The sequence below is a fragment of the Cavia porcellus genome, unplaced genomic scaffold (genome assembly GCF_034190915.1).
Source record: "Cavia porcellus strain 051 isolate PalLab524CR breed Dunkin Hartley unplaced genomic scaffold, mCavPor4.1 scaffold_30, whole genome shotgun sequence".
Taxonomy (NCBI): Eukaryota; Metazoa; Chordata; class Mammalia; order Rodentia; family Caviidae; genus Cavia; species Cavia porcellus.
Genome location: NW_026947513.1, coordinates 9092053 through 9236231, shown reverse-complemented (window position 1 = coordinate 9236231; position 144179 = coordinate 9092053). Strand labels below are relative to the sequence as shown.

Sequence of the window (144179 nt, the reverse complement as noted above, 5' to 3'; positions counted from 1 at the left end):
CCTCTCTCCCTGTCTCTCTCTCTCTCTCTCTCTCTCTCTCTCTCTCTCTGTCTCTCTGTTTCTCTCTCTCTCTCCCCCACTTTTTCTATCTTCTTGGCCACGTGTTGACATGTTTGTTCTACATGTACTTCTGCCATGACATGTTGTCATAGGACCAAAACACTAGGGTCACAAGATCATGACCAGAAATTTCCAAAGCTGTGAGCCTCACATAACCTTTCTCCTTGTATGTTAATGACCTCAGGAATTTGTTATAATAACTGAAAAACAACACACAATAAAACATGGCAAAATTGGGCCTCCAATCAGATTTGTATTCGATATAGAGGCCTCTTCTCTGAGTTCGCTACCTAACAAAAGAATGGGATGGTGTTCTCAGATCTCATCAGCAGTATTTTTGGAGGAGCACATAAAAATAGTGAGGGAAGAATCCTGAGGGCCAAGGAAGGAGAAAGATGAACCCTAGAGAATAAAGAGAAACAAAATGTTTCTACTGAAAAAAGTTAGTGTCTGTAGGTTTTAAATTTCAGGACAACAGGAATAAGAAAATAGTATCACCTTTCACACATGGTTGAAGAAGAGGGACTTGAGATCCAGACAATACCTATTACAACTTTGAGCTTCTTTGAAAGAGGTAATGTCCTAATGTATAAGGAATTACCATAATTCTTTTCCTGCAGACTCTAGGATCAGTGGTTTATCTAAAAAAGAAATCACATTTTCCTCCCTCATGTGGGGTTTCCTGTATGGAGAAAGCTACTCTGATCCTTGCTCACTCATTCTGTAGTGCCCTCCATTTCCAATCATTTTGCTGTGAGACATCATGAAGCCCAGCTGTGCTCGGCAGTGGTAACAGGAGCAAATGGTGAGAGACTTGATGGCTACAACAGCGGAGCAGTACTCTGCACCCTGAACTTTGTGCTGAAGACTCAGAAAAGAAAAGACTTTCTGAGTGAGACAAGAGGATTTCAAGAGTCACTTTGCCCTCTGGGAGGGCTTTGGAGTCAGCCTCACCACCCCCTGCTGTGGTTTTGTCTGCCAGAGATGAAAAAAGAAATGGGGCCACCACGCACTGTCCCTAACAGAGGGTTATCCCTTGTATGACTGACTCACAGAGCATCTCCTGAAACACGTTCTGAAACCTGCTAGGTGAACACTATTGAAACTTAAGGCAAAAGAATAAATTGCACTTGGTAGAAAACTGCAAGTGCAATGGCTTGATTGCTTAGTGTGGCAGATGGCTGTTACTCTATTTAAACTGACCAGTACAGCCTCGCAAATGATTTCGAACTACTACACAACACAGTGAGTCACCTACAAATTTTCAACCTGACAGAGATCTGTCAGCACTTCTCAAGGAGAAAACGGCATCCTTGGATTTGGAAAAGAAGATTGTAATAAAATCAATGAAATGAATAAAATCAATAGAATCAATTACAATAGAATCCACTGACCTGTGTGACACAGGATAAGCCCCTCTGACACTTCTAGCCTGGGAGCTCTTTATGGAGTAACAGTTACAAAAATCAGAGCAACATGACACAGTTGAGACGTTCAAGTGTAGTAGTCAGCTTTCCAACACTGTGACAAAATAATTACAATAAGCAGCATAAAGTACAAATAGAAAAGATTTATTTTGGCTCCTGGTCTCATTTCATGATTGATAGATCTTACCACTTTGGGCATTTGGCAGCACAATACATATTGGCAAGAGCGGGTGGAAAGGAAGCTGCTCATCACAGCATGTGGCCTTGAAGCAGGAAGAAAGAGTTCAGCATCTCAATATCCTCTCCAAAGGCTCCCCCATGATCTATCTTCCTCCCATTAAACACTGCCTGCCAAAGGTTCCTAAGCGCTACATGCTGATGCCCAAGACTTTAAAACATGGGGATTTGTAGTTTACTTTCAAATTACAGCAAAAGTATTTAGAACAGATCTAGCAAGTAATGAAATCACATTTATCATTCGAATGTTTCTGTGTATGTATGTGCTTGAATAAAAAGAAACACAAATATTTATTATTATTTATGTAGTTAAGAAATATCATCAAATAAGTATCTTCCATGTGGCTACCATTATAACTGTCACCCACCGTGTAGGTACAGGAAGAGCCAATGAATGCCAGAAACTCACAATATAGTCTGTTGCTACTAATTAATAATGCTTGGTACAACAGATGAATGTTTATCCCTGCTTCGCTTAATCATATTATTACACTGTGGGCAATAACTGTAAACTTTTTTTCAATAGAAAAGACATTACAAATTTTAAAGTAACCTATAACAGCATAAAAAGCAGTGAATTAGAAGTTCAACAGCCCTAATTCTGCCTATATGTTCTTGGACAAATTAATTGTCTCTGTAGCATTATCTGTGAAACTGAGAACTTAAAATTCTTGCTCTACATTTTTCATAGAACCTACTAAGGAAATATTGGAAGCAAATGCCAGGGAGATTGCATGGTGTCATGATTTATGTTGGTGGCCCCCAGGCCTTGTGCTTTTGCATTGTGAATTTCTGATTGGTTAATTGTCTAGCACTTGCATTTGTCTAGCACTTGCATTGATGGTGTCAGTGCTACACATAGCTACATAGGGGTGGTGCCAGCATACAATGTAATGGCAGGAAGAAGGTGTGTCTCTCTTGCCAGTTTCCACCTTGCTGTTCACAGCTGCCAGGAACTGTGGCCCCATCATGACATCCTGCCTTGGCACCAATTGAGTATGAACTGAAACTTCCAAAAACTGTAAGAAATAAACCTTTCCTTTCCCAACTTTGGGCATCAGGTATTTTGTCTCAGTAATGAGTAAAAAGTAACTAAGACAGAATTTGGTACCAGGAATGTGGCCATGTGCTATGACTGTATCTGACCATGTTTTTTTGAGAGGCTTTGGAAATGGCTTGTGGGCAGAATTTGGAAAGGTTCAAACATGTTGCCTAGATGCATAGAGCTGGAGCAGCTTAGATTGTTTTGTAGAGGAGATTCTGGTCAGAGTTCAGGAGACCAGAAGGCTGATAGAAAGCCTCATGGTAAAGACCAGGCTTGAGAGGTTTTTGCTTGGTTGTTGGACTGCCCAAAATGTATGTTATGGATTGGCAGAAAGTTTTTCTGCATTTTGCTTATGCCCAAAGACTTTGCCTGAGACTGAGAATAAGGGCAATGGACTGATTAATCAGGCAAAGGAAATTTCAAGGCAGTCCAATGTTGAGGCTGTGCCATGGCTATTGTTGGGGGCTTTTAGCCAGCTTTATGTTTCAAATCATGAGCAAAGAGCCCAGCAGGCTAATTTACAATGCTGTAATGCTGTGAATGTGGCCAGAAGGAAAACTCAGTAAAGCTGTGGATTGTAAAGATAGAACTGAGACTTTGATTGCTGAGAAAAAACAGAGAGATAAGGAAGATGGCCACAGGGCATCCCAGGAAGCAGCAGGTCTCCACCCTTTGCTACCTCAAAAGTGCAAAAGTGAAAGAATTTGCTCAGAGGAAAAAGCTGCAGAGCACCATGCTCCAGAATGACAACGGAGGCCACATGAGGTTCCAAAATGGCAGCAACATAGAAAAGCTTTTCTTCATAATCAGATTCACAGAGCTCAGCAATCCAGGCAATCGACCCCGACAGCCAAGAGAGAGAAAAGCCTGGCTACTGCTCCAGCTGGCAGCAAACCTTGGTGGCATCCACATGGTACTGATTTTGGGTGCAAGGAAAATGCATAAATTCTGTGAGTAAGATGGCTTCCTCCTCAATTGCAAAGAGCCTGGGAGGCCAAATAGTGTGCCTCTGAGAGGGAAATTTGTAAAGACGTAAGGGTGAAGCCTAAGGTGCAATGGAGACCTAGAAATTTGGAAAAGCCAGGAACTTGGATCATCCAAGGAAAGCTGCAAAAAGTGAGCAGACAAGGTTTAAGAGAAAAGCTGCAGGAGCTAAAATTCATGGAAATGCTGTGGGGTTGGAATCACCCAAGCCTTTTGGAGCTTGCAACCAGATTGCTTCAAATGCTGATTATGGAACTCTAGGACTTAATGTTCACCCTGCTGGATGTTGAATTTGCTTTGTTCCCAATGCTTTATATTCCCCTATTTGTAACTTTTGGAATAGTAATATTTATCTTGTGCCTTTGAATTTCAGAAATGTTTAACCTTGTTTCATTTGTACAGGGGCTTACAGTTAAGAGTTTGCGATAGATATTGGAGGAGACTTGGGACTTGGACTTTTCAGCAATGCTGAAACTATTAGGACTTTGGCAACTCTTGGAGATGGACTAAATGTCTTTTGTATAAAGGATGTACATGAATCCAGGGGTGAAATGTCATGATTTATGTCTATGGCCCCAGCTCTCATGCATTTGCATTATGCATTTGTGATTAGTTCATTGTCTGGTGCTTGGATTGGGGGTGTGAGTGCTACACCAGCCTAGGGGTGGGGCCAGCATACAATGTAATGGCAGGAAGAAGGTGTGTCTCTCTCTTGCCAGTTTCTGCTTGCTGTTTGCAGTTGCCATGAACTGAGGCTCCACCATGCCACCCTGTCTTGGAGCCAACTGAGTATGAACTGAAACCTCCAAAAACTATAAGAAATAAACCTTTCCTTTCCCAACTTTGGGCATCAGGTGTTTTCTCTCAGTGACTAGTAAAAAGTAACTGAGACACATGGGAAGCAAGGAGTTTTATTAGGATACTTTAGCTCTGATACAGCACACAATAAGAAGTACCAGAGTCAGAGCCAGTAAAATGTTAATAGAAAGCCTTATAGTTAAGAGATATTTTTAAAATTTCTAACAACTATGAAATAAGCAAAACATATAAAACCAGAGCAAAGAATACACAAGACCATGTCCACCAATGAAAAAGGATTAATGTAATTCCACACTTACATAAGAACTTATTTTAAAATGGAGCAAGGAAGAAAAAGAAAGGAAGAAAGTGGGAGGAAAAATGACAAATTTTACACATTCATCAAAAGGGCCTCCTTATTCTTCCTCATTTCCTCAGCAAGCTTACTGCTCTTTGTGTTGGTATGTACTATGTCTCTGTATTTTTACCTAACCTTTATTAAACACATATTTGGATAAATATAACTTATCAGATAAGAAAATCTTCTGAAATGGCATGAATAAAATTGCATTCTGCATATCTTTTGCAGATTCCTTTTCCACACAATGCTATGTTTCAAGTATAGATTTCCATGAAATAAAGATTTCTATAGGAAGTATATGTCTCTAGTTCTTTCTCTGAGAATTTCATGTTTATACTCTTTGTCCATTAGACTGTTTTATTTTTACAGTTTGTGAATTTTTGTATATTCCAGGTATTAATCCTTAGTTGAATTTTTCAACTCCTAATATTTTTATTGATTTCTAATTTTATTACATTGTGATTCTAACAAGTATCTGATTGACTCTGGGTCTTCAAATTTTACTTAATTTTGTTTTTTGTTCTCTTACACAGTTAATCGCTTCAAAAATTCCATTTGTTCTTAAAAATATTATGTTCACTTCGATAAAAAGGAAAAAGACAAAAAAATATTATGTTCACTAAGACTGAGTTCAGGCTTTTGAAGCACTATTAAAATCATACCCATAATAATTTGATGACTCAGTTTCTTACTGATTGGAGAATTAAATTTTGAAAAACAACTTTCAGTCAATTTTTGTCGGAATTTTGTGGCAATGAGCCTGAAGTATTATAGTTATGTTATTATATCCTTCCTAACCAAGATTTAGGTTATTTCAATTTTTTTCTATTACAAATCACGTTATAATGAATATTCTTGTAACTAAATTCTCATACTCATATGTAAAAATCACTGGGATAAATTCCAAAGGAAATCAGGTCATAGTATTTGCACATCTTTAACAATCAGAAATATTTTATTAAAGCAATCTGTCCTACAATATGAGCTCAGGAAAGTGATTGGGGAAAATGTACCTAGTTAGAGCTGAATACATGTTGAAAACTAAAGACTACCTTTGAAAAATAAGGACCCTAATCAAACTTGAACTCTACTCTTCCAATTGCAACTCTTTGTATCCTGATAAAGTGGGTGCCTTTACAGTAGAATCCTAAGATAGATTCATTTCCACTTTCAGGAAACTTGGATTTTGTTCTAATATTTTTTCACCTGTTCCTTTGACATTAGTAGCTGTCAGTATAATATACTTGGATAAAAAGACTGAAAAGTCCTATGTGCTATCTCACAAATCAGAGTGTGCTTCTTGAAATGAGAGCATTAGAGATAAACTGCCCTCTTTTGCCAGACTCTATGAAAAACACATAACAAAAAGGATCCTAGAGTCTTTGAAGAATGTCCTCAATAAATTCCTGCAAGTTCCAACTTTCATCTTCTTAAGAAATATTACCACGTTCTCTCTGAAACACCAGTATAAGTTGTTACCACTAAGTGTGGGCAGCCATTTTATGTATGTGAGACCAAAGGCTAAAATGAAGACATCTGAACCATACAAAATGACTGTGCTTTTCTTCTTTGGGCTGGCAGCTGTATTCTCCTTTCTAAAATGGATGCAGAAATGTAGTGAAAACATAAATACATTAGTCAATGGTTCTCATCTTGAAGAAAAACAATGTCCTCTCGGATTAAATTTCCTTGGGCTGAGAAGAGGTCAGCAATACATTTGACAGCATTGGAATTCTTTCCCAGCACTTATAATCTCTGTTGCTTTTAGGCAATTTGTTTATTTTCTCTCTGTTTGGTTTCCTCACCTATAAAATTGGGCCACTAGTTTCACCTGGGAGGTCAGAGTGTGATATAAGCATGTTGAAAGAAGCCTGGTTCTTAGTCTCTGCCCCTTGTGTTTGCCGATGTCTGTTGTGGAGGTCCACAGCCACTGTACAGGTAGAACACGATTTGGATCTTCTGCCTCACTCACTTAGTAGCAGAGAGGGCAGTATTGTTCCCCCTGGATGAAAGTGGACCATAAGATCCAGAAACATAAGCAATCTTAAAACCACAGCCGAAAACTACAATCCCATCTGAAAATTTAACTCAGGCATCCTAACACCTAAGAAATAATTTAAAAAGAGTTGAATTACACAAATTTCTCTGCATTTGGCGCTTGGGTTTCATAAAGTTCATGTCTTACTGGAAGAGGTATAATTCTAATGTTGAGAGAAATGGGAAATTCCAGTAATTTGTAAAGAAAGTGGAAAGAAAAATAAATACCCACGAATATATCTACAGACACATCCATTAATCACCCTAAGCCTCAAAGCTCATACTTGTAAAATCAGACAATATCCTTTTCACTGATTCTTGTAAAGATCTACGTGAGCACCTCGAACTCCTCGCACATGACTGACCATGGAAGGCAACCAGCAGCAGCCCTGGCAGAAGCGGTGGCTGCAACAGCCACAGTAGCTTAATGACAGCAGCCAGGAGTTCAAGTTCTCCTCCGCAGGAGCCTTCAGAGAGGCCTGGAGTCCAGGCTTTGTACCAGCCATGGACATGGAGCCACAGCCCAGCAGCACCTGAACTGCCACCCAAGCTTCTCTGCTATCCTGAATTCTTTTCTTTAAAGCCTAGCTTGAAGCCATCACTGCAGCCTCCAGGATGCATGACCACTTTTGTAATTTCATCTAATCTTCCACAAGAAAATGACAACTTGGCTCATACTACAAGCTGTCAGTCCAGCAGAGATGAATGATACAGCTGCAGGCTGTGTTTCTATCATGGAGTTTACATTCTTGTCACTTTGAGAGTGTGTCTTCCTTTGCCAGTGTGAAACCCCTAAACTCCACTTTAACTGCAATTAAGTTTTGTCCATCTTTGAAGATTCATTTTATGAACAAATTCTTTCAACCTCTTTTCTTGATAACTTATTCCCTCTTTCTTGTTCTCAGTTAAGTACTAAAGGTCAGATTTATGGGTCAGTTTGGTTTGGCTACAGCCCCCAGTTATTCAAGCCAACATTATTTTAGGTATTGCTGTGCAGAAATTTTGCAGATGCGATAAAAGTCTGTAACACTCATTATCCTACCTGATCTGGTAGACCTAACCCAATAAATTGAAAGATTACAAGGTTTTAAGGGAAGAATTGGAAAGTCCCAAATGAAAAAGAAGTTCCACCTGTGGACAAAAACTCTCATTCATGTGTGACAGCTCACTCAGCCCTTCCACTTTGTAGATTGTAGATTTTCCACTGCGATCCTCGAAATCAGGTAAGTACATTCCTTAAAATTAATATATGAATACATCAATGTCTACATGAAGTGATCAAAGAGTATATCAAGGAAATTGTCCTTAAGACAATCACTCAGTAAACGTTCCAATTCTCTGGTTGAACTGTGACATATGCAAATGATTTTGGTTTATTTCCTGTTAAGCTTTGTATCAGTACTTCTAGTATTTATTACTATCTAATTATAGTTGTCTCTATTACAATTACATTTTAGACATCTAATAGATAAACTCTGCTTTAACAATACCTGGCACATAGCAAACACTCAGCATAGGCTTGCCTATTTTAATTAGTTTTTACAAGTAAATGACCTTTAGTGATTAATTCTATTGGAATTAAAATGAGAGACACCTGATTCAGAGTTCTGTCACTAGCAGAAAGGCTCTGAGCGATTCCTCTCCTGCTTTAAATCTTAGGTTCCTTTTCAGAGAGCCAGAGACTAGACCAGTAATGATAATAATAGTACCTACCATGGGAAATTGTTTCAGAGCATAGGGAAGTAAGTGCACAGAGGTCCTTTAGCATACTAACTGGCACATATGGAGAATTTAATAAATATTTCATATCCTTGTTCTTTTTATCATTTGGAATTTAGAGCAACTCTTTGTAGTCTTCCCTTGAGAACTATCCAATTAAATATCCAAAAAACAATTAGTCTTCATACAGTTGCTGCACTCCAGATGCAAGGAGGCCTCAGGGAGTAGCAGCTCAGTTTGACTGTGGTGCCTGCTGGCCTGGACTTCAACAATGGACAGCTGAGGACTAACAAGGTTAGGCTCCCCCTCCAGAACGCTGTCACACACTCCTAGGAAATCAGTGCTTCCTCCTCTTCATAAAAATGCCAAATCCATCCAAACATATCCAATACCATGCTCACTCAGCTCCTTCATGCAAAGGCTAAAAATGACAGAACAACAGCACCAACAGCATCCATATCTATGTGTGGTGACTTAACTGATATTCAACTTGTAGCACTCAGCTGAACTGAGTCAGCGTGGTGCTGGGTGCTGAAGGCCCACCTGAGGATTGTTGTCAAAAGCATATAAGGAGAACTGGAGGGGAAGATGGCGCGTTGTTGATTCTCCTGGAGAAGCTGGTCATGTTGTTGTTGCTGATAGGAGCTCAACTGTTCTCATTGTCAACTCGGGTCCTCACTGTCACAAATGGCTGTGGTTTATTTCAGGGGACCTCTGGTCCTTACCTTGGGCATCACTTCCTGACGCTGGTGCAGAACCCTCAGCCAGGTAACACAGATCCTTCACCCCACTGGTGCAAACTTTATATCTTCCACCAGTGACCTTTGGACCGTCCCAGTGCAGGTCCTTGATACAGACATGCATGAGACTTGTCGTGGGTTTTAGGCCTCCAGTTGAATTCATGGAGGACACTGCCATGGAATCTGGGTGCTCAGTTAGATTCTTTGGCTCTCTAGTGTATAGACAGATTGCTTGCACTCTTCTGTATTTGGCATTTTGGGGGAATATTATAAATAATACCATAAATTATGTGTCCTATTATGTATTCTTTTGTAAACCCTAACTGTAACATTTTGTGGCCTTGTTTTAAAATATTTTTATGAAAAACAAATTTATAATCACATAATAATAGAAGATGATCTTTAACATTCACAGATAAATGGATCTAATTTTAGAATATAATATTAAGTGAAATAAGTCAGTCATAGAATCTCAAACATGGCATCATTTCTTTTACATGAGAATCGCAAATAAAGAACAAAACAGATGTGACCCTATTCTTTACAAAACACTTTAGTCTGTATTATTTTCCTTCAATCTTATAGTAACCTACAGAAGAGGGAATTTGCATTTCCCTTTGGGCCTCTGATGAAACAAATTATTTATATAAAGTATTGATTTTGTAAAAGGATTAGAATCTATACCCCTTGAAGGAGAAGCCAAGGGGCAGCTCCCACTTGCAGCCTGTACTGATGCTTCTGTTTTTAGAATTTAGATTTTAAATATACTCCCTCTTCCCCGGAATGCCAAAGAAATGGGGAATAAAAATCTCCTTTTCAATTCCCGACTCCAAAATTAGGAGCTGCATGCTCATGTGAAATTCATTTCTTCACTTAACATTTCTGTGCCTCATTCATTCATTCCCTTAACATTTCTGTGCCTCAACTGAGGCTGGTGGTGGTAACACTTCCCTCAGAGGATTGTGAGGCTCACAAGTAATTGTACAGGAAATGACTCACAGAAACATTCCAAAAACCATCAGCCAGAGCTAGCACTTTGTGCCAATTTTTTAGGCTCTGATACCCTGGAGATTGACATACAAAAAACTGGGCATGTTTATTGTATACAAAAGAAAGATTTGGAAATGAGAACACATCAATGAAACCAACAATATAATTTATGAATGAACCTGTCCACTTCCTCCAAAAATTTTCTTTCACCTCCTTCACCTAGTATTTATGTATGTGAATGTGTACTATGATAATATTTCACATAAGAGCGATCCACTTGACAAACTTTAAGTATACAATACAATATTGGCGAGATTTTTATTTGCTTTGTTTTTTGTATTTGTCTTTTTTCCTGCATAAGATTGGACCCTAGAATCCTAAATATCTTAAGCAGGTACTCTACACTGAACTACGTCATTAGCCTATTCTTTAACCTAATTTTTTACCCAATTTTTAAAATCTAATTTATTTTCTAATTGTCTTGCCTCAGCCTCTTAAATAGAATAATGTAAAAGTGTAGGTATTGTCCTGTAGCAGAATTTTGGGACCTCCACAATTGAAGTACAAACATTTTGCCCTTTAATTCACTATTTCTCATGCTCTTGGCCACCACTCGTCTACCTTGCTTCTATGAGTATGACTATTTTGGCATCTTTCTACATGAGGGGTCATATATATGCATAAAATAAGTAGATACTTTTTTATGCAATCAAATGTTGATAAACATTTAGGTTAATTCAATATTTTGGCTATTGTGAATAAAGCTGTAATAAATATGAAGTATATCTATTTTATCACTATTGTCTCAGTTTGAAAATAACAGAGCAGGCAAAGGCTCTAGACAGAAGTTGTTACTTTTCTCAGCTTCAAAAAGAGAAATTACCTTCAAAATAGTTGATCAGATTTATAGACATAAAAATGATCAAATGATCAAACAGTGAAAGCACAAGCTATTATTTTTGATGAATTAACAGAGATTAGTAGTGTCCTTGTCTACCTTGTACATGTATTTTATATATATATATATATATATATATATATATATATATATGTGTGTGTGTGTGTGTGTGTGTGTGTGTGTATGTGGGTGTTTGTGTATATATGAAGATAACAATACACAGTATATTAACCAGTGTTAATCTCCTATTTTGCTTTGAAATTCTGTATCATTGTTTTGTTTGTTTAAATTAAAAAAATGTACGAGGTGTAATTTGAATGCTTGTAGAACAAGTCAATATTCCTTTAATTTTTTAAAACAAATTTGGCACTGAAATATACATATATATATTACATAAATATTATATGTACATGTATTTATTATTTAGTAATTTTCACTTGATCTTGAAATTTTATCTCAGGAATGGAAGATTTATTATGTAAAAATTTATTTCATCCTACATATTGGTGAAAGAATGGAAAAGCACAAAAGATTATATCAAGATGCAAAGAAAGTACATGTTGAAAATCCATATTACACATAACAAACACTCAGAATTTTGAGAACCTGGAAAAAACTTTTCAAATAAATAAAGAGTGTATTTGGAAAGCGTATAATGACTGTAATTTTCATTAGTGAAAAACTAAAACATTTCTCCCAAAGAGTTGGAATAATAGCTAGTTTCCTTTCCTCACCATTTTTGCCAATATTGTATGAAGATTTAGTTGAGCAGGCAAGATAAACAAAAGGCATACAAATTGTAAAGAAAGAATTAAATTATTTTTATTCTCAAATAGCATGACACTATACATAGCCTTAAATAATAAAGAAATTCCCAGAACTAGAGGAAAATTGCACACTGGTTTCAGTCTGTGAGGTCAATACATGAGAACCAACTTTATTTCTGTACAACAGGAACAGATGATTAGAAAATAAACGTTTAAAAATATTGCTTACAATAACATCTAAATTGAAGAATACTTATATATGAGATTAAATAAGACGTTTATGCAGTGAATATTACAAAGAATCATTAAGAGGAATTAAACAAAATACAAATAAATAAAAATATATTCCATGTTCATGTATCAAAAACTCCAGTATTTATGACAATTCTAAGTTGATCTGTGCAACATAAAATTCAAGTGTGCTATTTAATAAAATATAATATTGCCCACATAAAAATTAATGAATAAAAATAAAGAAGCAAAAGAAGTCTTGAAAATCATGAACAAAGTTGAAACATACATTCTCTAATTTAAATACTTATAATAAGACAATAGTAATTTTAAAATGTAATGTAAAATTCCACAGGAATCAGTGCAATGAATACTAAAATAAATACCCATGATTGATTTTCATCAAATGGCAAGATAATAATATAACACCATGGTTAAAAATTGGAGACCCCTGCAGTGGGCTTTAATCTCTTGCCAAGTGAGAGAAAGCAAGGGTCAAAATGGCAGAGTAGCAGAGATCTGGGATGACCAGTTTTCATGGGGGACAAAAGGCCACAAGACAGCCAGAACCTTGTTATGTATTGACTACATCTATGTCAGGGACAATAGGTAGAGGGCAGTGGGTGTTTCCAGACCACTAATGGTGACTATGATGGGCTAATAAAAAGAACAAAGCATTCTTGCAAGGGCACAACAGAGGGCAATAAAGAAACGGTAGCTTCCCCAGGTGCCATGTCAGCCTCAGCAGGTCTTACCCTGCCCCGAGAGCACCACTATGTCACCAACCCTAGGGATTTCACCTGTGACAGAAAAGCAAACAAACAAAAAACAGGGAGTTTCTGTGTTACAATCTGGTCAAGGTCAGGATAAGGATGGCCTTAGATGGCCTCTAGACTCAATTTATAATTTGTGGTCCCCCACAGTGAATGATAACATTTTCAACAAATAACTTATACAAGGGTAAAGTCTTCTGAAACCAGAAAAATTGATTACAAACCTAAAGGGAGAGCTAAATCTTTCTAACTCATATAAGGAAATACAGTATGGGATACTTTTGACATTGCTAGATGAAGATTTCTTAATAGGAAACAAAAAAATGAAAAATAATAGCAAAAAATAGTAAATTAGACTCCATCCAAATTAAATACTTCTAAAAACCTTGAAAGATGCTATTAAGAAAAATGAAAATATGGAAAGTCATGAATGTCGGGGTCGCTCCCGGCCGGCAGGAAAGACACACGACAAAGTCTGGCGGTGTGCAACCTTGCCTTTATTTGTCTCCGCGTGGGCCCCGCGAGGCCTCCTCTCTGCCACCAGCCCTCTCTCGCCGGTGGACTTTCTCTATCTCTCTCTGTGCTTCTCTTGCTCTTGGCGGGAGAGGCATTTACTTTTATAGGGTAACAGTGGCCAATCAGTTCAAAGCGCGCGATGCGGGCTGATTGGCTAACATCAGTTGTTGCTAGGCAGACTATCTTACAGAGCGGGTTGTTTAAGTCGCCAGGGCAATCAGGGGGCAGGAAGCAGGCGCCAACTTGGCTCACTCGATGGGAGGGGCAATCTAGCTCAGGCTCCGCTCCCACCCACAGGCCCTACGTCCGCCAAGTAAGGCGACCGGTGTCGGCCGCGGCTCCCAACATCTCCCCCTATTTTATTTACTTTGAATGAATGTATGCATCGCAGCCCGCCCTGGATCGAGTGCAGAGGCTTATGCCCTGTGTTGAGGCCCACCATAGGCCCTTGGCTTGGACCCTGGTCGGCCGTCCCCGGGTCCACCAAGGCCTTGAGACCCTCGTCCTTTTTCCAGGGCCAGGAGTGAACTGGACGGAACCTGGATGCACATAGGCATGCACTCATGCCCCTCCGTGTGATCCCCTCGGAGAGGCATCTAGATCTGGGCAGATTCTAGTAATCCAGCGGCTTTCGTGCAGTATGGGGTAGGGCCTGGCTTAGGTCGAGTCGTGCTGGGGAGGCACGCTCTTACCCGTCATTGACTCACCTACCCTGCTGTGTGGTGTCAATAGGGAAGGAGTGCGGAAGACCCGCCACATCTAGACCCGGTCGTAGGCCAGTCGAGCGAGCCATGCGTAAGCCTGGGGGTCATTGTGCCCATCACGGGCTGCTGCCAGGGCCGCATGGGCAACCAGGTGTACTTGACGCCGGGCCGCCGCAAGGCGCCCATTAATAAATGATGTGACCCATCGGAGCAAGCATGGTCCTATAAGCAGGAGCAAGAACAAGGAGCATAGAGGGCCTAACAAGGGTAGCACATAGGGGAGCAAGCCGTTCCAGGCCCCCAAAAAGGGATTGTCCTGCAGTTCTTTTAGGGCTCATCTTGTTGTTGGGTCTGCAGTTGGCCTCTGGTGGAACAGGCCTGATCTTCAGTCGAGGGACTTGTCGCATCAACCTCTCTGGGACCCACAGTGGTTCTCGTCCCGGTTCCTGCGGAAAAACACAAACCGCGCCTCGGTTCCAGCTAACCACCGGATCCGGGCCCATCCATTGTCATGCCATAGATAACCGCGCCTTTGGAGGCAGGCCTTGGCTTACTCCCCCTTTTTGTTTTTTATTTTTTTTATTTTTTAATTTTTTTTTTTTTTGGTCTTTTTCGTTTTTTTTTTTTTTTTTTTTATCGGTACCAGGGATCGAACTCGCGATTGCCTGCTTACAAGGCAGGCGCTTATGCCGCTGAGCTAAATCCCCAGCCCCGTTTCCTCGACTGGCGTTTTTCTCAGCCTGCTCGGCAGAGTAGCCGCCCATGAAAATACCGTCCGCCCCGCGGCGCAATGTCATAGGACGGTGGTCGCGACAGAGTGGAACGGGGCGTCACTTCCTGTGCCGGCTGAGAGAAGGGAGGGTTCCCTGTAGCGGCCTCTCGGCGGGGAGCCGCTTCTGGAAAAGAGCTCCAGGGCGGAGCGGATGGCTCTCTATCTCCTCCCCGCCAGAGAGTGCCCGGGGGCCCTTTCTCTTCTCTCTGCTTTTCTCGGGCGGCGCACACACACAATTCGCGGCGCAACTCGGCATAGGAGTCAAGGCACGCATGTATCATTTCCCACAGGGGGCGAATAGCCGGCGAAATATCGCCTCCCAATTCCGCCGAGGCGAGGTCCCCGCCTAACTTCTCCCATGACGGCAGGTTTAAATGCCCCGTGGGTAAAAACCAGGGAGCCACCCTATCTATCTCTGCTATGAATAGTTCCAGTGTTTTTTGACCTACCCTGAGGTCTCTAGCTTTTAAAAGCTTCCTAAGGGCCTTTACCAAGGGCCGCGCCTCCGCGCTCGGTAAATTACCCATCCTCAACCTCTAAGGGCTGTAACTCACCGCGTGTGACTTAAAGAACCCGTCACCTATGCGTGAGCCTGAGGGGAGTCTAAAAGCCCTGTAGGTGCGCGCCACCCAGAGCCCAGGTTTATCCCCCACTCACCTGACCGGCAGCACCACGCTGGAGCGTTGCACACCACCGCCGTGTCTCGGGGTTGATCAGTCCCCGTGCGGGTCACCAAATGTCGGTGTCGCTCCCGGCCTGCAGGAAGAACACGCGACAGATTCTGACGGTGTGCAATCTTGCCTTTATTTATCTCCGCGTGGGCCCCGCGAGGCCTCCGCTCTGCCACCAGTCCTTTCTCGCCGGTGGACTTTCCTGCTATCTCTCTCTGTGCTTCTCTTGCTCTTGGCGGGAGAGGCATTTACTTTTATAGGGTAACAGTGGCCAATCAGTTCAAAGCGCGCGATGCGGGCTGATTGGCTAGCATCAGTTGTTGCTAGGCAGACTATCTTACAGAGCGGGTTGTTTAAGTCGCCAGGGCAATCAGGGGGCAGGAAGCAGGCGCCAACTTGGCTCACTCGATGGGAGGGGCAATCTAGCTCAGGCTCCGCTCCCACCCACAGGCCCTACGTCCGCCAAGTAAGGCGACCGGTGTCGGCCGCGGCTCCCAACACATGAATATGGCAAAATATTTGCAAAAAACTATATCAAAAAGAAGTTTAGTATAAACAAAGAATTCTTATTACTCAAGAAGAACTGTACCCACACATATGCACAAATGGTTCAACACATTGAAACAGGTACTTCATAGTAGAAGGCAGAAAATAACTGGTAAATGCATAAATCAATGCTCATTGTCATTAGTAATAAAAGAAATACAAACTTTAAAAATATCACTAGATACCCACACGAATAGCTAAAAGTAAAAAAATACAGGCCCACATCAAGTACTGGTGTGTACCTTAAACAATCAGAACTTTCATATCCTGTAGGAGAAACTATACAGTGATACAAATATTTATAATACCATCAGTTCCTTTTAAATTTGAGCATCCATTTTGTAACACAATAAATACTCTCTTAGGTATCTACTAAACAGAAATGAGAACCTATATATACATAAAGGCTTAAATGAAAGTGCCCATAAAAATGTTATATGCAAATACAAGCCATAACACAAATAAACATTTTTAAAAACTGCACTGAAAGAAACTAGATAAAATAAAGAACATACTATAAGACTACTTGACGTTTTAAAACAAGGCATAGAAAGCCATAGCAACAAAATAGTTATCAATGATTTCTCAGGGCTGAAGGTACTATGGACATAAAGGGTTGTTTGGGGAAGATGGGTGTTAACTTCATGATATTTACAAAGCTATTTATATTTATGAAACATGAGATTATCTAGTATATCATTTGCAAAATATATCTTAATACTTTATTTTTTAAGAGTAGTGTACTTCCCATTTATGGCCAATAAAAAGGTACTATTTACTCCATATTGATTCCATGGTGATTGCAAATTTAAATGGCATATGGAAAATAAGGTTACTCTTTGTAAATTTCTATATGAGACACTACATATCAATATAATTTGTTACCCAGTGATTTTTATTTTCAATTATGAAAAGTTAGGATATTTGTGATCATGACTGTACAATGCATGTGTACAATAATGAATCAGAACTCTGAATAGTATTTAATGAAATGTGCATGAAGGTTATTTGTCAGGGTAAAAAATTACAGAAGTAAAATTTTACTTTCTAGAAAAAGAGTATTATGATTGCAAAACAAAAAGTAAGCATTTTTCAGTAAAAGAAGATAAAAGTCAAAGTTAAGATTCTACATAGGGCAAAAATATAAAACAGCATAATAATGATACAAAGTTAACATAACATTAACTGTATAATATACTTATTATACTAACTATATCATTATTATACTACTTTATACTTTTGTCCTATATAAAATTTTAAGTAGTATATAGCTATCATACTTACCCTTTCAGATGAAAATTTTCTGAGAGAAAAATGAAAGATTGAAAGACTCAGTCTGTAAGTATCTCAGCATACATTATTAAAAATTTTTAAAAACATACATTAGTTATAGAGCTGGTCTGAGGATTTGTTGTCCTGATTCCTAGAAATACTATCAAACGAATTGTTATTTTAATTCCACAACACAGATTTCCAGAAAACTGCATGGCCCCACAGATGCTCAGATTAACCTTACAGGCTAGTCTAACACCTTATTAACATGACTCACAGAGAAATTTGGGAAATTGCTTCACATCCTTGCTCTTATCATTGGATTCTACAATGCATTTACACTGTTCTGCAGTGGCCCAAGAGGACTGAGGGTGATGGGTGAAAAAAATTCATTTATGACTAAGTTTACTTTAGTATAAGTAGAAATTGCAATGGGAGTTGCATGGCTCTGAGATTTGTAAAAATTAATCTGCACAAATGAGCAAATTCTTGATATAAATCCAGCTATAGATGTAGAAATACACCCAGGACATTGAGCAGAAAGTGGATAACTCAACATTATTTTTGCAGGAAAAAAAGGATGACACACTATTTCCTCAGCCAGTATCATCAAATAACTGTGTCTTCCAATGGGAGTTGTTACCGAGGCGTTTGTGCCTGGATCGGTCATGGAAAAAACTATATGAACTTTTCTCACTATTCTGTTGTATTTAGCCTATGTGTTTTAATGCCTGATTCTCTGTCAATCTCCTTCTATTTCCAGTTGGAAATATTTCCTAGAATTAACCAAAGAATCGGAAAGTGAAGTATTTCCCTGGTTTAACTGCACCATATTTTTCTGCTGCCTTTTATTTTCCATTGTGCTCACTGAGAAGTGACTGGATCATGGGCATGTGACGCTGGGATTAAAACGTGTGGTGCTAGATTAGCCGGCTGATTTGTTTAGCATAGTTCTGGACATGGCTAATGGAAGCCCCATTCTGGGTGTGAGTGATACCGATTTGTAGTGTTATCGCCAGAAAGGAATATAAAGGGAGATAAAGAAGGCGAACTTGGGTTTGCACCTCCTGTCTGCTGGGCCATAGACTGTTTCTCTCCTGCAGTACCTCCTGCTGTCCCACCTGCCTCGCAGCTAGCAAACGATGGACTGAACCCTCTGCAGACTCTGAGCTGAGAAAGACCTTCCTCCTTTAACTTTGGGTGTCAGGCATTGTAGATCAGCAATGAGAAAAGTAACCAAGACACTCACTGCTATGTCCAGTTTTTCATATATGATTTTCTTTCTGGGAACTTCTACCTTCAGTACTGAGATTCTTAAATTTCAATGCCTTGCCAGGATATGGATTTTTAAATTCACTTTGCTAGTGGTTATAAGACCTTCTAATATCAAGGTACACGTCCTTCATTCTAGGAACTTTTGCATTATTTCTAGGATCTATAGTCTCTTCTTTTAATCTGTTCTATATTTAAAAAAAACAATTATTCCAAAGGTGCCTTTCCTGAATTACTCTTTGATTTCCAAACACTCTTCCACAATCCATACAACTATGTTACTTTTGGCAAATATTCTTGAATTTTATCTTCCAACATCTTTACTGAATTTGTGGGCACAACAGGAATAAAGGTGAAAACTCCCGAAGGCTGAGACTGCTTATCAATCAGTTGAATAAGGAGTTCAGGTTCCCTCACTGAAGCAGAATCCCAAAGTCTGAGATTATCTTCTCACAAGAATCACCCTTCTCCAGAAGGTGGGGGGTAATAATTTAAAGAAGCTCTAACATAAGTGAAACTGAATACTCACAAGAAAGCAAGAGAAAGAGATGTGCTAGAAACATTATTTCATGGTTAATGCCTGAGAATTCTCCAAAAGTAATGAAAGACACCATGTCAAAGTTACAAAACATCCAGAAAATCTGAGCATGATAAATGCAGAAAATGATAACATTTAATTTTAAAAACAACATTTTATAAAAAATGAAAATAGTTCTTAAAAATCTTAAATGAGCAAAAATTATACATAGAGACCTAACATCCTCAACAGGAAGAATGAAGTCAACATTTCTTAACTGACACTATGAAAATGTTTTAAGAGAAAAATAATACACATAGTAGAATTTTCTATTATATAAAGTAGCCACTGAGAATTTATGGTGCCATAAAATATTTTCAGGCAAATAGCAGCCTGTAGAAGTGATTGCCTAAATTTGTGAGCTAAAAGTAATGATTAAGAAAATTCCTTAGGCTCAAAGGAAATAACAGTGGGTGAATATACAGAACTGCTCAAAAGAAAAATTTCACTGGCAAAGAGGAACATTAATACACTGTCATCTTCAACCAATGAATCATATTTGATGTTTGCAAAGCCATCATGATTACATATATATATATATATATATATATATATATATATATATATATAGTTAATATATATCTTTTTAATCTTGGGCTGCCCCTTCAAAAATCATTTGGCATAAGTTAAGTTGACTGTCACATACCTTACTATTACAGAAGTGTCCCTGATTGCATGGGAATGTCTCTAGTTTACAAAAAATCTGAGCTGCTGGCCTCTTCCCTCGTCCCTGCCATGTGGCAGTCTCCTCCCCTGCAGTGTCACCCTATCCACAGAAGATAGGAGGGTCTTTAGAAAGCCTGCATAGATGTGTTCTTAATCCAGCCACTACTTGAAGATACTGACCCACCTTATCACTCCCAGCACAGGAGACTGAGCTTTCATCCAGATTCTAATATATTTCCTCTGCTATATGACATCTGAAAAATTGACTTTACTCTCAGCACATCAAAATTCTACTTCTGCAAAATGTGGGCAATAAAAACAGGTTCAGCACAAAGCACCAAAGTAAAGGATCTGGTCTTTGAGCACTCGAAAGCTCTGGGTTCTGTGTTTGGGATATTCACAGTTCATGGATGTGCAAAGATGAAAAAGGCATCCTTGGACTGTCCTCTGTGAGGCTCACACACACACATACACACACCAAAGTGGCTGACCATAGGAGTGAAAAGAAAGTCTCACCATGGAGCACTTTGAAAGCATCCCAAAGAACTTAGAGCTCTCAATTGGCTACAAGGCAAAATGAGAATAAATCCTAGCACTGCATCTGAAAGAATAAACGGGTGGAAGTCAAACATTACCTGGTGACAAGTAGACCTAAATTCACATCAGATCTCTCCACAAAGTTTACAGAGGATTTGCAGAATAGGAAACTGAAAGCTATTTACATTCCTAAGAAACAGGACAATACTATTACAAGGAAAAGACTTTATGTGCCTTCTGTAAGAAAATCAGCTTCTAAGTAACTTGGCATCTACACATTAGTTCCTTTATAGTTTTTCCTCTTCATTTCTGAGAAGTGTGAGATTTGACCCGTTTGTAAGTTTTACAGTTTTAACTTTGAGCTTCAGTACTTGTCCTTCACAGTCTAGCCCCACCAATGATTTTTAGTGAAACAACCCTACTATGAACACTTCTTAATGTCTGGTTCTTCATATAAAGAAAGTGGTGAATTTTAATTTTCTTAATACTAGTGTTATCAATGTATCTCTAAAAATTATTTCACTGCAACACAACACTGTAGAAGAACATGAATTACTCTTCTATACTCTTCTCATAAAGGACAGTTTCTTGGGTTATCTTTGAGATGATAACTAGAAGAAAGACAAAATAGTATAAAACTACTATGTATATGCTCCTCCTGTTAAGAGAGAAGAAAGTATCTTTTCTTTAATATAAGAAAATGAAGCAGGTGTTATTATTTATGCTTGTAATCAAAGCAATCTAGAAAACAGAGGCAAAAGAATCAAAAACTTGAGCCCAGATTAGGCAATTAAACCACTTAACAAGACCCTACCTCAAAAAAGGGACATAGGGGATGGTGATGTACCTCAGCACAAAGACCTGAGAGGCAATTTCCAGTACCATAAGATAACAAACAAACAAATAAATAACATACACACCAACTTCGTGGTAATGACTGTTTCTTTAAAAAAATTGGTCATTAGAATCATTTTTTTTTAATTTCAAAGACCTGAGTCCAACCCCCAAAAGCTAGAATTAATGAGGTTGAGCCATCTCTAGCCTTAAGGTGTGAGTGTGATTTTTTTTTATTTAAAGAGAAAAAAACAGAAAAATGGTAGAAATAATACAGAATTTCAGAAAAATAAACAGTAAGAAATCACTAGTTGATAAGTTACATATTGTCATCTTAGAAATAGTTGTTCAAGTTACAAAACTAAAACATACAAAGTGATATACAAATAATGACACTGCAAACAGTTCTGCTCAACGATCCAACAAAAACTTAGTAATATGGTTATCAGTCCTACACATTTTTTATCTTAAAGAGAGTAAGGTTAAACATGTCAAAATACAACAAAACAGTTCATAAGGAAAAAATTTAAAGAAGCACAGATTTCAAAGCAAGTCCACTGGAGATCTTCACTGTCTATCTTATTGTCTCTAGTTTTCTTCCAAATAGTTGTCCCCATCTTCACACACATTGAAAAATACTGAACATTATAACTAATCAAATTATTACAGGATGATGAAGACTTTTTAGGTCTTCAAGATCTCATTTTGGGGAAGTCAATAATGACTACCATAATGTCTCTCATTCTCTTCGAAGTAGCTGTCTTTACGTATGCTAAAATTAAACATCAGAGACTAGACTAATATCACTCTGAACAGTGAATAATAGTATTGCTAGATTTTATATCATAAAGCTATAAAATTAGCACTGGGTTTCTTAGTGTCTCTGTTTCTTCAGAGTACCTGTTCATTACATCTTGTATTATATAATCTGTTCCCGTAAATAGTTTAGAAATTCTTCCCATGTGTGAATCTGTACATGTATATCTATCCTTTCGGTATTTTAGGGAAAAACAGATCAAAACAAGACAACAAAACAAATTCCTAGAAAAACACGAAATGGAAAAGACATATAAGACCACAATATTAGGTGATCTACAATAGTTACTATGCTTTCTCTTGTTATTTTCAATAGAATTGTCCACAGCATCAGGCATTATATAACTATCATAGCATTACATAGACATTTTTATAAAAATACATCTTTGGAGACATTGTAGGACTTGAAAGCTGTTAATAATCAAAACTGGAATGGATATCTTTTACATCTTGTCATCTTCAGAGTAGTTGTCTCTACTCTTAGACTTGAAACTATCAAGCATACCAAATTTGAATAAAATCAGTCAGGCAAAATAGTGGTCTAACAAACCAGCTTCGAATAAGATCAGTCATAGTAAGACAATGTAAGTAATACAGGGCTTCAGTTTAAGTTAATAGGAAATTAAAGATAGTTACCATGGTATAACCTGTTATTTTTGGGTGCCCTCAAATCTCATATGAGTAGACAGACCAGAACAAAATATAATCAAACTAAACAGAGCAATAAGACTACTGTGGCTTTTAAATTCTGATACACTTATAACAATGTTCTCTGCCTCCTTTTTTTTAGGCAGTTCCTCACTTTTCCCCTTCTCAGGATGCTTTGTATATTTTGGGTCCCACAAGCGCCTATAGGTTTTAGAGTAGGGGGTCAACCTGTTATCTATCTGAGTGTTGCTGAACCTTTTTACCTCTGAGCTTAATCTTGAGCGGTATTCCTTTACTTATTAAAGCCACAAAGGTTTCCCTTCCTTCCAACTGTGTAGTTCTACACTGCACATAAGTGTCATAACTTTCCAACCTACTGTGGCTGCTGGATGAGTTGTCCCTATTTCTCTCATTTCCTGTCACATATAGCATTGTTTTCTCATTTTTGACTTTCAGTTTATTAACCCTCTTTCAGGTTGAGTGTATTTCTGATTCAAAGCCTCTCAGTGGGTCCTGCCTCCTAATCTACTCTGCCTGTGTTTCTTTTTTGTTAGTGTATCGAGGCTATCTATGTTAAAAATTATAGCTTACCGTCTCTGCCTCATCTCTGCTATTCTATTCTTCTGCTATTATTTGTCCACTTTACTCCTTCATTCTGCTGTCTGCCCCATTCATTAAGGCCTCTCTGCCACTATTGCTGGAATCTTGGTATTTTTTCCTCTCTCTCTCTGGAATGTCCTTCAGTATTTTTTGTAGGGTTGGTCTTGAACTCCCACAGTTCCTCCTTGTCTTGGAAATATCTTGTTTCTCTATTAATTTTGAGAGAGAGTTTTTCCAGGTACATCAGCCTTGGTTGGATGTTATTTTCTTTCAGAGGTTGGACTATTTCCCCTCAGGCTCTTCTTGATTTGAGAGTCTGTGTTGATAAGTCTGTAGTTATTTTGATGATTTGTCCTTTGTAGGTGATCTGCTTCTTTTCTCTGTAATATTCTGTTCTTATGGTAGATTTCTGGTATCTTGATTATTATATGTCTGGGTGTAGATCTGTTTTGGTTGTAGGTGGCTGGAGTTCTGTATGCCTCATTTATCTGCATATCATTTCTTTTTCCTATGCTTGGGAAGTTTTCCTTAATTATGTCTGTGAATATTCTTTGTAGCTCATTTGTGGTTACTTCTGCTTCTTCATTTACATTTTTTATTCTTATAAATCCTCTTGTTTCTTCCTGGTTCCTTGTTATTTTTAAAGAGATCTTTTCTTTCATGATCACACATCATAAATCTTCAAGTTTTGAAAGGCTAACTTTAGTTTTTTCATGGCATTTTGCCAGCTTTCAATGGAGTTTTTAGTTTCCTGATAATCTCTTTGAATCTGTTTCTGATTTCTATCTCTTGTCATGTTTCTGGTTTCTTTTAGACAGGTGTGTCCCGGGGTCTCTGGCTCTCTCCATAGTGCTTAGAGTCTTTCTGAAGCATGCTCACTGGGGTTTTGCTGCTCTCCCCAGTTTGCTGTTATCTGGTACAGGCAAGGATGCAGGCATGGTGCAGGCTAGTCTCTAGCCTCTGAACCAGTCAACCCACAATTGCCTTCAGGGACTTATGTTGTACTTTGTGGGCGTCACTGAGTCATGACCTTTTTGTCCTTGGCTATTGGGTCCCAACCAGAGGTGTAGCTCAGTCCCAGAAGAGCCCACCTATCCTCTGTGCACCAGGGGCGGCCAACTGGCACTGCTGTGGCAACAGGCTCTGCCCAACTCCAAGATATCCTCCAGCCAGCAACAGCAGTTGTGGGCCCCAATCCCCAGTCTCACTGGGAACAATGAAGCTTCTCCTCTTGACTCCATGCCACGCCATGCCACATCCTCCTGCTAAGGGCTCAGGACTCAACAATTTCCTTTATCAATGGCCTTGGCTTCAACTCAACCTTGAATCGCCTGACTCCATGATGCTCCCAGTTCAGTGCAGACCAGACTCAGCGCACAGGACTCCAGCCCTCCACTCCCATTTTTCCTTCCTCCACAGAGGTAGATTTTAGCTTGATGTGGTTTTTCCACGTCTAGATCATCATCCTGCCTCTTCAGAAAACTGTGCAGCATGGCATCCGGCTTTGGCACCCAGATGCATGGTCCTCTCAGTGGCCTCTTCCGGTGCGGGACCCCAGGACCCAAATTCCAGTACTCACCGAGAGCTAATAAAGCTCTCCCTCTTGGCTCCACTTTAGACTGGGCTGTGTCTTCCCATCAAGGGCCTGGGATTCATTGACACCCATTATCAGCAGCTACGGCTTCAGCGTGACTTTGGATCTTCTGACTCCAGGACGCACCCAGCACAGCATGGAACGAGTCTCAGTGAGCGCTTCAGGCTACAGCCCTCCACCCGTGCTTTCCCTTCCTCTTCCTACTTTTATTTTTCCCTTCAGTTTCCTCCTGGCTTAATAAAAATCATCCTCCAATCGTCTGGCCCTCTCCATGCTGTCAAATTCTAGCATCTGAGCTGCCTTCCTCACAGAGGCTCTCCACCCAGCCCCCTTGTTCAAGCTGCCATTTTTTGAGTGTGATATTTTTAATATAACTTTAATACATTACTCATGCACAGTGTAAATTTAGACTTCAGAGTACTCTGTTCAGAGAGTTCTCTCTCTTTTATTGTTTGCTTCCATGAGATGCCTTATCCTTACGAATTTCTCAATTCTTCTGAACACACATGCATACTGCTATGTTCCTTGATTTCTCACTTAATACAATTTGAGAATGTTTTAAATCTTTAAGGAAAAAGAGCATCTGAACAATGTGTGTCAATATTAAAACCATGCATCTCAAACCCAAATTTTGAGGAAATCATTATCATAACCATGCAGATTTCCAGAAACACCAAAGAATATCTGTTTGAAATTGTGATTGTAAACTACTTGTATAACTTTGCAGAGTAGCTTCAACAACAAAAGTCTCATTGGCAGTGGATATGACTATCCTGTCATAGATGTGGACTACAGAAAATATCGAGGGACTTCTAAAATTTAAAGTTATTTTTAATTATATATTTCTTACTATAATTCTATAAATAACTATCTTGGTTACTTTTCTTTCATTTCTGGGACAAAATACCCAGCACCCCGAATAAAGGAAGGAAATGCTTATTTACTTACAGTTTGTGGATGTTTCAGTTCATCATCAGTTGGTTCCAAATGCAGAGTGGCATGGCAGGGTGGCCATAGTGAAAGTGCAGAATAGCAAGCCTCTTTTCCTTCCTTATATTGTACACAGGGCACCCTCCCTCCAGGACAAGGGTAGCACTCACAAAGTCTTCTGGCCTTCCTCTTGCACAAGATGAAAATATTTACAAAATAGTAACCCTGGATCCCTGCTGAATCTCTTAGTTAAACTTCTAAACTTTCCAAGTTAACATTGTGTATCAACCATAACAATAATCTTTTTAAAATATTAGCACTGTGGTTTACAGCCAAAAGCAGAAAGCTGCAAATTATCAAAAGAGAAAAAAACCCTGAAAACATGTAATATGTGAAAGAGAATATAAAATGAAACAATATTTAGCTTGAAAGAGCTATAATATAGTGGACTTTCATAGCTTAAAGACTATGGTCAATGAGAATCACATTTTATTCATTTCTAGTTGCACAATCTGAATTTTTTTTTATCTTGTCTTAGTTACTTTTTACTTGTTGCTGAGACAAAATACCTAAAGCCCAAGTTGGAAAAGGAAAGGTTTATTTCTTACAGTTTTTGGAGGTTTCAGTCCACACTCAGTTGGCTCCAAGGCAGGTGGGCATGGCTGGGCCACAGTTCATGGTGGCTGCAAACAGCAAGCAGGAACTAGCAAAGAGCAAGACACACCTTCTTCCTGCCATTACATCACATCCTGGTTCCACCCCTTTGAGGGTGGAGCACTGATACCATCAATCCAAGCACTAGACAATAAACCAATCACAATGCAATACACAATGCAAACTCATGAGGCCTGGGGGACACAGACATAAACCATGACTTTCCACCCCTGGCCCCCAGGACTCATGTACATCTTTTATACAAAAGACATTTAGTCCACCTCCAAGAGTTGCCAAAGTCTTAACAGTTTCATCATTGCTGAATAGTCCAAGTCCCAAGTCTCCTCCAAGATTTATGGTAAACTCTTAACTGTAACCCCCTGTACTAATGAAACAAGGTTAAACATTTCTGAAATGCAAAGGCACAAGATAAACATTACCATTCCAAAAGTTACAAACAGGGGAATAGAAAGCATTGGAAACAATGCAAGTCCAACATCCAGCAGGATGAACATTAAGTCCTAGAGTTCTACACTCAGCATCTGAAGCAATCTGGTTGCAAGCTCCAAAAGTCTTGGGTGATTCCACCCCCAGGGCACTTCAGGTGATTTTAACTCCTGCAGCTTTTCTCTTAAATCTTCTCTGCTCACTTTTTGCTGCTTCCCTTGGATCACCTACATTCCTGGCTTTTCCAAACTTCTGGGGTCTCCACTGCACCTGTGGCTTCACCTTTACATCTTCACAAATTGCCCTCTCAGGGGCACACTGCTTGGCCAGCCAGGCCCTTTGCAATCCAGGTGGAAGCTGTCCTACCTCATAATTTGTGCATTTTCCTTGCACCTAAAATGAGCACCTTGTGGATGCCACCAAGGTCTGCTGCCAGTTGAAGCAGTAGCCAGGCTTTTCTCTCTCTTGGCTGTAGGGTCAGTTGCCTGGATCGCAGGGCTCTGTTTGCCTGATTGTGAGAAAATGCTTCTCTGTGTTGCCACCATTCTGGAAACTCATGCAGCCTCTGTCACCATTCTGAAACCTCACTTGGCCTCTGTCACCATTCTGGAGCATGGCACTCTGCAGCTTTTCCCTCTGAGCAAATTCTTTCACCTTTGCCGTGAGGCTGCAAAGGGTGGGGACCTGCTTCCTGGGATGCCCCAGGGCCATCTTTCTTATCTCTCTGTTTTTCTTCAGTAATCAAAATCACAACTCTGTCTTTACCATCTATAGCCTTCCTAGCATTTTTCTTCTGGCCAAACTGACAGTATTGGAAATTATCCTGCTGGGCTCTTTGCTCTTGATTCAAAACATAAAGCTGGCTGAAAGCCCCCAATAATAACCATGCCACAGCCTCAATATTCGATTGCTTTTTAATTTCTTTTTCAAGATTAATCAGTCCATTGCTCTTTGTCTCAGTCTCAGGCAAAGTCTCTGGGCAGGAGCAAAATGCAGACAAACTTTCTGCCAAACCATAACACACATCATGTGGAATCCAACAACCAATGCAGTCCTTCTTCCCAGCAGAAACCTCCCAAGCCTGGTCTTTATCATGAGGCTTCCTATCAGCCTTCTGGTCTCTGGAGCTCTGACCAAAATCTCCTCTACAGAACAGCCTAAGCTGCTCCAGCTCTATGCATCCAGGTGACATGCCTGAACCTTTCCAAAGTCTGTTCACAAGCCATTTCCAAAGCCTCTCAAAAAACATGGTCAGATATAGTCAGAGCAAACGACCCCACTCCTCGGTACCAAATTCTGTCTTAGTTACTTTTTACTTGTTCCTGAGACAAAATACCTGAAGCCTAAGTTGGGAAAAGAAAGTTTATTTCTTACAGTTTTTGGAGGTTTCAGTCCACACTCAGTTGGCTCCAAAGCAGGCAGGCATGGCTGGGCCGCAGTTCATGGTGGCTGCAAACAGCAAGCCGGAACCAGCAAAGAGCAAGATACACCTTCTTCCTTTCATTACATCACTTCCTGGCTCCACTCCTATGTGGGTCAAGCACTGACACCATCAGTCCAGGCACTAGATAATAAACCAATCACAAGTACACAATGCAAACTCATGAGGCCTGGGGGACACAGATATAAACCATGACACATCTTTTGAGTTTTAAAGTAAAAGTCCATTTCATGTGAGAGACAAATATGATTCACTGATGTTACTATTGACATTAAATTCAACTTTTTATATCAATGTATTTTATTGCAAAATGTTTATTTTGATTTAATCATTAACCATATATAATGATCACACTCTGTACAGTGTATACATGGATGGACTGAAATATTACATGCTACTCTGTTACTATGTACAACATTTAAGTTGACATGTTGCACTTAAACATTTTAAAAAGTAGTTGAAATCTAGTTGCTTTTTTTTTAAGCATGATGTTTAATTTCAAATTGGCTTTGAGGCCTCATTTACTTTTGAGAGTCCTAGACAGATGGCTTCCCATTTATTCTGGCCTGAGTGTTTAATTTTTTCAGTGAAAGAGATAAGGCAGTCTGCTTATTTAATTTTGGTGGGAGCCCAAACTCTGGTTCTTTTTGTTAATCATGATTTAGTATATTATATGTGTTCTCTTTTCTTTTTATGAGGATGATACAGAATCATGAGAAGTACTTCAAACATGATAAAAAGATGATTTTTGCTTTCTTGGATCTCATAAGAAGAAATTACATGAGAACCTAAGCTATTTTCTTCCTCCTCTTGATGCATTTAACTTGGGTTTTGAAAGTAAAGAAAAGGGTATGAAGTTAAATTTCAGAGATGAGTGGACACAATCAACAATGAATGAAAACCCAAGTTTGATGAACAATAAGGCACCTAAAGAGGTCATACAATGGAATCAGAAGATGAATCTTCTGAAAGACCTAAAATGCCAAGTTATGGAGTACATCACCCCTACCAGATGCAAGAGGTTTTCTGTGATAGAATCAACAAGTTTTGTAATCAATGGAAAACAAAAAAGAAATGAAAAGAGAGATGCAAGAAGGACAAGACTCTACTTAAAGAAGGCTAATCTAGTGGTCATGTTAAAAATTCTATTTTAAATTATTTAAACTTGGAATTAAGACCAAGAAAAGGGTAGAGTTAGGAAATTTAATTTTTCTCCTTTGGAAAATGAAGGCAATAGCCATGGTAACATTGAAAGACTATATAATGGAAATATTCTGTCCCCAAATATAATATGAATAAATAATATTTTCCTGGAAAGCATGACTTAGACATTATGTTCTGATTCCTGAATGTTATCTCTCTAAGATATAGCAGAGGACAGTTCATGTCCTTAGGGAAACTGTTATCTGAGCTTTTATGGTTGTCTTAGTTATTTCTCTGTCATTGGTGGGAAAAAATACCCAATACTCACATGCCAAAGAATGAGAGGTTTATTCTGGCTAACATTTGTATCGGTTTCAGTCCATAGTAGGCTGGCATCAAGGCTAAGAAGCACTGTCAATATATATGGCAGAGGAGAAACCTCATGACATGTTAGCAAGAAACAGAGAGATCAGAGAAAGATAGATATTCCCAGACCATGCCCCCACTGGTCCACCTCCTCCAAACAGTCTGCCTCTCCCAAGAGCACATGTCCTATAAACCAAACAGTGAGCTAATCCACCGATTGTTCATCTATGAGTAAGACCCATGATCTAAATTTCTCCCCCAAAAGAAGCCCCTTTTATTAGCATATTAGGCCCTGGGGACATGTCTAGGTATAAACAGTGACAATTGTCTTTTTAGGTCATTACCTTTTCCCACTTTGTTGTCCATCTGTCTGGTTACTAAGACCCAGTTCTTTGAATACTTGCATATGCATTTATTTTTATATCGAAGAGTACAGTGATTAACAGTGGGCTCTGAAGTCAGGATGAACTTGACATCTAGCTCGACTTCTTTCTAGTTACAGCGAACAGATTTTGGTGAGGATTAAATGAATTATATGTAGAACACAGGTGCATAGCAAGTATTAGTTTTTAAAATTCTCTAACTTAAGGATTATGTCCAATTATTGAGCATTCTACACATTTAGGGTATAGCAATAGGAGATTAGATAGCACAGTAGTCAAAAGATTAGGATTTAGAATCAGAAAACCCCCTATTATTGATGTGGCATTAAGAATCCTAGTTAATTTCTAAACCTGTCTCTTCATCTGTAAAATGGATATAACTGACTACTTGACAAGTGATGTCTTTATGAAGATTAAATAAGATGATGCATCTTTAAATGAGATGATGTATCTTTCTCTTTCTTCCCTTGATCTCTCTTCTGGCACATACTGTATACTCAAGAAATGTTAGTTCTCTCATTACAGTAGTGTACTATGGCTCTAGAAAGATAAAAATATAGGGGCAACATTTAGCCTACCCCTAGACAAGATATTATCTGCTGTGGAGATAAGATTTTTATTCCAAAAACTAAATTAATTTGGAAATATTGGGGAAAAAATGGTAAGGAAGAACAAATAAAGTGGAGCTCATATCTCAGGAAGAAGAGACTAATTTCATTTTGAGATCCTGATAAACTCAACTCTTACAAAAAGAAAGAATTGGAAAATTCAAGCCTACTATATACAAATTCATTTTTAGTACCTCATTTGACAGGAAAGATGGTGCACATGCATGGATTTGAACAAGACAAATGTGAATATGGCATGCAAGATAATTTACTTTTCCTACAGTTTTTTTCTTATAAATTTCAAAAATTGGGCTAGACTATCTATAGGAAAACCATAGTCCTAGCCCCAATTCCAGCCATCCACCTGTTAATTATCATATGCAAAATTTTGTTGGAACAAAGACACATGGGTTTGTTCACATGTTGTCTATGGCTACTCATGTGCTACAACGTCAAAAGTGACCAGTTACTGCTGAAATTAGATAACATGAAAAGCCAGAAATATCTATAGAAGTTTACCAACTTCTAGATAATAATGATGAATAAGATCTCATTTTGTGAAGTAGTTACTATATGACACATACTATGCTAGTAATTTTATATGATTAATTTTATTTATACTTATAAATGAACTAGACAAACGTAATGGCACATGCCTGTAATTCCAGTGCTCACGAGGCTGAGACAGGAGGATCACTGTGAGTTTAAAGTTGGCATAGGCTGTATAGTAATTTCAAGCCCAGCCTGGGATACATACTGAGACCTTGTCTTAAAAACATAAAAAGAGAATTAATGCTGAACTTTAGACTGGCACAAAAACTACCTGAGGATAACTGACTTAAATTCAGGTGTGGTGTCCTTAATGTACTCATCCTTAAACAATGAGGCTTCATCTACCTTTAAAAAGTATATAAAATTGTGCAATAGAAAAAGATGGGATGTAAAATGCTTTAGAGATAGAACTATGAGTGAGAGGCCAATGTTTTAGACTATTTGAGAATTATATTATGTCTTCTGTTTTGCTTCACAAGTAACTATCACAGAACTGTCATTTATTTGGCACTTACTAAAAATTGCATGAAAGCATCAAATCTATGGACATAAAGGACCTTAATACTATATGAGCTAGAAAATGACAAAATATATCCACAATAACAGTCAGGTATGTTATGAACTATTTCTATAACTGACATAAGAAATGTAAAGTTTGCCATCCAAAGAAGCACTCAAACTTGAAGCTTTCATAATGCTTTCAGTTGAGGGAGTTAATAGATGAGAAATATATTAGTCAGCATTCTCACTGCAGGACAAAGTACCCAACATATGTGACTCAAAGTAGAAGATGTTTGATTTGGCTTATGGTTCAAATAATTGAGTTCATGGCTTGCTGCATCTAAGCAAGGCACATAATGGCAGAGGGAATAGTAGCATAGTGCTGCTTAGCTCATGGGAGCCAGGAGGAAGAGCACAGGAATGGTGCCAGAGAGTAAATAGTCAGGGTCTAGCTCCAAGTGCAGCATCTGGGGAACACTGTAGAGAAATATAAATTCTACAGAGATTGATAGCACCACCCCTTTGACCTTTGTAGCTTCAGCCAATAGGACCTCTCACTTGGGCTTGTTCTTCTTGCTACCTACAGCTTTCCTTTGTTGATACTCTAGTTCTTCACAGCTCCTATTTTCTGGGGTGGCCCCTGGACTTTTGGCTTTGCTCTCACAGCTTTACACACTTTCCTGCTACAGTTACACAGTCTGGCCTTCTCTAGAAATCTGGGTGGAAGCCTCCCTGATCCTACAACTCTTGCATTCTACATGCCTGAATAACCAGTGCCATGTATATAATGCCAAGATACATCACCAACTTAAGCAATAGCCAGGCCCTTGAACCATGGCTGGATCAGCCTTACTGTCTGAATGTTAAACCCAGAATAATGAATCCCGGTAATCAATTCCCATGGGGGACATTCCTGAGGAGGAAAGCCCAAAAAAACCGTTAAGAGAGTCCAGTGTATATACTTTTGTATATTTATACTAAAATGGGTGAGGTCTTGAAGATTTCTGAGAGGTTGTCAAAGCATCTTCTTTCCATATGCAAACTGTTTGCCTGTTTTTTTTAATGGTGTAATCTCTTAAGCAATCATACCTTCTATGACCCAACTTTATACATAGTTCCCTTTGGACCAAAATTTAAAATTTAAATAAATTTCCCCTCTGTTTTTTGTCCCTGACTCTCACTACAAATACTATATAGTTAAAAGCACCCAGCAATACATAAACCACAGCCTGAATGCTGGGCTGCCTTGAAATTTCCTCCACCAGATCTATAGTCCATGGCCATTAAACTCAGGCTCCTACAAAGTCTTATGACATTGACAAAAGATAGACAATTTTTTTCTGAGCATAACATTCAAGATCTCTTATCTGATATCCACAATCCTTGTTTCTAGCTGAAACCTCTTGAGCCTGATCTTTACTATGTACATTTTTATCAGAATCTGGTCTTCTGAACTCTGCCAGAATCATTCTTCAAGTTCAGCTTATCACATTCTAAGGTTACTACAAACCTGTCCAAACATTTTCCATAGGTCAGTTCTAAGACTTCTAAACTGCATGGTTAGGCACATTATCAGCAACAGCCCCACTCTCAGTAGCAACTTTCTGTCTTAAGCAACTTTCCTGTTGCTGAACAAAATACCCAACAATTTGAATTTAAAGGAAGAGTGGTTTATCTTGGCTCATGCTTTCAAAGAACTCAATTGATATCTGGATGGCTCCAAGGTAGGACATCTTGGGGGGGAAATGTGGCATAACAAACCTTGTTCATGGCAGTGGGAAGCAGAGGACGGTTACAACACCAGACAGGAAGGGCCAGGCTACAGAAATAGTACACAAAGTCGCATCTCCATAATTCACCTAGACCTGCTCAGAAGTGTGCTTTAGTGGTTTCTTAGATGTCTGAAAAATCTGGGAAGTTAATAATTAACTTACTCATAGCACAGAATAAAGTGTGGTCCTTTTATCAGAAGCCCTCTGCTCCCCTGCAACTTGAAATTCCAGTTTATTCTTCAAGGCATATAATATTTATTGAGATAAATCTAGAAAACGTTGTAACAGGAGTTCTAAGCAATCTCCTATACACTTCCTCCTGTGAGGAGGGACATCTCCTAGACCAGAAACTTACTTTGTGACTGAGTAATACCATGATGTATCCTTCTGATCTCACTCATTCAAAACAATTGACTAAATAATTCCTACCTTATTATGGTGTCTAAATCATCTCAGAAAGAGGGGTTCTAAATCCTACTCAACAAGCATATTAGGTTATTCATAATGATATCAATGTATAAGCAAAAGAAAGCCCAAAATAACTAACACAATTCAGTGATTCCTAAGGATGTTTAAATATTTTTGGATATATTTATTGGTTTTATATCTCTGTCACTATGAAACTATTCATAAATAGAAGGCATTTGTTGTCCTCACTTACAATAATCTCCCTTAAATAAGCAAAACTTTTTCCTTTAATTCTGATTTGGTATCCATAACCTAACTTGATCCAAATCTTTTATGCTCAGAACCCTACGTTGTGAACATGATGATGTAAGAGCCACTTTCTCTGTCCAGAATTTATTTTTCATATCAACTTGTCCATGTAGAAAACAAAGCTAATGCTTATTAAAATGCCTTCAGTTAAGGAAGGAGGAAACTAATGGGAATCCCAGCTGCTCAGAGACTATATGCTAGGATCATCAGGGTATATTCTGTCTTGAAGGCAAGATTGTCTGTACTTCCAAGCCCCTATGTATATGCGCTGACAGCAGGAAAAACAAAAAGAGAACCATAAATGATTAGCCCCAGAATCCAAATGACAGATGAAAAGCCATGACTTCTCACATGGCTATACATGTGAATGAAAATATAGAATCTCCTAGTACAATAAAGCTCTTAGAATTCATGAAATCTAACAACCTGTTACAATATTTTTATGCACTTAGTTGACAGTTTGGTTGACTTGGGAGACCCTACGATATTAGTAAAGCACACTTCTAGATGTGTCTGGTGGATCGTGTGCGTGTGACCTTGGGGTCTCTATCCACTCCCTGGTTCTCTCCTTTCTGGCTCTTTCCTTATCTCTCTGCTACTACATGCCATGACCTCAGCAGCTTTCTTCCATCGTGCCCTTCTGTCATGATGTGTCTACGTAACAACCTGTCAGCCAAGAACTAAAGCTTGAGCCAAAATAAGCTTTTTCTCCTTTAAACTGTGTATGTTTGGTATTTTTATCAACAACAATTATGTAATATATATAATACATAATAGAAATATATATATACTTTGGCAAAACATTTCTCTTATTCAAAGATGTACTCATGAAATTTTAATTCTTAGAATGTACTTCCACTGTTAATAAAACTGACTGCCTTTCTCTGACACTTCCCTGACCCATATTCCATCCCAATGGTATTAGAACCCTGATAATAATATGGCCTTCCCCATGCCCTATATTTCACTTCAGGAACTGAAACAACTGCATTAAGACAATCTGTCAGGATCAATGTCTAAAGTCACTTGTATCAACTTGGTTTTGTTTTCAAGTCTTGTCCAGAGTGGATAAGGCTTTAAACCATAAAAATAATTTAATTGTTGGGTCTGGAAATTTCCTAAAATGCTGACATTTTTAAGCACATAATTTGCTTTTGTGAATAAACAGCTCTGCTCTAAGAGTAGCCAAACAGCTCATATATTAAGCAGTTGTTTATTAATCGAAAGTTTCTTCAAAAGAAAAAAATTTCTTCAAGATTTATGTTCACTGAACCAAAATTGCTACACATGAACCTTACATTTCTGCGATCAAATTTGTACTTTGAAAGACTTTCTGAAACACTGCTAAGGCTCTGTCAAAGTACTACTTTCTCTTCTTGCAATAGTTCTAGTGAACTTACTTATCTGAATAGTAGAACACCCTACTGGTCACTTCAGGAAATGACAGCCCTTTATGTCTGTATCACAATGGCAGATGCAATCTATTCTCTCTCAATATCTATCTAAAGGAAGTAATTTCAGTAATCGTGGTAAAAATGAAGATGACAAGTTAGTCAGAAAATATGTATAGAAAATTTTATCCACTTTGGAGTATTCCAAACTAGTGTACAAAACCAAGTAAAACTATAATTTTATCTATAATACAAAGAAATTTTTGTTATATGTATGTATTTTGTGAATTATTGAATATCAAAGGCTATCAAAAATTTTGGTCAAATTATCTGATTAATATACGATTTTATTATAACAGTTAATAATATATAAGGATATAGAGAGTGGAGTTATTGCAAGCACAACTTTTTAATGTACACACTATTGTTCCAAACAGCTCCTCTGCCATCACTCCCATCCCCCTCCCTTCCCTTTATTCTTCTCTTTGTTAATGGTTTGACATTCGCATGTCCAGTGATCTTGTCCATGTTATTCTGTGATGTTCAGTTTTCCAAGCTGACACCATTTTATTAGCTAGAAAATGTTCTTTCTCTTCTCCCTTCCTTTCCTTTCCCTTCCCTTGCTTTTCCTTCTCTTCTTTTACCTTTTATCCATGTTTCCTTTGCTTCTTCCTTCCTTCCTTTCCTCTTTCTTTCTTAATCTGTTTGATTGCTTCTTCCACTGCTTGCAACTATAAATAGTTCTAATCATTTTATATCGTTCCATATTAATACATACTTGTTCTTGTGTAAAATATGAAGAATTATAAATATTGTTTCAAATAGTAATTGAACTGCTCCTGCATATTTCTGTTTATGCCACTTGGGCTTATAAGCTACCATCTTGTTGGTGACATATTCTGTCTTTTTATTTATTTTTTACTGAATAATTAGTCTTGTAATATTTCCTACCCATCTTAAACTATGCAATTAACTGTGCTTTAATTGTAGTTGTTTACAAAGACTTATAAAACATGCTAGCATTGCAATTTTGATTGTCTTACTGTGTTTTAAATTTTTTGGTTTCCTTATTATTTAGGTACCAAGCAAAGCCAAAAGATAAGGAGATAAGGGCCATAAAATATAATTTTTATAGTCCTCATAAGAAAGAACATGCTAAGCTACTCAGAACCACACAGAGAAGCCTCAGAACCAGTCAAGTGGCAGAAGGAATGAAGGGAAAACATGATGAGAATCTTTACTTAGGTTTCCATGAGAAAAACAAAGCTAAATCTGCCTGGGGCTGGCTAACATGAGCATTTCACCATATTCTGTACAGGGGTTACCTCTAATTTTCTGATACATGGCCTTGATTAGAGCAGAGAAATATTGCCACATAAAGTGTAAGAGCCCCCAGAGAGGGGAAATCCCTTTCATTTAGAGAGGACTCAAGTACAAAATCATGAATAACAGATAAAATAATAAAATATAAGTAATACATAGTATATATTTTATATTGAATTATAGCTTAAATTCACTAAAATAAATTTTAAATGTATAGTAAAATAAGATATTTATATTTGTGTCTACCAACGTCATCATCACCCAGATCAATCTTAAAACACTACCATGCCACCATCCCAGAATCACTTATGGAATCATTTTTCAGTTCCTCCCCAGGGAGGTAAGCATTACTGGGGCTTCCTTCACTGTGATCTAGATTTAGCTGATCTTGAACTTCATATAAATGGAACTGAACATTTGGAATGCTTCTATGACTACCTTTTTTATTCTGCATTACCTTTTAAGGGATTTATCCATGTGGTTGCACTTATCAGAATTTGTTATTTTTAATTTCTGAAGAATATTCCTTAATGTATTTATGGAAACACATTATCCACTCTCTAAAGGCTGGATTGCATTGAATATTCTTACGTATGCTTTTCATATTTTCTTATTCGTTTCTCTTGAATTTATACCTGGGATTGGAATTGCTGAAATCATATGACTAGTGAATCCCTAATATTAGTGAATATTGCCAAATTTTTCAAAGTAATTAAAACAATCACTCCAACAACAATATATGGAAATTTCTCTTACTCTATATTCTTGCCAATATTGGTAATTTACATTCTATTTCATTTAACTGTACTAATCATTTGGTAGTGGTTTTCAGTCAGGTTTGGATTTCCTTTCTCTGTTGAGCAAGAGTTTTAAGCAGATAAAATCGAAAGATGGTGAAACAGTAAGCAGCAAACTAAAAAGCCTCTCTGAGAGAAACAGCCCAGATGCTAGAAAATAGCATTCTGATGCAGGAAAGAAATAGAAACCCTTTACCAAGGAAGAAACTAAAGTGAGAACTGAAGCCCACAGACAGAATTTGAAAAAAGAAAAACTTGAACAGAAGAAGGCAAGTAGCTGGCTGTGCTCTCACCAGAGCTGGTCCCACTGTGCCACAAGCACCGGTGGAAGCTGGAGATGCACCGGCACAGTGAGCTGGAGGCTGGTAGCCTGAAGGCCTTGGTGGGGAGATGTAAGAGCAGAAGGGAGCTGCACTGGCTGGCGTGGCCGAACTCGCATGGCTGCAACTCAGCAAGCTGCCTGGGTTCCCACTGCTTGGACTCTCCAGAGCCATGGTCGCGCTGGGGTGTGGATGTACTGAAGTCGGGATCTGCGAAACCAACAGAAAGCAGAGCCAGCAGGCGACCTGCATTGACCTGTGGTGAGAGGTGCCTGGCTTGGGTCATGCCCCTGGCTGGGAACCAGTAGGATGTCCCAGGACAATTCCTTACATGCTGTGCACACTAAGGCGCAGTGAAGGCCTGGGGGGGGGGGGTTTTGGCTGACCCGGAGGTGAGGGGCCAGCATATGCTGTCCCTATTTGCACTTCAATAGCACACTGGAGTAGGCAGGGTCACCTAGCCAGCGCTTCAGAAGAACCAGAATCAACCAAAAAAAGGGGACTGGAGCCTTCTTTATATACCTGTATGGAAGAAACAAAAAATATGAGAAGAGGAAACAATAAGAAAAAGCCCCCAGCCTCCAAGCCTGTGAACACTAATTCAAGAAAGGTAAATAAAAAGAGATTGAGGACAGCAAACATGCAATATTAGACACAGCATCAGTGGACATAAAGAAATTACCTTCGTGACCTCATACACAAGCTCAAAGTGAAATATTAAACCAGGTAAAGCAAGATATAAATAGATTAATAAAAGAAATGCTAAACACCTCTCAAGAAGACACAGATGAAAGAATGGAGGAACACAAACAAAGGAGAGAACCATTTGATGAAGAATATAAAGAAAATATAGAATACATGAAGCAAATTCAAAGAGATTACCAGGAAATTAAAAACTCCATTGAAAGCTGGCAAAATTGCTTGAAAAAAGTTCAAGGTTAGATTATCCAAACTGGAGGACAGGTTTGCAGTGTGGGATTATGAAAGGAAAACCTTTTTTGAAAATAACAAGGAAACAAGCAGTAACAATAACTGAATAATAAAGAATGTGAATGAAGAAGCAGGGGTACAAACAAAGAAATTACAAAGGCTATTCACAGAAATAATTAAGGAAAACTTCCCAAACATAGGAAAAGGAAATGATATTCAGATATATGAGGCATACAGAACTCCAGCCACCTACAACCAAAACAGAGCCACACCCAGGCATATAATAATCAAGATCTCAGAAATCCAATATAAGAACATAATATTAAAAGCTGTTAGAGATAAGAAACAAGTCACCTATAAAGGAAGGCCCATCAGAATTATGGCAGACTTCTTGAGACAAGCCATCAAGTCAAGAAGAGCTTGAAGCAAAATATTCCAAGCCCTGAAAAAAAAATAACCTCCAGCCCAGATTGATATATCCTGAAAAACTGTCTCTATGAATTAAGGGAGAAACATGATGCTTCCAAGATAAAGAGGAACTGGGGGAGTTGGCGAACACCAATCCAACTCTACAGAGAATACTACAGGGTATTCTAGAGAGAGAGAAAACTACTAGGATTCCAGGAACAGTGGCAGAGAGGCCTCAATGAATGTTACAGAAAACAGAGTAAAGAAGACAAGCAGACAACTGATAGCAAACAAAGAGCATGACAGAAATTAGGCAGAGAAGGTTGGTTATAAACTCTAACACAGATGGCCTTGTATATAAATTTTAAAAAAAGAGAGAGAATCACAGGTAGAGTAGATCAGGAGGTAGGGTCCACTGAGATGCTCTCTATAGGTGATACAATTAACCTGAAAAGAGGTATATGGACTGAAAATCAAATATGGGAAAACAATGCTGTATGGGACAGGGAGCCAGAGAGTAATAGGGGCAACTAGACCAGTATTTGTGGATAGGTTGGAAATACAGGCTTTAATAGGTAAAGGAATATAATTAGAGATCAAGTCCAGGAGGGAGAAGGTTTGGAACCACTTAGGTAGCAGACCCTCCTCCCCAGTTTAAGACTGAGGGTCTAGGTGAGCCTCAAAAATACACAGTGCACCCTGGGGAAGTGAAAGGGGAGGAATGGTCTTTAAAAAGACAGCAGAACATATTGTTAATAGTGTATCAAGAATTAAAGCCTATATTACATCACTCTGCTTAGACAGATTTTATTCTGTCCCAGTTTGTCTGCTTGCATTAGATTTGAGGGTACAGACAGCTACCCCAAAAACACCACGATATAGCACGTAATTATCTTTAATTTCCTATCAACTTAATTTAGAGCCCTGTATGACTTATACTGGTTTATCATGACTGATCTTAGTTAAATCTGATTTGTTTGATTGCTGTTTGATATTGACAGATTTTATTCAAAACTATTATGATTGATAGTATCAAGTCTGATTTAGGCTGATGATGACAAGACTCACTATGATACCCATTCTGGCTTGATTACTACCCGTTTTTGAAGTTTTATACTACATACAAAATTGTGTTTTTATTAATACTGTTATGTACTGATGTATTTAATTATACTATGTCTGATGATATAGCCAATTCTATTGAAAATAACAAGGAACAACACAGTAACCATGGTAGAACCCCTTGTACAGTGGTCTTATATGTCTTTTTCATTTCATGTATTTATACGAATATGTTTTGTTTTGTCTTGCTTTGTTTTGTTCCTCCCTCTAATATAGAAAGGATAGAAATATATGTTAAGACTCATGCATGTGGAGAACCAATAAACAGTTTATGAGAACTTTGCCCTTGTATCACCATGCTTACTTTTGATCTCATCCCCATTGTTAATCCCTGGCAACCCCTGACTGTCCTCCATGTCTGTAGTTCTCTCATTTTAAGAGTGTTATATGAATAGAATCATACAATATAGTACTTTCATGACTGACATATTTCACTCAACATAATTCCCTGGATATGTGGCAAAGTCATGGTATGAATCTATAGTTTGTTCATTGTATTGATGAGCATTGCATTGCATGGAGTACCACAGTTGATTCCCCATGTGCTTAGTAAAGAGCATCTCTTATTTCTATTCTTTAGCTGTTATAAATAAAGCTGCCATATTTGTGTTTAAAAAGTTTTAAGCAGATTTGCAAATGGCTACTGTAAATACACTCATTTTTACATAGACCTCAAGGCTTTTGCTGTTTGTAGAACAGAATTTTCCATCTCTTAAAATTTGACTAGTAGAATTTTGTATTCTATTATGCATATTAGTCTTTTATAAGATAAATATTTTGAAAATGTTTCCTCCAACAATGTGGTTTGCCTTGCACCTTTCTAATGAGATCATTTGGTAAACAGGAGACCAAATTGTCATTTTTGTACTTTTGCTATTAGTGTTTTTTGAAACTTGTTCTGAAATGCTCACCAATTCCAAAGTTATAAAGATAATCTCCTCTTTTTCTTTCAAAAGCTTGTTTGTTTTACTATTCCTATAGAGGTTTGTAGTTCTCACTGAATTAATTTTTATGAGTAATCTGAGATAAAAATCTTTCTTGTCACCAAAGCTTTCTATTTATTTTTGTGATTGGAGTAATCAAGAACTTCCAGAAATAATGGATATTATGACAGCTAGACTGTAAACCTCTATCACGAGAGCTTCAATAGCTTCTTTGCTTGATGGAAGCTACATTTTCAAACTTCATAATCATAATATATGCATATAATTCAGAATAAACATCAAATATACTCATGAAAAGTATGCCAAAATGACCTAAACTAGAGATTGACATGAACATGAACAGAAACATCTAAACTGCCACTTAAATCAGTTTTTTCTGGAAATTTCATTTTGTAATTCCTTAATACAGTTGCCTACATTAGATCAAAGTTATGTTTTGTTTTGTTTTATAATTCCTGTTTATAGACAAGTGCTTTGTAAAACTTTAAATCTATATTTTTCTTGATAACTACAACAATGATATATCTCATTCATTTTATGCTATTCATGACAAAATAGTTACTCAAAGATTCCCACTTAGCTGTAATGAGAAAAACTTTGAAAACTCTGCCTAAATTGCTTTTTAAGATCGAAGCAAATGCCAAATATAAGAACATGCAAATGGAAGAGAATGAAAATTTTTTTTTCATCAGGGAATGTGAGATTTACCCTTTCATCTAAAATCAAAAGTAATTCTCATGATAAATTCTTCCTGAAATCCAAAAGTGAGTTTTATGACTTTTAAATCTGTTACAAGCCAGAGTCTTTGAAGATTAAAAATGATTAATGAGAACAATCTAACAGCCTCAAAAGAAACTTTGTAGCTGTCTTCTCGTAATCCTTACTTCTGTAATATAGATAGATAGATAGATAGATAGATAGATAGATAGATAGACAGGTAGACAGGTAGACAGACATATAGATAGATAGATAGACAGATAGTAGACAGATAGACATATAGATAGAGATAGATAGATAGATAGATAGATAGATAGATAGATAGATAGAAGACAGATAGACAAACATATAGATAGATAGATATATAGATAGATAGATAGATAGATAGATACACAGATAGATAGATAGATAGATAGATAGATAGATAGATAGATAGACAGATAGACATAGGTAGATAGAAAGATAGATATCCTTTTTCCTCTAGATCAAGAAAGGCATTGTCCTATCTTTCTTAGAATTTTAATTACAATATGGTAAATATACTCAAAACATAAACAAGAAAGAAAAACATGCCAGTTATAAGGAATGGAGAAGAGGAATTGATATCACAACAAGAAAGGAGCATTTTGGTTTAAGCCTTGAATGACCCCAAAGATCTACAGGCTAAACACTTGGTTGCCACCTTGGGGTGCTCTTGAGAAGAGATTGAGCATTTAAGAGTGGGACCTAGTGATAACAAGAGAGGGAATTAGGGACATGCCCTTCAAAGGAATATTAGAATATTAGGAGCTCGGTCTCTCTGTCTGTCTCTCTCTCTCTGTCTGTCTGTCTATCTGTCTGTCTCTCTGCCTCTCTCTCTGTCTCTCTCTCTTTGTGTCTCTCTCTCTCTGTCTCTCTCTCTCTGTCTGTCTCTCTGTCTGTCTCTCTGTCTGTCTCTGTCTCTCTCTCTCTGTCTCTCTGTCTCTCTCTCTGTCTCTCTCTGTCTCTGTCTCTCTCTCTCTCTCTCTCTCTCTCTCTCTCTCTCTCTCTCTCTCCCCTCCCCTTTCCCCCTTTCCAGCCACCAGAAAGCAAACAACTTTGTCTCACTATGAGCTCCTCATCATAATGTGCAGCCCAGACCCAGGCCCAAGAAACAATGGACCCCATCACCATGGTTGAAGCCTCTGAAACCATGAACCAAAATAAATCTTTTCTCCTTTTTAATTGATTATTTCAGGTATTTGTCACAGTGCCAGAAAGATGAATAACACAAGGGACTAAGTAAATTTTCACATAGACACCCTAGAAGGGCCTCTGTAGAAAAGTAGTGTGTCCAAGGTATAAATCACTCAAGCCATCTTACATGCAAATCATTCGCTAAGACAAGCGTGAGGAGGCAAACTGGCACAAGCAAGGTGTGCTACTTCATTTGGTTGTTTATTAGATTAACAACAGAAGAGAGAAGAAAATAAGATACCAGTAGCTTCCTAAAACCCCAAGAGTAAAGAATCAAGGTGACCTCAGTAGTTCTCTGCAGGAAACCCATGAGAGTCAGTAGCACTGAGAGTCCTGTGAGCGTGCTTGTGCTAACATTAATGAATAAATACAAGTCGTTCCTAGTGGGCAACAGAGACTCCGAGCACAGTCTGGAGGAAAATATCCAGGGACCCACCGAGAATGTCTGCCTTTGATGTGGCTGACCTGGAGCCACGGGACATAAAGAATGCCAAGTTCACTCAGTCCTCTCCGGGTGAGGTTTATTTAGCCTTTGTCACTGATGTAGTTTATTATTTTTAATGGCACTCCATGCAAGAGTACAACACATTCCTCAAAGAAAGCCACAAAACAATTTTACCACAACACTTCCTCCACTAATATAAAAGGAGTTTTAATCCCTGGCACTCTGCATTATCATATAAACAGTTCATCTTTACAGTGTGTACGCATTTTCCTCTAGCATAGAAAGCACCATTATTTTCTTCTTTTTCATTACACCTAAGGTAGAAAGAGAAGTACTTTTAAGAAGAGGCTTTTCTGTTGTTGTTGTTCTTCAATTCTTTTTCTGTGAATATTCTGTGCCGCTTCTTCACAATTAAATACAAAACACAGCAGAAGTATTTTTTATGACGGCTCTGGATTCTTTTCTCTGAGCACACTTGAAATTTCAAAAATTTCAGAGTGTGGAGATATACATTAGAACTTCTGGCAGCCAGATCTGTGACTGGATGATCAAAACAAAACTTTTTACAAAGCCGATTTGGTAAGATGGCATATTGGTGTCCAATATTCAGTTATAATAGAAGGAAGACAGAACTTTTTCTCATTTCCTTCTTGAGGGGCTCAAACTAGCAATATCGTTAAACAGAAGGTATTCTTTCAGAAATGATATCCTCAGCAAAGGCTAGAAATTATTCCTAGGAAATAAAAAAGAAGTGTTCCAGAGAATATGAGAAAAAATATTGTGAAATGTATTTAGAAATATTAAACCAGCATGAAAAATTGCTTGTACTCTCCTGGCTAGAAGATACATAGATAAATAAGATAGTTACAGAGATGGAAAGATGATAGATAGATAGATAGATAGATAGATAGATAGATAGATAGATAGATCTCTGTGTCTATAGACACAAGTTTTCTCTATCTATCTGTATCTATGTTAGTAGATACATACAGCTACGGGCTGAACTATTCCTCCCTCAAAATTCCTATGCTGCAATCCTGAGCCCCAGACCTCAGAATATGGCTGCATTTAAAGGAACAGTCTTTAAATAGTAATAAAAGCTAAACGAGGTTTACTGGGTAGCTCTAATTCCATATAACTGGCTTCCTTGTAAGAAGGGATTAGCATGCATGAAAACAGAAAATACCACTTGAAGAAAAAGGGATAGACAGCCATATCCAAGTGACAGAGAGAAGTCTCGGGAAAGACAACCTCGCTGACACTTTGCTCTCAGACTTTCATCCTCCAGAGCTGTGAGAAAAGCATTTTCAGCTTCTGAGCCACCAGTCTGAGGCTACCTACAGCAGCCTCAGCACATAGTAGTTCGTGTGTGTGTGTCTGTGGTGTGTCTTTCTATCGGTGTACATGTGTGTACCTTTAATTTAATGCACGCTATCTACTCAGTATCTACCAATACTATCTCTTTTTGATGTTAGTGTTAAACATGCAAGATTTGTAGGAGGTATAAGTTATGACTATTATGATCACTGTTTGCTACAGCATATTTCATAGTTGCTATAGAACTATGGAGAAATACATTTTAAATGACCCTTATATGGTTTTCTAATTACTCTTATAATGAACTATGCTGAAACTTAATTTTATTAATGACATTTTATTCATGAATGTAGTCAGTCAAGAATTTGGGCAAGGTATGGTAGGAATAGTTTGCCTGTTTTACAGTGGTGGAAGTTCAGGTATACAGCATAATTTAGCACTTTTATACCCAAAACATGAGAACTAGGACAGTCAAGACTGAAAGGTCCACTTCCAAGGTAACTTCTTCACCCATATACCTGGCATGTGACTGAGACTACATGAAGGTTGGTCACAGCTGAGTGTGTTGATAGGTACTACTACACAGGATGAGTTTCCACAAAACAGATCCCTAGAGGAATGCTTCAAGACAAGCTGACAGCTGCCAATCTCTTCCCTCAGAACTCACAGAATTCCAAGATTCAATAGAACAGTATACAATCATCACTTACTAAGTGAAAAGTACTCATTAATTGTAGAAAATATCTGAAAATCTCTAAATTCTGACCACAGATTATTTACATTTCTTCCAAATGAAAAAAAAAAACTTCACTTTTTCTCAATTGTGTTCAAAAGAATCTCTTCTGCATAGCATCAGTCTCAAATTCAAAGTCACAATGTTGTCACCTAAATCAAAATTTGGATAATGTTCATCAGGCATGTTCTTCTTAAGTGAAAATGATTAAACTAAAGAGGCTGTCTGCTACCCAGCCATACAATATCCACGTAGGGAGCACAAGATAAATATTATAGGTTTCCCTGTATACAGAGGTAATGGCAGGCACATAACCAACCTTGGGATTTTAATAATCCTGAACCCCGGATGGCACATGTTACTGATTTTTAGAGTTTTATTCTCCTTACTTTTTGAAACTTATTCTCTATGGATCTTAAATCCAACCTCTAGCCTGAGAATACTTCCTTTTAGTAACCTTTCCTTTTGGATAAAAATACCTTTGTTAGCTCAGCTCTTTGCTTAGCCTGTACCCTGCCCACTGAAATATAGGAGTCCAGGAGTCTCTTTATGCTTTTTCCTGTCTCTCTCCCTTGGAGTTCATAACTGATGATATTTTGTCAATATAGTTATCTTAAAACCTTTGTCAGTTTCTTATGCACCAATTTATGATCCATTCCACCACACAGCAGAAGTTATACCCATAAATCTATTCATAGGTTATTCTCTACTTGGGGTCTGATATAAAGCTGACACTAGACACCACCTTTAAATTTTAGAAGGCGTGTAGCTGGACAAACAGGATTTTTGGGTGAGCCTAGGAAGAATTATGAGCACCATTTTAAATAGTTCTGAGGTCCTAACAAAATATTTTATAGTCCCATTCTGACTTCTTTTTTTACTCTACAGAAACATTTTCTTACTCATTCCCTGGTCTTATTTTATCTGCTCTGGGGTACGCTGAGGGTGATAAATAGTTTTATTTTCAAAAAAAAAAAAAGTTGTATTTTCAAACATAAAGTTTTGGAACTTTTATAGTTGCTTTAAGTATTCCATGAAAAGTAATTCCTTTTTCTTTTTATATTTTAATTCTCTCTATTTTAACCTATGACATGGAGGTAAAGAAATACTCTTAATATTATTCCTGGAAATATGTGTAGCCAGATTCATCATTTTACTACATATTTCCTACTTTGATTCGTATGGTTGACAAGATTTCAAAAATCTTCCTCTGCTACATAATAAGGTTCTCCTTTGTCCTGAATTCTGATAAATTTTTCTCTGCTGCCTGAAACCCATTGCGAATAGCTTCTTTTAGTCTGCCAGTCTCCCACTAGGTCTCCTCAGGGTCTTCCAATGCTAAAGCACCACCTAATCTCAAAGCCACATGTTTTAGATTTTTGTTGCATATCCTACTTCTTCTCATACAAAAATTTTGTCTCGGTTTCTATTTTTGCATCAAAGACCATCTCAAATTTAGTGAAATGAATTACTAACTTTGTGATTCTCACAGATTCTGTGGGTTAATCATGCAGACAGCACTGAAGAAGATGTTTATGTCTTCCCCAAAGAGTCTTGGGGCCCGTGCTGGAAAGGTTTGGGTGGCCAGGGGTGGCTTAAAGAGCAAGAAGCTCTAATGACTGGTACCGAACCATCCACTTTTAGGGTGGCTTTTCAGTCACATCAGGCTCCTGGAGAGGAATGATTTGAACACTTAGTTCAGTTCAGTCCATCAACTAGAGAAACCCAGGTAACATCGGCCCTGTGGCCTGAGCTTCTCCCAGTATAGAGGCCAAATCCAAAAGAGAGCATCCCAGCCTGAACCTCCAAAGATGCAGCATTGCAGGAGAGAAAGAAATTTCATGGCCTTTTAGAACCTCACCTCAGAAATTGTATGTCATTATTACCACCATGCATATTTGACCAGAGCATTCTCAAGACTACTCACATTCACAAAGAGAACATAGGCTACTTCTCAATGGAGAATGGCAAGAAAGAAGAAGAGTGATCCTAGTTTAAAACTTCTACACAGATTCTAAACTTCCTGACTCCACAAGTCATTTCCGTTATTAATATTTCCCTAATTAGACTTTTTTTTAATAGGGAGACTATACTATAATGAATTCCTAAACCTTCTTAGAGCAGTTTGCAAAAGCATCCAGGTAATCTGCAATAATCTCTAGAAAGTTACACAATAGATTCATAACTCTTTTGTAGGTGAAAGGAATGAAATAAAAGGAAGTGGACTGAAGTGGTCTGTTCCTTATAAGGTTGCAGATAGTAAGAGAAGACAGTGGGATTCTGACTTTACCTTAAACCAAAGACCATCAGTTAGGACCTCAGCAAGGCTGCAACCTGAAAGTGATCGTGTCCTGTAGAGTCTAGAAACGTCACCTGGATGACTACAATATCTAAAATGATGCTGACATCTCTTAATGAAATATTTGTTTGTTGTTTAGTTGGTTGGATTATGTGGTAGAGATCAAATCCAGAGCCTCATGCAGACCAAGGAAGCACTCTACCACTAATCCATATCACCAGCCTGACATCTTCCTCTCCAAAAGATGCCTTACTCCTTTGACAAAATCATTTCCTAAAAATAGATACAGTGTAGACTGACTGTTTTCTTCCACAGTGTAGAGTTGTGCTGGGAAAGTGCCTTGCAGGCAGTAATTCATTGCTCAGACCTCTTGTACTTAATAAACCCTGTAAGCAATTCTGGCTTAGACCCTGTGAAGGGAGGGTGTCACTCAAGGATACTGTCGGTATTTTCCTGCAACTTTCCTTCAGCAAGTCAGATCCTCTGGAGCTAAACCAAGAGTCATTGAAGGCTTCAACAGTAAGTTTTCAACACACATAAAATCACATGATTTAAATTTTCTAAGAGGTCCAGACCATCATTCTGCCTGATACCTCCTAGTGCATAAACTTCTGTTTTATCCTTTTCCAAAGAATCCATTTTCAGATTTTTTTAGTTTCTTTTTTAGTAGGATACGTTTGTGATACAAGTACATTCGCCTTGGGATTCATCTTCCCAATCATTTGACTTGCCCTTCTCTTCTCCAGCCTCCCATTACCCACCCCATCTCCTTGGCATCTCCGCAGCCCCACCTCCCTGTTTCCTGCTATCTTTTATATCACTCTTGGAATTGTTTATATTTTGGATTTCTCACATAGAACAAATTACATGATATTTAATCTTCTGTATCTTATTTATTTCACTTAGCATTATGCTGAGATGATGAAGGCCAGTTTCCTAGGTGCTTGGATGGAAAGAGAGGGGGCGCAAGGAATGCATTTGCTTCTCAGTTTCAGCCACATTTCTTCTTTTAAGCCCCCCACCCAATCTCAGAGGTATTCTCCCTACTCCTACACTTCACTGCCAAGCTGCAGCCTCTTCGCCTGAACTTTTAGCATTGTTCTTGCATCTTCCCTCAGGCCAAATATTCCTTCCAGCTCCCTGAAATTTGGGACTTCAACCTAGGCCAGTTCAGCTTGTTGGAGAAGGGGTTAAGAACATTCACAGTGCTATTTCCGCCCTCTCAAGGACTCAGCAATGTATTAAAAAGTGTGCCATTTCCAAAACCCAGATGTTTGCAGTGAAAGACTGCCTTAGTTACTTGCTCAACGGTGAGACACAATCCCCAGCACCCACAACTTAAAGGAGTAAAGGTTTATTTTGGCTCACAGTTTGCAGAGGTTTCAGACAGCATGTTCTGAGATAGGGTGACAGGGCAGAGAGGCGGGGCCGAGGAGAAACAGCTCATGGAAGGTAAGTTGGAAGTAAAGCAAGAGACCAAAGAGAGGAGGGATGGAGACAGACCGTCCCAGGTCATGCCTTCAGTGACCCACCTCTCCCCCAGGCATCCCCTCCCAAATCACATTTAACTATAAACCCACCAATGAGTGATATCATACCCCCCCACACCCAGTCCAATCACCAAATAAAACCCCAACTACAAGCCTTTGGAGGGCCTTTTAGTTAGAAACCATGGAACATAATACCATATGTCCCATGATTTTGAAAGTGTTATTCAGAGATATCCCCCACAAAAGTTTTAAATAATAATTTCAAGTACATGCATGTACTTGAAATATTAATCTTTCCTCCAACACAGCAGTAACTATGCCAGATATTTTCACTTGTTTCTTATTAAGTGAATTTGTTTAAAAAAAATCTGTAACTTGTGTTTTATCTTTTCTCAATAATTTTAGACATCAACAAATCTAAAAGAATGATCTTTAATAGTAAATAGAATTGCATTTAAAATGTGTTTGAACTACTTACAAGCTACTCCTTAGCATATTTTACATGCTTATTATTTACTTTATCTCTAAAATGGAAATAAAGATAATAATATTACTTCCCCTATAGTAATAGTATGGAAATTCAAAATAATATGTAAAACACCAAGAAAATGTAAATTGGTGGGAAATAGTGATTTCTGTTTTTTTTTTTTCAAGTGTTTTGAAGTCAAAATTGCTTTATTTTTTCCTCTGGCAAACATCACAGTTAAACACAGTTTAGCCATTCCTTCACCCTTTATTCCTCTCCTATAGCTAAGTGTGGCTTTGGAATCAGACTAACTAGGGATGACTCTTGGTTCCAATAGTCATTGACTGTGTGACAAGTTACTTAATATTACTGACTCAAATTCTCCATGAAAGGAATTTTTATGCCCATAAGTAAAATCATCTCTTTGGGGCATTGTGATCTTTTAATAATTTGTACCATTAGTGACAGTTGAGCAAAATACAGTGTTCTTGCTGAAGATAGATATACTCGACCTTTGAAAGGAACTTGCCCTCTTTATAAACACAATACTTGGGCACCTATTGAACTGGGTGACTATTTTCATTAACAGTGAAATGCACGTAGGGAGGAATGGGCAGCACATTTCAAAAAAGGATGCATTAGAAAGAGCATTAAGTAATAAGTCAGGAAATCTGGGTGGTTTGCCTTGCTTCTGCTATTTACAGGCTCTGTCCTGAGTAGGCCATTTTCCTGCTCTGGGCTTTAGACTCTTTCTCTGTAAAAAGGGCATCATAATATAGCCACATCTAATTCACCCAAAAGCATGAAGATCAAAATAGATTATGGGTAAAAGATTAAAAAATAAATAAATAAATAAAAACCTGTTTGTAAGACTATAAGCCACCATAGAAATACAAATTAGCTTTTGAAATTTAGGTTTCTATCCAAATACAGAAAACCAAGCTTACAAAGCAAATGAATTGATTTTAACTAATAACTACAAATTTTCTACAGAATAGGCTCTTGGTTTATTAGCAAGAGCCTTTTTATACTGAAAGAGGGTACTAATTAACTATCTGTAACAGTGAAAGCATAGGATTTTTATTTCATTATAGAAAGTGCAATTTACACCTACACAAGTAAATTTGTGTTAAATTTTTGCCAATATTGTACTCTGCTTTTGTGCTGATTACGGCCTGTAGCTATTATGTTAAGATAAATGCATAAAAGCATATCATTCAGAAACATTTTATATTCATTTAAGGCATAGTGAGGAATGATTTTTATTTTCTTTTGGTTACAGCTATTAAACTTGATTTATGGAGTGCTCCAGAGAATACTACAATTTTTTCCTAAATATATATGCATGAGTATATTAAACTATAGGAAAATACAATATGCCCATGTAGCAGCATTTCCCAAATTCTTATTACCCATCAGTGTGGGAATGAATATAAAATATTTTCTCCCATACAATTTATCAGTCATGTGCTTTTTAAGCATGTGGGAAGTGTCTCCACAAATACTAAGTTCTCCAAATCTGGACAAATACCACGATTCATAAAAACACAGGATAAAGAGAATCAAAGAAAATATTTTTGATGAGCTACTATACCATATGCTAGGCACTGGATTGAGTTGTCTATATGATACAATTCACTGAATCTTTTAAATGAAACACATACCATTAGGATCCTACTTTTGCAGAGCAAGAAACCAGATTGAAAATATGTCTCTATTTAGGTTCATCAGAGGAAATAAAATCAATTCTAAGAGTTTCAAAAGAAAATTTGAAAAAGCATCCTACTAAATCATTCACAGGTTAAAGGAGAAATCATAATGTACTTTTTAAAAGATAATGGCAATATTGCATCAAAGCCATGTACTATGCAGCAAAGACACTGGTTTGAAGGACTTTATGATCTTCAATATTTAGACAACATAAATTTTTAAATCTTCAAATTCAATAAGCTATATAATCACAATTAAAAGTTAGGTTGTGTAGTCAAAAGTAAAAATAATCATGAATAGAATTGATGGAAAGCAATAATAATGGAACTCTATTTTAAAAGATTAAAAAATGCTTATTTTAATGAGGTTATAGCAAAATATTCTTTTACTTTATTGAGATATATCAATATAAATTGACCTGCTAACTGCTTGAGAACCAATATTGTCAATTAAAAGTAGCCATGCCCAGATAACTAAATAATAATGTGGTGATAAACATGCTTCTTGACTGATCCTCACTCTTGAGACATGCCTATTCAGGTTATCTGCCCTTTTTAAAATGTTATTGGTTTCTTAATAATGTTATTGGTTATTTCTACTCAATTGAGTTTTTATGCATTTAGATATTACCCCTTTATTTTATATAAAGTTTAAAATAATTTCTCCTTTACATAGGTTCTCTTCACTATTTATTATTTGTGATAGAAAGGTTTTTCAGTTTTATGTAATCCCAGATGTCTATTTTGCTTCTGTTGCCTGGGCGTTAGAGGTGTAAACACACAGATAGAAAGTAGATAAGTGATTGTCTGTACCTGGGGTTGAGGGGAGAGAATGACGGACGATGATACAGGAAATGATGATGAATGATCATGAAGTTCCTTTCTGAGATGACGGAAATGTTCTAAAATTGATTGTGATGATGGGTGCACAACTCTGTGAACAAAATAAAAGCCAAACCATTGGATGGCATACTTTAAAAGGATGATCTGTATGATATACAAATTATATCCCAATGAATTCATTTCCTAAAAAAATAGCTAAAATGGCTATAAATTTTAAACAATTATACAGGTAATAAGAAAAAAAGGGAATGAATGCAGGAATCAGAGAGATGGTGTTTGGTGGTAGGACTGGATGAAAGAAAGAATTGAACTATATAGTTTGATCTAGATTAGATTTCATATCCTAGCTCATTTTGCACTACCTGTTCCCCTCCTCTCCTTAAATTATTAAAGCTAACTAAATATATAAATAAATGTGGTTGCTGCATGTATTGACCAAATAAAAAAGAAAACAAATACACCTGGTCCCAAACACTCTCTAGAAACCCTCCATAAAAACTATATGCCCAGCTGGGGTTGGTACAATGCAACAAGTAACACTCACAAATCGTTGATCTTCATCTAGATCTGTTCAGTGTTTTCCATGTCTTAAGCGAGCTTTGCCAAACATTTCCTCTGTCACCGTGACAGCCCCTTACTTGCCATATGCATTTCAAAGGGTCCAGTTTATGACCATTTAAATAACGTGTGCACTGAAAGTAAATATGAAAATTCTAAGACTTGAAAATTCTAAGAGACTCCTTTGAACACAATCCATCTTAGAATTATTGAGAATTATTAGAATTATTAAGGCTATATAAACATGTAATTTAAATAATTATGGGACACTGTGGAGATGAATGAAACCCACCTAATGACTCCTAATGCTCATAACTTTCTCCGTTCTCTGTCACTGATGTTGCATTTTAGAAAGTTAAATAAAAGAGAGTTTAAGCTAAGACCTCAGTAAAACCCTCTTCGTTAGCAGAGGGAATGGCTTCTGAACAGATATCCAGCAAGAAACAAAAGTAAAATTGCTTTTCTCAAGACTCAACTTTTTTGTCAGTTGGAGAAAATATCTGTTTATTTTATCTAGTTCATCAGCATCTAAGAATGTGTTATATAATGAGAACGAGGCTGTCACTGAGAATATAATCTTACTCAATTTACATCAGATGATTCCGCCTACTCTGTCATCTTCTCCAAAGGGAGCGAGATGGCAGCACCACGGGAGAGCAAGCAGCAGCTGTAGATGGACAGCGACTATTTCAATGGAGAAATAAACCCACCTGCAAGGGTCAGCAAGCAATTTAGAGGCTCCTTTTAACAGTGTCGTGATGAGAGATACATTTAAACTGTCCTTCAAATTAGCAAGTAGCACATAATATTTACCTGTGCACCTGGCAGAAAGAGAAATGGGGGTTCCTTTTCAATAATCAGATTCATTCTTTGCTTGAGATTCAACCCGATGATTCAAGCCACAATCTCTGTGTATATAAAATTTAATTTCCTATCTTTCTCTGAGGAGAAATGAAAGAATCGCAGTGGTGTTATAGACAGTGAAGAATCAGAAGAATAAGCAGGATGACTTAAGTCAGCACCAGCCATCCAGATACATTCCTGAAGTTACTGTATCAGCTTCTCAAGGCTACCACAGCAAATGTTCACCCCCATGGCTACTGGAAACAACAGAAACATATGCAGTCATAGAGGCCAGAAATCCAATGCCAAGATGTCAGCAAGATTGGTTCCTACCTGAGCATCTGAGGGTGAATGTGTTTTAGGCTTGTCATCTAGTTTCTAAGGTTACTAACAAAACTGGGTTCTCTTGGCTTGCAGGTTCATGAGTATTTTCTGCCTCCATCTTCAAATGGAGTTCTGCGCTGTGTCTGGCCAGTATGCTGTCTGCTTTCTCTCCTCTTTACATGAGGACACCAATCATAGTGGATCGAGGTTGATCCTAAGTATGACTTTGTCTTAACTTGATTATATCTACAAAGACCCTATTTGCAAGTTAAGGTCACATTGACTGATAATGGTGGATAAGACTGAATTTTTGGAGGGTAAGCACAGTTCAACCTGTTTAGAGATAGGTTGAAGACTGAAAAGAAAGAGTATTGTGAAACAGTAAACTTCTTTCCCTATCCTTCTATGGGAAAATAGCAATACAGTAAAAACATTGTTGGAATTAAAAAGTCTCCGGCTCCCTGACAGGAAACCGGATTTTGTGCAGTTTGATGGCTTTTAGTATTAACACTTGTGTTTATTGGATTTTCTGCCGCATATACAATGTGGCCACACTTTTGACGAACACACAGATCTTGGTAGACACGTGCTGGTCTTTTTAGCTCTCCAATAATAATGTCTTTTTTCCTTAGTCTCATGAAATCCTTGTTTCACAAGATAGAGGGCAAAGTTTCTCTTACTGAGAATCGAAAATAATAATAAACATGTACTGATGGAATTTGAAAACGCTAAATTCTCCCTTCCTCAATCTCATTGAAGCCAGGATATAAGCATACAATTCAACTTCACCTATCAGATGCACCAACTCAGACTTTCTTAATATTACACAACAAAAAAGCAAGGTGTCTGTAGAAGCCTTACAGTTGAACCTTCCAGAAGTGGCCCTCCTGTAGAGCTTCATCTTGCAGATGCACTGGGATGACACCAGTTCTAGTTTGATGCTTTTTGTGCAATATCTGAGAATTGACAGTGTCAGGTAGCATGTCTATCTCCATGAGCTGTCCTCTGAGCAGAAATTCTGTAACATAATTCAAGCCACGATTTCAGCTGCAGAGCCTTCAGGTTTAATTCTATGAGCCAGCCAGAAGATTCTATGAGTTATTCCCTATGTTAATATATTCCTTTCCTATTTCAAAGAACAAAACTGGTTATCTTTCACAAAACCAAGTTTATAACATATAAATAAGTAACAGGTTAATAGTTATAGTATTTTTCATGATATACCCAAAAGTTTCAACAGATAAACAAAGAACCACTGCTCCCAGAGATGAAAATAAAACACAGAAGTTATTACTATGGACTTTGGTTGAAATGTTGATTTCATAATACATGATTTTAAGCAACTTCTTTAATATAAATGTTCTGTACCTCACTTCCTTATGTATAAAGGAAGACATTAACAATTAGTATCTTTCTCAAGAGATTATTGTGAGACTTATGTTGGGACTTAAGAATTCAATAAATTCTGTCTTTGATACTTCTCTTTCTAAACTGTATTAGAAAGAAAATAAGACCTTAAAAGTAGGTAGTGCTCACTCTTGGTTTATGGATGGGTGGTAAAGAAAAAGGGAACTGGACATGGTGGCACACACCTATAATCCTAGAACTAAGGAGGCTGAGACAGGAGGATTACTATGAGTTCAAGGTTACTGGGATGCTGGGTCACATAGTCAGTTCAAGTCCAGCCTGGACTACATAGGGAGACGAAAGAAAGAAAGAAAGAAAGAAAGAAAGAAAGAAAGAAAGAAAGAAAGAAAGAAAGAAAGAAAGAAAGAAAGAAAGAAAGAAAGGAGAAAGGAATTTGAAGACCGTGGAGCTAGACTATGTTTGGGCACCCAACTCTTGGGAAAGCATCAGCTAATGTTGGATTCCCTAAAGGTCTAAAACACTAAAGAAGAAACTGTAAATGGCATCTATTATGTTTTATACCTGAATGTTGTCCCAGGAGCCTCATCGGCTCAGGGGTGAACCTTTTGGAAGGTGACTGGATTAAGTGGATTTACCACTGACTTGCTGTTAGGAGATGTGGTCAGCTCCACTAGAAGAAGAAGGCCTGGGGAGCCTGGCTTAGAAAGGGTTGTCTGCTCTTCAGTTCCTCTTTCGTGGTTCTCACTCCTCACCCAAGCATGATGTGAACAGCTGTCCTCTACACTGCCCCGTGCCTGCCATCATGCCTTGGGGCCTCTGATTACAGACCAAAACCTCTACAAACTGAGCCAAAAGAAACCTCTCTTTGAAGATGGAGGGGTCAGATACTTTGTCACAGTAACAAGGGAACTAAGATAGCATCTGTCACTTTAGTGCTTTCTCTGAATCTTGAACAAAAAAAGTTCTAGGTAGCCTCACCATTTCTATTCCGACAGTCCTCAAATCTACTGTTCTACAAGACTTCTAGGATGTGTAAGTAAATAAAACTGAAAAACAATTCTTGGCATTATATTACAGACAAAACATTATGAATGAATTAATAACTAAGAGTTCAATAAATTATGGGTTCAATAAATTATGCTAAGTGGGAAGTGTTAGAGGAAATTACAGAGCAAGATGTAGGGACTCTGGAGTGACCAGGGAGGCTGGCTACTTACACCGTTTTTGGAAGGTGACCATTTAGGTGGAGTTAAAGGAGATTGTGCAGCTAGCAGTATGCTTGCCTATTGGAAGAGTATCCAAGCAGAGGGATCGCCCATTGCAAAAGCCCTGAAGGTGCCTGTTTTGAAAGAACAGCAAGAATAGCTGAAGGAGCATGAGGAGGAAAAAATCACCGGAGAATATCATAGAAGGGACTAAGATTATTTTGAGAATGGCCTCTCTCCCTAACTTTTTAGAAAGCTCCATTCCTTACTAGGCAAACAGTTTTCTACCTGCAATTATAACACGTAATATTTCACTCTGCCAAATAGATTAGGCATTTTCCAAACCTCAAAAACTTTTCCTTCTGGGAAGTAACTATGTTTACCCAGCAATCAAATAGGCTAACGCAGACTATAGTCCAACACATGAAGAACATTAAAGAAAGAAAGGCTAGTGCCCAAAACAGTCCAAATTATCTACTAATATGTTCTAAACTTATACAATTATCAAAACAACTTGTTGAAATACAAATTCTTAGATTTACACCAGAGGTAATGATTTAAAACCTCACAGAGAGGAAAATGTAAAGCTTTTCGTTTGATTTTTTTTAAAGAAGTTTCCAATGATGGACTGAGTTTCAGAAACACTGAATTGAACCCAAACCTTCATTACCAAAGAAAGGAACGAAAGCCCAAAGGAATGAAGTAATTTCCAAATGAAGCATTTCTCCCTCCCACAATTGAGAAGATTTTTTTTTTTTTTTTTGCTTTTGCTTTCTTTTAACTTTCCTCATTTCCCTTCCAAAATGTAGGTGTTAGACGCTTTTGATCAATCTCTGAGAGGACTGCTAACACTTCCTAATCATGTCTCCTAGGAGAAGTGACTTTGGAAACTAAAATTGTCTGGGGAACTGCTCCATCGTTTTCTCATGAAAAGCTCACCTTGAAACAGTGGCAGCCACTAAGAAGATTATTATTTCTTCTTAATTGGGACCATCTAGAGAGGTTTGGAACCATATAGATTCTCTTTGCTGTTTAAATAAAAAAGGTGTCCCTTTGTCCTTATTATTTTCAAGATGATGCATGTGCTCCAAAGGTTCGTGCTCACCGTGAAGCTCTCCTTGACATCAATAGGCATTATGCATGTGAAAGGGCAGCAGGAGAGCGCTCATTATCTCCAGCCCAAGCAGAGAGAAACGCAATAATAATCGTTCTCTGTTTTTCTCGAAGCTTTTAACTGGTGTTGGAAACACAAGTAACCTTGTGGTTTAGGTTAGAGTATCACCTTTTTCAATTGGTAGATGAAGTTTGATTTCTACTCGATAGATCACAGGGATGGGGGAAGAGAACTTTGAATGAGAGAAATTTCTTATCTATAAAGCTGGCATGGTCAATTTGCCTCTGAGAAAAGCAAGTGGTGCCCCTGTAATACCTTCCAGTACATTCAGACTCAAGGCAAACAAGGACCTTATGAATCCATGGGAGCCAAACACACCTTTGGCAAAGACAAGTGGCCAGTCAAGCCATTTTGTTTAACAAAGGTCTTTTACTCTTTTTCCTGTTACAGACACTACTACAGAACTGATTCAGTTCTGCATCAAGATTCTATGAATCTTACAAGGTCTCAATTTTCGGCTCCAGTGAGAGAACCATGGCACAGATTGCTGAATCAACAGAAAAGACACACACAGAAAGGCAATGATATCAGCATTTTCCACCTTTTTTTTTTCTTGGTTCCCAATGGATGCCCCCAATATAATCATTTGCCAAACAATATTTTAACTGTACAGAAAATCTCTAGAATTTATCTCATTGCCCAGTCCTAAAACTGAATGTCGCTACTGAATAGCGACAGTCAGCTCTTCCATTCTGTTTCATGAATTTGACTACTTTGCTTGCCTCATATGAGTGGAATCAGGCAGTATCCAGCATCCTACACTTATTTTATTACTATGATGTCATCAAGGTAAATCTGTATTGTCACATATGACAGGATGTCCCTTTTTGATAAGTCTGAGGAATATTCTCTTTTCCAGAGCAGTGTGACATTTTGCATTTCCACCAACAGAGCACAAGGATTCCAGTTTTTTCCCATCTTTACCAGTCTTTATTTTGGTTAATACTTTATCGCGGTTTTGATTTGCATTTTCCTAATGACTAGCAATGCTGAGTATCTAGTCATATGTGTATTTCCACTTGTACATCTTCTTTGGAGAAATGTCAATTCAAAACCTGTACCATTTTTTTTTAATCGGGTCATTTGAGAACTTGATTTCAGAAGCAGAATTTAATGGGGACTTCTGTAAAGAACTGTTTCTGTCAGCCAGGCATTTAGGTCTGCAGCACTCCTTTCAAATTAAGCTGGATTGGGTCTGTTTTCTTCTTCCTTATTTTTTCTTTTTTCCTTTTTATGTTTTGTTTTGTTTTTAGCTTCTGAAGAATGTTGTGGCTACAGCTTTTTCAAGTTTAGTGAAAGGTGAAAGGAAGTCTGCCCAGTGCTCTCCTAGGGCTAACCCTAGAATGCTGACTCGTGGTTATCACTTTCCTCCTGGTGTCTCTGAGGAAGCCCAGGCCACTCAGCAGCCCCCCCACCCCCTGAGTACACCCCCCAGGTGTACTCACAGCTGGCTTCTCTTCCCTGCTGCTGACGTTATGCATTTCCACCTCCCTATTTAAAACAGGACCCCTGTGCATGATGGGAGTACTAAAATCAAATATTTTGCCTTATGAAGATGATAAAGTAAAAGAATATAAAAGGCAAGAAGAGTTTGAGTAGACTTCTCTTGCTCTGGGATGTGTTTCAAAGCTATTATAATCAACAAATCCTACTGACTTGAGCTAGATTCTTCCTGGTGTGCAAGACAGTGCCAGTTACATAGCAATGATCAGCAAATTTTTAATTAGGGGTAGGAAATTTCATGGAACTTTAAAAATTGTACAAGTTAAACTCATATTTTCAAAAGAGCCTCAAAAAAAATGAAATGTAACCTCTAAAATAGAATATTTGCCCAACTAGTAGCAAGACTGAACAGGACCCAGAATCCAGTCTCTGCCCTTTAGCACTCTTCTGCTTTTCCAGGTACTCTTTGTGCCTAAACTATATGTCCAGCTGACACTCGGCTTTCACTTCAGTGGTTTAACTGTCTTAAGTGCTGATTCATCTGGGAGTGCTCTGCTGCCAAACATACCTCTCACCTCACACATATGCATGTCATACATTTCACTGTATTCTGAAGGACATTGCTTATATGACTTTAATCCGTTGGATTTCTTTAAGACAAAGAATGTTCTACATTCAAGACCATAGTGTTGCATGTCTGAAAATCAGCTGCTTTCCTAACTCATGTAGGCTTTCTCAACCTGGTGTTACTTTGCCCTCAGGTTTCGATAGCTATGGATTTTCATGGCCCAAGAACCTGGGCCTCTAAATACAACTCATTCAGTCTTCAGGATGATGACAGTGAAGAATATTCCACAATTCCAAGTCTCTCAATGAATCTGTCCTATCACACACATAGAGAAAATATTCAATTAAATACACACTTATTGGTCACTTTTTCTTTTTATAAAACCACTATCTGGAAGGAAATATATTCAATGTATTGGTTGATCTACAATTTACAAAAGTGATGACACAAATGGCATACACAGATCAGACACTTAATGCATGTAAGTACTTAAAAATTACTTTTATGCATTTATTTATTTACTTATTTACTTTATTTACTTATTCAAATATATATATTAAACATTAAGTACTTTCAGGCACTTTCCCAGACAATAGGAATACAAAAGTGGCTAATTCCAAAACTTCATGCTGTGTATGTGAGTTTGCAGATAAACACAGATGGACAAAGAAGAGGTTGAAGAGGAAGAGAAACTTCCATTCTATAGTAGATTGTTAGCGTGAAAATGTAATCAATGCCAAAGATAATGGCAGATCATAACTTATATTAACTCAAAGTGTTACAGGCAACTTAGATAAAAATATTATAGGCAGTCAGACAAAGCTAGGTCTTCAAAGGAACCAAAGCAGAAGGCCATACTAATATAGGGGAATGAAACACCCAACGTACTATGTCCGCAAGTTCATGTTCTCTAAAATCAAAGAATGAATTTAGGGAACAACAAAGGTGAAGAGTAGACTATATTTATTGGGAGAAAGGAAGCTTCCATCTAAAGAGAGACAGAAGGGACTTCCGGGAGAACATGGCAGACAGATAACAGCAGCCACGGAGGCTCTCTGAGATTACCAGTTTAGAATCCAGGAGCAGTGCAGTGTGAGGAGTCCTACGTGAGGGGAGATGTACCCTGCCGACCCAGGAATGAACTAAGCTGAGAGAAACCAACTGGAAATGCAATCCTGATGCTATAACAGGAACAGATAAAATCTCAGTGCAGAAGCCGGATCCTGCACCATTGGAAGCTGTGATTTGAATTTCCTGCTGCCAATACTGCATCCCAATCCGCATGGCAGGGAGAGAGATGCACAAAAGCTCTGAGAGCTGGAACCCGCGAACCAAACAGCGTTGAGAGTGGGACTGGCAGGGAGCCCTGCATTGACCTGCGGTGAGTGAGAGAAATGGGGACCCTTTCATAGACTAGGAGGCTCTAACAGAGGACATTCTGGGAACAAGCAGACTAGCTGGAACAGGGCCCTGCAGTGACTTTAGTCGCATGTTCCCCTCTCAAGCGGGAGTGGTGAGGAGCGCTTGGCCTGGTGACGCCACGGACTAAGATCCAGTAGGCTAGCGCAAATCAGGTCCCTGTGCCTGGCAGTGCACCCTAGCAGTGAAACATTCAGTAGGTTGACCTGGAGGGGCGGGCCAAGCAGAGGCTGCCCAGATCTGTGTCTCCCTAGTACACTGCAGTGGGCGGGAACACCTAGCCGGCAGATTCAAACAAACTGTAACAGACAAAGAGAAAAAAAAAAAAAAAAAAAAAAAAAAACTGGGACTCCTACATACGCTTGTATGGAAGGAACAAAAAGTATGGGAAAAGGGAGCAACAAGAAAGGCTCCTCAGTCCCCAATCCTGAGAACACTGATGCAGGAAAGGTAAATGCAAAAGAGAATGAAGACAGAAAGCATGCAATATCAGACACAGCACCTATAGATATAAAACGGTATCTCCAGAGCCTCATAGAGAAGTTCAAAAATGAAATATTTAATGAAATAAAGCAAGAAATAAGTAGAATAGTTAGAGAAATGCTAAGCACCGCCCAAGAAAAAACAGATGGTAGAATGGAAGAACAGAAAAAAAGGGAAGAAAAAGAAAAAAAGGGAAAATAGAGAAAACATAGTATACATAAAGCAGGTTCACAGAGATTACCAGGAAACTAAAAACTCTATTGAAAGCTGGCATAACAGCTTGAAAGAAACTAAGGATAGATTATCTGAACTGGAGGACAAATTTGTAAGGTGGGAGCATGAAATGAAAAATTTCTTAAAAATAACAAGAAAACAAACAGCAATAATACAAAGACTAGAAGATGACAAGAGGATCCATAACTTAAGAATTAAGAACATAAAAGAAGAAGTAGGGACTCAAATAAATGAACTACAAAAGCTATTCACAGAAATAATCCAGGAGAATTTCCCTAATTTAGCAAAAGGTAAAGATACTCAGATGTATGAGGCATACAGGACCCCAGCCACCTACAACCCAAACAGAGCTACACCCAGGCATATAATAATCAAAATCCCAGAAACCCAATATAAGAACAGAATATTAAAAGCTGTCAAAGACAAGAAACAGATCACTTATAAGGGAACACCCAACAGAATTATAGCAGGCTTCTCAGCACAAACCATCAAATCACGAAGACTGTGGGGGGAAATAATTCAAGCTTTGAAAGATAATAACCTCCAGCCAAGATTGATATATCCTGCACAACTGTCCCTAGAAATTGATAGAAAAACAAGATGCTTCCAAGATAAAGAGGAACTAGGGGAATTTGCAACCACCAATTCAACTCTACAGAGATTACTGCAGGATATTCTAAAAATGAAAAATACCAAGATTCCAGAAACAGTGGCAGAGAGGCCACAATGAATGGAGCAGAAAGTGAAATGAAAAGGACAAACTTACAACTAACGACAGAAAAAGAGCTCAACAGAAATGAGGCAGAGAAGGTTGGATGGTAGGAATAGCCATTTTGGAGAAAACAAGACATCATAATAGGTAGTGCTGATTTAATATCCTCTTGTTTTGAAGTCCCATCAAGCTTTTGTTCTTCTGTCTCCATCGGTTTTAATGTGTTGTATCTTATTGGATTTTATTATATGTGATAATATAAACAAAAACTTTTATAGACAAGGAGATTATTCAGAAACCATTGTTCATTTTCTGTTAGTTGATTCTAAATACCCTGTAATACTATCATTCTCTTGAACGGTTTTACATTGTCTTGATACGTTTGATGCTACAGTATATGAAGTTATACCCAAAGATTTTAAGGGAAGAGACACTATGGTAACTACTATTATGTCGAGATTGTCTTGTGGTGAAACACTATTTTGCTTAAATGACTATGTTTTGACCTGCACTGTTTTGTTGTTATGCCCTCTTTTTTTTTATCTCAATCTCCTTTTTATTATCTACTTTTTCATTTTTATCCTTTTAATTAAGGGAAAAATAAATAAAAAATAGCAGGATGTATTATAGTAAAAAAATAATAAAAATAAAGAGAGACAGAAGAGGTCCTGAGGGGGGTGCCAAGGACTCTATCTATTCCAGGGCCTTTTATAGAGTAAAAACATGCGTTCAAGGTTGGGGAAGAAAGGGAACTCAGAAGGCAGATGGGCATAAGGTGGGACATAACTATAGTTAGCCAGTAAGATCAATAGTTCAGGTAAAATTGATTACATTAGGAACAAATAGCAAAGGGAGTCATGTAGAAAGCTGGCATTCTTTTTTTTTTTTTTATTTAAAAAAAGATTAAGATGAAAGAGGACATAACAAAACAGATCAGAGCAGTGACCCTTTCCTAGCAGGATGGAAACTATTTAGGGTATTAATTCCAGGAAATGGGTGCATTTGTATGATCATTTTCTTCAGGTCCGGCCCACAGCAGGGGGCGTCAGCTTCCCCTGCAGCTGCCAGGTGTCTGCACCGGCTCCACTGAGGACCTAACCCTATCTCACTGCCTATAATATTTCTAACTAGCTCAGCTGCTTGCAACAATACTTTGGGACTGACTGTTGGGGAAACAGAAACCTTTGCTGCAAGCCAGACCTCAAGACAAAAGATAAATCAAATGCACCCACATATTTCCTAAGAATAAGCATCAAGAGCTGATATTCTAAATAGGTCTCTATCACCCTGAGGGAGCCAGGAGTCACCATCCCAGCCCCCTACAGGAAGAGTTGCTGCTCTTTAAGCATGCTCACCTATTTGTCCCTGATTTAACCTGTTTTACCTAAACAATTAATCTTATTGGTTAACCACAGTTCTGTCTCACCTCATGTCCATGTTGAGAGTCCACTTGTTTTCCCCACCTTAGACCCCGCCTCACCTCATAGTTTTGCTCTATAAAATCCTTAGAAAAGACAGAGTCCTTGGCAACCCACTAGGAACCCTTTTGTCTCTCTCTTACACTGTAGTTTTCTTTCTCTCAATAAATATATTCTGCTTTTAACCTCCATTGTTCAAAAAAAATTCATATTTTGGTTTTAGAGAGCATGAACCAATACTGGACCTCTAGTAGGCTGAGAATTTTGTTCCTCTATAGCAAAAGAATATTCATTGAGCAGGTGAAGTAGAGATGTGGTCAAACGGAAAATAAAGTGTAAATCAAACCAGTGAGACATGGTATGTCCTATAAGAATGTTCAAGAAGAAAAGATGGAGAAAATACCTTCAGGCATTAATGGCAATTTTGACTTTATCCTGTGGACAAGGGGAGTCACTGAAAATTTTCTAATATAGGAAAGACTTATTTAGATTTGAAAATAATTAGGGAGATATGACAAAGATAATCATGTGATGCCTGAAGTTGTTTCCTAAGAGTAACATTTGCTTTACATTAGAAGTCTGATATGAAAACAGGAAAAAGATGCTGTCTGCAGAATCTACAAAGAAATCATAATTTGGAATTTGGTTGTGGTAAATAGAGTGGTGCCTCCCCAGAGGTATCTATGCCTTCATGCCCAGAACTGCCCAGAACTGGTCTTACATAGAAAAAGGGGCTTTGTAGATGTGAATAAAATTATAGATTTTGTCAGGCATGGTGGCCCATGCCTGTAATCCCAGCACTTGGGAGGCTGAGACAGGAGATCATTGCAAGTTCCAGACCAACCTAGGCTACAAAGTGAGCTCAAGGCCTGCCTGAACTGCATAGAGAGACCCTACCTCGAAAAGACAAAAAAGACAGAAAAAAAAGATTGTAGAGTTTAAAATGAGAAGACCACTGTATACTGATTATGTGTCACATCACTCAGTAAGAGCCTGGCTCTTTTTCCAGCTTCCCAGTTACAGTCAGAAGAAGGAGATGAATAGAGACATCTAAACTGTGAGGGATTCAACCCTGTATTACTAGCTTTGAAGATGGAGACAGGTGCTCATGAGCTACAGGATAAGGGGGGGCTTCTTTCAGCTGAGAATGGCCTTCATCATAGCCAGCAAGAACTCAGGGATCTCTGGCCTGCAACCACTAGGAAAAACATCCTGTCAAAAATATGTAAGGAAGCAGATCTTCAGAAGTCTTCAGAAAGGAACCTGCGTCCTATTGACACCTGCTTTTAGCTGGGGAGATCCATGTCAAACTTCTAACTTAAAGAACTAGCAAAGAATGAATTTATGTTGTTCAAGCCACTAAACTTGTGACCTTTCATGGCAACAATACAGAACTAATGCAGATCTGAAGGCAAAAGAGGAGTCTAGAGATTGTCAGGTGGGAAGCACAAGAAAAAAAAAAAAAACCTTACAGGGAAACTGAAAAAGGGTTTGGGGCTTGGTAAAGAACTCTAAAAGGAGCAATCCAAATTTGCAACTGCAAAAAGTCAAGCAATATCAGACAGGTTGCCTTTGCCAGTACCAATCTTCAAATCTCTGAGCAGACCTAAAAGGGTTAAACAGAAAAGGAAAATATTCAGACCTTCAGCTACTGGGGCTGATGCGGATGGGTGTCCTACAAACTAAGTCCCTTGTTTGCCAGAGATGACTTGACCCTAATTTAAGGGGGAACCATTTACAGAACAAGTATGGACATGAAAATGCTTTCTGTTTCTCTTCCGACTTAGTGGCTTCGTGCTTTGTGAATGTGCACCTGGCAGGTAAAGCTTGTCATACTTCAAAGCACTTAAAAGTACTATTTGCAAGGCTAGAAAGAGTGGTCAGGTTTTTTTTCCCCAAAATTTCAGCAGCAGAAAGTGTCACTTCCAAAAGATTCAAAGCTCCACTTACTCGCTCCAATTCTCCTGAATGCTTGCAAACTTTTGAATGACCCCTTACCTTTGAATTTCACACAGATGCTTTAGACCTACACTCCTGATAAGTACACTTGTTGGAAACTCTCTTATTCTTCTTTGTGGTTCCAGCACCTAATCAATGCGTGAAATATAGTGTTTCAGGAATATTTCTTTCCTGAGTGCATGGGGGAATAAATGAAGTTTGTAATAAACTGTTGAATTTACTCTAGTATACAAAACACAGTTTACCAAATGATTTTCAAAGACACCCATCATTATGCATAATATTCATAATAGGGGAACTTAATTATTTTAAAATTTGTGATAAAAAGGCCCCTAACATTAGCATAAAGATAATATTCAAATTACTATATACTCCTGCTCAGCTCACAGGACTTTGTTACAGGGAGGAATTTTTCCCCGAAAGTACCTTATCCTGATGAAGCTGGTTTGGCACATAAAGATGATGTATGTCCTTGACTTTATTCAAGTTCATAGACATGTACATATTTTCTGAAATAGCAAAGCATTGTCTTGCTCCAAGCATCCCTGGGAATACTTGGGTGCTGTTTGAAGAACACTGAGATTCTTTACACAGATTTTTGTAATGTTTCCCCCAAGTAAGACTTTGTTTTCTTTGTCTACATTTTTTCACATCTGCTTCTCTCTTTCCGTGATGCCCTCTCTAAAGTCTCCAGAGGCCCTCCACAATCCAACCCAGCCAGAACCTAAACTCATCAATTTAGCTTTGCAGAGTTTCTAGTCTAGAAGGGGACTCAAAAACCAACTCATCTAAGTGTCTGGTAGAGAGGATGAAAAACCAGAGACTAAGGAAGAGGAGGACTGGTTAGTGTCAGAGCCAGATTCCAGCACTTATATTCTGACCCTGCAGTCAGAACTCAGTTCACAAACACAAAGGCACACAATGCCCACATTTTTCAACCAAATTCAGGAAGATTTGTTTTTCTTGGTCACTTCAAGAAATGGTTTCTTGTGTTCGCAGAGTATGAGGCTAAGATTTGCACATTATGATAGGAAACACATAAACCCCAACCCTAGAAATTCAGGCATGTTTTCTACTAATTTTAGAATTGGAAAATTTATTTAAATTTTCTAAATTGTTTCCTTTCTCCCGCTCACATCTTTCCATCCCCGCCAAAACATGGCATCAAATATTTGTTCTTTTACTTATTTATTCATTCAGTATTTACTATTTTATTCATTAGTTTATTTAAGCATTTTTGTATCATTTCATGTTTGTCTGTTGTTTCAAACCTCTAAAAGTACAAGACGAAAAGCGAGATGCATTTATTCAGTTAGGTTTTTTTTAAACTTTATTTTTTATATTTACCTTTGGAGTGGCCAAAGGTCAGGAAGTAGTTAGGCGTCGTTCACTTTACCTATTGTTACTTTTGCTTGTTGGTTTGTTTGTTTTGTCTTTTGTAGTACTGGAGATCCAACTCAGAACTTCGTCAGTATTAGGGAAGTTCTATATCACTGAGTTACATGCCAGCCCTTTGTATGACATTCCATGACATCTATTTTTAATAAGTTTGGAGGCCTATGTGAATGGAAAAAAAAAGGGGGGGAGGAAGGAAAATCAGAAAAATATGAACAAGAGTAAAGGAAAAATCATTATTTTTATTTTTTCAATGAATATGGCTTATGAACAGGTTAATTTCATGACTAACAGTAAATTGTATTAGATTTTGGCAATGATTAGAGTTTCCTTACAGACTGGCAGAAGTCAGGCTGTGAGTAGGTTGTTATTGATGAAAAGATACTTTCTTCTATATTTCAAGCAGTGATTGGTCTCCTTTTTCCAATACTTACTTAAATATAAGCAAGAGAGATAAAGGGAGAAAGGGAAGGAAAAGGAAAAGGAAGAAAGGGAAGGAAAGGAAGGGAAGGGAAAGGAACCAAACTGCAGGGGTAAAAGCAAGAATTTCTAGAGATCCAGCTAGACATCTTTGCCTTTGCCCTGCTCCAATTAGTTAATTGGCTCTTTTACAAATGTAGAAAATGAAAAGACTCAATAGCACCCACAACAATTTTCCAGCAACTCACTGCTACCTACAAGAAGCCTAGGTTGCTGACAGCCCTCAGCCAGCACAGCTGTAATGTGCCACAGCACCCATGCCTAAACCTCATTCTCCTGGGCTGTTCCTGCACTGTCTGCTCCAGTGCACATGCCCAGTGTGAGCCACTCTGAGGGGCAACTTCTGCCCCAGGCAGAAATGTCTAGCAGCCTGCCCCAAACTTCTAGCACAGGATCTGCTTTCTCTGTCTCTGTCTCTGTTTTTCTCTTTCTCTGTCTCTCTGTTTCTCTGTCTCTGTCTCTCTGTCTCTCTCTCTCTCTCTCTCTCTCTCTCTCTCTCTCTCTCTCTCCCTTTCACCCTCTCCCTCTCTCTCTCTTCCTCTCTCCTTTCACTCAGTCCTGCCTGCACCATGGATGGGAGATTCCCTTGCCTATTCCTGCTTACCCCCTCCACTTAATTATGAACTCTGGATGGCAATCCAAGTGGCTCCAACAGAAAGATAACATTGATAATGACCAGTATCTTCAGGGGTCCCTGAGACTTTCTTGATAAGTTTGCCTTTTTATCTCAAAATTCTGAGCAAACAGTACTCCTCTGTACCCTACCAACCATACGAGGGGAAAGAGAGTGTTAATCATCCACAGTCAGGCTTTGTGGACATGATGAACTTCCTGCTTCTCAAGAGGGAAGATGTCTGAATGACGGACAATGACTGCATCTAATTACAACTTTTCTTGCACTGGAAGGAGGGCCCTGAATGCCGAGGTCAGTCCACTAATAAACATGCAACAAACATGACCAGTCACTTTAAATCAAGAACAAGACAAAAGTTCTAGCAATGTGTCACACTACCTTATCCCCTTGTCTAAATTATATAATCCATCTTTTAGGATAAAACAGGAAAGATCTTGAAGGAAACTCTTGTGACTGTATAGGGTCACTGCTATGGAATGAACTGTGTCCCCAGATTTGTAGGCTGACTTCCTAATTGACTATATTTGGAGATGAGAACTTTAAGAAAGTGATTAGGGTTAAATGAGGTCATGCGGTGGGCTTTACCAGATCTGGTATCTTTATAATTATATAATATTGTAAGAGATTTCTCAGCCTTGAATATTTTCCCCCTCTCTATCTCCCTCTCCCTGTCTTGTTTCCCTCTTTTTCTCTTTCTTTGCTGTGTGAAAATGCAGTGAGGAAGCCACTGTCTATGAGTCAAGAATGAGTCTCAGGATAACACCCACCTTGCCATGTCCTCGCTCTTGGACTCCTCAGCTGCCGGACTATAGCAAACAAATTTCTGTTGTTTAAGCCACCCGATCTATAATTGTTTGTTACCACAGCCTGAGCTAATGAATTTTGACTCTATGAACAGTCATAAAGTCTATCTTTGTCCAAGTAAAATAAGAATTGACGTAAGTCAGAGAGTGGGAGTCTCCTGATAGAGTAATACAGAATGATATCTTTTAAGGAAAAAAATATTAATTCTTTGCCTTTGGTTAATTTCCCATCAGATAACTTTATTGCTGTTATGTATTGATTACAATACACAAATCAGGATTTTCTTAGATTAATTCAGAAATACATACAAGTTTTATCAGAGCCCAAGTAGTATCTCAAAGGAAAAACATTACCAAAAGGAATTAAGTCATCAGGATCAATGCGAAATTTAGTCCAAGAAAAATTGCATTGGGTGGGGTGGAGTTAAGTGTGAAGGACACCAGAAAGAAATAAGCAGAACTGTTTAGATTTATACAACAAAAGAATATCTATCTTAAAAGTGTCACTAGTTACTTGTTTCTCTGTTTTAGTAAAAAAAAAAAAAAGTCGGAAAATAATATCAAGGAACGCAAGATGACTAAAAATCCCTATCCTTTATGACATTTACTCTCATGATAAGTTAAAGCAGTATCTCCTTCATCTTCTCCTCCTCCTTGGAGAAAGAAACACAGGGAAAGAGGGAGAGAGAGAAAGAAAAAACACATTTTCTTGAGAAACAGGAATGATAAATCATAGCTGCAAAGTAAAATATTACAAAGGTTTGCACAATATCCTGAGTGAAGGTTGGTGGCTGGATTGGTCCACAAGCGCTCTTTGGCAAGCATTTATACTAGGGTTGCTTTTGTAACTGGGATCTTCAGAGTCCCAAGGGTTTCTACAAAGGGATCCTTAGAAAAAGGATAGGGCTCTCCTGGTATCTAATGTTCCCTTCTCAATTTTTTCCTGTTTCTTTGAAAACTTTCAAACCAAGGATGATGGTAGGGAATTTAATGCCTCCCCAAAGATTTCTTCATCTTAATACACAAATCCTGGGAATCTGCTACATTACCAGCAAGAGCACCTTTCATAATGTGACTAAATTGACAGTTTTGAGATGTAGGAAATTTCCCAGATAACATAACACAAAGTTCTTTACTTTAGAGAAGGAAGCAGAGAAGTCAGAGTGTGTGAAGGAGACACAGTGTCAGATGTGCTGATCGGAGCCATGGCAGGAACCATGGCAGAGGGGTGTGGCCTGCTTTGCAGCCTGGGAAAGACGGAGACAGATCCTCCTTCCACGTCTTCTGGAAGGAACGTAGCCCTATCCACACCTGATATCAGCCCCGTAAAGCCTGTTACAGACTTCTGACTTCTACAACCATAAGATAATAAATACCTGTTGTCTTAAGTCACTGTTATTTATGGTCATTTGTTACAGGAGCATCACAAAAGAAAAGAATATATAATGGAATAAAAGAATTATTTCTCTAATAAAGATATTTAGTGTGGATAAGCTTTATTTGTGATGTTTGTCCAATACCAGCTTGAAAATTCTGTTCTCCCAAAATTCTAATGTTTGTGATCTGCTGGGAAGTCCAAGGATCCTAATTTTTAATGACTACATTCCATCCACCATGTTTCTGATTCTAATATCCTCCCAACCACATTGTGAGAAACATGGAATGAAACCAGACTCACCTAGACAGTCTCATGGAGTACAGGAAATTGTGCTATCCACAGGACCTAAGTTAGGACAAATCTCTCCAATATGTTCAGCTCTCATCCCAAAGAAAGACTGATTGAGCACCAAATTCTGCATCTTGTAACTGTGTTTGTTGGATAGAGAAGAGATAACATATATTTTCACCAAAGGAACAGTAAGTGTACAGCAGTAAAGAGTCCCCCTCCATCAAGGACCTAGATCAAACATTCCTCTCAGTCTTTTCTGGATGTTCAGCACCCAGTAGCATGTTCCTCATCCCTGGACATCAGTTTACATATGTAAATGAGATGATTTAGCTGACACTGTCTTGAGTTCCTTTAGCAACAATATCGCCTTAGTTGTATACTTGAGTCTGTTAAGAAGTAAAAGAAACTAGGACTTTCCATGTTTTTCATTTGATCTTTAATCAGCCATCATTGTTTGTTAGGGGCATTTATGCTTGTGAGATTTTGTTTTCCACTTTCAAGTCTCTATTTTCCTAGGAAAATTGTATCCTTTCAAAGGAAGGTACAGATACATCCACAATATACATGATTTTGATGACTGCTTCTTTACAGCCATATCCTCTGCCCAAATTCAATTTAAATAAAAGCATGTTGGCAAGGAGCCCCACATAATGACATGCTGGCAAGACCCAAAGAGCTGGAGTTTCACCCAACCCCAGCCCCACTTTCATTGTTGCTAACCCGAAGGCAAAGGACAGGCAGCCAGCCACAACAAGCACGGCTGCACAGTCCCTGAAAACTGTGCCAGAGAGAGTGCTTTTTCAGGGCTGGATTTCCGACTGGAGCCTGCAATGGGGATTTGTGCAACAGCATCCATGCTTCTGTGCCTTCTACCTGCCAGCTCTCCACTCCCAGCCTTTATATACGGAGGACTTGCCTTCCTGCTTGCCAAGCACACCAATTTTAATTACCCCAAGGCTCATAGCCATCCTATTAGTCATCCAGCTCTCGCACTTCCCTTCTTTCCCTGGCTGGGTTCATCTTTATCAGTTCTTTGGTTTGGCATCACTTCTAGCACAAGCTAACTGACAACCTTTTTCTCCTCTGAATTGTTAGACCCAGACCTGGAACATTCAACTTACCTCATGGAGTGGGTAAGCAAATTGCTATCACATCTTATAAGAGAAATAATGATGTAGGGATAAAAATATGCGCTTTGGAACCAGTGACATCAGTTCAAATCCAGGTTCTGCCAAGCTCTCTGTATGTGGATTTCACACAGCTATTTACCTTGTCATCGCAGTTTGTTTATAGCTATGAATCCAGGATGGCACTCCCTAACACAGATCAGTTTGGACATTAAATATAATGTTTGTGAGACACCTGGTACATATTAAAAGCTCAATATGGCAGCTTTTATTATTATTATTCTCAGCTAACTATAACACATGGGGAATTACAGTATCCATTATGGCTAGTCTCAAAAATCGCATCAGTATAATTGCATATATCATATTTAGCATGGAGAAAGAAGCTAGCAGAGGATAGGATAGTTGTCTTCAAGTTTACTCCAAGAAAAGTAAGAAGGAGGATTACACACATTTTTGCCTGTCCAATGCAAACAAAAGTCAAGGTGGAGATTTCTTCTAATTATAACATATAATTTTCTGATCCTTACAGCTATACGGCAGTGGAATGAACTCCCTTGAATAGTAATGAGTAATCCAGGGCTGCAAGAATTTAAGAAGTTGGTTCACCTTTGGGTAGGAATAGTACATAGGAGATTTAAGTGTGGGGTGAACTACTGAATTTCTGTGACTTTTAAACTGGGATCATTATCAGCCCCAAAAGCAAATGCAGGAAGAGATTTTTTAAAAGTGAAAAGGATCAAAACAATTTGACTTCATGTCAACCATTCATGAGAGAGATAGACGATGAGCTGAAGATATTCACAACCTTAATAAAGCTAAGGATTGCAGATTGCAGCATTAGGTGTCTTCCCATTTACCATGGCTCATAAATGTGCTTTCCTTAGCCACAGTCCTTTACGGCCAAAGTCATTATGTAAAACCTTAGTGGGTAGATGCATTTCAAAAAAGACTCTTTAAAGTGTAAACTCAATGTCAAAGCCCATTGCATGGAATTATGTTTACTTAATTATCTAAAGGCTTAAAAGTAGTTAAAACAGGCAAACCATCTTCTCTCCAGCTGAGATCATAAACATGGATATGTAGAATGATAACAGGTATCCAAGGATTTGTAAAATGTCAGGAGCAGGGAGCTATTGAGGTCCAAGGAAGTGAATACACAAATGTTTTTGAAGTCTCAATAAAAGTTAACACATTTCTCTCTCAAAAGATAACTCCTCATCTTTAAAATGGTTCAACAACATCTCATGGAAACAGAAAATTAGCAGTCTCATAATGGAAAAGAAACAGGAGTAAGCACTTCAAAAAACATTATTTAAAAGGAAAATCCAAAAGCAGTATTTAAAAGTCACCTGATTTCTATGCACATGAATGTATACGTACCCAGCAGTGAACTGACTGAATGTCTACTTCTACCAAAATTAGGGTGCTAGTCTCAGGCACTGGCATGAATGCTGGGATAGACTTTTGCTATTTAGTTCTAATTAATTTTTAAAATTCAATTTCGTTTTTGTAGTACTGGGGGTCAAACACCTGGTGCTTATGCTACAACCCCAGATCCTTTATTTGTTTTTGTTTGTTTGCTTCCCTCAGTTCCTGAGTTGCCCATGGTGGACTTGGGCTTGCAGTCCTCCTGCCTCATGTGTTCAGAGGCCTGGGGTTATAGGTATGCCATCTGATTAACTCCAGTTTCTTTTTAAAACCAATGGATTATACATCTTATTTCACTTTGTTCTAACTCCTTTCCAGTCAATGGAGGAATTTTAAGTATCAATAACATTCTTCTTTCCACACTTTATGGTCTGTGACTAGCACAGACATCCAGAACAATGTGCACCAAAGAAAAAACACTCAACAGCTAATCATCCAAAGATGCTGGGGAAGATTTGTTGTTGTTGTTTCACATAATGGTTATATTGAAGTGTTTTCTCGCCATTAAAAATGCAAGAAGGGTCACAAATCCAGAAAAATCTAGCAATAACCTTTCAAGGTCACTTCATCCCTTCAGAGCATCTATACTTTTGAAGGAAGATTTTCATTTTGCAGGCACTATTTAAGCAAATAAGATTGACTTCTATGTTATCCATTGGTGATAAGTTGTACACTTAGTTTTAAAAGCCTTTTAAAAGAATGTGTATGCAGTCAACATGGAACAGAAACCTATCCATCATCCCCTGATTCTATCAGCAAATGGTACTATAAATAGCACCTAATATTAGGACCTGAACAAAGCCCTCTGACCAGGAAAGCTCTGAGTTGGACCTCAAATCATCTGAATTCCATTTAGGAGATTAGATTGAAACCAATTTAATTCTTAAACAGAAGGACTAACATTAGACTCTGGCAGAGATAACAAAAAAGGGTGATAAGTGACATCACAAGTGACCAAAAAGCCTAAGCGGACTGGAAAAGTCCAGGAACCATTCAGTGTGACATATTCCCAAGGAAAACTACAGTAGCTACAAGTGACTGTCCCAGAGCTGGGTTTGTTTTGACTTGTGACTGCACTTTTGGGGATAAAAGGCATCGTTAAAGGAACCACGAAGGATCTAATTTTGCCCAGATCTCCAGACCAATCACCCACTCAGAATGAGCTGAAATCTAAGTTATGCTTTTTTTTTTCTCATACTTTCCCTTCTGAAGTAGATTTTTAGCATTGACATAGCACTAAACCTTTACTAGAATTTAACATTGATTGAGCACCTTGATATTTAGACATCACAATTCAGTGTACTATGAAAAATGAGAGTTTCAAGATTTAGGAAGCTGTGGCGCATGCCTGTAATCCCAACACACAGGAGGATCTCTGTGAATTCGAGGCCAGCTTGGGCTACATAGTGACTTCAAGGCCGATCTGGGCTACATAATGAGTTCAAAACTAGCTTGCACTATAAAGCAAAACCGTGTCTCAAAAACAAAAAAAATTAAAAAATATTTAGGCTGTTCTCCTTCAGGGCTTGAAGAAGAAAGAAAGAGCCCACTCTTACAGGATTAAAACAAAACTATTAGTGAAAACAATTCTGGGTCAGAGAAAGCTGTGAGAAACAGCTGTTTGTCTGCAGCAGCTGAAGGGATGGGCTAGCAAGACCGCAGGAAAGCAGGCAGCCCGCTTGGTTACAATGCTCCACAGTGCTTTGCGTTTGTTTGGAGGAATTTACAACCCAGTGATTCACACTGCAAAGCTTATTCTTAGTTCTTTGCATTGTGTGCCAGCTCCTGGTGTTTTCTCATTTGCTAACTCAGATGTCAAGGGCAAGGGGGAATAAAGGTCCAATAATAAAGTCTTGAGACAAGCAACTATATATAGAAACAGATATAACCCTCTGTCTATAGACGTAGTGTCTGTGAGGCACAGGGCTGCTTAGTCTTTCTGTTAGTGGGCTTCCACATCCGTTCTCATTTTGCATCCAGGGTGCTCTAAACAAATGCCAGTCCCCTCCAATTCAGTCCTGATGTCAAGTGACAGAAGGAAATATTCCCACTTGAACTCTGCCTTTTAGCCTCTTTGCTTTAAGTCTCCTCCAAACAAAGACTTTGCTTCTGATTCCTGACTTGAGACTACTTTCTTAGATGACACATAGCCTGATATGGCTAAGCAGTTAAAAAAAAAAAAAAAAAAGAAAGAAAGAAAGAAAGAAAAGGCAGTGCCTAGATTCCCCTGTGATGTAAATTAAAGAGTTGCAGCTCCATAGAGGTCCTCTGATAACGCCTCCCATGGAGCAAGGAACTATTGGATTTCCATCTGTGTGTCTCACACCATTGGTGGCTATTGTTTAAATAAACATTACTTTGTATAGCTTTTTAAAAAAAATTCAATACATGTTGATGCCTGGTTAAAAGGAAAGAAAATTGCAGTATTAAAAGACTAGTATTTTCAGAGTTTTGTGATGTAAATTGCTAATTTAAAACCCAAAATATTGTTAAAGTGTCGTTATTTAATAGCAGGTGATTGCAAGCTGTAATTTGCAAGCTGGAGATGCAGATGGTAATGTTTTTCCTCCCTTTTCAGCAGTACAGTACAGTATTTACTGCCGATCTATGCAGACATGAACAGCCAACTGTGAAAGAAACACTCTGGAGAAAGATCAGCCACAAAGTTTGTAAGGCAAAGAAGGTTTCAAGACTTGCTCGCATCTCAGCCAAGGCGATGTCCTCTCCTCCTGAGCCCAAAGGGCTCTTGTTGATTAAAAAGAGCAGAAAGTGCCGCCCTTTCATCGCCAGGTGCTTGCAAATGTTAAAACATGTGTGTGCGAGAACAATATTTAATTTAGCTTGATGTATTTATTCTTTGGGGAGAACTCAGGGAAGAGAGAGAACGTGGGGATAGGACTGTCAAATCATACATAACACCTGGTTTTAAATTTGATATTCAGGCAAACAATGAATAATCTGTGGTATAAGTATGACTCATACAAGGTGAAATACCTATACTAATGAATTACGCAGAATACATCTAGACCACTTCAAATTTAATTGGAAAGCTTGTGTTCTTATTTACATGGTGAGAAAGGATGAATAAATGAATAATAAAGTCATGTTCAGGCAAAGGATGGAAACTGACATGAGCACAATGCAAAGAACTTGCCTCTGCTCTCCCAGATAATTAAGGCAACAAATTATCAGGTAGATTTTGTTGTGAACCACATTTCAAGTAGGGCATCTTTGTGGCTCCAAGACTTTCAGTGACTTTATTAAGATTATGTAGTTCATATAGCAGATGATTGCAAGCTATGAGGTGCAGGCTGTCAGTTTGGAGACCAAGACCTCTATGACTTCAGTGACTTTGTTCTTCCCAAAAGGATGTTGGTGTCACACTCTTGTTCATTGTCTCTCGTGACACTTAAGGAATCTGGTAGAAATCGAGCACCCTTGTCTAACTCCAGTGGCCTCCCAACTGCAACTCCCACAATAAAAGTAAAATACAACAGCAAGCCTGCATGTCCTTGCTAATTATTTCCTAACCCCTATCACCATCAGAGTGCGCAAGTAAAAGAACTACTTCTGTTGAGAAGCAACAGTCTCCCTCATTCGTGTCATCAAAATGAAGTGATCACAATGCTTTTTTTATTGTAAAAAGCAAAACAGAAAAAAAGAATAGAAATAATACAGAATTTAAAAAAAACAGTAGGAAATCAACACAAGTTAATATATTGCATATTGTTATCTTCTTATGCTCTCTTTTGTCCAATTGCAGTGTCTTGCCAAAATTCCTGAAAGCTGGCCTTCTTTGAGCAGTTGGCCTCTTGATTATTGATGTGGGGGTCACACCTCCCTGTTTCCTGCTGTCTGAGTCCTAATAGGCTGAGCAGTCTGTCCCCTGCCCTCTGCCACCACAGGAAGTCCTGATTACTTTTGAGTGTTTCTCAACAGGTAATACCAATGCTTGTGTAAAGTGATTATCATAAGGAACTAAACAGAACACTGTGCTTCACTTTTCATTCCTATGTCTTTGTCTTAAATACTACAGTCATTTAGCCACTTTATGAACCAAAAACACCCTGCATGCTTCTAATATATCTGTCAGAGGTGAGCCATAGGGCAGTCTACTGTCCCTCATCTTGTTGAGGTAGGTGGGATTACTCAGTTCTTGACAATGAGACACAAAGTAAGGTCTAAGAAAGAATAGTGCTTCTAGGGAAAGCTTCCTCCTACTGTAAAAGAAGCCCAAAGAAGGAAAATTCCCCAGCACCATTGGATTTGGTCAGCTATGTATGAGATGATCAAAATGCAAGAGTTATTGCTCACCCAGGGGAATACAAACTAAGAATAAAAAGATGGTAGACTGTAACAGCAGAAGAATCCTGACCCCCATGATGCTATCATTGATCTGATGAATTAGCTAACTCTTGAACTTCCCTATAGAAGTTTCTTGTCATGTTGTTTAAGCCTCTTTAATTTGGAATGTCTTAGGTGCTTGCAACTCTGAGAACCCAAACTGTCATATCACTGAACATGTAAACGGAGGACCAGGAAGAAGAACAGGGAGCCCAGAGGAGTAGGAGTTGCCAAGGCATCTTCGTTGCAATTGAAAGGAGGAGACAGTGGCACAGTGAAACAGAATCTGAGCTTTACCTTATAACTAAATAGCTGTGAACTTGGATGAGACACAGCCTTTTGATTGAGAAAACTATCAGAATTAGATCTACGAATGCCAGCTCAAAACTTGTGGAAAACAAGGACTTGCAAGTGTGCCTGTTAACTGCATACACCCCACATGCCATGTGTACCACCAGATCTCCTCTCTGTCCTCACCTGTTGACTTCCTGGGCCCCATTTATAGCACTTCTATCCTATAAGACCTTTATACTGTATTGCATGAATTGAATATAAATTTCATACAGGCCAATATTCTTGATATGTACATAATTCTTTGTCTGTACCAAATAAATTTGAGTCCAATTGAAACATCAAAAACCAGTTGGGAGACATCCACAGTTAAAATTACCTATTTTTCACTTTCAAGGAGCATCTACTATACCTTTTAAATAATGAGTGAATAAATGCTAACCTTGCAAACTACATTCCATCCTATTCTACTTATTAATGTTTATTTTTAGAAAAGTGAAAATTGCTTGCCCTCATCTACTGAAGGGTATTATATAAACCACTTATATACAGTATTCTCTAGTGCCATCTAGGGGATTTCAGACTAAGAAGAAAACTGTGTTCAGCTGTAGGAGAAAATCAAGTGATGCAAAATCAGCTGTGACATGCAAAACAACTTCTTATATATATCTGATAATATTTGGGTAATCTTTTGCTTTAGTTTGGATAGCTGAACAAGGTCACACATGGCCCTACAGCTAGGGAACACTTAAGTGAGGAAAATGCATGACATCATGCACATGCTCTGAAGCCTAATATTTCATAAACATTCTTGTTAGAGAAAAAAGGATCCTCACTGAAATCAGTGGTTCTTTGCAAACCAAACAATGCAAGATCTCTGAATATTTTAAAATGTGTTTTCTGGATAGCTGGTACTTACATATGAATTGCCATATGTGAGGCTTGCAGCAAGTGCCCTTGGAAGTTAAAAAGAAGAAAAAAACAATCATAGATACTTTGCAAGGACTTTATGTCTTCACCATAAGACCCAACAGACAGTCCCAGCAGAGCACAGAAGTCACTCCTAAGTGTGCAATTCACTGAACAAAGCACAAAAGTTGTAGTGATTGACATTTGTGATGTTTAACTTTTTCTTATGAAATTATAAAGCACTTAATGCAAATTACATCATGCAATAATCATTGTTCACACAAATAATCACACTTGTATCAAAGTCCATATGCCTACTTGTTGTTGATAGCTTTGAGCTGGCCACTTTCCCCACAGGACATGGCAGTAAGTCTTCACCTAAAGCCTGTGGTTTCTACAAATATTTAATTCCCATTTTATAGGTAAGAAAACTTAAGCAAAGAAAAGTAGGACACCCTCTCAAAGGTAAAGAAATATGTAAACAGGGTTCCAAATCTACATTATATTCCAACCTCATCCTATATGCTTCCACTGAAATAGCACTGAAGTATAATTTCAAACACAGCATTTAAACATGACCACTAAATGTCTGGAAAACTATTTTCAACCAAAGGGAAAATGTATATTAAACTGAATCATATGCAACTCCTGACATTCAACCACTTTTGATCTATTAAAAAAGCTTATGTACATTTCAATGAAATGTATTTTCAAATTGAAGTCTACTTTCTTTAAGGATCATAAAAAGGAGCTTTTGTTATGTACCATTTCATTTGCTTTGAGTGTTTCATGGTCTCTTAGTTACTGCAAGCACCAATTAATTAAACTGGATTGCCTCCAAGGAGGACATGGCTTCTCATATGTATTCTTGGTTTGTCAAGGCCAAGGATTTTCAAATCACCCTGCAGGTTGTACTGCTGTCTTTTATCCCACAAATATGTGGTTACGGTACATACTGGCAAGGCAATTCCAAAACTAGCTACTTTGTCTGATGTCTGCCTTGAATAAATGGTCTCAGGTACATTGGTTGGTTCATTTGACTGGGTTGTCTCCATACCAGAGTGAGTAGAGGAGCACTGTCGGGTGGTCAGAAATGGACGTTGTGGAAAGGAACAAGATGGTGGAATAGTGAACAGCAGAGAAACAGCCTCTGTAATATTTGAAATTCAGTTACTGAAATATAGCAACGTGATGAAGAAAATGAAAGGGAAGACCCAGCAAGAATCTGAAGTGAAAATCAGAGCACCAGGGGAGAGCAAGGAAAGGGACACCTGCATGGAGGAGGTAGCAAACAGCACTTTCTCTCTGAGCCCTGATTGATGGGAGAGGTGGGAGAGGTGACTCAAACCCTCAGATGCACAGTGGCTACTGGCAACCCCAGAGACTTCCACAGAGTAATGCACAGTGGAGCAGAGCAGCAGACACAGGAGCGCAGTGCCTGGTCAGTTTTTCAGGTTCAGATGCCCCCTGGAAGAGGGCAATTGGCCGGGAGCCGTGTTGGAAGGGGGCCAATGGAAGACAGAACTCAGAACAGCTGCAGAGTTGACTTCATCTAGTGTATCCAAGTGTCAGGGTGATAAACAACCAAGACCAAGTTGGCAGAAGGTCAAGAAGCCAAGTCCAAACCAGCAATGAGCCAAGTTCAAGCTGGCAAGAATCCCTTGAACTGTTGCAAGCTGAAAAGCTAGCGTCCCTGCCTCACAGCCATAAATCAGAAGCAGTCTGAATTTCAGCAGAATTAAAGGTCCAGTTTTACTGGGATTATCTACCACTGCCATAATTCTACTGCTGGCTTGCTGGGGTCAATCAAATGGATCTAGGATTTGTTTGCCCCTTTATCAATCAGAGACACCAGATATATGCCCTGAAGTGGACTTTTCTTCATCTAATTTTCTTCCTTTCTGTGCTTGTTTATTTTTTACTTTTCAATATTTTTCTATTTTTTATTTTTTATTTTTTTTATTTTTATTTTTATTTTTTTTTTTTTTTGTGCCCTGAATTAAACTCACGACTTCATGCTTGTGCCACTGAGCTAAATCCCCAGCCCCTTTATTTGTGTTTTCTATTCCTTTTCTCTTTTACTCACTTGTTTTTCTTGGTTTTATTTGACTGAGGACACCATGTCTAGTTTTTGTTTGTTTTGTACTGTTCTTATTTCTGCTTCTTCTTTCCCTCTTGTGATCTTCACAGTTTCTAAAACTTTTGTAACCTTCTTTTCTCTGTCAGCCTTGTTTCTAATCACTTTCTCTTTTTCTAATTCTAAATTTTTTCCCAGTAACTACTTTAAATTTTCTCCACTAAGGATAAAATTGCCATATCAAAAGGATATTTACAGCTCATAATTTTCTGATTTGTTTCAGATTTGGTTATGTAACTATAAATCCTGGTCATCCAGTTAAAAGTGGTAAATTAATAGTCATCACAGTTTATCATTTCCTAGGGTATGTTTGGTGATATTGTTATTACTGATTGTACTAATTTATTCACAGTAACATAACTGTTCTAATCAGCTTTCTTCCTTGAATGTCAAGACTCAGATTGCTTGATAAACAATGCTATAGACCAGCACCAAAGAACCAGTGGCTAGGCCAAATGGGCAGCAACTTCTCATCACCAACACACTGAAGAGATAAGATCTCGCAACAGTATCAAAATACAAAATCCAGCTACACCTGCAAGACATCTCTGAGAAGTGGTCATTTACTAAGGATTCTAGAAATGAGGATACCCACCAACAATTTACAAGCATCAATTCAGGAATTAAACTGAAAAAATATATAAAATGAGAAGAGATGGAAGCAAGATATAATCCCAGACTTTCAGATCACCAAAGGAAAATTCAGGGGCACAATGAAGTAAAACAATTTGGAATTCATCCACCTAGACTCGCTGAAGTGGCAACAACAGAAGTAACAAAGCAAATGAATAAGACTCTAGAAAAAATTAATTGAAAGATAATTTCTCAGATAGCTTCAGAGTGATAGCCATAACGAAGAGCATGATTGATGAATTTTGAATAGACATTGGTTAAAAATCATAGGAGCTTAGGAAAATGATGAACCATGAGTGCCTAACTAGGAAAGAAAGGAAATTCACAAAACAAATTAGATCAGATGTCCAGGGAATTTAAAATTCTATTGAAATTGCAGAATGAACCAAGATGAAGATAAAGTATCAGGTCTAGCAGACAAGTTTGCAGTTAGCAATCATGAAAAGAAATATTTCTTAAAAATAGCAAGGGACCATGAAAAAACAACCAAAAGATTGCTAGATGACATGAAGAACAACATAAGATTTACCAGAGTCAATGAAAAAAAGCAGGTGATAGTGCAAATGACATAACAATCCTCTTAACAGAAAAAAATGACATGAAACTTCCTAAGCATGGGGGCTGGGGATTTAGCTCAGCGGCATAAACGTCTGCCTTGCAAGCAGGCGGTCGTGAGTTCGATCCCTGGTACCGATAAAAACGAAAAAGACAAAAAAAAAATAATAATAATAATTAAAAAACTTCCTAAGCATGGAAAAAAAATTGACATACAGATAAATGAGGCATGTAAACATCCAATTAGCTATGATTGTGAAAAATATACCCAAATGAATATAATATTTAGGATTACAGAAATTTAACATAATAACAGAATAGTAAGAGATATCAGAGATAAGAAACAAACTTCTTATAAAGGAAAACCCATCAGAATTATAGGAGACTTCTCAATATGAACACTTAAACCAAGAAGAACTTGGAGTACAGTATTTCAAGCCCTAAAAGAAAACAATCTCTAACTGAAACTGAGGTACCTTGTAAAATTACCTTTCAAAATTGATGGAGAAATAAGATATTGTGATGACAAAGAACTCGTGAAGAAATTCATGCCCACCAAACCATCAATCCAAAATGTTTTGAGTGACATTCTAGAAAGACATAATGAAGATTAAAACTCCATGGACCCCAACAGAATGAATCAACCAGGCAAGGCAAGTAATTAAACAGACATAATAGTAAAGGAACAAATGACAGAAAATAATATGGTAAGGATAAGTTAATATATCTCAGTTATAACCATCAAAGTAAATGATCTCAATTCAACAATCAAAAGAAACAGAGTGGCAGAATGGGTCAAGAAACAAAATCCAACAATATGCTCAAAGAAACACATTTAACTTAAAAAATACTCATACACTAAAAGTCAAAAAACTAGATATGATGTATGGAAAACATTACTCTATGTGATAGGAACACAGAAAAATCAAAGGTGGCTATTATATTTGCTGACAAAGTAGATTTCAAGTCAACACTGATCAAATGTGACAAAAGTCACTAAATTCTTGTTAAGCAAACAATCTAAGAAAGAGGTATCAATCATAAGTATATATGCACCAAATACCAGCACACTCAAGTGTATTAAACAAATAATGATGGGCAGGAAAAATCAAGTAAGCACTAATAAAATTGTAGTGGGGAACCATGATGCCACACTAGCACAAATAGACAGGTCAACTACACAAAAAATTAACAAAGAAATATCAAAACTGAACCAAAATTTTGAACAAATAGACTTAGTAGATAGCATCAGAACATAGCATCAGAACACACATTCTTCTTACCTACGCATGGGACAGTCTCTAAAATAGACCATATAGTAGTTCATAGAATATTTTTATGTAAACGCAAAGGAATTGAACTTCTCCCATGCATATTATAAGACCATAGTGCAATGAAATTGGAAATCAATGTCAAAAGAAACTACAAAAATGTCATAGATATGGAAAATAAACAATACAATACTGAACAACCAATGAGTCACAGATGAAATTAAAGAAAAAATTAGACAGGCTCTACAATTAAACAATAATGCCAATACAATACACAAGATATTATGGAGCACAATAAAAGCAGTCTTACTTGGAAAATTTGTAGCACTGATTCCCGTGTCAGAAAACAGAGCAAATAAATGACCTAATGTTGAACCTCAAGCTTCCAGAACAAGAAGAGTAAGTCAAGCTCAAAAGTCATACAAATGTCATACAAATTACAAAAACTAGAGCAGAAATTAATGTAATTGACACTAAGAAAACAACAAAATGAATCAATAAATTTAGAGTTGGTTCCTTGAAAGAGGCAAACTGTTAGCTAACCTTATTAGCAAAGGGAAAGGAAAGATAAAACCATAATGAATCCCACAGAATCCAGAAGATCATTAATATCATAACCTATATGCTGATAAGATGGAAAACACAGAAAAAATGGGAAGCTTCTGTCATGGTTTATGTTGGTGGCCCCCAAACCTCATGCCTTTGTATTATGAATTTGTGATTGGTTCATTGTCTACCGCTTGGAATGGGGGTGTGAGTGCTACACTGGCCTACGAGTGAAGCCAGGATGTAATGTAATGGCAGGAAGAAGGTGTGTCAGTCTTGCCAGTTTCCACCTCGCTGTTTGCAGCCATCATGAACTGCAGCCCCACCATGCCACCCTGCCTTGGAACCAACTGAGTATGGACTGAAACCTCCAAAAACTGTAAGAAATGAACCTTTCCTTTCCCAACTTTGGGCATCAGGTATTTTGTCTCAGTGATGAGTAAAAAATAACTAAGACAGCTTCCTAGGTACATATGAACTATAAACCCAAATCAAAAAGATTTAATGTTTTTAAGCAACCTATTATCAGTCAATGAAATGGATGATGTAATTAAAAGCCCATCAACAAAGAAAAGCTCAGATCCTGATGGATTCACTGCTGAATTCCTCAAGAAATTTAGAGGGGATCTAATGCTACTACTCCTCAAATTCTTTAATGAAATTGAAAAGGAAGCTATACTCCAAAACTCATTCCTTACAGTGAACATTACTCTGAAACCAAGACCAGAAAGGATTGAAACAATAAAAAACGATACAGGCCAACCTCCCTAATGAACATAGATGCAAAAATCCTCAATAAGAAACTGGCACACAGCACGCAGCAAACGATCAAGGGCATTACACCCCTGACCCAAGAGGGTAGTTTGCAGATCCACATAGGAATTTTTCAACATAAGTAAATCAATAAATGTAATATACTATATTAACAGAGCCAAGGATAAAAACTAAATGATCATCTCAGTAGGTGAAGAAAAGACATTTGACATTTACCCATTCATGATTAAAAATACAACTATAGAAAATCAGAATAAATCGTCTTTATCTGACAAAAGCCATTTATGGCAAACCAACAGTCAACATACTAAATGGATGAAAAGTGAAAGTTTCACTCTAAAATCAGGAACATGTATGTCATTATCGCCACTTGTTCGATATAATTCTGGAAACATTAGTGAGAACAATTAGACAAGACAAATAAAATAAATATTCTACAGAGAAGATCCCCAAAATTCCTAGATTCAATGACCAAATTCAATAGTATGGCTGAATACAAAGTCAACACTAAAATTTTAATAGTATTCCTGTATACAAATAAACTGACAGAGAGAGAAACTAAGGAATAAACCACAGCTTTCACTAGTATCTAAAAATGAAATACATAGGATTCGACCTAACAAAGAAAGTAAAAAGCCTTTCTATTGCAAACTCTGAAAAAGGAGATTGAAGAGGATATCAGAAAATGTAAAGAGATCTTGTTCTTGAGAATGAAGAACATAATATAATGAAAATGCTCATACTTCCAAAACTGTTATACTGATTTAATGCAATACTGATAAAATATTAGTAGCATTCCTCAAAGAATTACAAAAATCAATTGTAAAATTTATTTGGAACCAGAAGAGGCCTAGAATAGCAAAAGCAGTCCTGGGCAATGAGTGTCAGGTGAAGGGCATCGCAATCCCTGACTTGAAAGTTTACTACATAGCTTTAGTGGTAAAAACAGCACGGTACTGTGGGGTGGGGGAAGACCAAATGGTCAATGGAACATACTAGAAGGTGTAGACACCACCCTGAATATACTCAGCCACTTTATCTTTGACAAAGAGGCCAAACATTCTGACTGGAAGAAAGATAAGCCAGTTTGATAAATGGTGTCAGAAAAACTGGCTTTCTACATGCAAAAGATTAAATCTAGACCCATATCTCTCACTACACATGGAACTTATATCAAAATGGATCAAACAATGAAACATTAAAACAGAAACACTAAGTCTGCTAGATGATGGAATAGGTAGAACTCTTGAAGATACAGGTATAGGTAAAGACCTCATGAATAAAACACTAGTTGCATGGAAAGTATCACAAAGAATCAACAACTGGTACCCAGCTAATTAAAAGGCTTTTGTACAGTAAGACAAACCATCAAGAGAGTGAAAAGACAATCCACGTTGTGGGAAAAAATTTTGCCAGATGTTTCTCAGACTAAAGGTTAACATTCAGAATATGTAAAGAAGTCATAAAAATCAGGTTTACCAAATTTAAATAGCCAGTCCAAAAATGGACATCTGAAATGAATAAATACTTCTCCAAAGAGGATGTACAAATGGCAAATAAATATATGAAAAAAAATGTTCAGCATTAAAGGTCTTTTAAGAGATGCAAATTAAAACAACACTGAGATTCCATGTCACTCCAGGAAATCAGTAAAAAGCAAATGCTGATGGTGTGGGGAAGAAGGAACCCTTCTCCACTGTTGGTAGAAATGTAGACTACAGTGGAAATCAGTATAGAGATTTCTCAAAAATCTAAATCTTGAGGTTCCATTTGACCCAGCTAGTCCCCTTCTTGATATCCTCCTGAAAGAATTAAAAGCATCATACCACGGTGATGCATGCACACCAATGTTTATAGAAACACAGTTTGTGATAGCTAAATCTTGAAAAGAGTCCAAATGCCCATCAATCGATAAATGGATAAATGGATGTGATTTTTTTTATGTGATGGAGTACTAACTACTCTGACATAAGGAAGGATAAACTTGAGACATTTCTAGTTAAAGAGGACCACTTTGAGGTCACGACATTAAGGGGATTAAACTGAACCTACATGTTAAAATATCACATGTTTTCTCTAATGACCAAAATATATAATAGATACTTGATCTAGTAAGAAAACAATTAGAAGTAGAATTTTATTAGAATTCTACACAACAGAAGGCACTCACTTAACAGTGCTCCAACACATTTACAAATAACAAAACTTTTCACAAATCCAAAAATTCTACAGACCTCCTTAAACATGATGAAATTCAGACATTCAGAAAGTGGAGGGTCTATAATTTCCTTGCATGTTATTCTAAGATTTCTCTTTGTAACAAGAGTACATAGAGCCTCACAGACTCTCTTGATTTGTCTTTAATTTTTTATTGGTATATCCTGAGAGAGAGAGGCACTGAAAAGTAATTTGAAAACCTCACTTTACTTTTTTGCAGTTCCTTAAATCCCTTTGAGTCAGGCAGTGTGATGTCCAGAGTCCCAGGCACTTGCCCATTCTATTGGGCAAGACAATCCAAAAATGTAAAAATGCAATACCTTAAAGGAAAAGAAGAAAAAGGAAAAAAAATGAAGTGTGAAATAAAGAAAAGCTACGGTAGTCCTGCACAGAAGATGAGCCACTGCAAGAACAGGGGAAAATCAGTGGCCCAAGTCGACAACCATTGTCTTTTATACATTATCTCAGCATCAGATCTGGCCCGTTGAAAATTGTTCAAACATGCATCCCAGACATACTCTAACACTTTTCTGTGATTAACAGGTCATACCATAGTGTCCAGCTTCCTTGGCACACCCCAATCTCCTACCTCAACTTGATTATATCAGTCTGTGATAATTCTACTAGTTTTACAAATCAACTGATTTTACCCAACTCTAATTTACCATTTACCAAGTAAGGACTTGTAACATTTCTATTCTATATGTAGAATATGTAACATTTCTATATGGATTTTCGGCTCCTACTGGGCATTTTAGAGGTACATTACTCTTACCAGAAAAGACGTATTACAATTTAAACATTAAGCAACTTGTTTAGTTTATATTGCATATGTTGGTATAATATGTTCTACAGTGATACCTAACGTGTGTCACAAAGTGCACAGGCATTGAAATTAGAGCACTGGATTCACTCCTCTTCTGGGTCACTAAGTGCAACTAGTTGAGTTGCTGATTCTGTGACTTTACGTAAGTAATAAATTATACAAATTTTGTCGCCCTTTCAATACATTAAATATAAGAAAATTATGTTAACAATGGTAATGACTGATGCAAACACATTAGAACTTCAGTAGTTTATCAGGCAGGTCAGGCCTTATTCACACAAATCTCTAGTGTTGGCCTACATTCTTCCACAAGGTGATTCAGAGATCCAGATTTTTTATCTCATAGATTGCAATTCTTTTTATCATCTGTAAAGAGCCAGACAGCAACCTGCCATCATAGTGTGCAAAAGCAGTCATTCACAATTTGCTAACAATTCAGCATCACTGAGTTTCAATTGAACTTTATACAGAAGGTTCCTGACTTGCCGTGGTTCAATGTGTGACTTTTCAAATTTATAATGGTAAGAAAGTCATACGCATTCAACAGAAACCATACTTCTGATATAGGACTTTTCTCTTTTCCAAGGCTGGCATTTAGTATATGGTATTCTCTCAAGAAGCCAGTGCTCATCAATGGCACTGATAAATGGATAAATATAACTCCTAGTCAGTTGCACAATCACAAGAATGGCAATTCTCATTTTGTTTTGTTTTGCTTTGTGTATTACAGTGTGCTGTGCTTATCAACCATGATAGTTGGTATTGTATTAAATATATTTTCAATTTGTAATGTTTTCAAATTACCACAAGTTTACCTGACTGTAATCCCATTATAAATGGAAGAGTGTCAGAAGTCAAAAACAGGTGGCAGGTAAAATTTGATCCACTGGCCATAGTTTTTAATTCTTGTCCTAGGTTACTGAAGTCTTTTGGGGTTTTTTAAAAGTTTTTTGATACTTGGAATTGAAACTGGGCATTGACACTGAGTAACATCTTCAATCTTCAGTCTTTTTTATATTTTATTTTGACATGGGATCTTGCCAAATTATCCAGGCTGGGCTCAAATTTATTATGCTCCTGCCTTAGCCTGCCAGCATAATGGTGATATAAGGGAATGAAACTGCGACCTACTATATGTCCAGTATGAGTTCGTGTTCTCTAAAATTGAAGAATGAATTTTAGGAACAACAGAGGTTAAGAGTAAGAATATTTATTGAGAGAAAGCAAGCTTTTATGGAGGAGGGGAAGGGGAGGGGGGAGAGAGAGAGAGAGAGAGAGAGAGAGAGAGAGAGAGAGAGAGAGAGAAGAGGTCCTGGGTGGATTTCCCAAGGATTCTTTTCAAACATATAATTAATGGGAGGATCACAGAATAAAGAATGGGCAGAATTTTTAACATGGCTAGCTGAAAAAATGTTATGTATCAATTTTGCCCGTTCCACTGGCTGGAATGTAGGCACACTTAACTCCAAGGAAGGTTGGAATATAGCTTCTCTTTGCCCAGGAAAAAAAAGAAAATAGAGTTTAATGAACTTACAACAGTCTCTGCCAGAAACATTTTCTTCAATGGTTGTAAACAGTACCATGTGAGATAATTACAAAACTACATTGTAAATTATCATCTGCTACTCAAATGTAGCTCTATTTTTATTATGATTGCTATATACAATATTGCAATGAATTCCTTACCACCAGAGAGTAATAGCTTCCTTATTTTTAACCATTTTTTATTTTATTTTAAAAAGAAAAAAACAAAAAGTGACAAACAACTACAACAAAAACAAAACAATAACAATATAGGTTTTCTAAACAAGATGTCTGTAATAATTGTTATTAAACTGTATATTGTTATCTTTAAAAGAGTTGCTTATATTCCAGATATAGACATTCAAAATTGATCAAATTGTATGAGTATTAACTGTTTTTTTCCATGAACTAATAGAATTAGTAGTATAATCACCTTAGCTATCATGTGTGTACATATACACAAATTTGTATTTTTTTTTCTTTTCCCTTCATTCTTTTCTCTTTCCCCTATCCCAGTTGATACTTTCCCTTTGAGCAATTTCTTAACCTTTCACAGTGTCTATCGTTGATTTCAGATCTTATTTACTCTTTCAGTTTCCTATATTAGGGAACAATCTGGTATTTACACAAGTGAGTCTGATTTATTTCACTTATGAGGATGGTCTCAAGTCACATCCATTTACCTGTAGAAATCTCAAGTTTATACTTCTTTTAGCTGAGTAGTATTCATTGTACAAAAATACATCTTTTTCTCCCATTCCTTGATTGATGGGCATTTGAGCTGTTTCCAAGATTTGATTACAAATTATGTTGCTATAAATATGGGTGCATATATATCACTATAGCATGATGTTTTCAATTTTTCTGGAAAAATACCTGGAAAGAGGCTTGCTGGTGAAATGGGACCTCTAATCTTAGCTTTATGAGGAATCTCCACACTGATTTCAACAGTGGTTTACAGTCTACACTCCCACCAACAATGCAGAAGGGTTCCTGTTTCCCCCACAGTCCCTCCAACACTTGTTATTGGTTAATTTCTTGATCTTGGTCATTCTATCTGATTGAGATAGAATCTCAGCATTGTTTTAACTTGTATTTCTCTAATGAAAAATGATGCTGAACATTTTTTCATATGTTTATTTGTCATTTGTATTTCTACATCTGAGAAATGCATATTTATCCCAGATGCCCATTTTTGAATTGGGTCTTTGAATTTGGGGGGGCCTAAATTTTTTCAGTTTTATATATGTTCTAAATTGAAGTCTTTTGTCTGAGAGACTGTTAGTAAAATTATTTTCCTTATATGGAACTTTTTTCACTCCATTGGTCATTTCTTTTGATGTGCAGAAACTTTTTAATAAGATGAGATCCCAGTTGCTGATTATTTGGAGTACTTGCCATGTGGTTTGGTTTTTGTTCATGAACTCTCTGCCTACACCTATGTCTTTTAGATTTATACCGACTTTGTCTTCCAGTAGATTTAGTGTTTCTGTTTTAATATTTAGATCCTTGATCCATTTTGACTTTAGTGCGTGGTAATAGACATGGGTCTAGTTTAATAATTTCTTTAAAAAGAAGAGAGCTTATGAATATAAAAGACATTAACATTTTTGGATCAGGCAGAATATGCAGATAATGCCTTACAATCAAGGAATCATGATGTTTTCCTCCAATTTAAATGCACTAAAATGCCCTGAAAGCTCCTCTCCCTTTATGGTAGAAGAAACTGCATTTGTAGAAGCAATTACTGCAGTACTTTTCACGTTATTTCAATAGTCAGATTATTTCCTATAAAACTAAAGTTTCCCTATGATACCCTTCAATGTCAGAAACAGTAAGTTGGAAATATAAAAATGAAACTGCCCATAATATTAACTAATTAATAGAAACTCATGTTCAATATTCTTCAAGAGTAAAGCTCTGAACTGGGGAGATAGGACACATCAGAAAGCATATAAGCCAAGATAAAAACAATTCTCAATGTGATCCCTTCAATCAGATTTAGACGGCCTCACTTCTAAAACATTTAATGTTTAAGATAGGGTCATGGTATCTTTCTGACAGCTTTTTCACAGAGTAGCATGAGTAGCACAATTATTCTACTAATTTTAAAAGGTTTCTCTTCTATTTATGTCTTTAATTGATGGAATTAAACATGGAGAAATGAAAATGCAAAGATTAGAATTAATTATGTTGAATAAGGAATAAAGCAGGGATGATTCATTTATTTATCTAATTTTTGGCAAAATGACAAATTGATGGGATTTCCTATGAGGCAATTAGCGACCTATACTGTGTTATTTCAAACAAAGCAGAAGAATCAGATATTTAAAAGGGTTTTTAAAGACTGCAAGAAGTGTGAGAGTAGGGGAATTTACAGACAGCTGTGCTGGCAAGTAAGGTAGCTATGCTTCATTTGGAGTAGTGGCCTGGGTAGTATGTGACCCTAAATGCATCTCCCCAATTCTAAATAGCTAAAAAGAATGAGCTGGTTATACACAAGGTCCAGTTCTATCAGTAAGTCCAAGATTACCTTTGTTTGTTCCCTAGCGAAATTATCAGTAGGGTCCTCATTCACTGTGTAGAGAACCCCTAGTTTGTACAAAACATTATAATCATGTTGTCCGTGGATATGTGACCATGGTGAGATATGCAAAATTTGAAGAAAAACCACACATGCCACCTCTTAATAACCCCACCCAAGAGGCTTCAAACATGAAACACACAATGAACTTTGCAGAAAGCAAGGAACAGCATCCATAACAGAAGGACTGGTTGTGGTCATTTCTGTCCTATAAACATGGAGAGAAAATGAAGTCTCAAGAACATGACTGATTTCTGAGCTGCCACTTTCTAAGTGAAGCAGAGATAGAAGGTGACTTAACAATCTTTTCTATGAGCTTTATTCAGTCACCGCTGTGAACAACCTGGATTTTGGTATCTAAAATACTGCAGGTTTACAAAACTTCAGAATTCCTCATCTTTTAGAGATGAAATAAAGCCCCTATTTTTCAACTAAATTATTTCTTTATATTTGCTTACTATGAATGGTAGCATGGTATTTTTTGTCTCCAAACTGATTCTGAGGCTTTTCCTTAATCACAAGGATAAAATTTCAAAGGGTAGGAGTCAGATAGAAGTAAGATAACATCAAATCCCACGTTTCTCAAGATACAACAATTCTATGGCTGATGCCATAGAATTAGACAGTCAGAAGTCTCTGAGAGCTCTAAACCAGCCTGAACCCTTCATCTAGTATTCCTATATCCAATGTCCAAGTCTCCACACACACCAGCACTTGCCTCGTGTTGGTTATTAGTGCCTGCATTTCTTTGCTATCACTGATATTAAGAAATATTTCTCTCTTTAGGGAATTTTGGAAAACGAAATGGGTCCAGAATTTGGCTAGAAAAAAAAAAAACATGACTGTTCACTTAAGCCATTCTTTATAATTTTAGTGATTAGTAAGATTAGTTTTCTTTATTGATGAGATAACATCAGTTTGAGAGCAAATGAAACACTTTCCTTCCACTAAAACTTTCTCAAAACCCATCTTCCACTTGGCTTGAGCAGAAAATCTCTTTCTAAACTCAAAGAATGAATCTTTCCATGAGTCTACTCTTGTATTCCTAGAATCTGACCCAGTGTCTACAGTTATTTCTTACTTAACTTATGTAAATTAATAATTTAATGAAGAAATTCACCACAGCAACACACAACCAAAATTTAAGAATTTGTTGGCCAATATACAGCAATGTTGTATAACCCTAGTCTCACCTCATCTCTGTCAGCATTTCTGCTGAGTAGCAAAACCACCAGAGAACTGATACTGGAAGGGTTAAGAACAACCTGAGGAACAGAGTCAGGCTAAGTAAAATGGGAACAGATTTGCAGAAAAGTCACTGCCACTAAAAAGAGAAGAGACTCCTTTCTGAAGAAGAAAAAACAAGTTTAGTGGTAAGGATAATAGCAATGGGTATATGAGTAAGGATGAATGCCAAGGACTAAAGGCAGGAGAAATATTACCTTAAGCTGTCTTGAACGTAAAGTAACATATTTTCTGAAATAACTGATAACCCAGGGTAAGGAGGCTTCTGGATTGTGTAATTCAGAGACTAAAAATGTTATTGTCGTGGTTCCAGGTCCACCCTTTGGCTTCACAGAAATCTCAGCATTAGTATGATTTCTGAGTGACAGCACAGTTGACTAAGCAGGAGTGACATCCGGGTAATAGTGCCAGGAGGAAGAAGAGACAATTATTCACTGTGGCTTTCTCCCTATTTTATTTATGTGTGTGTTCATCTGTTTCTGAAGTGTGCATGCTCTTTATTACTATTAATGAGGCTTGTAATCCCATGACTATAATTTTCACCCTGTATCTGAACAAACATAATTCTTATAGCCATAGTTTACTCTTCTCCTTTACTGGTAAGGGAACTTTTCCAAATAGTTTTCAGAATCTTCCCCCTCCCATCTCAATAGCCAGAATAAAATTCAGGGAGTTTCCTACAACACTGGTCATAACCCAATGAGAAGGCCCTCGCTACCCTTGGAGGAACTGTATTGGCTTATTTTGAAGTATATGGCCACATGGGGAGGGGCAAATATGTAAAAATAGTTATATCAACGAAGAGAAAGAAAACTGCTACATTGGCAACTATCAGCACTCCAGGGTGAGAGGATTACTGATAAATTAGCAGCTTCACTGAGCTCCACGACATAGGAAGATTACAGTAACCTTAAGAGAAACATCCCACGTGGGCATTGTACTTACGGTTTAAACTCTTCTGCATTGCTGAAGCAGATAAATACTATTATTCCATCTTTACAGATAAGGAAACAGGGTTCATCTGATTGGCATAGGGAATTAAATAGTGAGGAAGTTGAAGTTGCATTTGGGAAATAATCTAGTGAAGATTAATCTGATTTCTTTTTTTTTTTTTTTTTAATTTTTATTTAAGGAGAAAAGAAAAGAAAGAAAAAAAACAGTGAAGGGGTACAAGTTATACAGATTTACAGAATAAAAAAATGCGCAGTAGGAAATCACTAGTTAATGGATTACATATTGCCATCTTAGAAATAATTGTTCAAGTCACAAAATTAAAGCTTGTAGAGTGGACATTCCACCAATGATACTGCAAACAGTTCTGTTCAATGATCCAATAAAACTCTGTGATATCATTTTCTATCTTATACTTTTAAATATACATGCAGTTATATAGTTTAGAGCACTTTCTTTTCCTCTCTTTTGTACAGTGACTATTACACATTTTGGGTTTCATTGCTCCCACGGTTCTTGTTGCTTTTTTGGAAGAGAGTAAAACCAAATGTGACATAACAGAACAGAATCGGTCAAGTCAAAAGGGTGGACATAATAGATAATATAAAAACATAATACAAGGTGATCAACAATGGTTACCCTAATGCCTCCCGCTATTTCTAATAGAATTGCCTATATCATTAGTTGTAATACAATTGAACAAAACCGTAAAGAATAAAACCGACAAAACCAAAACATTGGAGACATTGTAGGTCTTCAAAAGTAGATAAAAGTCAACGAGAATGGGCGTTGTAATGAATCTCATTATCTTCTCAGCTGATGCCTAAACTTTTGAACCTGATACTATCCAGCAAAACAGAATATAGGAACCTCAGTCAAAAACAAGATGGTGAGAGTAATACAGGGCTTCAAATCGAGATAATAGAAAGTCAAAGTGGGTTACTATATTATATCCTGCTATATTTTTCCCTGTAATTAAATGGGTAAAAATAAAAAAGTAAATAATGGAGTGGAGATTGAGAAAAAAAGAGGGCATAACAGCGAAACAGGGCAGATCAAAACATAACCATTTAAGCAGAATAGTGTTTCACCACCAGCTAATCCTGACCCAAAAATAGTTACCATATTGACTCCCTCCCTGAAGTCCTTGAGTACAACTTCATATACTGTAGCATTAAGTATATCAAAACAATGTAAATCCATTTAAGAGAATAACAGCATTATAGAGTATTTAGAATCGACTAACAGAAAATGAACAATGGTCTCTGTATAATCTCCTTGTCTTTAAAAGGTTTTTTCTTATATTATCGTACATAGTAAAATCCAATAAGATACAACCTGTTTAGACCATTGGAGACAGAAGAACAAAAGCTAGATGAGACTTCAAAACAAGATGGTACTAAATCAGCATTACCTATTAAGATGTCATTTTCTCCAAAAAAAGCTGTTCCTATCATCCAATCTTCTCTGTTGAGCTCTTTTTCTGTCAGTAGCTGTCAGTTTGTCTTCTTCGTTTTGGTCTCTGCTCTATTCGTTGTGGCCTCCCCGCCCCTATTTCTGGGTTCTTTGTATTTTTCTTTTTTTAGAATATCCTGCAATACTTTCTGTAGGGTTGGATTGGTGGTTGCAAATTCCCCCAGTTCCTCTTTATCTTGGAAGCACCTCGTTTTTCCATCAATTTCCAGGGACAGTTGTGCAGGATATCTCAATCTTGGCTGTAGATTATTATCTTTCAAAGCTTGAATTATTTCTCCCCATGCTCTTCGTGATTTGATGGTTTGTGAAGAGAAATCTGCTGTAATTTTGATGGGTCTTCCCTTGTAAGTGATCTGTTTCTTGTCTCTTACAGCTTTTAATATTCTGTTCTTGTATTGAATTTCTGGAATTTTTATTATTATATGCCTGGGTGTTTCTCTGTTAGGGTTGTAGGTAGCTGGGGTCCTGTATGCCTCATACATTTGAGTATCTTTACCTTTTGCTAAATTAGGAAAATTCTCCTGGATTATTTCTGTGAGTAGCTTTTGTAGTTCACTTGTTTGTGTCCCTACTTCTTCTTTTATGTTCTTAATCCTTAAGTTATGGCTCCTCTTATCATCTTCTTGTCTTTGTATTATTGCTGTGTGTTTCTTTGTTATTTTTAAGAAGTTTTTCATTTCATTCTCCCATGTTTCAAGTCTGCCCTCCAATTCAGATAGTCTGTCCTTAGTTTCTTTCAAGCTGTTATGCCAGTCTTGGGTATACTTCTTGATTTCTTGATAGTCCCTTTGCACCTGCTTCACATACTCAATGCTTTCTCTGTTTTCTCCATCAAGCAATTCTCCCCTCTTTTTCTGTTCTTCCACTCCACCATCTGCTTTTTCCTGGGTGGTGCTTAGCATTTCTCTAACTATTCTGCATACTTCTAACTTCAGGTCATTGATAACTTCATTCCTGAATTGGTCTATGAGGCTCTCTAAATGGCGCTTAATGTATATTGGTACAGTGTCCACTATTGCCTGATTCTCAGGATTGGGGGTCGAGGAGCCTTTTTTGTTGCTTCCCTTCCCCATATTTTCTGTTCCTTATAAAATGTAATCTTACACAGGAGGCCCGGCTTCCCTGCCTGTCAGCTACAGCTTGATCGAATTGCGCTGGCTAGTTGTTCCAGCTCACCGCTGCGCCCCAGGGAGTTGCGGAGGAGGCAGCCTACGCGGAAGTCGGTCGCTCCTCCGGGCCACCGTCAGGCTCTGGGATCTGGGCTAGGCCAGCCTAGGGAGTCCGCGAGCAGCGTCCCTCCGGCCAGGCACCTTTCACCAATCCCGTCCGAGAGGGAAATGCGCGGCTGCAGTTGCCACCGCGCCCTGCTCTTACAGGACTGCCCGCGCCCAGAAAATCCTCCGCTGGAGTCAGTCTGCGGTAGGGAATCAGTTCCTCGCTCACCTCGCCACCAGTCAGCCTTCCTTCCTGCCCGTCGCGTTTCCGAGACCGTTCCCAGACGCCCGTTCCCAGAGCTCGGGGGTCGCGTCTCTCCTTGCTGAGCCGCTGTGGAGGTAGCCGGCCGCCGCGCGGCGGGAAATCCAAGCCGCGGTTTCCAATGGCGCGGAGTCGAGCCTCCACACCGAGATTTTTCTGTTCCTATTTTAGCGCCAGGACTGTATTCCAAGTTGGATTATCTCAGCCCAGTTCGTTCCTGAGTCAGCAGAGCATATCTCTACTGGTTCGTATCTCCTTAGTCCGCATCATTCCTGGCCTCTGAGCCGAGCCTTTAGAGAGCGTTCAGTAGTTGCTGTTGTCTGTCCGCCATGTTCTCAGGAATCTCTAATCTGATTTCTTGAGCTAAAAATTTCAAGTCATAAACTTTCAAGTGAATGGCCAATGTCCATTGTAGCCAGCTCTGAAGCCGTGTGTGAAATAAATTTTTGTACCTATAAGCATATTCTTTTTGGTATAATATTTGTTCATTTGTTTGTTAGTTCATTTATTGAGTAGGTTCTTATGTGCAAGACAGCTTGTTAGATACTTGATACTTAGTATTATATTTCATTCAAGAGATGAAAAAATATTTCACCTGTTCCTGAGTTCAAGAGACACAAAGCAAGGACATGGATCATAGTTCCAAATTCATAGATGACATTTATTAAAATCATGTAAATAACATCAAAGGAGGCAAAAAGATAAAAAGAGGTGGGTATTAAAAGTATGTGCAAAATATATGTAGATTCCAGAATTGTTCTAATTTAAAGGAAAAAGGATTATCAGAAAGACAGGTCTGCCAACCACAGCACAGCGTGTGTCATAATAAAGCACACACACACACACACCACACACACATACATAGACGCGCACACACCATGTGCACACATGATGCTTTGAGAAAGCACATCTGAGCAATCTGCACTCCAAGAAAGACATGGCAATATGATCAAAAAGCTAATATTTTCAGTTTGAGTACAAAAAAAAACTAATCTGGAATTTTCCAGATCAACAAAGGAGAATCTAAGAACAAAGAACACGACAAGCAAGAAAAGATCCAGGAATCCTTCTCACAGTATATATTGATCAGCTTCTCAACTGCAGGAGCAAAATGCCTGATGTACAAAACTTAAGAGGAAATGACTTCTTTGGCCTCTGCTTCGGAGATTTCAGCTCAGATAGGCTAATTCCAAGGCAAAGAAAGTGTGGCACAGTGGTGGTTTGGAGCAAAGCTGCTCTCTTGTGGCCACTGGGAAACGACAGAAGGGTTTCAATCAAGACATCAACTCTGATGTCCAGGTCCACCAGACAGTGGTCTGGTTGTGTTTCTAAACTTCAGTAAACTTCATGTTCATGCTGTGCATAAGCAACAGTTCTGCGATGAACTCTAAGGAGGTGTCCTTGAGGTTTCATGTGGTGCCACCCACAAAATACAGAGCTCTATGCTTGGCACATGACAAACATCTAGCAAATGTCAGCAAGTCAGTGAAGGACAGGAAAAGGCTTCACATCTTCGGTCAGCTTTCTCAGGTGCCAGCATACCCCTTCAGGTAGATGAGATGTGACAAAGAGAAAAAGACTGTTACCATGAAGAAGTGAGCTGAATCTTGAGAAGAGCAGACAGAGCTGAACACTGAGGAAGAGGAAGAGAGCTGGAGCTGCACCACCAGGTGACTGCTGGAGGCAGGGAATACAGAAGTGTGGAGTGATTTCAAAAGAAGACTTTTCATTTGAAAACGCCTCCAAGTAGGAACCCCTACAGCAGTATACCAGGAAGCCAGTCTGAGCTGTGACCCACTGGATTCCATGTTTTCTGGGGGCTCTAAAAGGCACATGATGAATGCCTGAGCCCTGGACAGAAGGGACACAGAACTTACCCAGTCACATTGCTGACATAACTGCACATTGGTTCATGAGGTGGGCACTGATGGCTGGCAGGGTCCACAGAAGAAGTGCAGCCCATCCTCAACAGGAAACAGAAATATAGTTGAATGCTACGGGAGCTGGATGGAGGTGAGAGGTCAGTGAGGCCCACATAATTCAGCACTACCTTTTCAGCTGTATACAGGCTCTGACACCGAGCCCTTAGGTATGAATGGGTCTCAGTCCCCATCAGTTCCCAGCCCTTGGTGCAGCCAACTGTGCAACAACACTCACAGCGGGTACCAAAGCAGTGATGATGTGGAGAATAACAGCCAGTGGAAAACCAGATGCAATGGAGTAACTGTTGCTCCCTACCCACCCCACTCCACCCCGGATCACAAGTGAAATTCTGACCTTCAAGTCAGGCCTTTGGGAAGTAATTAGATCATAAGAGGGCAACTTCATTGTTCAAATAGTGCCCAACAAAAGAGGCCCAAGACAGCTCCCTCACCTTCTTTCTATCATGGGAGGACACACACACAAACACACACACACACACGCACGCACATGTGTGCGCGTGCACACCCAGATGCATGCACATGCATATATGCACTAGAAACAAGGATGCAGGGCGCTCAGTAGTCACTGCATCAGCCAATGTCTTTATCCTGGACTTGCAGTCTCCAAAACTATAAAAACCAACACCTCCTTTAGGGTACTTGGTTACAGCAGCCTGAACAAAGACACTAGGAAAGGAACATACATGAAACAAACATCAGAAAGGAAACAGAATCAACTTACCTTCCAAAAGATCACCCAGATCTATGGAGAACAATCATCAGACCCAGGTTTGAGTAACTTATAAGCTAAGGGAAAAGGCAGTTTTTCCTTTGTTCTTCACAGCAATGCAATAAGAAATTTCTGTTCCACAGATAAGGAAACTGGGACCCTGAAAATGAAATTATTTTCATTGATCTCTTCTAGGTATAAATCCAGACATAGGGGTTTTAAATTCTTATTCTCCTTCTCTGTTACCCTACTGTCCCCTACTTATCATTATATAGTCAAATCTTTGGGGGGAAAAAAGCCCTAGTTCAATTTTAACAGGCTATCTTCAGTAACACACATTCATCATTATTTATATAAACACTAGTAAATTTAATAAAATAACATTGAAGCTTATTATCGTCACGTTATATGCTTGATAACACACTTGACCATTTCCGTCAGGCTTGAAATGGGCACAGAAGTAACTGAAAGGTCAGATTACACATCAGGCTATTTTCTGAGTTGCATTTACTTTCTCCTTTAGGCCACTGACAGTCTAACAAGCTTTATAGCATTCTCGCTGATGTCAGGAATTAGACATTTTATAAAAATTCTCCACAGTTAAATAAAGCTCAGCAACATCGTTTTATAGAAGCTCTCCTCTTGAAGTCACGATTAGCTTTTTCTAATGATTCTGCTCAGCTAGGGTTTTTAGTGTTTTTTAATTGCATATTTTATGATATTTTAATTTTATGTTTATTCATTATTAATCATCTTTATTATGTTTTAATTGTCAATGCAGCATCCTAAGCAGGGAGAAAGAGCTCTTCACAAATAAGAATATTAATTTATGTGGCTTAAAATAATAATTAGGATTTTAATAAAATTACTTCCCTTAATAGGTCTCCATGGAATGTAAATCCCCCACCCTTTAATGAACTAATGAGATATGAGTTGAATACCATTAAGCACTGTGCTCACTTCTAACCAAAAGATTTTCAACAATAGTAAACCTTCAAAAGAGTTACACAAAGGCAAGCTGTTGGCATCCCATAAAAAGCCTTCCAAGAGTATAATCTAAGCATACTCCTTCTCATTCTGGCATCTGTTGGAGAGATAAACACATTGCCCACCTGACTGAGCTCTCCCAAAGTATTTTCTACCTGTCTCTTTCCAGTATTATGAAGGGACATCCTGTGGGCACACAGCTTTTGAAAGCACACTGAGTCTCAGAGCACAGCTGAAAGTTATCACATTGACCAAGGGCAACGCTGCCTTCTATCCAAGAATGCCATCATGCTCTAGAAACATCAGATTGCCCTCACAGTTCTCTGTACAGGAAAAGTGCTGGTCCATGCTCACTGATCGGGAAATTAAAGGGCAAGGTGAAGACACTGACCATGCAGTGTTTCACAGTTACCGAGGAGAGCCACACAATCACGTGGGAAGTCCAGTGTATCTCACCCACATTAAACACTGACTGTCTTAGAGGCTCCTGGATTTGGCAAAGAGCTCTGTGACTGTTGTTCTGAACACAGGATGTTATATCTATGTCCTTCAGAATGAATGTACCTCTTGGTATTGCTCCTAGAGTTCACTTTTAATATCATCACTGGTACAAAGTTTTCTTGTCTTTGACAGTTTTAATAAGCCCCTCTATTTCATAATCAAAGGCAGGAGTTTCCAATGTTGTCACATTCTATTTTAGTCAGAGGATTCTATATTCTTTTTGAATTAACTAATATTCTCCCATCATTCTAAAATAATGTTATGTAATGGCTTTGTGGGTATATCTGTTACTGATAGGTTTCTAATGTGGTCCTATAAGTAATGATAACATTCTAAATGCAAGATATCATTTTAAAAATTCCTTAATATGAAAGAAATACAAATGTCATAAATCTTCCCACGTAGGTAGAAGATTTTTTTCATTTTTAATTAGCTTATGTTTTAATTAAATCTTAAAAACAGTTTCTGTTGCATGGAGTTTCATTCTTTGGGGTATCTGAGAATGAACCAGTTGGCTTCAATAAAATCACTACTATTATTCTGTTTACCCACCTAAATCAAGTATCCAGAAAAAGAAAAGATTCTCAAGAACTCTCAGCAGTATGTCTTACACATCACCAAATTCTTAAACACACACACACACACACACACACACACGCACGCACACGCACACATATGCACACACACGTTTCTTGCAGCACAGCTACAGCTTGAGTTATTTTTAAGAGAACTACTTAGTAGCTGATATGAGTGTGTGTTCCTCTCATTCTCCAAATGGTTGATTAAAATTTCACCACAAAAGTGACTTCATAGTAATTGTGAACTTAAAGTCATCATAAATGTCTTTAGAAGATGAATTATAGAACCACAAGGTATTGACGCTCAAGGAAATGCCCCCCAAGTTCTCACCTTACCATCCAAGAAACAAAGGCTAACAAGGGTGCCAGAAGTCACAAAACTGATTGCAGCACCTAGGTGACAAATCTGGGGACAGCAGAAGCCACCTAAAGAGAGCTGGAAAATGGAGGAAGGAAAAAAGTGTCTCTTTAGCCGAGAGGGACAGTTCCCAAACACAAAGAGGTTAATATTTTTTCTTTTCAGGGATCAATCACTCACTCTCAGAGGAAACTGGCTGAGTAAAATTTCTGCACAAATGTCAGAAACAGAATGACAGCAATGTGTAGCCTAATTCTGAAAATTATACTACAAAATCAACACAATGGAAGAAACATAGATGACACAGAAAGTGCCTCAGAGACAAAATAATTTGGAGAAACAAGCAACAAAACTATAATGGCTGTGACATAATAAAATGTCATAGCTTATCTAAAGAATTAGTAAGCTAGAGAAACGGGATGAGAAAGGGGTATCTTGGAAAACAAAGTTAGAGAACTTGGTGTTGGCTGAAAGAGTGAAGCCGGCCTGGCTCTGAACCCTCCGATGGCTGCTGATCCACTTGTGAGGATTCCGTGGGCTATCATAGCCCGACACTTAAACACTTGTGCCCTCAAACCCACTCCCGTTGTCCCCATTCTGTGCTCACCACGCAGTCTTCTAATGTTAAATTCACTTCCAAAACACATTTGCTGGCATTCTAGGCCACTTATGCTGTAGTTAAATTCATCTTGGTCAGTTAATTCGAAGTGGCATTCTGGTTGGTACTTCCACACTTGTAAGCTGCTCTCTAGTTTATAGGAATAACTGAAGAAATAATAAAGTTGGAGGGAACAGAACAAGCCTGAAGCTACTTGAAGATCATTTTGCATCTCTTTCATCCCCTAGACTGCACAACTCCCTCAGTGTCACTGCCTTCCCCTACGCTGTGGCATTCTGAACTCCTGGTTAGCGACTCCCTGGCTTTCATCAGCTTCAAGCTTCCAATGCATAACATGGGTCATGATATGCCTGGCACCTGCACCACAGCCAAGCTGATCCTCCTCTCTGCTTTAGTCTGGTAAGACAGTGGAGGCCTCAGTCTTAAACAGGAGAGTGTGAGGGTGGAAGGTTACAAGAGCCACTGCCTTCCCACTATGTCTTTTTGTCTAGCACTATCCCTTCCCCAGACTCATCCAAAGCCCAACTTTAGTCCCTAGTTCACTAGCAGTCTTCTGTTATTCTTAAATGAAAAATATGCCTTGAATTCTGTATCTCATGTGGAAGTGGGAGTCAGAACCTACAGGGGAAAAAAAATACTTTCATTTAATTGCCATGATCAGGATTCTATAAGATAGTTATCACATATCATTTCACAGACCTTGAGAGCTGATGGAACCTGAGCTATCATTTGCCACAATGCTATATGTTCTATTATGATCCCATTATATAGCAAGATTTCTCCCAAGATGTGTACATAAAAAATGATATTCTGACCCCCAATTTTGGGTTTTTCATTCACTCTAATGGGCTGCTTCTTTAAATCTTAACTTCATCATCAGAAAATAGAAGGCTAAATTTTAAAAGACCCTTATAAATGAATTTATAAACACAACAACCTTAACAAAACTTCTAGTGTTCCTCAGTCCCCATATTTCAACCAAAGCTGTACATGGAAGTAAAACTACTAAGACAATCTTAATTTTAAGCAAGTTCTGCTCAGCTAGTAGGATGTAGATACTTTTGATCTTCACATGAAAAACAACCTTCCTGAAAACACAGGCAACACCGAAGGCAGATTGAGGAGCTGGAGATAAGTTCTTGACAATATCCGTAGAACCGCTGGCAACAGGCGAGTCGGAAGCTCTACACCTAGACGTTTTGCTTATACAAGTTGAAAGCCAAAGGTTTTATTTTACTCAGAATAGCCTGAGTTGTGTCTCTCACTGCACCAGAAAGAGGCCAACACAGTGAAGAAATCTTTGTGCTGCCGGAGTGGGAAGTAATGCTCAGCACAAGATCAGGTGTGAGAGCTGCAGAACAGCCTAGCCTTCTAGGAAGGGAATTTGGGAAGGAAGGAAGTATCTTCCCCATGGTCCAGTATTTACATGAATACAGATAATACCTCCTCCGAGAGCTAAATTTAAGACTGTAAAACACTTCAATCAGCAGCTTGCATTATAATTTGTACATAATCATGTATCTTTTGATATTAGATATTAATTAAAAATGAAAGCTAAAGAGCAATGTATGGCTCTTGAGAACAAATGTCCAGTGAGTTCACCCTTCACTGCTCAGAGATATCATTGCAACAACACCAACAAATACGGGGGAGCCCCATAACTGGGAGTTGATCAAAGGGGTCACTCTTTGTGCTCTCACAGTCACACACAAGATCCAATTTTCCCCTAAATGTGTGACCCTTGTGAATGTGTAAATTTTACGTACACTCTTTATGAAGCTACAAAATGTTTTTTATTCCGTCGCAGCTACAGCTGCAATGCCATCTCAGTTCTTCAAGCCACAGTCCAAAGATGAGGCTGCCTGACTCAGAATCTTCCCCACACAGGCCATGCCAGTTTTAACTCTCTGAGGTTCCCTGAGCCACCTCATTGCCAAGCAGAGCACAAGTGAAATAAACCTAGGAATAAACTTCTCGCCTTAAAAATACACTTACTTGCAGTAATAAATTTGAAGGGTTCCTTTGCATGCTGCCTCTTCCTTAGTTGAGAAATGAACAGACCTTGCAATTAATTATCAATGTGGATAATATATGACTGTGAGCCCGAGAAATAAGTCAGAGGCTTATCCCCAGCTTCACACATGGGTGTTCTTGCAAACACACATCCCATTCTCGACATGTCAGCACATTTGGAACAGAAATGTTTGGTCCTAGCCTCCTTCTCACAGGTGGTTCATTAGTGAGCAGCTTGTGCAAACAATAAACTACTGACCAAGAGTCCAGAAGTTCTTTTTCTCTGTCTTCGCAAGTTCAAATGTCTTAGAAATATTGATGAAATTCTCTCTATCTATCTATCTATCTATCTATCTATCTATCTATATATCCTTTTGCTTGTGTGACACAATAATTACAATACAGTTTTTGCAATGTGTATTCCTTTCTAAATCCAAAAGGTGGTGTTTAGTCGCCCAGGCTTTCTCTCTCACATCACCATCAGCTGAATGTCTCCCCTAAGTGATAACCTTCTTTAATAATAGCTTGAAGGTGTGCAGCATTTTCAAGATTTCAGGTTGGATGTCCGTTATTTTAAGTCATAATAAATGTCCAGATAAGGACAGTTCAAAATTCCACAGGGAAAATGGCCTGGATTGAAACAACAGGCATTTTTCATGACAACCTTTTTGCTAAGTTTAAATAGTGATGCTACCTCTGTTGGCACACTTTCTAGGTGTCCGGTTCTTTCAGTTTTTCTTATTAATGAGTGAGGAAGTCACTGTGGCAGATAGCACCCTCAGCCTAATTTGGTAACCAACTGAATCTAATAGGCTGTTAGCGAATCGCTGGTGAGCGTGTGGAGATGCATGGGTGACTGAGGCTGATACTCATAACAGTCCTATCCAAGCTTGTGTTAGTCTGTGTGGCCTTCAGGCAGAGCAACACAATTGCTTCCTCTTTGGGCATGTCTCTTCACTAGCACTGCTGGTCTGGGTTGCCCAGTATGTCAAAGATGTCCTTCTGCCTAGCCTTTCTGAAGGAGGAGAAAATCACTGCATTTTGTATTCTGTTACTTTCCTTGGCAAAAAGCTCACAAAGAAAAAACTCTTCAGTCTCTTCAGTAGATGACTAGGGAAGCATCTAACACACAGTCAGCTCAATCACTGGAAGCAAAGAGACCTGAGTGTAAGACCCCACCCGGTCAGGCACTCCTTCTGAAGATTTTAGCCAATCAAGTCAATTATGTGTTACTCATTTCTTCTTTTGCAGAATGGATTTAATAAGGACTACCTTTCAGAGTTCCTAAAAGGATTTTATATTAAGTGATTGATATCAAGGAGAAGCCTAGAAAATAGTTATTGATTGAGATTTCAGAGAAAGGTAAAAGAAGAATCTAAGAAAAAGAGCACTTGAGAGAAAAAGTATAATACTCTTATCAAAGCAACAATACTGCTATTGTTGTTAAATAGTGCTGCAGTGTAGAAATGGGAGAGAGTTCTTTATGGCATCATGAGCTCAATTGTTTAAAATTACCTGGTCTCTGAATTTCCTGAACAATGAGCTAGATGGCTTACCCCTTCTTCTTCCTATTAGATGAGCATTCACTAAATTAGCTGACCAGGGGAGTAGGCCCCCCAGCAGTGTATGTGTGTGTGGGGGGGGGTGCAGTGACCCACAGTCCCGGAAGCCTCTAGGTGCAGAGCGGCTAGTTTTCCCGGACGATTCTATGAATAACAGCACCCAAACCCAGAGTGCTAGGTGCTCAGAGTTGTGTTTGCTGTTTTCTCCATACTGTGCAGAATTCACAAGGTGACTGTTCAATGCAAGCCTCCAGGAGAAAGCACCATGATGGAGACACATTTTCTGCCCTGAAATGGTTTGTCCTGCAGTATACTTTGGCCATGATCACCCCTCCCCCCCCCCAATGAGAGGATTCAGAACTTTACACCTTCTTTTATGGCTGATCATTGTTTTGTAGATTTCCCCACTAGAGCCCACTCCTTAACCCAGCCCCTGTGATAGTGTGGAGTTGGTCTGCAGTCTGATGCACAACTGTTTCACACTCCAGAATTGCTTGTCAATCAAACTTAAAGATCTGTCCTTGAGTTCTAGTCATATCATCTATCATTAAAATGGCTGATGCTGTTCTCTCTACTGAGAAGTCTACTGACCCCAGGCAGGCAAATTAATTAAAAACTATTCCTGCCCTGAAAGGGTTTGGCTTCTGCCAATATTGCACCGTTATTCTATATCTTCAGAAGAAAGGAAAATGGACACAATAGATTTGATAGACCAGAACATAAATTTATTCTCAATAGTCTCCATGTCACCCATTGATTGAGTATAAATGATGAATCAGGCACTCTACTGGCTACTTTATGGACAGTGTTCCACAAAAATCTCAGCTTAATCCTCTGATAAGAGAACTGAAGTTCAGAGAGGTTAAATAACTTGCCTAAGGTCACACAGCTAGTGAATGATGAAGAAGAGTTTTGAACTCAGTTCTGCACTCTTAATAATAAATTATCGTGCTACCTAACGAGCTCGAATAGCTACAGGGAAATGCAGAGCAGATGAATTGGGCTGGGCTCAATACCAGAACATTTAGTCTATTTTTCTCCAGTCACTAAAACACTGCCCCAAGGGCCTGAAAGTCTGCATGTGTCTCTAAATGACTCATTTATCTCCAGGGAGTGACTTAGTCATTAAGGAGGGAAACAAGCTGAATAAAACCAGACAGACACACAAATCACTTTGCAAAGTATTCTTGTCCACTGATCAGCACTCATAAGGGTCATATTTAAAACCTGTCATGTTTGAGAGGCTGAAAATATAAGTTGAGTTTTTACATGGAAAAGCACAAAGGCAGAATTTCTAAAGCTGTGGCAAAGTCTTAAAAGCATGCATTTGCAACAGACTGATTTATTTGAAGTTTTGCTCGAACGTGTTTTCACAGTCTTTCTCTTTCCACCCCCTGCCATTTGCTAGTTAGAACTTTTTTCCAGTTACTTAGCTTGATATGTGTCTCACTTTTCGCTTTAACAACGTGAGGACACATAATAATACTATAGTACCTACTGCTCAGGTTGGTATGAACATTCCTTTAAAAGTCCAAGCATCATATTATGACCAAGTGTTGTGATTTACACCTAAAATGCCCACCACCAAAAGTCTCATGTGTTCAGAGGCAGCTCATTAGGGGCGTGACCTAGAAGGGTGTACTCTGGTCCCTGGCCTCTCCCTTCTCTCTCTGCTTCCCTGCTGCCTAGGATAGGTAAGTGTCCTCTGCCACACCCTCCTGCTATGCTGTTCCTGACATGGAGCCACGGACTGAATCCAGTGACAACCGTAAGCCAAAATAAACCTCTACTTTTAATTTGCAGTGTTGAGTATCATGTCTACGTGACACAAAAGTGACTAATACACCAAGTCATTATACCTTCCCAACTATGTAAAAATAGCTAGTGATAAATTATAATACTCTTTAGAGGTTTCAAGAGAGCATCAAATACAAGAATATTAAAATTGTCAAAAGATGGCCAAATGCTGGAAAGAAAATTTTGCAAAAATAAACTTGAGCCACATGTGGTGGTGCAGGCCTGTACTCCCATCACTGTGGCATGCTAAAGCGAGAGAGTCACCAGTTCAAATCAAGCCTGGGAAATTTAGCAACTTAGAGAGGCTCTGTCTCAAAATTAAAAACATATAAAATAAAAGCTGGAGATGCAGTTAACTGTGAAGGCCTCAAGTTCAATCCTTAGTGCAAATAACGACACCAGCCATGTTCTGGCTGTTTCTTGAGCATCACAATAATCATGGCATCTCGAGACCTTTATCCATGCTGCACCTTTTGTCTGGAACTCTCCTCTGCCAGTTTTTCACATACTTGGCAGCTGCTCCTTATCATCAAGGTCTCACTCAGTTCAAGAATCACCTAAAAGGTCACTCCTGATCATGCTATGATAGTGACACAGAAACATACACACACACACACACCAGCTAATCCCTCATCATCTGACTATGTTTTTTGTAGCCCACTGATTCCATATTTCCTTCATTTATTTTTGGTTCACTTGTTCCTACCCCCTTCTCACTGAAATATAAATTCCTTGAAGGCAAGAATCTAATACCACTTTCCCAAGAGCTGGAGGAGTGCCCTGTCACACAATAGGTGCTTCATGATGACTTATTTAATGAATTAAAGAAGAAATGTAAGCCTTTTGCATCTCATATGATCCCAGTGAAACACATGACTAAAATCCTCTACACATTTCATTTTCAAGGCTTCAGAATTTTTAGGTTCTTTCCAGCTCACCCAAGAGATCCCCATGCTGTATTCCCTGACAAGGCTCTCTAGGTTGAACTGTGCCCAATTACTCATCTGTGTAACCCTTGTGGCTGGAACTTTTCCTCCAACATAGAGTAGCATTCTCAGGCTATTCTGAATTCTAAACAAATATCAGCATCTCCTATGTATGCTACAGTGAAAAAGACTTAAGGACCATTGTCCTATGGACCCAAACGATTCTTGAGAGAAACTTTAGGAGTCAAGGATCTGGTGAAAGGGAGAAACCCAGGGACCTGATTTCCAGACCCACATCTTCTGCTTCCAAACAAGCATCTCCATTTCTTTGCTACCTTGCATATTGAGCTGCCACAAATTGTGACACACAGGAAAGGATGTCACTACAGCACCAAGATCTGAACAGTAGATGCAAAGGTAGATTTTATTCCCAGTGATACTGTTACAGACCTTACAATACTACAAATATCTTGCCTAACTGTCTCATAACTACATCAGATTCATGCCATCTGATTATTCATTAATTGAGTTCCTTTAAATCACGAATGATCCTGCAGATGGTTAAACCTGAGCCCTTGACACCTGACAGAGAACGAATTTATCAGCCTACTGTTTGGAGGATGTCAGGAGAGCTGTGGCTCTTGGCACCTGACAGCTACCAGAGAAATAGCACAATAAAATGGACAGAGAAAGTTACAGAATGAGAAAAAGGGTGCACCAGAGACCAGTGACCTGTCCTTCCGTCACCCTAGGTCACATTGGTCATTGGATAACACTGCTCTGTGTGCCCTATTCTGTCCTACACAGACCAGTCTGCCCAAAGCCATTCATGAGCTGGCAGCCAACACTGCTTCTCACTCAAGACTCTGCTTGCATCCTGCCAGTGAAACAGATTTTCAATTGCCTCCATCTGTGGGTTATTGCTATCCATTCTGGGGTAAATTTCAAACGCAGGGCAGCATAATGATTGCCATTAATGTTGATATTATTCACACAGCTAAAATTCACATGCCCTCAGCTAAGGAGGCTTCAGCCCTTATCTCTTCAGAAATCCTTCATTACCGATAGGTGATGTATTTACTCTGCACAGGAGCCTGATGGACTAAAATAGTTTCCCTCCACCGTGCCTTTGAATGCTTTGACACACTGTGGGAGTTTTATGTGTATTTTAATCACTAAACCTAGGCTTCCACTAAGGAATATTCTGACACTAGGACAGATGACAAGAATCAGTGCTCCATTCGATATCAAGGGATTCTTGTCCCTTACAAATATATTCCCACATAAAACAGTACTTCTTGTATTCAATACTATTGACATTCAAGGCCAGGTAATTATTTGTTGTTTACAGGACAGAGCGGCTGCCTGGTTAACAGCTTCCCTAGACTCTATCCACTAGACACCAGTGTCATCTCTCCTGAACTGTGACAATCCAGACGGTCTGCAGGGGTTGCCAAGGGTCCCCTGAAGGCTAAACTGGTCTAGATTGAGAATGGGAGAGGAATGATGTGCCCTTTTGTTCTAAGATCTAAAATGTTAAAATTAGTCTAAACATCAAGAAACTCATATGGGAATCAAGAAAATGAGTATCTACCATGACAGTTAGTTCATCAGATAGGGCCTTCAAGTAATGACAAGAGTTAAGGAATGAATTCAGGCTTTACTGACTGTAAATTAAGTAATTTAAGAATTCCACAGTTAGAGGAGGACAGTAAAGTTTGTTGAGAACAACTCTCCCCTGAGACAAGGAGGAAGCCCAGGACTAGAAATGACAACTGATTTATGAATGGCCTTACATGATAACAGCAAATCCTGAATTAAAATTCAGAACCTCACAGTCTAAGCTGTGAATTTATTACTTCATTCATTCACTCAACTTATGTGCTTGATTTAGTCACCAAGTATGTTATTTTGTATTTAACTCGAAGTAAAATGCTGATATAGAGTCTGGAGACAAAAAAGGCAAAAAACCACATTTCTCGAAAAGGACAATGAGGCCCATTCATAAAATACCTTCTGTGTATATGATGATTAGTATTTTAGACCTCTAAGATTATTCAGTATTTACAGGTAAAACCTGTAACAATACCAGTCTTATCTCACTGATAGTATTGGTGATAGTGAGGTAGTGTGGTCCCATAACTTAGTGGTTTTTGTGGAAACCAAGCCCAGTGTATTAGTCACTCACCCATCACTAGGATAACATGTCTGACACCCATAATTTAGAGGAAGAAAGGGGTTTTTTTTGGCTCATTGTTTCATGGGGTTCAGTTCATGTTTTGTCAGCTCAAAAGCACGCTATGGGAGAATAACACTCACAGCATGATGGCCAGAAAGCAGAGGGGGAGAAAGCGAGGAGGAGCCAGGAAGAAGAATACAGCTTCCCAGGTCACAACCCTCGTGACCCACCTCCAACCAAGCCACACACCCCAGTAGCACATTTAGCTACCATGGACTCGCTTCAGCAGCACATACACATTTAACCACTAAATTCACCAGTGAAGAATCCACTGATGGATATGGTACCCCATAATCTCATCATCTTCCAAACTCATGAGATTGTGGGGTACATTTAGATTTAAACCATACCCAGACCTGTAACTAGAACTATGTCAAGAGTTTTCCTGGAGTGGTACACTTGCTGGAACAGAAATAAGTCCTTAGACCTCACTCACTGCTGGGAGAGCAACATCTTCCATCAGTCATCATACAGGATGTGTTGGAGTTGGGGATTTAGCTCTGCAGCACAAGCGCCTGCCTTGTAAGCACATAATCCTGAGTTTGATCCCAGGTACAGAAAGAAAGAAAGAAAGAGAGAAAGAAAGAAAGAAAGAAAGAAAGAAAGAAAGAAAGAAAGAAAGACAAAGAGAGATAAATAAGACTATATAGGATGTATGTAAAAGACACTAGCAGCAGCTCAATTCTGGGGTAAAATTTTGGCTATTTCCTTAACTTTTCATCCATTGAACTAGTCATATAATATCACTGATATGTAAATATCCTTATTTGTAAAATGGGGTCTTTAAGAGGCCCAAAATGCTGTTAGTGTATTATGAAACAAGATGTCATCTTTAATTTACTGACTATATTCCCTTGAGCACAGTGAATGTTCTGTGAGTTTCTACCACTTCTTTTTCTGATCTCTCTGTGCCTGTTTCCTTGTCTAGAAAATAAGGATAATAAATAAGCATTTTGTAAGATTCATGTGAAAGCTATGAGGTATTGAAATGCATAATAGTGTAGAGGTTAACAGTTCCATCTTAATCATTCTCATAAGTGTAAAGTGAAAAGGAGTTATCTTTAGTTGGCAAATCCAAAGGCTTTTACAAAAGTACCATAGAGAAGAAACTCCACACTTCCCTTCGAGGGTCCATGTGTGTTTCACCCCATCCCACCAAGAAACAAGTGAAGAATCTGAGATCCTTAAAGCAAATAACTTGGCCAAGATTGTTCAGGACTTCTTTTTTTAACGTGAGTCTCTAACACTTTTTTCTTCCTGATCCTAGTCATCAGTGAACTTCCCAGGATGACAAGACTACCACCCATATCCAGATGACGATGCTAAAGTCCCATGATGAAGTTTCTACGGTGTTATCACTGAAGTTGAAGAGACAAATGTAACTAATAACAGAGCACCAGCCAAGTAAAATAAATGGTGCAGCTCAGGCTCAGCTCTAACTGGCAGATTGGCAGCAAAGCTCTGGACTTGAGAGATCTTCAGTTCACAGTTATTATCACCCCTCAGAAAGCCCTTCTCGGCCTCTCTACCAAAAGCAGCACGTCCTCCACACCCATCTGTCTTCATCACATCATCTATTTGTCTCCACAGCAATTATCAGTATCAAAAAACTTCATGTTTATTTGTTTGCTGAGTTATGACTTGTCTTTCACATCAGAATATTAAACCATGAGGTCTTGATTTGCCACTCTAAGCAAATCCACAGAGCCATATCTGGTCATTGTTAGGCTCCTAATGAATGTTTGTAAAATCAATGAAGAAATTACTACATTTGGGTTCAAACTCCTATATTCTACTTTCCAGCCTTCTGTGTATTCTTATCCCATCACTTCCAGCCCTACCAAAGCCATATATCCACCCAACAGAAACCCAGGGATTCACTGACAACTCAGAGATCTAAGAAAGCTGAGGATCATTAAAGCACACTGGATCTTTTGATGCAGGCTCCTGGGCCTGGTTGAAATGGTCCAAAGCCAGAACCTTAGAAGCTCTACAACATGCATAGATTGCGATGGTGTGGTAACCAGATAGCCAGAATTCTACTATGATATACTTGACTCAAGGCTGTATTAGTCTATTTTCTGTTGCTATAACAAAATACCTGAGTCTGAGAAATTTTTAAAAGATACTTGCCTATATTTCTGCAGGCCTAAGAGGATGACGTGAACATGTGCATGATTTCTGGTAAGGGACTCATGGTGGAAGAAGTTACATGGAAAGAGAGAAAGAAAATGAGAGTGGAGAAAGAGGATTCACTTATATAACAACCTGCTCTTGGAGATAACTAACCCATCTTTGATGAAGATATTATTAATCCCTTCACAGCGATGACCAAATTGCTTCTCTATTTTAAAACAAGGTCCACTGTGTATTTCAGGGCTTGATCTCACTATGTAGACCAGGATGGCCTTGAATGTGTGATGATCTCCTTTATCAGACTCCTGAGTACTGGGATTATGGACATGCATCACCACACCCAACTTTCAAAGTGCCTCATAAAGGCCTCACCAGCTCACAATAGCATGCATGATGTTTAGGACCAAGTTTTGGCATGAGTTTTGCAAAAACAAATCACATCCAAACCACAGCACACACATATAAAACTACTAAAGTTTTTCTGAGATCTGAAATCATATTGGAATTCAATTCAACAAACATTTACCAAGCACCTTCAATGTACTAGTCATTAGACAAGCAAAACAAAAAGTGCGTTAGCCAGGGTTCTTCAGAGAAACAGAATCAATAGATTATATACAGGTGTAAGAGAAGTTTTATTATACAAATTGGCTCAGGCAACTATAGAGGCTGTGAAGTCCCATTACGGTGCACACAAGCTGGAACACAAAGGAAGCTGGTGAAATCCATTCCAAGTCACATGCCTTGAAAATGGGGATGGGGGTAAAATCACAGTGTAAATTCCAGTCTAGTATAGATGCTTGAGAATAAGGGTTATGAATGCTCAAGGGAAGAAGATGAAAGCATTCATCTGCCCTTGGTTTTCCTTTCCTCCAGGTCCTCCCTGCATTGAATGATGCCTACCCGCAGTGGGGAGAGTTGTCTGCTCTTTGCTCATCTCACCAATCTAATCTCTTCTGGAAACAGCTTCCAGACAGACACACTCACAAACAATGTCTTTCCAGCTCTCTGGGAATTCCCTTTATATGACGTTGACTTATGAAATTAACCATGACAGACCCTATTACCATCTGAGATGGTACGTTCTGGTGAAGCTTCTTGCCGTAAAGTATTTCTCCTTCAAGGCTCATGACTAAAAATAATAAGATCAGATCAACAGTGCACCACTGTAGTCAGATGTTCACATTAGATCATCCTTTTAACCACTCTAACTGGGACCAGTTTACCAGCTCTTTCTGGGTAACCATCCAAGGGATAATATAAAACAGCACACTTCCCTGGAAATACAATAGAGACAAGAAATACCAGACATAAGGAAAAATGCAAAGAAAGAGTTAGAAGGTAAATCCAAAAATAAATTCCACCTACTTTGAGTTGGTGAATGTACTAACACTTTCCTTGGAACAGGCTGACTCTTCCACCTCCTCACTGCATGAAACTGGGCACTTGCTTAGAATCTCTGAGGTTCAATCTCTTCATCTGTGAAGTAAGGATAATATAATGCAATACACAGATTTCCTGTGATGAAAAATAAATTAATAAATGTATAGACATTGTTTAGAAGTTATAAATAAATTAATAAAAATATAATAGTTGTTTTGCTGGGCTCAGTGATAATTGTTGCTATGGTAGTTGTTGTTGTTGCTGTTGTTCTGAACTTGATTAGGGACAGACAAAAAAAACCCTAGAAAGGACTGAAAATATGGAAGTAGACTCCTCCAGTGCCTCATTCACTGTACTGAGAGAGTTAAAGTCGCTTCCTCAAATTGCCTTGGTCCTCAAAAGACCCTTACTTACCCTTACCAGGAGAGTCTGCTTCCTCCCCCGTGTGCTCTGCTCCCTCCTACTCCCATCTGCACCAGTTTGCAAAAGCAGATTGCGGAGACCCAGGAGAGTGCCTTGAGGATGGCAACACCATGCCAAGAGCAGGCGACCCTCTGCAGCCCGTGCAGGTAATGAGGTCGAAAATGAAGATGTATTAGAGAAACAGGAATTACAACTCTGCTGATTAAGTGATGAAGGCAATGGAAGTGAAAAACGTGGCATAAATTATTAAGGAAACACAGGCTCCTCCAGGCAAAGCAACCAATGAGAGAAGCTGGATATTGTCAAAGGTTATGGAATGAACCAGCAGCCATTACCTGAGGCCTTGCCATGACACAAAGGAGAGGAATTTTACTCTCTCTCTCCTTTATTCTTGAAGAGTTTCTGTATTTTCAAAGATTCTTTAATTCTTTAGTTATCTGGCTCTGCCCACTGAATAAATACTGTAAGAAATGACTTCAGATTAACATAAAAATATAAGTTTATGCTTATAGAATCAGAAAAATTGCGCTGAAATATTCAGATAAGCCATTTGGATTTTAGATAGCATATTTCAAAGAACAATTCAGAGAGCCAACCTCGGAAAGCTTTTCTAATCAGCTATGCAGGATGATGTTTTCAGGTATCACCACACTGTAAAGCAATTTGATCAAGGAAAAAGAGATGGGGAAATAGAGTCTGGTAAATAGAAACTGGTGTGAAAACTTGCCCCAAATACAGATACATCCTGTGGGGAATATATGCACTTTTACAAACTGCCATATTTTTATTACTCTAAACTGCTGTGGTAGTGCTTGTCACCCTTTCTCTCCCTATCCACACTGCCATAGGTATGTGATTAAAATCTCTCTCTCTGTTATCTCTCTCTGTCTCTCTATCTCTCTGTCTCTCTCTCTGTCTCTCTGTCTCTGTCTCTGTCTGTGTCTGTGTCTCTCTCTGTCTCTGCTTTCTCTCTCTCTCTCTCTGTTTCTCTGTCCCTCTCTCTCTCTCTCTCCCTCCCTCCCTCCCTCCCTCCCTCCCTTCCTCCCTTTCTCTCTCCCTTTCTCCATCCCTTCCCTTCTATACTCTGTCCTCTCCCTCCATCCTTCCCTTTCTGGGAACACTGTTCCCACTGTCTGATAATTTCCTGGAAATGATGGAGCTATAGAAAACAGACAATATAAAGCCTCACAACATCTGAGACTCAGAGAGTGACTCTGGCAACTGGAGGGCTTTCCAAGTTGCCTTAGCCCCATTCCTGGGAAGCTAGTTGTGATCCTTCTTTTGTTGAAGAATTATAGGGAAAGATCCTGTCAAGATGAAGGCAAGCTGGCTTATATAGGCTTCAAATACCTCCACTGCCTTCCTGACAATGGTCATGCAGACTTTAAGTTCCTCCTGGGACTTCAAGCTCATTACCTTTCAATGTAGCTTATGTCTTTTCTGAGTAAATTTTCCTAGGCAGCCACAAGGAGAGGGTGGGGTGCAATTAATGAAAATAAATTAATGACATTAAGTCTAGGCTGAGGATGGAGGCAAAGGAAGAGCACGGAAGAATAATCACTATCCAATTATTCATTGGTCCCTCAAACCCTCTTCCCTACAGTGCTGGCAGCTGTTCAGTCATGAAAGGATCAGGTACAAGGTATTCCTTTCTCATCAAACTGCTCTCTCTCCAGGTGTAGGCCACCAGAAGGATGGTATCAAAAGAAAGACAAGAAATCACTTATAAAATAGTATAAATCCCTGCATCTACCTCTATTAGGTTCTATTATGGTTCTGAGTCATAAAAATTGACTTTGTGGCTTTTTTGGTCCACAGTTCTTTATGTAAAACTGTATTTTCATCCTAGTGACAGAAGTAATATATTCTCATTGAAGAAAATCCACAAACATGATAAAACACGAAGAAGAAGAAAAAAATCATCCATAACCTCCCAAAGCACAGATACCATACGTACGGTCACCTTGGTGCACTTCTGTCAGTGAACTTCTGATTTTTCCATTTATTTTGTCACTTAATGGAGAGCATATTGTTCATAGGATTTTATATTTTTCTTTCACTTAGTGTAACAATCCACTGTGAAAGTTTTTCAAATTATTAAATATCTTCCTCAACATAATTCTCAATAGATATGATCCATGTGTATAGATATGGCACATCTTTTTATACTTTTCTGCTAAAATGTACACTCAGGCAATTAATAGCTCTAATAATATGATATACGATTGAGGAAGAGTCAGATATGCTGGACCCAGAGAGAAAGAGCGCAGAATCTAAAGTTAAAAGGTCAAGGAGAATTTCCTGGATGATGTGGTTTTGAAATAACACTTTTCATATTGCAAGGCATGATAGCATACACTACTTAATTCTCAACACTGACCAAGATAGTCTTGGCTTTAACATTTCTCTCGGCTTGTCTAAGCATTAAATAACCCTGATTTTAAGCCCTGACTTCTTTTTTCTTATATTATTTACATTCCAAAACTTGTCATAACAAATTCTATCTTTGTCCCTTTAAAATATAAATAGTTTTTCATGCTTCTTGCCAGTTTTATAGCCCAAGAATGTGGCTTTCTTGAGATTTTGGAAGCCAACTCTCAGAAATACAATCATCAAGAAAGAGAAGAGTCCCATTTCCAGGTTCCATAGAGGATGAAAGCCTATAGCAGTTATAAAATTACCTTGTGTCATGAAGATTCAATAAAAGTTACTTTCCCTTTTGGTGAAGCCAATTTGCAAACACAGCTAGCCAATATTCTCCAATTCCCAGTTCTTAAAACATCCTCTGCCTTTTGTTTTGGTAGCATGAGGCTCTTTCCTCTTGCAATTGTTTCAGTTAAAGACTTCATTGATTGCTTAACTTCATCTAGTATAATGTTTGCCTTGACACAAGAAATGTTTCAGAAGGTGTCAGCTCCTATTATCAGAATGAGAAAACATGACCAAAAGAGAAGTGTGCAAGTTAGAAAATTCATATGCAACAAGAGCAAGTGTCGGTTCCATTTGTGAATCCTCTTTGAATTCCTACCTGCTGCATCAGTAAAAGAGGTCAAGTTTAACTCAAGTGGTTCAATTATACTAATGAGGTCCTTGCTAGTGACTGGTTTGCTGTTCTATGGTTTCTTCACCTACAAAATGGGACCAGTGACCTGCAGGAGGTTAGTGAAGGTTAAATGGAATAGGACATGAAAAGTGGCAGTTCTTGGAACATAAAGACCTCTATTCTTATTAATTTTATTGTCATCATTACTATGGAAGAACCCTGGTTTAAGAGTCACAAAAGGGCTGAGATCAAGTATAACACTTACTGAGTAGATGAATTAGGCAGTTAACTTGAGGCTTTATAGACTACTGAAAGGTTTAAATTAAATAGTGTATGCAAAACTAACAGGTCACGCTGATCCTATGATAGGCGTATTCTGTAATGGCCTTCAAAGGTTTTTGGTTCCTAGTTATGCAATCAAATGCCAATCTAGATGCTGCTGTAAAGGGGACTTTGCAGATATTTAATTAAAGTCTCAAATCAGCTAACTTTAAAATGTAAATGGGCCTAATGGAATCATGTAAATCTATTAAAACAAAAAAGTTTTCTCTGGCTGACTGCAAAAGACAACATCAGACAGATTCTAAATGTGATAAAGATCACTACACAGCTAATGTCTTTGAAGATGGAGGCAGTCACATGAAAAGGACCTGAGAGCGACCTCCAGGATCTAAGTTTCAACAGCCAGCAGAAGATTCATTCTTAAATCTCAAGGAAACTGTACATCAAGCCAGATTCTGCCAACAATCTAAATGAGCTTAGAAATGGATTCCTTTGGCCAATATTTTGATTTTGGCTTTAAAAGACATCAACCAAAGAACCCAAACAAACTCGATTTTCTGACCTACCAAACTGTGCTATACAAAAATGAATGTGGCAAGTTGCTTCAGCGTCTAGAAGCTGCTACATCACCAACCCTGTGTGTCACTTAGTCAGCATACTGGAGAAGACCCAGATCCAGGGCCAGCCCATGGAGGAAGAGGAGGAAGAGGAGGAGGAGGAGGAGGAGGGGGAGGAGGAGGAGGAGGGGGAGGAAGAGGAGGGGGAGGAAGAGGAGGGGGAAGAAGAGAGGAGGAGGGGGAGGAGGAGGAGGGGGAGGAGGAGGAGGGGGAGGGGGAGGAGGAGGAGGAGGGGGAGGGGGAGGAGGAAGAGGGGGGGGGGAGGAGGAGGGGGAGGAAGAGGAGGAGGAGGAGGAGACTTTCACCTTCCAGGCAGAAGTTGCCCAGTTGATGTCACTAATCATCAACACTTTCTACTCAAAAAAGAGATCTTTCTGAGAGACTGATTTCCAATTGATCAGATGCATTGGATAAAATCAAGTATGAAAGCCTGACAGGTCTCAGTAAACTAGACTCAGGCAAGGAGTCGCACATTAATCAAACAAACAAGATCATACCTGCACCATCGTGCACACAGGGATTGGAATGTTCAAGACTGAATCAATAACCTTGGCACCATAGCCAAGTCAGGAACCAAGACCTTCATGAAGGTCTTGCAGGCTGGCACTGACCTCTCCATGACTGACCGTTTTGGTATGGGTTTCTACTCTGAATATTTGGTTTCTGAGAAAGTGACTATGACCACCAACCGTAACAACTATGAATCTTCAGTAGGAGGGTCCTTCATACTGAGGACTGTCACAGGTGAACCTCTGAGCCAAAGAACAAAGGTCAACCTGCATCTGAAAGAAGACCAAACTGAGTAGTTGAAAGAAAGGAGAATAAAAGTGATTGTGATGAAGTGTTCTCAGTTTATTGGTTATCGCATTACTCTTTTTGAGGAGGAGAAAGGAGGTGAAGTGAGTGATGATGAGGCTGAAAAAAAGGAGTGCAAAGAAAAAAGAGGTATGGTGATGAACCTGATAGAAGATGTTGGTTCTGATGAAGATAAAGAAGAAGAAAAGAAGGATGGTAACAAGAAAAAGAAAATTAAGGAGAAGTATATTGATCAAGAAGAACTGAACAAAATGAAGCTCATTTGGACCAGAAACCCTGACGATATTATTAATGAGGAGTATGGGGAGTTCTATAAAGCTTGAGCAATGATTGGGAAAATCACTTGAGAGTGAAGATTTTTCTGTTGGAATTCAGGGCTCTTCTTTTCGTCTCACAATGAGCACCTCTTGACCTATTTGAAAACAGAAAGAACAACAACACTAAGTTGTATGGCTTCAGAGTTTTCACCGTGGATAACTGTGAGGAGCTGATCATGCCTACCTGAATTTCACTAGATGGGTAATGAACTCCAAGGATCTCCCTTTAAGTATTTCCCAGGAAATGTTGCAGCTAAGCAAGATCTTGAAAATTATCATAAAGAATTCAGTCAAAAAGTGCTTAGCACTGTTCTCTGAGCTGGCAGAAGATGAGGAGGAGGTGGAGAAGAGAAGTTCTATGAGCAGTTTTCTAAGGAAGAAAGCTTGGAATACATGAAGCCTCTCAGAATCGGAAGCATTCAGAGCTGTTATGCTACTACCATCTGCCTCTGGGGATGAGATGGTTTCTCTGGAGAACTATTGCACCAAGATGAAGGAGAACCAGAAGCACATCTATGACGTCACAGGTGACACAAAAGACCAGGTAGCTAACAGCCTCAGTGGAACGTCTTCGGGAGCGCGGCTTAGAAGTGATCTATACTATCGAGTTCATCAATGAGTACTGAGCCCAACAGCTGAAGGAATTTGAGGGCTAAGCTTGAGTGTCTGTTACCAAAGCGGACTCGGAATGTCCAGAACATGAAGAGGAGAAAAAAAAAATAGGAAGAGAAAATGACAGAGTTTGAAAACTTCTGCAAGATCATGAAAGACATTTTGGAGAAAAAGGTTAAAAAGGTAGCTGTGTCAACCGATTGGTGATGTCCCCACGCTGGATTGTCACCAGCACATACAGCTGGATAGCAAACGTGGAAAGAATCGTGAAAGCCAAGCCCTAAGAGACAACTCAATGATTGGGGTACACAGCAGCAAAGCAGCACCTGGAGATAAAGCCTGACCACTCTGTCCCTGAGACCTTGAGGCAACAGGCTGAGGCTAAGAACGACAAGTCTTCTTGCTTTATGAATCTGCACTGCAGTCCTCTGGCTTCAGTCTGGAAGAGCCTCAGACACACATAAACAGGATTTACAGGATGACCAAGCTAGGTATTCATGAGGATGACTCTGCTGCTGACGACACCACTGCTGCTGTCAAGGAAGAGATGCTGCCCCTTGAAAGACACGATGACACATCACGCATGGAAGAAGCTGACTAAACTCTGCCCAAAAAATGACTCGAATGCATGCTCAGGACTTTACCTTCATTCCCTCTGATAATACATATTTTTGAGGATTTTTTTGTTAACATATAAATCTGGATGACATGATAACTGCTTAAGAGAAAGATAAGATTTCTTTCTACTTTTAAGTGATACTGCGACTCTTTAGGCACTGAAGCAGAGCTAGCAATACTTTTTCTTTATTTTAACAGATTGAGATGTTTGTAGTAAGGCATGACTTACTGTTAACTTCATGATAACTTCAGTTATCAAGCCAGATTCCTCAGTAGACCAAGTCTTTTATCTCTGAAGTGTTCAGATACGTCACTGTTTAAAGTAGCTTGAGTTTTCATCTTGTGGGATCTACTTTTTTATAAAACCTCCCCCTGTCGTTTCAATTCTTCATGTCCTAGGCTTCTAGAAATAAGTAAGTTAACCTGAGATAACTTGATGGCACAAGCTTCTCAGGGCTTGTTTCCCAGAGACAAGAGTTGTTTAGAGGAAGAAACTAAACTTCCTACATATACTATGCTGATGTTTGAAAAATAATTCAGAGCAAGGCCTGTGAATGGAAATGGAGCCCCCAGGTCATAATCTGCTTTAATTGGTAACAAATGCAGATAAGTTTAAAAAATAAATGAATGTGACAAGCCAGGCATGGTGATCCACACCTATAATCTCAGCACTCTAGGAAACTGAGGCAGGAAAGTTACAACTTCAAGCTCAGCCTGGTTAATTTAGTGATTTAAGGAAAACTAAGCTCAAAGATAAAAAATACAAAAAGGGATGGAACGTAAATTAGTGTTAAGGCCCTGGAGTTAAACCCCATTGCTACAAAAAAAAAGTGTGGTTTTAAGCCAATATGTATGTGATTTAAATACATCAATAGAAAATTAATACAGGCCCTTAATAATGTGGGAATATTTATTCACCCAAATATCTTTTCACAAACTGTCAAGCACAACTCAAAGAAAAATTCAGAGGTAGCCATTAAATTCAGCCTTTTCCTGTGTGTCCACATATCCTCACCTACAGCCAACTATGAGATTATCCCCACAAGGGTAAAACCTGGCTACATAGATTTTACTAGTTAAAAGTGTAAGGTGTACACATATTTTACTGGCTAAAAGTGTAAGGTGTACACATGTTTTACTGGTTAAAAGTGTAAGGTAGCCTTAAGAGACCCTTTGGAAATATATTTGCTGTTCAAGCATCAACACCAATACACTAAAAAGATCAGACTGTTTTCAAAATTGAGAAATATAAACAAGTCCATTTGTAGCATTTTATTGACATTTCTGACCTTGGTAGAAACTTTGTTATGCTTTGCTATAAAAATTATTGGAGAGCGCAGCTTGCAGAGTGATATTTTATATTACAAGACAGAGCACTCAAAACCACTTTCTTCCAAAGAGTGCCACCACGCCTCAAAATCTACAGGATCTCAATGAAATTTTTCCCCCAGGTCTACAATGCTAAGTGGTCCTCTATGTTCACAAGTGATTCAGTAGAAGGAAGCAGTGTATGACATTTTTCTCGATCTCTCTACCAACTTTAGGTTCAATTATGAATAAAATACTAAAAGTAAACCTAAAATCTCAAGATTTTTCAATATATATTATTTCTTTGTAAGGTTTTTGGTGGTTATTGGTAAAATGTACAAATCAAGCTTTGATTCTCTTCATGAATTTCAAAAAATAAAAGAAAAACACAGATTAAGATGAAGCAAATAAATATTTTTGTTGTACATAATTTTGGCCAGTTTTCTCCTTCTCAAGTAGAAAACTTTTATATTTATAACACCTGTGCTAAACATCCTCAATATTTACCAATGAATATAATGCCAGTGTTGGTTATAAATCATTATAATTATACTTAATATGTACTCACATATTAGGGACAATTCTAGGTGCTAAGTATACATGCATAAAAAAGGTACGTCCAAGGAAGGCAGTTCTAACCTCTATAGGGAATGTGAGCTGCCTCTTCATCCTGACTGGGCAGGAGAACGTAAAGTGATGGTGCACAGTGTTAGAGGACAGTTGGGGAACTAGGGATCAACTCCATCTTTCATACATGTTAGCTACCCAACCTTTGACAAATTATAGAAGTTTTTTAACTGCACTTTTATCAAGGATAAAATGAAGGAAATATTCATATAACAAAAATATTATGAAGATTAAAGGAGATAATGTCATATTCTGTTTTGGCTGCTATAACTAAATATTAGAAACTAGATGGCTTTTAAACAAGAGAAATTTACTTCTCAGCTCTGCAGACTGAGCAGTCCTAGATCAAGACACTGGTACATGTAGTGCCTGCTGAGGGTCTACTGCCAACGTCATTGGTAGTCTTGGTTTTGCTGCATCCTCACATGGTGAAAGGACCCTCTGAGTTCTCTTTATACCAAGTCTTGTCCCATTCATTAGAGATATGGGCATCCTTATGAATTACGACCACTTCCAAATGCAATCTCACTGGGATGGGTTTCAACCTATTAATTTTGGGGAAGGTCACAGCAATTTAGTCTACAAAATCAACCAAGCACACTTAGGGAATTTCTGTTTTGAAATTTGTCTTGCTGATTAATTTTCATCTTCAAAATATATAGCCAATTTTATAGTTGCTTTTAGTTGTAGATAAATGAGTTTACTCCAAGAGAAATCACAAATAGCCAGAGGAAGACTCTACAGTGCACAAAAGTCAATGATTTACTCTTAGGTTATCTTTTTTTCAGTTCTGATAGTTTAAGGTTTCTTTTTAATCACATCTCTATATTTTAAAGTAGAATATATCTTTGAAATATCTATGAATACTAAAATGTGTGCTCCTAGTATTAGAAATGAAACTGATGAAATTTTTTTGTGTTTTTTTTTTACTCTTGGCTGTATAAGAGACTAATACAACACTATACAACACAATGATAGTATATACTTCTTGATAATTTTTACTAAGCTCCAAAATATTATCCACTACTTCTAACACTAGCCATTTTTATACTATGCCTGAATTTGAAGAAAATGTAGGTTTGTAAAAATAGAGTTCTAGCTTTCTCTCTGACATTTACTTTTGGATATCTTAACAATTCATCTCACATCTCAATCTACTCATCTTTATAATAAAAATATATTTGGTGTGCTTAAAAGTAACTTTAATCTACACAGTTATATTATAATCATACATAGCAAAGTAAGCTTCCATAATATATGTGAATCATTTTAAAATTCAATTCAAACTAAAACTCAAGCAAGATAGCTATTTAAATAAATGCATTAAATTATTTAAAATCTCAGCAAAAATGTGTATACCTGAAGACAATAGCTGTGTTATGTTTATCGTGTTTCTCTGGCTTCATTTTAGTATATTCCTATAAATACTATGAGTACTTCATACATTTTTAATTGAATAATTAAGTTGAATAGCTGAATGCTTGGAACAGTTTACCATTTATTTTATTTTATTTTAAATAGAAGAAACAGAAAAATCAAGAAGCAAACAAACAATTAAAAAACAACAACAAAAGCAAAATGACAATGACAACAACAAAAAATGGCAATATAAGATTCGAAAACAAGATGAGAGGAATTTAACAAAGTTTACCAGTTATTTCTCAGCCCCAACAATACCCATTGAACATGGGGAATTTTAAAAAGTCCCAGTCATAGATGTTGCTAGCAAATAACGTCACAAGAACCCAAACTGTAAGTCTAACTCGCTCATATAATGAGATGTGCAACTTTCAGCAATTCCTATGCAATGTTCTTTGCACTACAGAGAATTTTTTTGTTGTTGTTTGTTTGTTTGTTTTGTTTTCTCTACTAAAAAGGCCTTATGTGATGGTTCATACAGCTTTTGGCCAAATGCTGAAAATTACAAAAGTTGGGGAGAGAGAGATCTTTGGTTTCTTCACTACCAAAGGATTTGCTATTTTAAGGAACTGGCTGCAAAGACAGCATTTTCTTCCTGACATTTATTTTATTGTTATTCAAGAAAACAATACTTTCAGGCATTTCGTGTGGACCAGGTTCACACAGGTTCTATACTGACTGCAAAAGCAAACAGTAAATCCTGTCCTTATCAGGTAGTAGCTAACAGTCAGATAATGAAAAATCTTTAACTGTTTTAACTTTATATGTTACATGGATTTTTACAATTCCAATCTGCTGCTAATGGCACCTACTTCTTACAGTAGTTGTGAGATGAAGAGCAAATGAGCTGTGAAGCAAGGACAATTCCAAAGCCTGGGGAAGCAGAAGTTGCCCCTTAATCCCAGCTGGGAACCAGACTCCATGGTGCCCATACTGGCCCAAGCTTAGATTCTGCAGTAGGATTTTCCTACTGATCTCCTTGCCTTAGACCCTTTGGTCTCTTAGCTGAACAGGCCACTCTTTGCTCCTTCCTGTGCTACTGAAGCTCTGCATGATCAGTCTCCTGCCTCCTCGCCAGCTGCCTTCCACAGCACTGTTTCATACACTGTGTGATGAACATATTCAATGAATGTTTAAAAACTCATTTCACAGTGAAAGATGATTGCCAAGAATCCTCCTCAAAAATATACCCCCTTTATTTCAAACATATTATTGCATCACTTTTGCCACTTCTAAAGCAGTTCTGAAAGTTCTCTTTTGTATCTTTACTTGTGTCTCCAAGCCTGCCTCACTGTCCTCGGTCAACTCAAAACGTTTACCTTTTGTGGTCATTTCACTTTGGGGAAGACTCAAAAGTTTCACCGTGCCAGATTTGACAAATATAAGGGAGATGGGGACACACTATCCTGGTTTCACAAGCCTTACTTCCCACTGAATGGCACTGTAATTTTGATCATAGCTCATGAAAACACAAAACAAGCCTTCCAGAACTGTATCCCCTGTAAGTATGGTGCCTGGACTGCAGTAAGGCACTTATGAAGACAAAAGCCATATTTCTTATAAAACACTTTGTTGAATACCAAAAACTAAGACATCATGAGATTCTCAGGCATACTGTGCATTTTAAAGATGTAGTATCTGTTGATTTACTTTGCCCTCACAAAGAACAAAAGAAACCTCTTCCTATAACAATAAGTGAAAGTAGACAGAAATGTACTATCTGACAGGGTATGTTTTTCAGGTATGTATTGGTCAGGGATTAAATTAAGGTAAGTTCTAAAAACTTCTACAGATAATGAACATCAACATTTCAAAGTCTTTACAGTTTATGTTTAACTGACAAAGAGTTGGATTTAGAGTAATAGTGTCCATCTTTGGTAGGAAGATCTTCTCCATGTGGGCATTCGGGGACCAAGCCTCATTCCAGCTGCTGTCTGTGTCACCTCCTTGAGGTCAGAGTCTGCTAAATCTGGACAGTAAACAGAAACAGAGTACGAAGGCTAGAAGACGGAAAGCTGCATAGACCAGCTGTCGAGCACTGCTGCACACCAGTGTCATCTCATTCCACTGACGACAGCTTATGACCACATATGACTGCACCTAACTGAGTGTGAAACTGAAGTCATCCATGTAAAATGCCAAACTTAAACCTGGGATACCAAAAGTGCTCCACAAATAGCATTAATGGCTAGTATCACTACTATTGCCATTATTACTGGTATGAACATCAGTAATGCCCGTCATTATCCCAAGGCCATTCTAGGCTAAGGATTATCATTAATTTTTTCCTGGAGCCTTTGGTCTCTGAAAATCCATGGCAGCCATCCCATACTCTGTCAACCCCTTTGTTGGGAGCCGCGTCTGTGATAGCTCGCCTTGCGCGGCGGACGTGCGGCCTGTGGTAAAGAGCAAAGCCTGAGGTAGATTACCCCTCCCATCGAATATGTTAGTTTCCTGCTTACCGCGTAAACAACCCGCTCAACAATATAGTCTGCCTGGCAACTGATGATGTTAGCCAATCAGCTTGCCTTGCTTACTTTAACATGATTGGACACTGTACCCGTATATATACCGGTGCCACCCCTGGGCGGAAGAAGAAGCCAGGTAGAAGCCCAGAAGTAAAAGCCCAAAAGGAGCCGCGGAGAGCGGACCGGTAGAGGCTTTGGGGCAGACTGAAGCACAAAAGGAGCCGCGGGGAGCGGACCAGAGGAGGCTTCAGCTGGGAGAACCCAGGGCAGGCTGTACGGAGAAGGAAAATAAAAAGAAAAGGTTGTCCACTACCAGACTTTGTCGTGTGTCCTTCCTGCCGGCCGGGAGCGGACATCGACATTTGGAGGCCCGCCCGGGGACTGATCACCCCCGAGACGTGGAAGTGGACAACGCTCCAGTACAGAGCTGCGAGACAGGTGAGTTGGGGATAAGCCTGGGCTCTGGGTGGCGCGCACCTACAGGGCTTTTAGACTCCCCTCAGGCTCACGCGTAAGTGGCGGATTCCTTGGGCCTCACGCGGTGAGTAACATATTAAAAGATGGGAAACATGTTAGGTAGCAACACTAAGAGCGAGGGTGATTGTGGAGAAAGCTCTCAAGAGCTTACAAAAGTACGCAGGGTATCTGAGCAGGCCCAGTCAGGGAGCTCCCGAGAGGGGTCCGTCAAGGGGAACAAAGATGCTAAGGAGGAGGATGGGGCTCTAGCCTCGGAGTCGTCTGACTCCGAGGACGAGGGAAAGTTGAATGGCAAGGAGGCCAAAGAGACCAGCTGTCAGGAGCCTAAATCGCTCAATAAGGAGTCGCAGGGTTCTTTTCCAGCGTTGCCCCGCGAATTGCGCTCTGCTCAACCTGGTCTGCGGAGGAGTAGAGAGCTCCTGAGCGCTCCCCGGCGCGAGAGGGAGGCGAAGCCTTCCGCCCCACCTTGGGGGCCGTTTCCGGAGGCGATTCCTCGCCACGAGGCGGCCGCCTGGGAGCTCTCTCCCCTTTCGCCAGAACAGGAAGTGATGCACGGGCCCCCATTTTCCGCCCAATCACGGCCGCTGTCTTATGCTCCGCCGCCGGCGGGTCGGTATTTTTACAGGCGGCTTTGGCAGGGGGGACGCTTGTCTCATGAGGTACATCCACCTGGGATAGATAGTGGCCCCTACGGGATATTTCCTGTACAAGTAGCTATGGGCCAGGGACGCAATGTATGGGAGCCTTTTGAGATAAAGCAGATTAGAGAACTTAAAAATGCAGTTACAACCTTTGGGCCGACTGCGCCTTACACCATTGCCATGCTGGAAAATCTGTCTTCTGGGCCCCTCACCCCCGCGGACTGGATTCAGCTGGCAAAGGCGTGTCTGCCCTCGGGCAGTTACCTGGATTGGCGAGCCTGGTACGCAGAGTTCTCTGCAGAGCAGGCTGAGAGAAACGCCAATCGGGGAAACCGGGGGTGGAACAAGGAAATGCTTATGGGAGAAGGTCGGCACGCTGATGACCAGACCCAGTTCCCCGGCGCTGTCTATGAACAAATCAATGCCATAGGGCTCCGCGCCTGGAAACAGGTAAGTGGTGCCGGAACAGCCTCCTTGTGTCTTTCAAAAATAATTCAGGGTACCACAGAGCCATTTGTTGACCTTGTGGCCCGAATGCAAGATGCTGCCGATAAGATATTTCCTGATCCGGGAGTGGCTCAACCGCTGGTAAGACAGCTGATTTTTGAGCAATGTACAAAGGAGTGCAAGGCAGCGATAGCTCCTCATAAGAACAAGGACCTCAACGCCTGGATTAGGATATACAGAGAGATAGGGGGGCCGCTCTCCAACTCGGGAGTGGCTGCTCTCCTGGCCGCGGCTGTACAGCAGAGGGGACCTCGCGGGTTAGAAGGGGAATGTAAGGCTAAAGGGTGTTTTGCCTGCGGGGAGCCAGGACACATTAAACGTCATTGCCCAAACAATGCAGATGCTAGGCCTCGCCCTAGGAATGAAGAACCATATGTTTGTGGGCGATGCAAAAAGGGATCACACAAAGCTGAGGAGTGTAGGTCGGTCTTTGATGCTCAGGGCAACCGTATTTGTGGACAAGATGCTAGAGAGCCAAAAAACGGCCAGAGGGGGCCCCCTTCACAGGCGGGCCCCCGCCCCAGAGACAGGACAGCTCAGGGTGGCAGCCTTCAACAAGGGCCACCCCTGGGTCAGCAGGTGTGGACCTCAGTGTCGCCTCCAGACTTATACAGAAGGTCACCATTAGGACGGATGGCGTTAGGACCCTAAATGACATGCAAAAGCTATTGGGAGACATTAATTGGATTAGGCCATATTTACATATACCAAATTCAGATCTCAAACCCCTGTTCGACCTTCTGAAGGGAGACCCAGATATAGCCTCCCACAGGAGGCTCACTCCTGAGGCAAGAGCTGCCTTACAGAGAGTGGAAAAAGCCTTAGGTGGGGCTACCTTACACAGAATTGAACCAGGGCGACCCTTTGATGTCTGTTTGCTACAGACTAGTCTACAGCCTACAGCGGTGATTTGACAGAAAGGACCACTACTGTGGATACACCCTAAGGTCTCACCTGCAAAAGTCATAGAGCATTACCCGGAGGCAGTCGCTTCATTGGCCCTTGAAGCGCATGATAGAGCTGTCCAACATTTTGGCTCAGGACCACAAGCCATCCGAGTACCCTATACCGCCAGCCAGATCAAGACCCTGGCTGCCTGCATAGATACCTGGGCCATTCTGAGATGTGTTTTCCATGGGGATATAAACAATCAATACCCTAAAGACCCTATCTTGTCATTTGTCACTCAGCACCCTATAATTTTTCCAAAGGTTACTGCCTCTGAGCCATTAGTCCCAGCAACTACAATATACACAGATGGCTCCAAGACGGGGATAGGCGCTTATGTGATCCTAGGCAAGCCCCCGGTTACCATACAATTTAAACCAGATCAGCCTCAGGTGGTAGAACTGCAGATCGTTAAAATGATTCTTGAACGGTTCTCAGAAGCCATTAACATTGTCTCCGATTCTAGGTATGTGGTCAATGCTATGCAAGTGCTTGAGACTGCCAGTTTAATTAGATCCACTTCCACAGTGGCTGGACTGTTCCTGTCTATCCAGACATTGCTTCAGAACAGACACCATAAGGTCTTCACCACCCACATAAGAGCACATACATCCCTGCCAGGGCCCATGGCACAGGGGAATGCGGCTGCTGACACTGCCACTCGCCCGTTATGGATTTTTACCTTACTAACACCAATCGAGCGAGCCCGTGCCTTCCATGATAAATTTCATGTTAATGCCAGGACACTAGCAAACCATTTCCATGTTTCTAGAGCAGATGCACGAGATATCGTGCGACTATGTGACTCCTGTGCCACATACAAACCTGCCATACCGATGGGAGTAAACCCTCGAGGTTTGATCCCTGGTGATGTTTGGCAGATGGACATCACACATATACAGGAGTTTGGGACTCTTAAATATGTTCATGTTTCCACAGACACCTGTTCTCACGTCATATTCGCAACAGCAGAAACAGGTGAAAAAGTGTCTAATGTGATCAATCATTGCCTGGCAGCTTGGGCCGCATGGGGCAAACCAAAAATATTAAAAACTGATAATGGACCAGCCTATATAGGCAAAGCCTTCAATGAGTTCTGCAAAATGATGGAGGTTCAATTAAAACATGGTATCCCATACAATCCCCAAGGTCAAGAAATCATTGAGAGGGCTCATAGAAGCCTCAAAGAAATTTTACAAAAACAAAAAGGGGGAGTAGGCCAAGGCCTGGCCCCAAAGGCACGATTATCCATGGCACTATTCACACACAATTTTTTAAATTTAAATAATGATAATCGCTCCCCAGCTGTGGAGCACTGCAACCCTTCCCCCAACCATAAAGGGTGGGTGAAGTGGAAAGATGTCCTGACAGGACAATGGATGGGCCCGGATCCAGTGGTCAGCTGGAACCGAGGCGCGGTTTGTGTTTTCCCACAGGAACCGGGACGAGAACCACTGTGGATACCGGAGAGACTGACACGGGCAACAAAGCCCTCGACTGAAGATCAGACCTGCCCTACTGGAGATCCATCACAGACCAACCAATAAGATGAATAGAAATAGCGGTAGCCCAAAATGGACAAGAAGATCCTCAGGCATATGCATGGCTTGCTCAATTGGCCCACGACCGAGTCTAGATATGGCGGGCATCCCTCATTCTCCTCCATAAGGTGACAATACACAGCAGGGTAGGTGAGTCAATGACGGGTAAGAGCGTGCCTCCCCAGCACGACTCGACCTAAGCCAGGCCCTACCCCATCCTGCACGTAAGCCGCTGGACTGTTAGATGCTGCCCAGGTCTAAATTTCTCTCCGAGGGGATTTCTTTACGGAGAGGAAATGAGTGCAAGCTTGTGTGCATCCAGGTTCCGTCCAGTTTGTGCCTGGCCCTAGAAAAAGGACGAGGGCCTCAGGGCCTTGGCAGACCATGGCATGGCCAACCAGGGTCTAAGCCAAGGACCTACGGTGGACCTACACATAGGGCATAAGCCTCTGCACCCAGTCCAGGAAGGGCTACGATGCGCACATTCATAAAAAATAAAATAGGGGGAGATGTTGGGAGCCGCGTCTGTGATAGCTCGCCTTGCGCGGCGGACGTGCGGCCTGTGGTAAAGAGCAAAGCCTGAGGTAGATTACCCCTCCCATCGAATATGTTAGTTTCCTGCTTACCGCTTAAACAACCCGCTCAACAATATAGTCTGCCTGGCAACTGATGATGTTAGCCAATCAGCTTGCCTTGCTTACTTTAACATGATTGGACACTGTACCCGTATATATACCGGTGCCACCCCTGGGCGGAAGAAGAAGCCAGGTAGAAGCCCAGAAGTAAAAGCCCAAAAGGAGCCGCGGAGAGCGGACCGGTAGAGGCTTTGGGGCAGACTGAAGCACAAAAGGAGCCGCGGGGAGCGGACCAGAGGAGGCTTCAGCTGGGAGAACCCAGGGCAGGCTGTACGGAGAAGGAAAATAAAAAGAAAAGGTTGTCCACTACCAGACTTTGTCGTGTGTCCTTCCTGCCGGCCGGGAGCGGACATCGACACCCCTTCATCAATTTTACCTCAAGTCCTCCAGCTATAGTATAAATCCTAGGCTACAAGGAGAAGAGAAACAGAGGATTCAGTTCCTTGGCAACATATACACTAACATCGTGTGTTACAAAATGCGGTGTTATCCATCATCAGACAATGATAAACTATAATGAAATACAATTTCACTTGGTACTCAACCATGCATTTTATGAGGATCTCATAAAATTTTACTATCACCCTCAAACAGCAACAGTAAACCTCTGATTCCTTATGTTCTACTTTCCTGGGTTACTTCAACAAAGAAAACTATTGATTTTAAGTTTTCTAAAGTACACTCTACAAAAATTACCCTCGGTCCATGGATCTTTTTTTGTAACCAGACTGAAACAAAGGAAAAATAGTAGATCCCACAGAAATACACGTATGGAATCTTGGGTTAATGATAGCTTCCATCTTAACCGCCTGCAGATTTGACTCTAGAAACCAAACTTCTGGTTATGAGACCTATTTCTTAAAAAAACTCCTTTCTTCTTTCTTTATAGCTCCAAACCAAGCCAAAACATAGACAACAGAGATAGATGTATTACTTCTGGAGTACAGAGGACATCTCTCTTGATAGGTTTTAAATGATTCATAACTATATTTGATCCTCACAACACTTGTGGAATAGGGATTAAGTAAGGGACCCATTTAAGTAAGCAAAGTATTTAAAAGAGGTTTATATATGTTGTCCAATATGATAAGGAGACTCCTAGAACCTTGATCATTCCTGAGTGATAACTCCTCAATGTACAGTACCAAAATTAGAATGAACCCAAAGGAAATCAAGACAGGATAGCTGTGAGAAGGAAGAGCAAGATAAAGAAGTCCAGGGGCTATGAATAAAATATCACAACTTAGTCCAATGATCTCTAAATAATGACAGTAAGGATGGAGCCCTTAAAAATCTAGGCGGATTCATGGATATGACTTAGTTCATGCAAGCTGCTATAACAGACTACCATAGACTCTGTAGTTTAAACAATAGAAATATTTACGCTAGCTAGCTTTGGAGGCTGAGAAGTCTAAGATCAAAATGGAGCAGATTCAGTGCCTACTTCCTAGATCATGATGTGTTCTCATATGGTAGAATAGGCAAAGTAGTTCTCTGTGCCCTCTTTTGTAAAGGCACTAAGCCTCCTCATGACCTCATGTCCCAATCACCTCCAAAAGTCCTATATCTTAATGCATCACACTGGGGATTAAGTTTTAGCATGCATATTTCAAAAGGACCTAAATACTCAGCCTACAACAGATGTTATGGTTTAGAGCTAAACACCTCCCAAAAATCTCAAGTATTCATGGATGGAACTTTTAGAGAATGATGGGATCTTGGCAACACTATACTCACCAATGGCTTCACCCATTGATAAATTCATAGCTAAACATGCTGTTAGCAGCTGAGGCCTACTGAACAAGTAGATCACTGGACAGTGTAACCTGAAAAGGCATATTCTGTCCCCGGTTCCTCACCTCTTTTCTCTCTCTCTCTCTCTCTCTCTCTCTCTCTCTCTCTCTCTCTCCCTCTCTCTCTCCTCTTCCCCACTTTACTCCTCTTCCCCTCCTATCGCTCCCTGTCCTGGCTGTCATGAATTAAGCAGCTTTCCTCCAGTACACTCTTCTACCATGCCATTTCTGCCTCGAGTCAGGTGACTGTGAACTGATCCAAATCCATCTCTCCTCCTTGAAACTACAAATGTCAGGTATTTTGTCCAAGCCATAAGGAAGGGACTAATGAAGTAGATAAGGTGTGAGTTCCAGGAATGGTTGCATTAGAGCTACAGCCACAGATCACCTCAATCATACTTCATCCAGTGGCCAAAAGAAACTTGGGCAGCTCTGGGATACGATTATTCTGTATTCCTAGAGAAGAAAGATGCCCTTAGTCCCCTAAGACCCAAATCTTTAACTTTCACACAATAAAATAATGAAGCCAGCTCCAGGTAAAAGACCCACACACTCAGTGTCATCTCCCCTTTCCTCATACACCCACAAAAAAGCTATCTGAGGTAATGCAATCCTGCAGCCAAGAGGTACACATGAAGTGGAGCGTTTTAAACACTGAAGTGCATTTTATTTCCTTGTTTATTTCCCAAAAATGTCTGCAGAAAAGAAAGAAAATCAGCATCTGAACATCTGTGGACAATTCACAAGAAGCTGCTTAGCGCGTCTGAACTGATAGAAATTTATTTTCAGATTTTAATTTCAAACACAGAGCTAACCCCAAACCTATCATTATAGTCACTCACTAATTCTCTCCAGCTTGTGTATTTTCTTCATTGCTGCGTGCAGGTTTTTGTTTTGTTCTGTTGTGTGTTTTTCTTCCGCTGATTGCTCTGCTCAAGCTTAATGTAGGGAATGTAGGGTGCAGGTGGGTGTGGGTAGATATATATACGCAGACATGTGCACCACACCTGTCTCACCTAGAGCACCACCATCTCCAAGCACACATACAGCTACAAGAGCTGGTAAAACATCCTCCAGGGGGGACAGATGCTGCCTGACTTTCCTGGAATCCTTTGTGAACACTGCCTTGTGTTCACCCATAACTGCCAAGCTGTTTGTAACCCCCGTGCTACCGAAGTCCCATTCCTTTTCTCCTACCCAAATTATCCCCTAAAAGTAGAAGTTCCTCCTGATCCGGTATCACTCAAAGAATAAATGCAGTCATCTGTACAGATGTGTTTATGCACAGAAACAGTAATAAGAAATGACGACAAGGAATCAGTGGCAAGTCAAAAGCTAGTAGCGGCTGATAGCTTTTGTACAACCTGTCTCAGGCAATTTGCTAAGCGTGGTTTCAGCCCACACTTGGGAGACACCCAGCTGGTTAATAGTCTGCCCCAATCTGCATCAGGGCTTCCTGGCAATGGCCTGCTCCCCATGTCATGCAAATAGAAAAGCGCGTGACTGCACCTAGGCCATGAGATGCTTTCTGCAATTCAGGCCTTTCTTAGCTTCTGAAGTTCTTTATTTGGAGAGTTTGATGCTAGAAACAAAGAATAAAAGGCTGTTTTTTTACTTTCAGTTAGCCTGTTTTGGGAGTTTTAAAATCCTCTTTCCTTCACCAAAGCCCTCGGTGTCCTGGCAAATATGACAAGTGCAAATAGGCTGGAACCTCATTATAATCACTGCAGCATGGTACTGAATTTCATATTAGGAGTCCATATAGCCCTTACTTGATGATGAAGTCCTGGACAGCGAGGCTGAGTGTAATTCCAAAAATGCACTCCCCAACACAGAGGTCTACAAGGTTCAGGGTCTGCTTTTCCAATTGAGTTGAATACAAAGGGACTTTATATTGAAATAGCAAAGGGATGCCTTTGCTTCCAAAGAGGTCGCCCTATGGGTGATTTTCATTTTCTCCTTTGGTATTTTCTATACTTTTTTCAAATTGTTTGATATGAGGATTTATTACTTGTATAATCGCTTATTTGAAAATAAGTTGCTCCAAAATGAAATCTCCTCCAAAAACCTTGGGATTTGCCAGCAAGAGGGTAAATTTTTATTTGGAAAAACAAATACAATGCAGTCTTCCCTGTGAGCACCACAATCTTATCTTGATAAATTAATCATCAGCATGGGAGAAGGAGGAGTTGTGTGGAACTGGATCACAGAGCCTAGTTGCAGCTGCCAATGCACAATGACATATATGACATATACATCTACAGTACAGTGCATCAGGGTTTGTATATATGTACACGATGGCAAAAAAAATTGACTACAGCTCCAGGGTTTTCACTTACACATTTAAGAAACATTTTTCCCTATCCAGGAAGGCAAACTAAACCTAGATTATAAAGCTATAATAACCTTCTTCCTATAGTCACAAAGCCAAATATGCCTTAATAAGCCTCCATCAGCATAATCTCTAGCACCCAGGTTTTCCCTAACACAAGGACTTTCGTGCTCCAGAAAAGTAGAAGAGATGACTCTGAGCTCCCCCAGTTGCAATGGCCTCTGCTGGCCTCTGTTCTTAAGAGTTCTTTCTCTCAAGAACTGCTCCTGGGCCAGAGATATAGCTCAGTAACACAAGTGCCACCCTGGCAAGCACAAGATCCTGAGTTTGATTCCTAGTACAAGAAAAAAAACTGCTATCTTTCATAAATAATATTTCCTACAAACACAAACATGCATGCATGCATACACACCCACACACAGAACACTAGAATTGCTGTTCTCTCCCCCCTTGTGATGAATTGCGAGTTCATTAGAACAGGCATTTGCCTAAATCCTATGTTGTATTGGAGTTCTTCTTCCAAACTTCTGCATGATTCATGGACTAGGAAAATCCTTCACCTCAGACTCTATCCAAACAAAAGTATTGGCTCATTCTCTGTTCTGTCGGGCAGTGCCTGGAAGCCCTCTTGGGATGCATAACTCCTGTCTGTCCTCTCTCCATCTCTAGAATGTCTCTTACTTCTCTTTTCATTGGAAAAGAAACATAAATTCACTTTGCCCCAGCCATCTTTTGACTGAATGACTAACTTTGCACTTGGCCCTCTGTATTAGTCAGGACTGTTTCAGGATCCCAGAAGGGTCCCCACCCCTGACGCTGGGCATGGAAAGCTAACGGGGTAATGAAGTCACTGATTCAATTATCAAGGGTAAGGAAATAGCAGTGTTGGTGGAAACGAGGACCTGGTGCACACAACTTACCTCTTTCTCCCAATCTGCTTCTTCCCAAGGATGGACTGTTTCACTTGTAGGTCCATTAAAGAAATCTGATACCTGCTTCTGGTAGTTCTAAACTCAACCCTTACAATATTTCAACACGAGAATAAAGCTTCAATAGGAAAATCAAAGGCAGGGTTCCAGCACTACAGCTGTGGTTGGTAAGAGTTTAGGTTTCCCGAGCAAGCTGATGAACACTGTTTCATTTGAGTTCTATACAAGCCCTGCTCAGAAATATTCAAGCATTGCCTCAAAGATGAGGGAATTAAGGCTGAACAGATTTCAGTGACCTTCCTTGTGTCTCAGAATTTGAGAAGAAATAAATTCCTACTCTGTTTTAGAAAAACTAGTATGCAATAATGAATATACTATGATAGTTCAAGTCAGTGTACCATTTCCACAGACTGTGCAAAGCACCATTTATGCATTAATGCATATATTCTTCCATAAACTGTGTGAATGCTGCCAGTTCAGAGACTGTCACCAATGTACAGAAATGAAAACCAAAGGACATAGGATTAAAAATAACCTGCCTCAGGACACATAGGAAGGGGAAGATTCAGACAAGTTTGTGTTCTGAGCCTCTCATCTATGACATGGGCCCCAGTGCCCAAGAAAAGATCTATTAGCATTAAAATGTCAATTTTATGAAATAAAGACATCTAAGACTGGAGGTCCTATTCAACCCAGTTATTCTCCTTCTGGGTATCTTCACAAAAGAATTAAAAACATCATACCACAGTAACATATGTATACCTATGTTTATAGAAGCACAGTTTGTAATAGCCAGAGCTTGGAAACAACCTAAATGCCCATCAACTGACGAATGGATTTTAAAAAGATGTCATATTTTTATATGATGGAGTACTACTCAGCCATAAAGAAGGAAAAACTGGAGATTTTTATGGGTAAATGGATGCAACTTGAGAACATTCTCATCCGTGAAATAAATAAGTTATACATAGGTAAACATCATATTGTTTCATTAGTGTGAGAAGCTGAAAGTAAAACATACATATATGTATATGTATATAAAAATAGTTAACATAGTTATACTACTGATTTCTCTGAGTTTGCTGAAGGGAAAGATTTGTGCTGGTATTGTTCAGACAATTGAATGTAAATGATTTTTTTCTCTGGGTAACTGATTTGGGGGTGACAATGCACAATGTATATACTATTGTTGTCCTAATTGCTGTGTTTTGAAATTTTATTATGGTTTTTCTTTTTCTTCTTCCTGTTTTTTTTCTCTTATTCCTCCTCCTCCTCCTCCTCCTCTTCTCCTTCTTCTTTTTCTTCTTCTTCTTCTTCTTCTTCTTCTTCTTCTTCTTCTTCTTCTTCTTCTTCTTCTTCCTCTTCTTTCTACTTCTGCTTCTGCTTCTGCTTCTGCTTCTTCTTTCTTTTTATCCTTGAAATAAAATGGATTTGGAATGGGCTGGGAATTTAGCTCAGTGGAATAAATGCCTGCCTGGCAAGCACAAGGTCATGATTTTGATCACTGGTACAAAAAATGTTATCATAAAATGGACTTGGAAAAATAAATGAAACAAAGACAATATATAATGAAATGACAAGTTGTGTGAAACAAATCAGAGCAGGAAGAAATCAAACCAGTGGGAGCTATAGTAATCAGGAAAGAATTGAAGGATGATGAGAATTCTGGGCTTTGAAAGGTGCAGAGGAGTTAATTCATCACAGTGGTGAGGTAACAGCATGCAAAGATAGCACTGCAGTGACAACATTTATGACATACTAATCAAGAGAATAAAGTCACAAATAAACTTACCACTTTGGAGGATGCAGATAAATGAATTAGAAGCAAAGTCAGTCTTTGAATCTCCCTTGTCTTCTCACTAAGTCATCTTATTATCATTATTGTCTTTTATAACTTGGAGTCACTCGCGCAAAGGTCATAGGTGCTCTTTCCCTATAGAGGGTGGACACATTCTCCACATGGTGTCTTGCACCTTAGACTGCATTGTGCAGAGAAATGCCCCTTCCCTGACCAAGTGCAGCCATGAAACTTGGGCTACGAATCCTGCACAAAACACTCCTGGGCAGGGGGGTTTTCTAGATTTGTAAAAACCATTTACCACATAAAATGAGAATGATCTGGGGCTCTATATCCTGGAAATTTCAGCCTCAGTCTAGGAAGTGAACACGCGCATCCTGGTGAGCCCTATTCTTGCACTTGGGAAACAGAAAACACCAAGGACACGCAAGAAAGGCTCTGTGCTGGGCGATAAAGAAACAGTGCAAGTCAGGACGCTGCTCCCAAAGAGCGCATCACCAACCGCCTGGCCTTGACTCTCCCACGGACATTTCCACTCGCCATCTCACCCCCCATTCTCCCCAGATTGTAGCATCACCCATCATCCTGCAGAGCCCAGCATACACTCCGTTAGCCCGGCATTTCTCTCCCCAGCCTACATGCTTATTGCAGCTCACATGGCCCTGCTAAATAAATCCTTTTCAGATAATTTCACTCTTGCCTCTAAGTTATCAAAACTTCAACTCTCTCATTACATACAGACTTTTTATACATCTAAAAGGTCACGTGGTTCATTAGAACCAAGCACCTGCCTACTTGGAAAGTTCAAAGCTTGGCTTAACTATCTCAAGGTATCTTGGGAAAGATAAAACTCCTTGGCCTCAATTTTAGGATCTGACAATGAACCTAATCAGGCCTATATTTCACAAATATCGTATGAGCAGAAACAGCTTATATCTGGCTGTAATATATTTATTTTCCATCTCCGGAAGCATGTGTATTACTTACATTTTAACCTCATGGAGAGCAAGACCTAGGTAATTTTTATTTTTATGAGAAATACTAGAATTATTTGTATTGTTTAGTCCTGTGGAATGAGGTGGGAATGTACATTTTTGTGGTGACAAAAAAGAAGAATTAAGCATTATCTTCATCACGTATTTCAATGTTTAGCATTAGATCTGATTTCCAACATTAGATAGTGTTGCCTAAGCTCATTTTTCTACTTGAAATGAGATACAAGTCCCAATTATTTGGGTAGCTAGGCAATGAGACACTTTTTACTTTAAAACATCAGTTATGAGTCCCTGTGTTGCCAGGGATGGATTTCAGTGCCAAGGGACCTCGTTAGATCATTTCTGGTAATCAATTAGTCAGTGCATAGGCAAGGCTATAAATTCTTTAGCTTACCCTTTTCCTATAGCTTTTGATAATTTCCTTTCTTCTTTTCATTGAAGATAAAATGCCCCAAAAGCACTCTAAGCAGTTGTCATTTCACTTCAGATAGTTTAAAAGTCCCATCCTTTCCTGGCTTAGCTGCTCATCCCAGTAGAAAGCAGGAGGCCACTGAGATATCTTCTTGCTCATGGTGACAGACAAGCCCACGCCAGGCCCCCCAAGGACTGTGCACAAAGCACACAGTGCCTTCAAAAATTACTATGGATGCAAAATACCACCATTAAAAGAGCTATTTTAAACTAAATTGATTCTCTGTTTTTTAGCGAATTGGCTAATCCTCCTCTGGAGACATGCTTCCATTTAGGAAAGCTAAAAACACAGCTCGCAGACTGAGACTTAGAGGAGGCCAGGGAGACGCTGACATAGACATTAAATAGGATTGAGCCAAGAGGACAGCTGCATCCTGATGAACTACTTGAGGATTTCTGCAGGCACTGTGGTCTCCTGCAGCAGAGAGCGCATCAGTGGAAGTAGGAGAGAAGCCAGGAGAAACCGAGAGGGTGCATCCTGGTGTGTGGTCACCAGATCTCTGATAGCCCGTCAGGAAGCTCTGTCACCTGCAAGTCACCTCCCAAATTCCAGCATGGCCCTCTTTGCTTTTGGGATTTTTAAAATAGCTTCAGTTCCCCTTGGACTTCACAAGAAAACTCATGTCTCTGTCTCCATCTGCATGGCACAGTTCCAGAGAATCCTTAGGAGTAGGAAGCAAAGCCTTGGGTCAGTGCACTGGAGGGGGCAGGATACACCAGTGGAAGGAAAATGAGGGAACGAGGAAGGGCAAGATGCATCCAGGAAGACAGGGAAGGGGCCAGAGCCTCATGAGCCTCTGAAACGACGATTTTTCATTTTAAACTTTTGCTATTTATTATTATTGGTATATGTCTGTAGTAGATTATAATTACATGCACCACGGAGAGTTGGTACATGTGCATGACATTTCTCAATTCCTTTTTAACCCCTTCTTTTGTCTCCCCTTTTGTGCATTTCTTAGACTTCTTCCTATGCATAAATATGCCTTCTATACATGCTTATAATATATTATGATCACAGATTTTACTATTTTTCATTATTACATGGTATCTATTCAATGTAAAAATTATGAAGAATAAAACAAAAGTGTATCCATAATTGCCAAATCATTTATAAATCATTCTAGTCATTTTTCTATGTATGTGTTAATGTTGATATGTATCATGTTTATAAATGAGACATAATGTTTTTACTATATATCATTTGTTCATTTGGGACAGGTGTGCATGCACACCTATGTGTAGATGTGTAGATTTGTGTATGTGTATGTATGTGGGTGTGTGTGTGCAATTGCATAGGATCTCATTGCATTACTAAGCCACGAGTTAATATTTGAGTTTCAATTTGGGGACATTTGCTTAATTGTTTCTTAGTTTGTTTCTCAATTCTGAGTTATTAGAAGCAGCTGAAAAGAACACTTCTGACACACATTAATCTGCAGTTTTCTTAACACCCTGGAGAAGCAGGTGATTTAATCATCCCACCCCCTCCACGCTGTAGTTTCAGTGCCTGGTTCTTGACAGGTGAGGCAGGCCTGGGCTGCTGCCTGAGACAACGGAAAAGCTCAGCGCTGCACATTCAGGTGAACTCTCCCAGGAGCTGGGTCATCTGAGCCCTCCTCAGAGACTCTGACGCTGTCCTGAGATTATTACCCAACAGCTGCTTTGTGGGCACAGAGAGCACAGGGAGATTAACTGATCCCGCTGCGGCAAGCACAGCCCCAGGGCCACTGGAGATGTTTCCGCCACAATCCGAAACGAATCCAGGTCAGATTTGACTTCCAGCAGGCAATTTAACACAGATTATATCATTCTCTTACTTCCACTCTGCTCCTAAAGGTTCTAGAATCACTTTTAAACACAGCAACTTTAAGCCTGATTGGATTGGGAGGCTGCTCTGCAGAAAGAGTGAGGTAACTAGGTGAGTGTGACCATCTCCAATTAGAAGAGCCATCCATACATACAATGAAATATTCAGAGCTTCCCAGGGATGTCAACTGATTCATAATTGACTTAAATGAATCACTGAAAAAAAGTCCTTTAATCTCTTTCATAACATGTCTCTGAAAAATTAATACTCATATCAAAATTCAATTTTTAAAGAATCCACCCGTTGTTCCACTACCTGGATGAGTTTGTCATTTACTTTGGCTGCTTTGTTAAGCAACCCCCACACTTGAGGAGGTCCAGGACTTTGGCTCTGTAGTCTTTAATACAAAACATATCCAGGGCTATGTGAATAGTATTATCCTTCATGGAAAATAGTGCAGTTCTTAACTGTTTTTCTTCTGAAGGGAAAAATTCAAAATAGGAGACTTCTTACTTTCATTGTTTAATAGGTATTCAGCAGTGTCTCAAATCGAAATGACAATATGGCTCTTTCCTTTGTCATCTTCAAGTGTTTCAGATAGTTACCTTAACAAACTTCCAGATCTGTGACCAAGAACACAGCAGCAGTGAAGTTTGGAAGCAAGATTCAGTTTTATTAAGCCAGTGGACCCAACTGGGACCACTCTCAAAGAAGTCAGGCCCCTAGGGCTTGAGGAGTAAGATTTTTCTGAGGTTACAGAAGCCGACATAACAGAAGCAGAGCAGCCTGTCATTTGGGGATTGTTTTTTATAGAAGTGGAAGTTCAGCCTTTTCTGGGGAACAGAAATTTAACTGAGCAACAGAAATTGAAGTAAACTTGTACTTCAAGCTGGCAGGATACTGACATCATTTTACATCCA

The 144179-nt window shown here is 39.0% G+C and overlaps 1 pseudogene; it reads left to right on the top strand.

Moving 5' to 3' along the window:
• The first annotated feature begins 38609 nt into the window (after positions 1-38609).
• LOC100715683 (heat shock protein HSP 90-alpha-like) lies at positions 38610-122562 on the top strand (annotated as a pseudogene).
• Positions 122563-144179: the final 21617 nt, after the last annotated feature.